The sequence below is a fragment of the Theropithecus gelada genome, chromosome 7a (genome assembly GCF_003255815.1).
Source record: "Theropithecus gelada isolate Dixy chromosome 7a, Tgel_1.0, whole genome shotgun sequence".
Lineage (NCBI taxonomy): Eukaryota > Metazoa > Chordata > Mammalia > Primates > Cercopithecidae > Theropithecus > Theropithecus gelada.
Genome location: NC_037674.1, coordinates 56,771,233 through 56,915,411, shown reverse-complemented (window position 1 = coordinate 56,915,411; position 144,179 = coordinate 56,771,233). Strand labels below are relative to the sequence as shown.

The window sequence follows — 144,179 nt, the reverse complement described above, 5'->3', positions numbered from 1 at the left end:
CAATCTTACCCAAATCAAAAGGGAAACGTAGTTATAGGCTATATTTGTAAGACTTTTTCTGCTTCATAAGACTTTATGAAATCTTAGGAAGCCTGCTCTCCATAATGTCACAATATTGCACATCCATATTATTAGTTAAGAAAAAAAAATCAATTTATCAATTGTGTGGCAGGCAGAATTCTAAGATCCCCCCACCAAGATTCCCAGAACGTGGTATACACACATACCTTGCTCCCAGTTTACACACATACCTTGCTCCCAGTTACCCAATCAAACACTAATGTAGGTACTGCAGTAGAGAGATTTTGAAGATGTAATTAAAGTCCCAAATCAGTTGACTTTAAGATACAGATATTATTCAGGTGAATCTGACTTAACCACATGGGCCCTTTAAAAGAAGAAAGTAGGCCGGGCGCGGTGGCTCAAGCCTGTAATCCCAGCACTTTGGGAGGCCGAGGCGGGCGGATCACAAGGTCAGGAGATCGAGACCATCCTGGCTAACACGGTGAAACCCCGTCTCTACTAAAAACACAAAAAAGTAGCCGGGCGAGGTGGCAGGCGCCTGTAGTCCCAGCTACTCGGGAGGCTGAGGCAGGAGAATGGCGTAAACCCAGGAGGCGGAGCTTGCAGTGAGCTGAGATGGCGCCACTGCACTCCAGCCTGGGGGACAGAGCAAGACTCCGTCTAAAAAAAAAAAAAAAAAAAAAAAAAAAAAAAAAAAAAAAAAAAAAAAGAAGAAAGTATTCTCTGGCTGGTTGCAGAAAGAGAATCTGGATACTCAAAGCACAAACAATATTTGCTGTACAATTGTTGACTTGAAGACAGAGGGGAACACATGGCAAGAAGTACAGGTGGTCTCTGTGTGCTTACAGCAGCCCCCAGCTAACAACAAACACGGAAATGAACTTCAGTCCTACCAGCTTAAGGAAATGAATTCAGCAAACCACAAGAAGGGGCCCAGAAGTGGATTTTTCCCCATGGCCTCTAGACAAGAACTGGACCTGGCCAACACCTTGATTTCAGCCTGGTGACACCATGGGTAGAGAACTCTGTCACTCTGCACCATGCTTCCTATCCACAGGACTGTGAACTAACAACCTGGTGTTGTTTTAAGTCTCTAAATATATGGCAATTTGTTAAGCAGTACCATGAAATTAACCTATCAGTTTCATCCAGAACAATTCCGCAAAAGGAAATTCACACTTGATAGAAATGGAATTGTTATATTTTCTTCTAGTTGATTGAAGAAATATTTAATAGCAGCACTCTGTCTCAGATAGATTCAAATGCTGACTTCACAATATGAACATTTTCCCGTATAAATAAACATTATTTTGCAAGATTTTAAATAGCTACATATGATTACATTATATGGAAACACAATAATTGACTCAACCTTTCCCCTACAGCTGGGCATTTGGAAGGTTTCCAGTTATTCACTATTATAAACATCACTATAATAAAAATTATTGTAGAGGCATTCCTGTGCTCTTCCCTGATAAAGTCTTTAACATCAGGTGTCAGAAGTGAAATTGCTGGCTTTAATATAGTAACCATTTTTAAATCTTTCAATACAATTGATATTTTCACAAGCATTATATGAAACTGTGCAAATCCCCACATCTGACTACAAGTAAGTAATGTAAGAAAAATCAATAACTTACTCTTGTTTCTTCATCCTCGAGCATTCATATTTATCATATTGTCCCCAGTTACTGGCATTTCTTTCTATTTCTCTGCAATTCTGGGACAGCAGCATATGGTGTTGATCAATTAAATCACTGACAATTTTTAGCAGAGTCAGTTCTACTTTCTAATTTTTTCTGTTTCTGCTTTAAACCATCCTAGCCCATTGTTGGCTTCTTTATGGGTATTTTTTTTTAGCTTCCCCATATGTTGTTTCGCTTGAACCTGTTATCTCTTATTTCATAGAATTGATTTTTTTTTACTGCAGATAGTTCAAAGCAGATGCTATCCAAACTACTTCTATTTCCTGTAACAATTTTTTGTGTTTTATTTTTCTCTACCTTTCCATGCTATGGTTATTCCCTTCTTTTCTGTTCCATAACATTTTCGTGGGCCTAAGTTTTGTCTTTTGTTTTTTATATAATTTATTCATCTGTGATGATACCACTGTATCCTGGCTTGTTATTTTTCACAGGTGTGTTATAGGTAGATGCTGTGAATCTCGTGGGTCAGCTCTATGGGTGCTGCTAGAATCCTGCCTGCCGACCTGAAGTTAGGATGGAGGCTGGTTGATGCCAGTTTATATTCCCAGCTCAAGGACGCAGCTGCCTAAGTGGGGGCAATGGGAGGCAGATTCCCAGATCAAGGATGCAGCCGCCTAAGTGGGGGCAATGGGAGGCAGCTGGGCTGTATGTAATACCTTCCATTTACCGCTGTGAGGGTCTCAGCGGTAGAAGTCTGCAGGTGGGCCATCCCCAGCATCAGGTCTGCCGCCTTGTTGGTCAGCGTCTATGCACCACTCACCATTCCTAATATGCTGGATACTAATAGGCCATGGTGATCTTGGATGACTTAGTTCTCCCTTTTGAGCGTTAGCTTCATCTATAAAGAGAAAAATACCTAGCCTAGTCTCCTGACTTCAAAGGGTTACTAAGAGTGACACAAGTGTCAAGGAGTTTTATAAACTGCCCACAAATCCTGGGTTAAGTATTATATTTAGAATGAAGCTTGGCAAGGGGCTGCAATGGGTAGAGAGAGGAGACAGAGAGAGGGAAGATCAAGTGGACACTGCCAGCAGGAGCCTGCGGACAAGTGCTCCCGGACACATGCTCTCTCCAGAGGACACAGGTGCCTACAAACATCAGGACACAATCTCAGCAACCTATCAACTGTTCCTACTACAAACAGGACTTCATAAACGTCAGTGCAATGGCAGAGCACTGACAGAAACATTGAAATGGAAAGAAAATGTTTTAAATGAAGGCCACTGTGCTGGCTGATAACCTTTTGATGACTCAATGTTTTTAAGACAGCCTTTAGCTATGATGTCTTACTGTCCCTCAACAGTTGATCCAGTGGCTCCCACTGACTACAGTACCATGCACACTCTTGTTCTGGCCTCCAAGGCCTCCAAAATTTGGATCCAATCTATCTTTCCAGACTTATCCTCCCTCCAGTTCTTACAAATATCCTCTCCTCAGGCCAGGTGTGGTGGCTCATGTCTATAATCCCAACACTTTGGGAAGCCAAGGCAGGAGGATCATTTGAGGCCAGTGGTTTGAGACCAGCCTGGGCAACATAGTGAAACCCTGTTTCTATACAAATTAATTAGCAGGGTGTAGTGGCATGCACCTGTAGTCCCAACTACTCAGGAGGCTGAAGTAGGAGGATCACTTGAGCCCAGGAGTTTGAGGCTGCAGTGAGCTATGATTGTGCCACTGCACTGTAGCCTAGGTGACAGAGCAAGACCCTGTCTCAAAAAAAAAAAAAAAAAAAATTCTCTCTAGAGACTTTGTCTCCATTCTTCCTTCAACCTGAAATGCCCCCTTCCCTCCTCTCTATAATTTATTTCTCACCTATCCTACATCTAGTCCCACCTTTTCTTTAAACCTCTTTTGAGAAAGCCCATCCCACAATTGTAGTCTCTCACCCAAACTCGTAATACTTTTTGTTTCTGACACTGATTTGACATTGATCACCAGTTGACTTCCACGCACTATTTCTTGTGTTTCTTTGTGTTGTAAACTGAGGCTCTTCTATCCTAAACACAGCGGGAATTAGACATGCAGATGATTATCTCATCTAACACACACTCTGGAGGAACTAGGGACCTTAAAGGCTTCTGCACATCCTCAAGACTATTCTCAAAAGTGACAAACTTTTATCCGTCTTAGGACTTAATTCCCAGAAATAGACGGTCACTTGAAAAGAAAACTAGAAAGTGAGCAGATGATTAAACAGTAAAACACTATGCATAAAGTGTCATGCAACTCCAAATGTTAGAGATTAATTTTCTTCTGGAGCTTATAATCTAGTTCAGAAAGCAACTGCAAAGAGCTTTTCAAACTCTCCCAAGCAGCTGTCCAGGGGAGCAATTATATGAATTTTACCACGACCCTTTCCCCATCCCCTCTGCTAGGTATGTAAAACAGGTGGGATTCCATGCATATTTAGTGAATAAATGATCAAATGGACAAACTCATCCCCATCTCCTCTTTCCTGGTTCCTGGAAGAAAATTGTTCTCTTGGGCTGTCCCACATTGCAAGGAGACCTTTTTCTTCTATGAGCGCTCACCATGAACTTCTCTCTAGAATATTTTTCAGAATTGGACACATTCTCAAGGGCTCTGTCATACAAGCCTTTCTTCTAGATCAACTGGATAAGCCCTTGTAACGAAGTGCTGCACAGAATTTCAGTGCTGTCTGTGTTAGTGAATACCTTGGACCAAGTTAAGGTCACACAATGCCTGGGCACCTCAAAAGTTTCCACAGTAATTAGAATTAAGTGGTAGAAGAACTGAGTCATCACATGACATATGTTGGTATGGGCATGCCAGCCTCCCCAATAAAATGTGTTATAGGATATTCTGGTTGCTCACAGACGCATTTTACATACCTTGCCTTTGCCCTCACCAGTGTTCAATTATTCAGTACCCGTACGTAAATAGACAGTGTAGAATATTCCATTAACCAGCATCCGAAATTTCTTTTAGTGTTAGGTATTGGGAGATTTCCTTTTATAGCAACCAACTTAATAAAATAATAATTTAGTGGCCTAATATGAATTCAGTGTTAAAAACTGGGGGAAAAAAAAAACTGTTAATGACACAGGATGACTCAAACAATGGTCCTTTATACACAAAATTAAATAAGCCGAGACCAAAACAAGTGAAACGCAAAATGGAGAGATAAAACTCTTTCCTATGAAGCCAAATTGGTAGATCTGGCATATCAAGTTCATGTTAACAATTTAAATTTGATTCATGTTAGAGTTTTGTTTGCACATCATTTGTAAATTTGTTTTAGATTTATAGATGTGTAAGAACTATAAGCTGAGGAACTTATACCTAGTTTTTATGTTTGTATATATTTAAATAACATAATAATCAAGGTAATTTAAGTCAACAGTGTACATCCTTGGGAATGTTTTCCCTTAAAAAGAATCTGTATCTTACTCAGGCAAGAGCAACACTACTCCTGAGCTTCCTAACCACACAGTAATCACCAAAGGGAAGGCAGGCAGCTGGCTGGCAAATGCGTTTTTTAAACACCTAACTTAGTGCTGGGCAAGCACCCCAGCACGGGAACCGCCTGGCTCAGTAGGGAATTTAAACCCAAAAAGAAGGTCTGCTTGTTTGCATGTCTGCTTTGTAAATATTGTCCCAGGCGGGCAGGAAGGGGCAGGTTTTCAAAACACCCATAATCATCTTCTTCTGTGTATTCCTTTTGCTTCGGACCTGACTCACAGAATGCAAACAGCCTTTAGCAGCCTTGTCAAATCATGAAGCAGTTTCTCCAGGGCTGATGTGATCTCTAAGCCAGCCACTGATTTTATCAGTGCACAAAGCTTGTTCTTGGGGCTGTTAAGGCATAAATCCGCCTCTTCTGCTTTCATGTGGTTGTGAGACCTGGTGGGAGGATAGGTGTTGATACAGGATTTGGGGCTCTCTAGTGCTAGCTAAATGCACAAAGGGGAAAACATGCAGTTCCAGGGTGGTCATGGTAGCTCTCCATGCAGCCATGTGACTTGCTCCCAGCTTTGGATCTTCTAGAAGTTCAGGCCTGGCTACCTCCTACATCAACAATGAATTAAAACCTTTCCAAAACCTTATTGTTACTTTTATTAAGCAACAACCAAAAACCTTTCCTGTGTGGCCCTTTTGCTTGTCCCCTAGTCCAAGTACTATGACAAGACCTCTGTCTCTGCATATTATCAACCAGAGGAAAGATCTTGGTTTTATCATACAAGGAAGATGAGTTTGTTCTGACATTAGAGACTTTCCCAGAGTTTTTGAGATTTTCACCTGTGAAGGAATCCCAGTCATTCATTAGGAAAGACACATGTGCTTTCAGCAAGTTGAAATCCTGCATGGAAACCTCTCCTGGGACATCTGGAGCAGTAGGTGAGGTGTCTGGCATCCTTGCCCAAATGTCAGAGCTGACAGAAGCCTAGAGCCAGTCCTGTCCAAGCTTCTCGTTTCTCAGGTAGAGAAACTGAAGTTTGGAAGAGTCAGCCTTCCTCCAGTCACATGGCCACATGGTATTAAAGCTAAAAGTAAAACCTAGGCCTCCTGTCTCTTAGTCCAGAACTCTTTCCACCAAACCACAGTTATGTCTTCAAAATAAAGGAGACACTCTCTCCCATATTCTCTAACTATGCAGTCATATTATTTACAAAAAAGGCACTGAAAAGACATCATTTTCTTCTGCAAGATGCAAGACACAGGGATCAGAGTACTTTAGAGCTGAAAAGAGATCTTGGGGTCCGATATGGTTTGCCTGTGTCCCCACCCAAACCTCATCTTTAATTGTAGCTCCCATAATTCCCATGCATTGTGAGAGGGACCTGGTGGGAGGTAATTGAATCATGGGGGCAGGTCTTTCCAGTGCTGTTCTCTTGATAGTGAATAAGTATCACAAGATCTGATGGTTTTATTAAGGGGAGTTCCCCTGCACATGCTCTCTTGCCTGCTGGCATGCAAGATGTGCCTTTGCTTCTCCATTCTTCCACCATGATTGTGAGGTCTCCCCAGCTGTGGAACTGTGAGTCCATTAAATCTCTTTTCTTTAGAAATTATCCAGTCTTGGGTATGTCTTTATTAGCAGCATGAGAACAGACTAATACAGGGTCCAACTGATTTATATTCCAGATGGGATCATCACAGTCCAAAGACAGCCATTTACCCATAACAGAAAATGAGTCAGAGGCAAAGCAGAGACCTGTGGGTCTGGAGCCCAAGACAAACTTCAACTCAGGCAGCAGATCTCTTCCACACCACAGATTAGCTGTGTGTCTGTGGGACAGTTGCTTAACCTCTCTCAGACCTTTTTATTCTCAGCTAGATAATCTGGATAGTCTAGAACCAACTGCATGGAGCTGTTGGGAAGTCTAAAGGAGATAATGAATACAAATACTCATCACAGTGTCTGGCCATCAGCATCGTCATTGTCATCTTCACCACCTTGTCTCCCCATCCAGGGAAATTTCCATTATAGTATTTTGCTGCTTCTAAGATTATTTTTCATTTTGGTTTTTTAAAAACATAAATTCTAAAGTTAAATATTTTGGGTTTGGCATTTCATAATCCAATGCCTGGAGCTTTGGGTCAAAATTGAATTGAATACTTTCCACACATCCATCAGGAGAATAGCATTCCTGCCTAGTGATCTGATGACCATGGGAAGTCGTCTTTAGCTTTCTGAATATACACACTCGTTTCAGGGAGAAATCCTATCCCAATAACCTCCTTGTATATGGGGGGACAGAATCCAGCCATCCTGTGGCCCCAAGGGAGGTTCTGTACAACTCTGCGGGACTGGTCACCCATGATGTAAAGTCTGGTTTCTTTACATGAGGAAGTACAGAGTGGCAAGAGCAGTTCACAATTGAACTAAGGAATCACTCTCTTCCTTAGGGCTCTGAGAAGCATGAATGAAGAATAATGGTGTTTAGGAGCCCTCCAGAGCCCCACCATGCTGGCATCCTGAGCTTGGACTTCTAGCCTCCAGAACTGTGAGAAATATATTTCTGCTGTTAACAAGGCACCTAATCTATGGAACTTTGTTTTAGCAGCCCAAACTGACTAAGACAGTGGCTCTGATAAAAGATCCCAGTTTGTCCTCACCATTCCTTTACAAAACCAAGGGTGTTCCTCCCATCATTGTACAAATGAGAAAACACAGGCCTGGAGAAGTTAAGTTGCTAGTCCAAGTCATACAGCAAGCTAGTAGCAGAATCTTGAACCCAGAACCTCTAAGTCCAAAGCCATTGCTCTCCTGACCACATTCCAAGATAGACATGTGAACATGTCAGAAATCTTCCAGGAAATGTACCCAACCAGTAGATTTATTTCAGTCATTCAAAGATACAGAGAAAAGCAGCAGGAACTGACACAGAATTGCAGGAAAGTGATGTCACTGCTCTCGCCAGCCCACGCCCCATGGTCATTATTTTAAAAGCGATGAGACTATCCATTAGAGCTGGTGCTGGAGCCATGCCCCTGTCAACATCCGGGTGTGTGGGCAGGGCCTGAGCAGATCCTCTGGAGGCTGCATTGCTGACACTGTGGGTAAGGGCTGGAGCCTCAGTGGGTAGGGCCTGCCCACGCCCAGCTGAAGGCAGAGGCAGAGCCATCAGGAAGGGTGAAAGAGGTAACAGGGCTTCCTTTGGGCTTTGGACCCTGCCCAGCAGCCATTGACGGCTTAAGCCAGCCTTCAGGACATGCAGCCATGATTCTGTACATATGTCCCTTTCCCACCTTAGAGTGCCTGCCTCCTGGGTACCTCCACTCTCAGGTGCCTTGTTACTGCACTCAGTGCCCTGTGCCTTGTTACTGCACTCAGAGGATAGAAGGCTGTGATTAATGCAAGTACCAGGCCATGTTGGCAGAATTAGGACTCAAAGAAACAATACAATATGACTCCACATGAGTACTTCCAAGTACAATAGTACAGTTGTCCCTTGGTAACTGCAGATTAGTTCCAGGAACTCCCTCAGATACCACACTTTCCAGATGCTCAAGTCCCTAATATAAAAGAGTGCAGTATTTGCATATAATCTGCATACATCCTCCTGTATACTTTAAATCACCTCTAGATTACTTATAATACCTAATACAACGTAAATACTTTGTCAATAGTTGTTATCCTGTATTATTATCCTGTAAGGACAAGAAAAATAGTCTGTACATGTTCAGTGCAGATGCAAACATTTTTCAAATATTTTCAGTTTGCAATTGGTTGAATCTATAGGTATGGAACCCACAGTATGGAAGGCCAATTGTACTACAGAGTAAGTACCTCTACCGAAGCTGGGTATAGTGGATTGATCACAAAAATCAATCAATCATTCCACTCCTCCTTCCCTCCTCCCCTCAGATCCTTGTCTTTTGCAATGTAACTATGCAACTTCTCCCATTAAAAGGTAGAGTCTAAATCTCCTCCCCTTGAATGTGAACTGACCTGGCTTCAGCCAAAAGAAAGCAGCAGAAGTGCTGGTGTGCCATTGGGTTTTGAGATCCAGGCCTTCAGAAGCCATGCATGCTTTCCTTCTCTCTCACAGAACAGCATCAGTCATCTAGAGAACAAACTCAGGCTAGTCTACTGGGTGATGAGAGACACATGGTCCAGTCACCCTCATCCACTGAATTGAGAGCTAGCCAATGCCAAACACATAAATGAGGCCATCCTAGACCAGCCAGCCTCCTGTTGTCCTGCCGATAGACACAAAAGGGAGTTGAGATTAGCCAAGCCTGTCCAGATCAGCAGAACAGCTGGTTGACCCCCAGGACAATAATACACAGTTGTTTCAAGCCACTGCCTTGGGGGTAGTTTGTTACACAGCAGTAGCTTACTGATACATTGGAGAAAGAGAGAGGGAACTCTTCACAAAGAAGGGGATGCCTCAGCAGGGTCAGGAAGAATGAATGGTAGTTTGCTAGATGATTGAGCAGAGAAAGCAGCATTTACAACAGCAAGATGGCAACAAGCAGCATTGCATCAACAGGACCATACAATTCTGGGATGTTGCTGGAGTCTAAAATGAAAGGGAGAAGCAGCCGGACAAGAAGCTGGAGAGGAAGGTGTAGCCCAGCTATGGTAGGCCCTGGGTTCCAAGGCTGAGCTATATCCCCAGAGATCCACAAACCTCCGAATCAACAGTTTTACTTTATAACAGGTTTTTGGAAAGTTATTAGAAGGTGTAAACTCAATGTTTTTGTCCCCACATCGAGTACTGAAATATTTCAAATATGAACAGAGATGGTGAGAATGTCAATTACTCTGCAAATCTACTAGAATGTGAGTTTCTTCTCTAACTCTGATCTAAAGTAAGGTTTTCAAAAGACTCCCTCAAGAGCATAATGATGGTTTGTAAAGACCCCTTAAGAGCATGATCATAACATGTGTTTGATGAAAACTAAAGCCTGGATTTTGGAAAAAGTCCCAAAGTAAAATGACATGAAAGTCAAGGTCTTCCCAAGACTTTATTGAAGAGAAATACCAACAGTTTAAAAGGAGTTGTCTCAACCGGTATTAAGTACTCCAGCTGTGGGAAGACATGGAAAAACCAGCCACATTCAGCCATTAATGATTTTATTCATTCATTCCGCAAAGGTAGCAGTCATTGACTCTGTCAGATCCTGCAGTAGGCCCTGAGACTCTACAAATAAATGACATGAGCCCTGCTCTCTTGGTAGTCACAGGCAGAGGGAAAGAAAGGACATGGAATCACGCCCCACCGTACAACTCACATGGGCTATAAGAATGGAGGTGCTCTGGAAACGCAGAGGATGGTGAGGTGATTTCAGCTACTCCTTCAACATAGACTATTAACAAATTTCCAGCCAGGTGCAGTGATGCATGCCTGTAACCCAGCACTTTTGGAGGTTGAGTTGGGAGGATCACTTGAGTCCAGGAGTTCAAGACTAGCCTGGGCAAGATGATGAGATCCCGTCTCCACAAAAAAATGAAAATAAAAATAAATAAAAAATTAGCTGGCATGGTGGTGTGTGCCTGTAGTCCCAGCTACTCAGGAGGCTGAGGCAGGAGGATTGCTTGAGCCTAGGAGTTCCAGGTTCCAGTGAGCTATGATCATGCTACTGCACTCCAGCCTGGGTGGCAGAGAGAGATGTTGTCTCTCTAAAAAATAATAAATTATTTTACAAAATTTGTGATCAAGTCAGAGCTTATTTCACTTAAGATGAAGACCTCTGGTTATACTACCATGTTGCTGCAAAAGACGGGATTTCATTATTTTTTGTGGCTGAATAGTATTCCATTGCATATATATACATTTTCTTTATCCATTTATCCCTTGATGGACACTTAGATTCCATATCTTTGCTATTGTCAATAATATTGTGATAAAAATATAAGTGCAAGTATCTCTTTGATACTAATATAGTGTTTTCTTTTCCTTGAGGCAGATGCTCGGTAACAGGATTGTGCAGGGTAGTTCTGTTCCATACACTATTTGTGAATAAACCTTTCATAAGCTCCCATTTTGCAGAAGAAGCTATATATGACACTCAAAATTGTGACTTCTCTCCAGACCAGGCCTTCCCTAGCCTGGGCCACAGGTGGGAGTTCCAAGGTGGCCCCTTTCAGGCCTCAACTCATTGAGAGAAACACAGATGAGGCCTTAGGGAAGAGCCATCTAGTTCCTCTCCCAACCAGTGCTGCGCAGGGACTGCCTGGATCTAGTGCCCTCAAGGTGGCTGGCAGCCCAGTGTGCCACTCCAGGCTAATCCTCACTTGGCTAATCCTTAGTTCAGAACATCCCTAAGCTGGCCACATCTCTGCAAAACCTGGGACACACCCAGGCTTGGTCTGCTAAGATTGAATCTCTGAAGTTTGCCCAGATGGTCAGATCAAATGTCTGGCTGAATTCCCACTGTGCTAGCTTTATCTTATTCTTGTCATCTTCCACACTGATAACTGGATCAAATAAGCTTTTACTGGCAGGACAAATCAACAGATAAAGGAAAGATTGTTCCTTGAAGCTGTCCTGGGATAACAAGTTAGTAAATTGAAGGGAAAATTGTGTTAGAGTTTCTCCTTGCACTAGGAACTGAAATAAATTTGAGACAGGTCAAAGAACGTAAAAATCAATCCACAGGACCTTTAAAAAAGAAATCAATATGTAAACGATCAACACATTGAACTGCATGAAAATATTTTACATATTTTACAAAATAGCTGAAAGGGAAGAACAGGAGAGAAAACTTCAAATATGTAATGAGATCAGACATACTGATAAGAAAAGTATGAATACCACATAAATAGGCATATGATATGAATACATAATTCCAAAAACTAAAAATAACTAGTAAACAAAAATGTAGGATGGCTTTCAACCTCTACAGTTATCAAAGAAATACAAACCTATTAGCTATGATTTTTCACCTATCAAAATTATTTTTTAAGTTATAGTAATATAAAATATTAGTGTAAATAACACTGTTGTACACAATTAATAAGAGTGCTAATTTGAATAAATCTTTGGAGGCCATTTTCTTGTTTACTTACACTTCTAAAAATCATTCTATGGAAATCAGCAAAACTTGGGAAAAAACGTATATAAAATGGTCATTTTAAATGTTTAATAGTAAAAATTTAGAAATAAATCTGATATTATTTTATAGCAATTAAAAAGATGACTTTGAAAGCTGAAAATGCTATGAATCAACTTTAAGATGTGTTGCGTATAAGGTAAAATTCTATCAACATTATGTAAAAAATATACAATAATAACACTAAAAAAATTCATCAAAATTCTTACAGTGTCTATCTTCAGTAGTAGGATTATGAGTTTTTCTTTTTCATTTCTGTATTTCCCAAGTTATAAGGAAATAACATGGTTATGTGGCTTACATAATGGAAAAAATATGTAATATGTATATACACATGCACTATGTACGTTCTTTTTAAAAATGTAATAAAATGCCTCCATTGACCACTCCAACTCCTAGTTATTGCTCCTTCCTCCAAAAGTCTTAGAACCAGGCTGGTTTCACACAGTGCTTAGAGCACAGACCCAAATGTTTGTGGAATGAATTAATTAATGAAGGAACATTTCCTTTCTACACAGTGGCCTAAAACACAGTGGAGACTGCCTGGCATTGCTTACTAGTGAGGATAGGTCATGCTCTGCTACAGTAATAAAGAACCTAAAGCTGCAAGACTTCTTTCTCACCTAGTCCCCAGGTCCACCGTGGGTGTGTGGAGGACCCTGTGCTGTTATGTGCACCTAAGCACCCAAGCTGGCCCCTCCATCCACACCATTGCCAGTCAGTGCAGCAGAGGAAAGAGGAGGTAAAGAATCGTGTGTTAGTTTTTGTACGTTTCTTCTAGAAATGACACACACAGCTTCAGTTCGTATTTCACTAAGACGAGACACTTGACCACAACTAACAATGAAAGTGTGGAATGCATTATCCTCCCTTGTGCCCAGAAAAGAACAGTGAACAGTGTGACTGTTGCTTTTCATGCGTACACATCTCTCTACCCGCTTAGACCATGAGCACCCCAGGAGCAGCTGGACCCTGCATGCCCCTGTCCTCCCTGCACTCTCTCTACCCTCCACACACCAGCACTGCTCATGCCTGGCAAAGCACCGGAACACTCTAGGTGCTCCCTGTGGCATTGAATAGCGATGGAGGTTGTATCTACACCAAAGATATCATTATCCCAGATTATATTCAAATACACATTGTACCCTATATCATTGTAGATGTACATTATAATCATCTATAATGATCTGCAATCACCTCCACTTCTCAATTTCTGACAATCAGAGGTTGCTGTGCACAATTTCCGTAGGCAATTCTGGCCAGGTCCATCAAACTGGTGCCATGAAGTGTTACAGGAACCTTTTCAAGCTTTACCTAATAAGACTTCTCTGGACATCTTTCATGTCAGAGCCCCATCTCTCTCCACATCCGGCTTCATCCTTACACCCTGGCCACACTGAGACACTCATGGCTCCTTTGATGTACTGGGTTATCTGATTGCCCTTTGGCTAAAGTGCCCTCTCTAATCAGCAGACGAATTCTTACTATGCTTTGCAAGGTTCAAGTCAAAGATTAATTCCCCCAAGAATAATGAGGTACCACTTTTCTGCCCACTCTTTGCCTTATATGGACATAAAATGTATTAATCTCATGTGTTCGCATGACTCCACTCACCCACCCCATGCTCCCAGATTGAAAAGTAGGAGCATAAGTTACTGGGTTTTGCATTCTCCATGTCTGGTGTAGAGTGGTTGATTAATAAACGTTTGCTGAATAAATGGTCTAAGCACCTGCAATATCTCATGGTTTTATTGATCTACCTGGCAGTGACTCAGAGCTCTCAAGTCTTGGTATCTTTTTCGGTAAACAGGTCAGACTGATAAATGTATTGGTGGCTTATCAAACACATAAGTGGAACATGGAACATGCACCAAGAGTCTTTGTAATAAGAGCATTTCATCCAGAATACCCTGAGTCTGCTCATTCATTTCCTGGCAGTCTCTTTTTGACTACATCTTGGGTTTCAAGTTCTCCATCAGAGCTCTCCAGGATGAAAAATGGACCCACTGAGAACACACATTAGTGACAGTGGATTTCACTGCAGCCCTATCCATTTACCAAGCACTCTACAGTTCTGAGTGTAATCCACAAAGAGAAGCTAATTCAAAGCCCTCTTTAAAATACTTGCTAAGGCTGGGCGTGGGGGCATGTACATATAGTCCTAACTGCTCAGGAGGCAGACACAGGAGGATCGTTTGCACTCAGGAATTTGAAACCAGCTTAGGCAACACAGTGAGGGCCCCCATCTCAAAAACAATTAAATAAATAAACAAAGAAATTAAAATCCTAGTAAGCTCTGATTAAATGCTATTTTTAAAGTTTAAAGTTGTGAGAAAAGCCATCTCTTTATGAAAATATTTTCTGGTACAAGCTGTGTGTTACTGCAATAATACATTGCAAAATGAATCAGAGGTAATTTTGTATCATTTCTTCAGAGATAATAACAAAAAACTCCATATCATTTAAAATTTTGTTTTCTTCTGTCACCCAGGCTGGAGTGTAGTGGTACAATCATGGCTCACTGCAGCCTCAAACTCCTGGGCTCAAGTGATCCTCCTGCCTTAGCCTCCCAAGTAGCTAGGACTATACATGTGAGCCACGGCACCTGGCAATTTATTTTTCTTATAGATGGGGGTCTTGCTGTGTTGCCCAGGCTGGGTTTGAACTCCTGGGCTCAGGAAATCCTCCCACCTTGGCCTCCCCAAGCACTGGGATTATAGGTGTGAGCCACTGCACCTAACCTGGCTTTTCAAGAGCAATGAATAACTCCTGTTGAAAAGATGCAAGGTTTCTTGCTTGGCCGTGCCCAGGGTGTCCTGGAGTATAATCTCCAGCCCAAACCCACTCTAGTCTTCCTAACATCCACCAAGATGCTCATCCCACATCCTGGGAGTTCTCCTGGACACCTCCCTCTCCCTCATCCCATGTCCACTCCACCATTCCGTCTGTCCATTTCATCTCTTAAACACCAGTTGGATCCACCCACACTTCTCCTTTCCTGCTGCCTCCACTCCAACCCACCATCACCAGGTCCCCAGCCCAGCACCATAGCATCCCCTGCCATCTTCCTGCATTTATTTTTGCCAGCTATTGCCTATCACCCTCACCTACCCAGACAGAGAGCAGCCAGAGGGACCCCTTTAAAAAAACAAACAAACAAACAAACAAACAAACAAACCCAGAAAAATCAGACAATGTAACTCTCTTGCTTGAAACCACTTCATGTTTTCCATTGCTTTCAGGATGACGTTCACAATCTTGAGCGTGGTTTAAAAGATGCTGCATGATCCCCCTGCTGCCCCCTCACCCCTGCCTCCCCTTCAGTCCTGCCTTGCTCCTCACCTCACTTTCCCTGCCCCAGCCAATCTGGACTTCTCTCACTCTCTATCTTGAGGCCTCTCCACATCCTTGTTACCTAGGACATCCTTGCCCCCACTCTTGGTCTTTCTATCTTCTACTCACCATCCTCCTAGGCTCTGCCTACATGTTGCTTGCCAAAAGAGGCTTTCTCTCCCGGCTCCCACTTCTATTTCCACCAGCCACTTGCAGCAGATCCCCTATTTTTTTTCCTCGAAACTATCAACTTTGCTTCATATCACTGACCACAGTTTGGAATCGCACATGCCCGTGATTTTTTCTTACCTATTTTTTATATTTGTCTCTCTTTCTAGACCTACACTGTTCCACTAGCCATCTGTGGCTATTAAGCACTGGAAATATGGTGGGTCCGAATTGAGATGTGCTGTAAGCAGAAAATATATACCAATTTTGAAGATTTGGTATAAAAAACATAAACAATCTCATTACTTTTTATAGTGACTACCTGTTGAAGTGACAATATTTTGGATGTATGGGGTGAAAAAAAAGTATATTATTAAAATTAATTTTACCTGTTTCTTTTTAAACTTTGTTTTAGTGGGGTTACTAGAAAACTCAGAATTCCAAATGTGGCACCCATTGTACGTCTCCGGGACAGCACTGCTCTAGACTGTAATCTCCATGCAGGCAGGTCTCAGCTCATTTTGGTCACTGCTGCATCCCCAGAGCTTAGCAGCCTTTGCAATATTATAAGCTGACTTCAGTAAACTGCTAAATGAGAGAATAAATGAGTGAATGAGTCAGACAAGCAAAGGAAAAACTTCCGGTTAAAAGAAAATAGTCATATGAATATGAATACTACAATTTTGTAAGCTCACTGTTGTTTTGTGTGAGGGAGAAATTTCTGATTGGTGACCATTTGGAACAAGCTACCACCCTCTCTAGAGGCCAAGCAGGACTACTAGGTTATCTATGGTTAAACCAGATAAAAATCAGAGACAACAGAAAGGCAAAGATAAACTGTTGGAGGGTCTTTGACCTCAAGTTGTCCCACTTTTCAAATCCCCAAAATTAGGAACATACTCGGCACACTTTGACTTAAAAATAAAATCATAAATAACAAAAACAACTTGACAAAAGCATTCTACTTAAGTTCAAAGAGGACCCTAGTGTTAATAAAACTGTAATGAGCACCTATTAAGAATTTCTGGCGGGGATGCCCAATTGCATGTGGTGTTTGTTTTTCGTCCTATCCCACTACTGAATATTTAGCTCAGTGTTTCCCCAACATAGGTCCCACAGCACCCAAGTCTCGGAAAGTCCTCTGTGAAAATAGAAAGGGAATTCCCTAGACCAACATATCTGAGAGATACTATACACTATGTACCTCTCCCTGAGAGACATGGTGCATGCTGGTTTACAAAGGCATTGAAAAGATATTGGAAAATGAAAACAGGTCAACTTTGTTTAGCCCAGTTTGTCTCAAATTTGTTTGACCTTAGAATATCTAGTAACAGCTCAAGGAAGTGATGCTACTGAGAAATGCATTTTAGGAAGGGCTCATCTAAGCTTCATTTCCAAAACCATAATTAGGGATAAATTGTTCTGATATTGTGGGTAGTCCCACCTGTGGGAAACGCGGCTGTGATAACCAGAGTTCCACCATTCAATGGTAATCACTTCCCTTTACTTTGGGTAAGAGACAAACACCCACCGCAGAAGACTCAACCTCATGTTGATAATGTGTGTAGTTATACATAACGATAAGTAAATAAGGAACTTTGAGGGCATTGGTCTTACACACCCAAATTAATTATGTGCCTCTCAACATCTTCCTTTTTCAGAGAGCAGAAGTGGGAAAGACATCCTGAATGAAAGCAAATAATTGGACAGGTTACACAGCCAAGCTAGGCAAGGAGTTTGTGCCCTTCAAATTTCACTGTTGCACCAACCTGCTGCCACCTACGCAGATCTCAAAACCTGCAGCTCCAACATTTACCTTCTTAATGTGATATACTGAGCCAGGGCACAGAGATACTAGAGAATCTGCTTTTTACACTTCTTAAACTGTATTTTCACCAGAAGTCAGAAGATTTGGACTATCTTTCTCTATTCTGTATCCTACCAATATATGTAAAGCACTTATAAAGTTAGTGTAAGTAGTAGATCTCAGGAAATGCTAGTAAGTAGCTCTCCTCTATGGATAACGTTCATGCCTGAATGTCTCAGTTCCAGAGATACAATGGTGACTGAGATGGACTAGTTCCTGATCTCATGGAGTATTGAGCTTGACAGATACCACACCAAGGAGACACAATCTCTTCCTCTGCAAGGGACCACTAGAGCATATGCCTCAGCCATTCAGATGCTTGTTCTAGGACCAGCTACTGCCCATAGCTTGTCAAAGGTTTAAAGTTTGTAAATTCCCCCAAAGTCACAGCATGGTTGTCTCTACATACGGTGTTGGCTAATTCAATCAGCTACATTGACAAGTGGAAGAGACATGCTATTTTGTATACCTCATATGTACAAGATCATAACTCTAAGAAGTTTCCATGTATTAGTTCACATAGTACTCAGAATAATATATAATCATCCTATTTTAGGGGATGGATAAGCAATTGAGGCACAGAAAGGTGAAGTAACCTGTCCAAAGTCACCCAGCTAATCAGTGCAGGAGGTAGATTTATAACTGGGACTGTTGGGCTCCAAAGCTTATGCCCCTTCCCAGTTCATTATACTAGCTCTAATAATCTACAACCCAAGGAAGATATAAAGTAGAGAGCATGCAAACTGATGGAGAAAGAATATGGAGAACAGTTTATTTTGCAGTCAGGAAAACCTAAGGGGGCTCTTCCTGGAACACTTCACATTTCTCTCTTTTTGTCTGATTAGAACCATCTTGGAGATATTGGTGATCTGAATTTAACGTGTTTTTGTTGAATGGCAGAACCCAGTCTTTGTGACTTTTCTCTCCTCTGGCTACTTGGTGGGCATACTCAGATTTGCTTTAAGTCCACGTACAGGGATGGCACTAAAAAATATTTGTGGGTGGGTTTAGTTTGCTAAAATCACCCAAATGTCTGATGACAACTACAGTGCAGAGAAGAGATGAGGACTACGGAAGATCACCCAGGGGGCATCTGCAGACCAGACTGCATTCAGAGTATCCATCTCATCCAGTTAAGCTTTGACGAAATTTGAGCTGAATCTGCACCCTTTGTAGTGACTACTCCCTCCTCCCCAAAGGTGAGTCTCACTTGAAATGCTGTCCCTTTATCCCACTTTCCCTCCGCCACCTCTGCTACAGGTCAGTCAACAAGGCAGTTAGAAATTTGCCCAAGAATTCATGAAGAATTATGAAAAAATCACAATATCTACACAACTCACAAAAAGCCAGCACAGAGGCCACAGGATAAACCCTCCTCACCCCAGCCCTGAGACTGGATACAGGAAACAGGGGCGCATCAGTCCAAAGGGATATTGTGAGACAAGGACCTGGGATTAGGAGCCTCGGAACATTTTCTTCAAGGGCTTGGAGCCTCTACTTGCAGCGAGAAGAAACCTCATGTTGGCAGCGACTCAAGCCATAAGACCCCTGAAATGTCCCTGACTTAATCTTCTCTCTATCGCCTTCTGGGCCCTGTTACCCTGGTAGCAACAATTCACTTTGGGCAGTGCAGTTATCCTTCTTGCTGAAGGGTATTTACTGAGCCCTAGCAGTGACATTATCCACTAATCTAGAATGAGAAGTGAGATTCTGGAATGTATTTCTTACCAAGAACACCACCCTTGGGAGGGAAGAAGACAAGCCCAACCTTAGATACCTGCCACCAGGTACAAGGGCCTAATGCCCACCAACTGATCACACACTTCAGTCAGGTGAAAAGTCGAACTCCCTGACTCAGCTTTCAAGGAGCTACAGCCCTGCCCCACCTTTATGATCTCATTTCCAGCCACAGGAAACTTCTAGTTCTTCTCTAAATATCTTTTTTTTTTTTTTTTGATCCTCTGCATTCAGTTCAGGATATTCCTTCCTTCTTAACCCTCCATCCTCTGGCCTAGGAGAAATTGTACTTTTCTTTAAGGCCCAATTAAATATCACTTCCTCCATGCTACCTTGTCTCTTTCCCCAGCAAAGTCGTTTACCATCACTTTGTAGTTCTTCCATATTGCTTTCTTTATGCCTCTGTTACAGCATGGATTGTAGGTAGTTGAATGTCTGTCTGTCTCCCCAACTAAACTGTGAGCTTCTCCATTGCAGGGAGATGCAATGGAGTCATCTCTGAATCCCAAGTATCTAGAAAGAATTGGTGGGTCAACGATGAGTGCATTCGGGTTGCAATTACTCTCAATGAATTCAACTCTATGAATACTGTTTTATGAATCCAATCTACTGTGAATTCTAATATTCCCCTCAACATGCTTTTTCAAAATTCAAGATTCGAGTAACATTAGTTACTATGAAGAGCTTTTGGACTCACGGTGACATAGGTCCGAGTTCCCACTCCACCATCTTGAGCTGAGTGGCCTCCACCTGGAGCTGCGTAAGTGATGCAGCTTCACTGAGTCTCCATCTGCAAAACAGGACAATGTCTTGTTCACAGTTGTCAGGAAGCTTGAATAAGATGATGCATGTAATGCTCTCTGCATAAGTCTGAATGTTTTAGGTGCCCAGTAAACACTGAGTATTAATGATGTTGATGGAAATAACCATAAAGCCACAGGAGTACAGACCTCTGAGAAGTTGACTAGCAGGCTTTAGTTTCATTCAAATACCAGAGAAGAATACACAAGGGTCAATATCAAATGTACTGAGAAATGTACATGCTTGGGGGGCTGGTGCTCAGATGCAGGACTCATTCATTTGAATTTTTAAAAAATATTTGAGTACCTACTATGTGCCAGCCCTTGGGAGTAAAACAGAACATGAAAAGTCTCTGCCTTTGAGCCAAGTAGAGGTCCTGTCTCTGAATGAAGAAAGGACTCTTTATTGTACTGGGACGTGGCTGAGATGAGAAGCCATCTCCACTGAGGGAAACCACAGATTTCTGCACCGCATATCCCACAATGGCCACCAAGGGCCCATCGTGAGCAGGGCTCTATTCAAATAGTGACTTGGCCTCTCTGCCCCTTGTTCCCCCGAGCTCAGAGGGGTGATGTCCTCAAACAACCTCAACAGAGCAGAAGCTCGAGTTCATGCTTATTACGCAAGATTCAACAGAAGTATCATCTTTTTTGTATGTCAAAAATAGCTTTTTATTTAAAGAAATTTTATATGGAGATGTTTAAAGTAAAAATGAACTTCACTACATGGTCATTCTCAGAAAATTCCGGGATATATTAATGTGTTACCATTTGTAACATTACACCATGATTTTAAAATGTAGAACAGATTTCAGCTGTTTCTCAGTCACCTGGAAAGTTCAGGCATACACATAACCCACAATTATGTGGTCAGAGGAATCTCCGAGCCTCTTCAAAGCTACCAACCAAACAGACACCACTGAGATGGCCACGCCTTTTTATTTTTAAAAAATCATTTAAGCAAGAAGAAATCCCTGCATATGGAAGTCCCAAAGTCAAAATCCTCCAACTGCTTTCTCTCTCACTACCAGGAACTGAATTGAGAAATCTGATGAACTCAGTGTCTTCTGAAGCAGTCACAGACGAGTGACACATCAGCCCAGCAGAATTTGCAAAACACTCTACTATGGAGCACCACAATCCCTGCCCTCTCCGAAAAGGAAGGGAAACAAGGGAGAAGGGAAGAGAGCAACTTCAGATGCCAAGTCTGAAAAGGACACACGTTCCTCTCTTCTCCACTTTCTCTGGGAGTCCCACACCCCAAATTCAAATCAACAGGGCTCAGAGGAGCCTTTAGGATCACCAAAGGGCATGTCTGCCTTGTCTCTGGTACTGATCTCTGCCTGGGAGACCACAGAAGAACCCACACTGACTGGGATGTTAACCTTCCAACCAGAATGGGCCCTGGAGGTGGGTGTTTACCAGGGACAGGATGAGAGTGAGATAAGTGAGGCACTTGCCTTGGGCGCAAAATTGAAGAGGCCACCAGAAAACTCAATCATCAATATAAAGAATCGTGCAATGCAACACTTTAAAAAACAAAATTAGCACCAAAAATGTCACGATGAATGAAATATCAAAATTCTAAATAAAGATAGGGTCAATATTATTGATTTTTCTTTTGCCTCTAGTGCTTACATTTCCTTGTGTCTAATATAAGGCTTTAGAGTCGTCTGGCCGTGAGCATGGGGCTCAGCTGCAAGCACCAGTTGGAGTGGAAGAGAGACGAGCAGACTCACTCATGGCTCAGCAATGTTGGTGCAAAACAATCTTTTGCTGAGTAACATGGAAATGGATCTAAAACATATGGATTAAACGCCTCTGAAAATAAACAGGGTTTTAAAAGGAAAGGAAAGGAAAAGTACTTAGCCACTATGTTTGAGGTTTTCCTGAACCCAAACCTTTGGAAAACTATCATAAGAGTGAATTACTCAGCGCCTGTAACACAATCAGCTTTGAAATAGACTTGTCATAAACCACCAGTTTCTTCTAAAAGAATTTTTCTTTTTTTTTTTTTTTTTTTTTAGATGGAGTTTCACTCTTGCTGGCCAGGCTGGAGTGCAGTGGCGCAATCTCGGCTCACTGCAACTTCCACCTCTCGGGGTCAAGCAATTCTCTTGCCTCAGCCTCCGCGGTAGCTGGGATTACGGGCACATGCCACCATGCCTGGCTAATTTTTGTATTTTCAGTAAAGACGGGATTTCACCATGTTGACCAGGCTAGTCTCAAACCCCTGACCTCAAATGATCTGGCTGCCTCAGCCTCCCAAAGTGCTGGGATTACAGATGTGAGCCACTGCACTCGGCCTTAAAAAAAATTTTTTTTAATAGTGCACTCAAACTAGCTCCCTTATGCACTCCTTTTGGGGCTCAATCCTACTGTTCTTTACAAGAAGGAGCATGACTTTACACACCGACAGGGGCTTGGGAGGCACTGGAGACCCAGGATTCACTAGGACTCCTGAGGGGAGCCTTCAGGAGGCTTGAGGAGACCAAGCTGGGAATAAGTCCATCACAGCATGACAAGAGTCCTCCAGAGAAGGTGAACAAGTAATGATTTGGACTAGGAGCCAGACAGACACCCAAGGGCATCAGCCTGTACCACCTCTGTAACTCTGAGCATCAGTGTTTTTGTCTCCCACCTGTAGTTACCACTGCCTCCTCAGGAAGCTGGAGAGAAGAAGGGTCCACACATGGTGAGAGCTCAGGCAGCAGCCACTGTGTACAAGTGGATGGCTCAGGTTCACCACTGGCCAGCCCCCAAGACAGTTCCATGGGATTTTAGAAACCAAGATCTGTGGCTACCAGTGCTAAGAGATCAAGCACAACCAAGGAGCCAACCTAAGTCCAGCTTTGAGGAAAAATCTAGGAAGTAGGAGAGAGAGGGAGGCTGAATCTCAAGGTCTGGGAGTCAGTCTTTGTTTTAGTATGTTCCAGTTGCTATGGTGATGTGGGCTGAGGCAAAGGCCTCCGGACAGGAGGCTGGCTTCCCTTTGAAAGAGATGCTGCTGATCACCCACCAACACTCAGCGTTCTTTGACACTGTCCAGGGCAAGTGTTTTGGTATGGCTGGCAGAAGGAGCGCCAGGCAACTGCAAATGCCCATCCTAGAGGGAAACCCCTCTGCCAGGGTGCCCCTTCCCTCTGCTAGAGTTCCTCACATACCTAGAAGGGTTCTTCCAGTGGTGAAGGTGTTGTCTAAACTCTCTAGACTGAAGAAGCCTTACTCTCACCATCTTCAATAATTCATATGATCATGTTTTTAGAGCTGGCTCCAGGCCCAGAAAGGGTTCTTCAGATCCCTTTCTAAGTTCTGGGACCACCCATCAGCGAGGGGCAGCCTCTCTTCGGGTGCTGTCCCATTCAGGGTATCATTTTCTCCCTTGAGGAGAGCTTTGTAGGAGGCAGACAGAAGCCACAGCTAAAAATTGGAGCCCCCACTCCCCACTGCGCCTCTGCAGCAGAGCTCTTCCATTCCTATCCATCTGACTTGCCTCCTCTTTTCAAACCCCACCTTCAAAACATCTTGCAATCAATCAAATTTGGCTTTTTGACATCAGTGAAAAAGGATGCAAGATCCTGGATAGAACTTGCCAAATTTTAAACCCTGAAAATAAGGTATTTTTTCCTTACCAGCTTTTATATAAAAAATATTGGGAGATTTAAAAAGATTAACAGACCAGCTTGTAAATAAGAAGCCTATTTTTGCAAAAAGCTCACAGCTTTGTTTGTCTCTCCCATGCTCAGCTACAAGCTGGAGTTTCCTGGACCAGCACCTATCCTATACAGCCCTTCCCACCGGTCCTCCACGTACCCCATCTTTGTTGGATTATCACGCATGTGATAATTTCAGATTTCTGTTTTTAATTTTAATTCCAGTTTTCAATTTTCACTGAAAATTGTTTGATGGACAAACACACACACACACAGCAAGACATCCAGAATGTTAAAAAGACATAGCAGGCCAGGTTCAATGGCTCACACCTGTAATCCCAGCCCTTTGGGAGGCAGTGGTGGGCAGATTGCTTGGGCTCAGGAGTTTTAGACCAGCCTAAGCAACACAATGAAACCTCATCTCTACAAAAATGCTAAAATTAGTCCAAAAATATTAGCTAAAATTAGTCCCAACTACTTGGCAGGCTTGAGAATCACCTGAGCCTAGGAGACTGGGCTGCAGTGAACTGTGTTCATGCCACTACTCTCCAGCCCGGGTGACAAAAGTGGGACTTTGTCACAAAAAAAAAAAAAAAAAAAAAGACACAGCAACACAAACCGCAATAAAACTAAGCTAACACTATTGATATGACTGCCAAAAGCAAAATGAAATGACCCAGGACCGAAGTTTTTCAGACTGTGCTCCTTGGAGCCCACAAAGCTCTGTGGAACTTTTTGAGAGATCTCAAGACAAAAATCAGCTCCCACCCCCAACCACAGCCACTTCTTATCTAGTTTTTAAATTGGATTTACTAAGATTTTATTGGAAAAATCATTCTGTGGTTCAAGTAATTTTTAAATTACTAGTGTAAAAGACTAAAGGAAAGAGGCCTAACGGCTGCTCTGAAGTACTGTCTCTTATGCCCGGTGTAGCCCAGAGTCTGGACAGGTAAGGGAGCTTATGCACATGATGCAAGTAAGGGAGCTTATGTACCTGGACAGGTAAGGGAGCTTATGCACCTGAGGCAGGTAAGAAACTTCATGCACCTGAGAGGTTGCAGGAAGAAAGGGGTTTAGGCCTTTCTGAGCTTCTGACTCTCCTCATATGCCCTCAGTGAAGCTTCCTCGGATCTCCTCTGGCTGAATTTATGGTCTTCTTCACTCCTCCAGCAGGTCTTCTGCCCTCCACTCCTCCTGACTAATCTGTCCTAGCCCCCATCACCCTGTATGACAACTTCTGACTGGGATGTCTGTCCTCTCACCAGGCTGTTAGTTCTTTGAGAACAGGAACCATGTATTCAATTGCCTTCTCAGTGACTCATTCAGGGCCTGCCTCATAGAAGATTATAAAAAACTTTTACTCAACTTATTTTCTGCTTCCGATTGTGGTGGTGGGTGACAGAACACAATTGCACACCAGTATCTTGGGCTACCCAGAATGTACTGGTGATGACCAATTCATCCTCCCAGGAGTGCCACAGGGAGGGAGTTGAGGAAGGTAATTGGGTCTTAAATTTCATTTTCAGGTTCAAAAAAGAAGAAACTGTGATCTTTGGAGTCTAAAATAGTTGTTTAAATGTAAACATGCATTCTCAGTGTCTGGAGCCAGAGTTAGATGAAATTCCCCAAGTGATCTCTTAATACCACCAAAATTACATTCAAATGCCTCTGCCAGGCAAAGATAAATTGCCATTTGCACAATGATTTTGCACTTAAAAGTAGCTCGATCCAGAGAGCTTTGGAAAATTTATTATGACAGGGAAAAGTGGAAACTTAAAGGGGGCCAAGATATTTAGTCTGCTGATAAGATGGCTTAGGGGCGACAATAATTATCTCCAAGAATTTTAAGGGTCATTATAAGGTCATTAGGAGGGCACAGACCAGCTGGGCTTCCTCAACTTGGACAACAGGAACTGACTTAAATTACACCAAAAAGAATTGGAATCAGAATCACAATCACAGAAAGTCATCAATGTCATAATGACATAGGCCCCCACGGCTTGAAGGCAGCTCTGTGAACCAGTAGCATCACCTGGGGGCATGTTGGAAATGTGGACTCTCAGGTCCTATCTCAGATCTGCCAAATCATAACTCTCACTTTAACATGTGCTGCTATGATTTGCTGGCATATTTTAAGTCTAAGAAGCACTGGTCTAACCTAACCCCACTAGAGAAGTCGAGGAACCTGCCCAGGTCCTGGTTGATAGTCCAGGCAAGGAGTGCAGTCACAGTGACTGGCACCCATAAAGCAGTCCCCAAGGAACACTCCAATGGTTCCCATCTTTCCTGACTGGCAGAGCCACAGAAAAGGGTGCCTGTCCTCCAGGCCACTGTACTTTCCTTGTCCCAAGGGCTGGGTGCATACCTTACAGCCACAAAGACTCTGGAGAACAGCATGAACTCCTCACCTCAGAGAGGGCCAAAGAGTGCAGCAGGCTCCTGGGGAAGCCTGTGGCCCTCTCCCCTCTGTGCGATGTCTAAAAACAGGTGAGACAGCAATCTGGCATGAACACCTTCCATGCCAGAACAACTATCTAGATGTGCTTTCTCCGTAACAGAAAATGTCTAATGGTACGGCTCTGCTACTGACAGGAGAGAAAGAAATTCACAGGGCTTTCAAAGACCTGGTCTTCAAAGGTTTTCAAAGTCTGGGCAAAGCACTTTAAACTGAAGTTGCATCTAAACCCCTGATACGACTGCCCTTCCAGAAGACTCAAAGACATCCTAGTGCAAGGAGCTAGGCTCTCCAGCTCCTTGCTCTGAGCGGGTGCCTGTGCAAGGAAGGCCTGCCTGCTTGTGCTCCCCAGGGCTCACTCACCTGCAGGGGTGGGGAGGGAAGGGTGGATTCAGATTCCTGGAGTCAAGCTGAGCCTAGGCACAGGCCGTAAAAAATAACAGGGGCAGAGAGGAGTAGCAGCTCCTCTCCCTCCGGGTGGGCATGTGTGTTTCCTGACACCAAGGGAACTAAGCAGACAGCAAATGTATATTTGATGACATTTCTCTGCAAGCAGCCTCCCTTCTGAAGAACCAAGGTTGAACAAAGCCTAGTGCCAGGGCACACAGAAGAAAAAGAAGGACTAGAGGGCCTGCCAGAGATGATAAGATGGCCCCCGAAGAGAGTGGCTAAAGCAAAGAGGTACAGCTTTAATAAATGTCACCATGATAGTCACCATCCTACTCAAATTAGCAACGTTTCCACCTGCCAGACTTTAAGGAAAGGGGGGTCAGGCCCAGTTGAATAGCTTACAAAATGGTATAAAGGAATCCACCACTGAGAAGTCTCCCCTGGTACCCACTGCCACTTCCAGCCTCCTGCCAACCCAACCAGATACAAGAGAGTAACAATGTGATCCTTTCCTATTCACTGTCCAAAGGAAGCTGAAACTGCCTCCAGATAATGGCCAAAAACCAAGCAGTGAGAGATAGCTGATGCTTTACCCTGATAAGATCAAACATCTGGGTATGTGCCATCATGTAGAAAGAGATGTGTAGTCCAGACTTTGAAAAGTCTATGCATACTTCGAAAAGATATGCAGTCTTGTGGATGTAGCTCACAAACTTAACTTTGTCCCCATTTAGGAACCCAACCTACATGTTTGCATTTCTCTTTTGAACTATAACTGCAAATGCAAATTGCATTTAATCCATCAAATTGTGATGTTCTGCCAATACCACAGAAGGTGATAAAAAGAGGTCACTTAAGCAGCAGGCTTCAAAGGAGGCTGATGAGAATAATTGAATTCACCCCTTCCATCCTGCTGGCCTTCCCCACTGAATGCCACTCTTGCCATTTGATCTGTCTGTCCTGAGGATTCAGGTACTGCTGCAACAGGCAGAATGCCACAGGACTGATGAAGAGCTCATTTCTGCCACTTCTCATGACAGTTCCTCCCCTCCTTGGCCCTTTACTCCAAGAGTGTCCTGAAGTTCAATAGTTTTCTTACCAGAAAGCCAAATGTATGCTGGAAACTGGAATCTGCATAGGAGTCCACAGAAGACAGCCAGGAATTCAAGGTCATCCAAGGCCTCATATCCTCCTGCTCCATTCATGTCATCAGTAATCTCACAGAAAGATTCTGAGCATCTGTAGCATGTATTCTTCGACTCCAATTCTTTTAGATGGAAGAAGCTAAGATTCCTTCTGCACTATTAAGAGCAGAAGGAGGAGAAGAATAAAAATTTAAGAGCACCAGAATGTAAAACTGACAGGGATAAAAACACTCACATGCGCACACACACACACTTTTGTGAAAAAAACTCTAACTGGAAGATTGGGTACTATACAATTGCATTCTCCAAACTTCTGTGGTGTGTGTATTAGTGATGTCTACCAGACAGAACCCTGAAATGCAGAGCTGGAGGAGACCCTCCAGTCCAGCCGGGACCAAGTAAGTGCCCACTGCTCTGGGCAGAGCAAGTGTCTTGGTCAGAATCTCACACCTAAGCAAGGCTCAAGCATGAAGTAAGGTGCTTCCTGCTTGGGAATGACCACTCAATGAACCCCTGGACAAAGTTCCACTCCATAAAGCTTTCATCCTGGAGTGATCTAGAAACCAGGCCTTGGAGGCCACTCCCCATCAATACCCAAAAGTACTTCACTCCCAGAAAGACAACAAAGCCTCTTAGAAGACTTTGCATTCTCGTGAGAGAACAATCAGGAAGACCTGATCATCTGAACCAGAGGGCTGTGATAATATTTTGAAAATGACTTACTTTTATCTTTCCTCCAAGTAGTATAGGTAGGGGAAAACAGTTGACTGATTTTTATCACATAAGTATTCTTCCATTTGTCTTTAAATAAGAATTTTTTTGCATTGTGATCAATTCCAGAATTTTCATCAATTCCATCAACAAGTTCTTGGATGCAAAATAAAGTGAAGATGGAGCCCCTATCAAACAGTTACTAGGTTAAGAGAGAGGACAAAGGGTTGGTGAATATAATTCAAAAGAAATGCACAACTGTCTTTAAAATATACCTGTAATTGCTACCATTTTAAAAGATTTCTCTGTGCTCAGCACTGGATTAAATGCTTTACGTTGTACCAATTACTGTAATTCTCATAGCAACCCTACAAGATGAGATTGCATTATTCCCAGTTTACAGATCAGCAAACAGGCACAAAACATTTGAGCAATTTTCCCAAAGTCACAGATGCTGTCTCAAAATTTTTTTATAAGAAGTGTTTAATTGTTTTTACTCTCCATGGGCCTTTGTCAGTCACCAAAAAAGCAGACCTGGGTTTCTTGTAATTTTAAAATAAAGGAAATACACACTTCTGTATGGGTGGAAATGACAAAAAGAGCCCCATCCAGTGTCATTTCTTACCAGAGGAGGGAGACCTTTAATTTGATGCACAGATTAAACCCTACAGGTTTTTCCACCCTGTTTCAAGTAACCAACTTGAAAAGTCATCTACTGGGCTAAAGAGGAGCCTTTGGAAATTGCTTTAAGAATGTCATGGGCTTTGAACAAAACTGTTAGGATCAGAAAAGCATAGTTGCTTTTGCAAATACATCCGGTTGCATTCTCTATAAACTTGTTCCATTTGATTTCTTCTCCATTCTGTCATTAATCATGAAACTAATATATCCTCCCAATACCATATTTACTAAATAAATAATTTAATTTGATGGAACACATGAACCTGTGCCCTACACAGAAAACAGTTTGAGCCGGATCCCTAATTATGTCTGGCATAATTGTATCTGGCATTATCTCACTGCCTGGGTCGGATTCTCAGGGGTCGCACTTCCCTAACAGCTCTGAGGGGTCTCCGTGGTGTCATAGAAAAGCCAGAGAACCACAGAGTGCCCCCGGGAGGTCCTGTAGAAAGCCACCTGCCGACTCAGCTAGGACGTGGTCAGAAACCAGAGACTCCTGAGGACTGGGCTGCCTCCTGAGTGGTAATACCGAGGGCCCCCTCGGACTATCAATCCCTTTCCTCTGTCCCAGCGCCCCAACGCCTTGTGTCTGGGAAGAAAGTGCACGACTTCCCCAGAGACCCAGGGCCACAGACCCCGACTGGAGGAAGTGGCTGGGAGCTGTCCATGGTGGCGTCGCGCCTGGGCACGCAGAGCCGCCGGCTCACCGCCCTCGGGCGCGCCCTGGATCATTTTCCAGACCGCAGGGATGGAGAGACGCGCTCCCCGGCTCACCGTCCCCGGGATGGCGCTGCAGCCAGGCACTGGCTCACACATCAAAAGGTAGTTTTTAAAGGGAGCTCTCACCTGTGGGTAGCGTTGGCTGCTTGGAGAAGGACTCAGGACCTCAAACCCGGCAGCTGGTGGAGATCCTTGGGACTGCCGTAGCGTCCGACACTTGAGGAACAGCGGCTGTCCCGGAGAGTGTCTGCGGCTGAGGACCCAGGGCGCATCGCGCTCCTCTCTCATGAGCACACGCATCCCGCGGGGTCCATTCCAGAATGTCACTGGCCCTCGTTCCCGGCGAGCGGGAGACCTGGCTAGCGCTCAGCCAGGACTCTGCCTTTCCTCCCAACCTAACGCGACCTTTCTTGCAGCCGACGTCCTTTGCCAGGGACCACCAAACCTTCTTCCAGTGATGCCACGTATGGAATCTCAGTCTAAACATCAGCAGAGGACCCCGGGTTCATCTAACATTGCATTTGCTTCAGCTCGGCCCCGCGCCAGCGCGTCGCTGGGTGCCTAGCGCTGTCCCGGAGGCATTGGGAGGCGAGGAAAACCGGGAGGAAGAGCGTGCTGAGGCAGGAGCAGCAGGGCGCAGACCTGTTGCTAGGCGCACGCCCGCTAGCGCTCGGCCTGAGCTGGCTCCGAGTCGGCAGGACACCGAGAACCGACCCTTGTGGTACTCCCTCCTCGGCGAGACACTCTCCCGGGCTCAAGCCCCAGGTGCCATTCAGAGGAGGAAAAATCTACGGAAAGCAGGAGTCTGCCCCTCTGGATGCCTTCTGGGGACTTCAGCGCCCCCCGGCACCTGCAGCTTGTAAAGCATCACAAGATCTCAGAGAAATCCCACAGAGGTCAGTGCCAGAGGCGTGTGCCCATCAACAGACGCATGGACAAACAGACAGACAGAGGTAGACTGCACAGCACAGGGTGGACAGACAAACAGAAACTGAGGCGGGCAACGTTTACCCTATGCCGGGTGGAGGCCCGAGCCCCCGCTTTTTACCTTCCTACCATGGCATGGGCCGTCAGCTCATCCCTGACGCCCCCAGCCAGGCCCTCTTACCTCTGGGTCGGTGGCCGAGACAGTGTCAAGCCTCGCGGGCCAGGAGCGCAGCGGCCCCGGGCGTCTGGTCGCTGATCGCCAGGTGCCGCGAGCACCCGGGGCGTGGGCAAGCGAAGTGGTAGCTCGTCTGGGAAATCGGGGTTCAGATCCTGGCCGCACTCAGCTCCGCTGGCTCTTCGCGCCGCTTGCGCTCGCCAGGCTCGGTCCGTTTGCACCGCGCTGGGCTCTGCTTGCGCGCCAGCTCTCCGGTCGTCAGCCGGAGCTGCCGCTTTTATAGCCACTTTTACTGACTCCTCCCCCGCGGAGCCCCTGACGCCCGCGCCGCACCGAAGCTCCCTCCCTCGCCCCCCAGTGAAGCTTCCCTCCACGCGCCCCCGCCTTGCCCAAGTGGGGCGGGGGCCCTGCGCCCGGGTCGGACCGGGGCGGGCTCTGGCGGCGGCTCTGGGAGACGCAGACCCGAGCCCGCGGAGCCCGGGTGCGCGGAGTCCCGCCCGCAGCAGCCAGGTGAGGGCGCTGGAGGACAGGACTCCGTGGAGCGGCCGCGGCGGACCGCGGAGAGCAAGTCCCCGGGCCTCCAAGGAGCCAGGGTCTCCCGTACCCCGCTCGCGCCCCGGGGCGTCCTCCGAGGCGAAGAGGCAGTGGACGACAGGAGAAAAGGTCTTCGCCTGCCACAGAATCTCCACGAGTCGGGGTTCCAGGCTAAGTCTCAGGATCTCTTTTAACTCAGCAGCAAAAGAGTGGCCTGAGAGATTTTGGTATTGGCCTAGCAGTTCATCTGAGAGGAAAATGCGTGGGTGTTCAATGAAAGCCACCTTGGTTTGAAATTGGATTCAGACCCCTCCCAGCCTCAGTTTCCTCATCGGGAAAACGGGTTCTGTGATGCTTCCTCACTAGAATAGTGAGACTTAAATGGGATCAGTAAAGTCCAAGTTCTAGGCACATAATAGGTGCTCGGTAAGTTAGAAACATTTCCTGTGGGTAGGAGGGCTCTGTGCCTCTTTAATTGGACAGGCCAAAGTTCTGAAGGGTCAAAGCAGGAAGGTGCGACTGGTCTAGACATTCCCCTGCCAGAGGAAACAGTATCAGTAGGAAAAGTCCATCACAACACATCCCGAGGGCATATGGAGACTCCTCTCAACTCTACCGCTAACCTACTGTGTGACCAGGGCCAGCTACTTCGCCTGTCTGAGTCTCAGGGCGGTTTTTTTGCAGGGAGGTGAGGAAATCTGTAAAATGAGGGCGTTGATACCTGCTCTCTGCCCCTTCCACTTTTTAGAGTGTGACTCAGCCCCCTTTCCTGGTTGGCAGAGGCCTCCTAGAATATACATTTCTTTCTTCCTTCCTGGCAGTGTTTTCTGAGAACCACCTCCTCAGGCAAGGTCTCCATTCTGTGCGGTACACACTAGCTTCGGGAATCTAGGTCTGGACTTTAATGCCAGGCTGTGGTCGGCAAAAGCTGTGGAAGTCTGTAATCATGTCCCCTGGGCTAAAGCAGAAGCGTTTGTCACCTGGTTAAACCGGGAAGTCCTGCAATCCACCTCTAGGCCTTTTCCAGAAAGCTGAACTTGATCCTTACTGGGGATGGCAGTCAGGATTCTCAGCCCTTCTTTGATTTATTGGGAAGTAATGAACTGGATCCAAAGGCAAGCCCGCCTCCCCAGCCTTTTCTTTCCAGCCGAATAAACTGGGGCCCCCTCCCTGCCCTCAGGGCCCCTCCCCAGTCCTCACCATGATTCCTGTTTATTTTTTTCTTCCTTAAGGAGCCCCCGGAAACCAGACACACAAACAGTTGTGTGTTAGGGGTTTGGGGGGGCTGGGCATTTGGCCCAAATGGAGAAAGGTCGGCCTTGAATCAGCCTTATTTGGCATGACATGCAGGATTTTCCATCAACAGACAGTAGATTTGAGGCCTGAGTGGAGCCAGACAGCTCTCTGGTGAGGGGCTGGCTCCACAGGCATCTGGGAGATGAAGTGGTAAAGGCAGGGTCCTGTCTAGGGATGGGCCCTGAGAAGTGCTTTGTCATGTTTTCTCAAAGCACTGAAATGCCCAGCACATTCCTCTTGTATCCAGTTTTCTTTATCACAGACCGATACCCAGGAGAAAAGAGCAATGCTGATGAATTACAAACAGGCTCCGCATGTCTAAAACCAGATTCTCCAGCCAGTTCTCTATTCAACACTACCATTCAGCATTCAGTGATGAACAGGGCGTGCCGGGTAATTCTTTATGGATAAATATAGCAACATGACACTGGCGGATTTACTACCCACACTTCCCCAATCCAAGGTCTTGCTCTTATAAATGCAGAGATACGAAAGAGCTGGTCAGGAAAGGTTGTGCTGGTTTTCTGGTTCTTGCCGAAATCTCCCAGCAGAGAGTCTCCAGAGAGAAGGGAAATGCCCATCAATGGTGTGACTTCCCACCCAGAAAGCCTGCCCTTCCTCCATTCTTTGCATTTGCCTCCAGCCCACCTTCCTCAGGTGGGATACAGTCCCCTCAGCTACATCCTTGTGCAGTAGAATGGCCTGCCTGTTCACTGTTGCCTCAAGCTGCCCAAGTCTGGCATCCTCAGTCTGCTGACAGGATGCCACATCTGTTCCCTAAAACAAGGACCTTCACACTCCACCTGCTGATCAGCAAAGCCAGCATCTGCCCCTACAGTAGCCTGCCTTATTACAGTTTAAAAGGTTGGCCACACTTGTGGCTCCATAGGCCAAGTCTCCAGACCCAGTTGTCCAGGAAAATCTAGAGTAAATGCGTGGAGGACAAGGAGAAAAGGGAAGCAGGATGTAGTTAGGGTAGTGTGTGAGTGGGCTGTGGGCCTCAAGGTTTCCAGCAGACCTACAAAAAATTAAAACTGAATTGGGCATCTTGGAGAAGCAACTCACCAATAATGAGCATATTTAAGTTCCACCAACAGGGGTCGCCCTTAGACACTGGGCCTGAAAAGGGAAATTCCCAGGCCTGGGTCCGGAGGCCAGATTTCCAGCCCTCAGAGCTGTTGGATTCCTGTCTTGGACACAGAAGAGGCTGCCGAGCTGAGGAGAGACAGGTCCTCAGTTTTTCTGGTGAGTGAAGGCCTGTGCTGGAATTTATGACAGCAAATTCCAGCTCTGAATGTGGATTTCTACATCTTCCTCTTCAAACTCACCATCACTCTAGAGAAAGATCTCTTCTTTCCTGTGTTTTATTTATGTCTAAAACATAGGTAAACGGTGTATGTATGATGTCTTATTATTATTTATTTCCTTTCTTCTAATTGCAAAGAGTCATACATGTTCCCTGTAAAAAAAATCAACCAACCAACCAACCTTGAAAAACTTAACGAACAAAGAGAAAAGAAATTACCTAACATCAAACATAATGTATGTACATTACAAACGCTTGAAAAACACAGAAAAACACAAAGGAAAGAAAAAAAATTACTTCTACTCAAAAATTATTTCTGTGAATTTCAGTATATAGTCAAGCATTTTTCCAGGTATAAGTTATATATATAGTTGCACAAATAGATAACTTATGTAAGTGTTCCATAAATGTTCAATAGCTAGCTCAAAATTATTCTCTTCCATCAGATTGCATGTTCTGAGAGGGCAAGGGTTATGTCTCTCAAGTTCCTTCTACCCTATAGTAGCTCCTATAGTGTCTAACATAAAGTCCACGTGTAGTCCACTGTCAAGGAATGAATACACGAATGAGCGTTTCTTACAAAAATAACATACATGCAGTGGAAAAGGAGACCCAAGTGGTTTACAAACATTTGAAAAGATGCTCGACTTTGCACATAAATGAAGAAATACAAATTAATACTATGATGAAATACCTGTCAGGCTGGCAAAAATCCAAAAGTTTGATACTACCTCTGCTGCAGGGGAGGCCAGTAGGGGTGGAGAATAAACCTTTGCATACATCACTGATGAAAGCTTACATTGGTACAACCTGTGAGGGCAGTTTGACAAGATTTAAGAAAACATACACAATGTTTGACTCAGCAATTCTAGGAATTTATCTTACAGCTGTAATGTGTGAAAAGAATAGCACCAGGTTATACGTTGTAGCCCTATTTTTAATAGTAAAACAACAACAAACTAGTCTAAGTGCCTAGTAGTAGGGCTAATTAAATAATGTTGCATCTATATGATGGAGTACTATGCAGCTGTTTAAAAAACGATTAAAATAAATTTTTTTTTCTTTTTTTTTTTTTTTTTTTGAGACAGAGTCTCACTCTGTCGCCCAGGCTGGAGTGTGGTAGCACAAACTCAGCTCACTGCAACCTCCACCTCCTGGGTTGAAGTGATTCTCCTGCCTCAGCCTCCAGAGTAGCTGGAACTGTAGTTGTGTGCCACCTCACCCAGCTAATTTTTGTATTTTTAGTAGAAATGGGATTTCACCATGTTGGCCAGGCTGTTCTCGAACTCCTGACCTCAAGTGATCTGTCCAACTCAGCCTCCCAAAGTGCTAGGATTACAGGCATGAGCCACTGTGCCTGGCCAAGAATAGGGTAAATTTTATATAATAAAATAAAAAATTAAAGTGTGGAGCAATGTATATAGGATATGTCTGCACACTGCCACTTGTGCAAAAAGAAAGGGGAGGAAAAATACTCTGTATTTGCAGTTATTTACGGATGCATAGGAAATTATCTAGAATGACACACAAGAAACTAATAATATGGTTTCCTATTTGGCAATTGATTTTTCTTGAGGGGTGGGAAGATGGAAGAGGGGTGGGAGGTCAACTTTTCCTTATGTGCTTTTTTGTGATTTTTTTCTTTTTGAACTAAGTGAATTATTACCTAGTTAAAAATTTAAAACTGTGTGTGGTGGCCTGAGCCTATAGCCCCAGCTACTCAGGAAGCTGAGGCAGAAAAATCATTCAAGGTTGTGGTGTACTGTGATCAGGGCTGTAAATAGCCACTGCACTCCAGCCTGACCAACATAGAGAGACCCTGTCTCTTAAAAAAAAAAAGGAAAAATGTAAATAATTTTTAAATGCCAAATTGTATATAATAATAAGCCTGTTTTTTCACTTAATAATATATCAAACGCATTTCCCTGCATTTTAAATCTCTTTTCAAAAAATTTTTAAAACATTTATTCATTTTTTAGCTTTTTTTTTTTTTTTTTTTTTTTTTTTGAGATGGAGTTTCGCTCTGTCTCCCAGGCTGGAGTGCAGTGGCCGGATCTCAGCTCACTGCAAGCTCCGCCTCCCGGGTCCACGCCATTCTCCTGCCTCAGCCTCCCGAGTAGCTGGGACTACAGGCGCCCGCCACCTCACCCGGCTAGTTTTTTTTGTATTTTTTAGTAGAGACGGGGTTTCACCGTGTTAGCCAGGATGGTCTTGATCTCCTGACCTCATGATCCACCCGTCTCGGCCTCCCAAAGTGCTGGGATTACAGGCTTGAGCCACCGCGCCCGGCCCATTTTTTAGCATTTTTAATAAATTTTTTCCTTTTTTAAATTTTAATCTATTTATTTATTTATTTATATATTTTGAAACCGGACTATGAGACTGGCTAATTTTTGTATTCTTGGAAGAGACAGGATTTCCCATGTTGCCCAGTCTGGTCTCGAAGTCCTGGGCTCAAGCTATCCACCTGCCTCCACCTCCCAATGTGCTGGGATTACAGGCTGAGCCGCCACGCCCAGTCTTAAATTTCTTTCCACATTATTTTACAGTGTCATGCCATTTCCTAAAATGGACATAATTTATATAATCACTCCCCTGTTACTGGTTTCAGCATTCTGAACACTCCCATGTGTGCATTTCAGGAAAATTTGGGCACTTCTCAAGAGTTCTTATTTCTTTTTGCATGGCACATGTGAAGGTATGCTTCAAGACCCAACTTAAATGTCACTATCTCCGGGAAACCTTTTCTGATCTCCCCAACCCTGCATGTCTTCCATTACCTCCCCACCTCCAGCTGTGAGCACTGGAGAATAGGGATGCATCTTACCTATCTTTCTGTTCCCAGCACAATGACAACCTAAGTAGATGCTCAGTAGACCTACAAATAAACATTTCTTCATTACAATTCATACAATAATCCCAAGGAGATTTTTTAAGACAGGAGTCTGTCTTAAAAAATAAAATACAGTTGAGCCGTGAACAATGCGGAGTTAGGGGCACCAACTCCCAGCACAGTAGAAAATCCAAGTATAACTTTTGACTCCTCATACAGTGAACTACCGATAACCTACTGCTGACCAGAATCCTCACCAATAACGTAAATGTATATTGTATGCTATGTGTATTATATACTTCATTCTTACAATAAAAGAAGCTACAGAAAAGAAAATGTTATTAAGAAAACCACAAGGATGACAAAATACATTTATAGTACTGTACTGTGTCAATACCATAAGTTTACATGTCTGTTTTCAAGATGAATCCTCTGTCTGAAATGTCAGGAAACTGCAGCTGCAGACTGCAGTCTATGACACATATCAAGCAATTCAACTTTTTCTTGTAATGTCATGACTTTTCTTTGCTTTTTGGGAGCCTTTCCAGCTTCAGTAGAGGCATGGTGTTATTCAAGGTTTACAGTATTGCACTAAAGAGGATGAAAAATACACAAGAACCACAAGAGATCACTTTCCATTGAGATCCGCAATTTACTGGAGAAACAATTGCTCATGCGGAGATGATTAGCGTCACAGGGCGTTTTAAGCGGATACTCTCAACACTTGAGCTCACCACAATAGCCACAGGAGGTGACTATGAAATCATTACAGTAGCACAGCGTGTACTACAGATAATTTTATGCAGTTATGGTTTAATATTACATCTTTATATTTGCATTTCTTTGGACTTACAATAGTGCCATGTACGGTCTATAAGTGTGTGCATAAGTTTTGATAAATTTTAACTTTCTATACTAGATATGTGTATATTTTATAGTAGTAAATAATAAAATAGATTAGTATCTACACATATTTTATGCATTTGTGACATGCCTAACTTTTTCTTTTTATTATTTCTAGTCTACAAGGTTCATCTGAAAGTATTTTCAAATTGACACAAACCTCCAAAAATGTTCTAATATATTTATTGAAAAAAATCCATGTATAAATGAACCCATGTAGTTCAAACTCAGGTTGTTCAGGGGCCATCTGGATAGGTAAAATGCTGTTTAGGTACTCTAGCTCATCCACAGATAATCAAGGAGTAGACTTGCCAATACCCTTAGCTAGAACGTGCATGCCTCATGGTTTCAATGACAACAACATAAACATAATATTTTTTATAGTGCCATGAAATCCTTTACCTTCTTTTCTTTTTTCTTTTCTTTTTTTTTTTTTTTTTTTTTTGAGACAGAGTCTCGCCCTGTTGCCCAGGCTGGAGTGCAGTGGCGCAATCTTGGCTCACTGCAAGCTCCGCCTCCTGGGTTCACGCCACTCTCCTGCCTCAGCTTCCTGAGTAGCTGGGACTACAGGCACCTGCCACCACGCCTGGCTAATTTTTTTATTTTTAGTAGAGATGGGGTTTCACTGTGTTAGCCAGGATGGTCTTGATCTCCTGACCTCATGATCCACCCATCTCGGCCTCCCAAAGTGCTGGGATTACAGGTGTAAGCCACCACGCCCAGCCTACCTTCTTTTCAAAGCATACAAAGTGCACCAGCATGGGAATGGGCTGTATTTAAGCTGTCACTAGATCAGTTTCTGCTCTCAGGCAATTCCCTTCCCCTGTGTGATGCTTTTTTTTTTTTTTTTTTTTTTTTTTTTTTTTTTTTTTTTTTGAGACAGAGTCTCGCTCTGTCGCCCAGGCTGGAGTGCAGTGGCGCGATCTCGGCTCACTGCAAGCTCCGCCTCCCGGGTTCACGCCATTCTCCTGCCTCAGCCTCCCGAGTAGCTGGGACTACAGGCGCCCACAACCGCGCCCGGCTAATTTTTTGTATTTTTAGTAGAGACGGGGTTTCACCGTGGTCTCGATCTCCTGACCTTGTGATCCGCCCGCCTCGGCCTCCCAAAGTGCTGGGATTACAGGCGTGAGCCACCGCGCCCGGCCATGATGCTTATTTTTACATGTCAACTTGCCTGGATTAAAAAATACCTAGGGAGGGCTGGGTGCGGTGGCTCACGCCTGTAATCCCAGCACTTTGGGAGGCTGAGGCAGGTGAATCACAAGGTCAGGACTTCAAGACCAGCCTGGCCAATATGGTGAATCCCCGTCTCTACTAAAAATACAAAAATTAGCTGGGTGTGGTGGCGGGCACCTGTAATCCTAGCTACTCAGGAGGCTGAGGCAGAAGAATTGCTTGAACCTGGGAGAAGGAGGTTGCAGTGAGTCCAGGTTGCGCCACTGCACTCCAGCCTGGGCAACAGAGCAAGACTCCATGTCTAAAACAAACAAACAAAAAACCTAGGGAGCTGGTAAAGCATCCCTTCTGAATGTCTGTGAGGCTGTTTCCAGAGGAGATTGGCATCTGAGTTGGTGGACTGAGTGGAGAAGATCCACCCTCAGTGTGGGTGGGTACCATCCAAACAGCTGAGGGCATGGATAAATCAGAAAAGGAGACAAAAGCATTTTTCCCCCTCTCTCTTTCTCTCTCTCTCTCTCCAGGACCTAGAACATTCACCTCCTCTTGTCCTTGCAGATGTGAACTTCAGCCTCTCCAGTCTTGGGACTCCAGGACTTGTACCACTGGCCCCTTGGTTCTCAGGCCTTCGGTCCCCAACTGAGAGTTACACCATCGGTTTCCCCAGTTCTGAGGCTTTTGAACTTGGACTAGGGCACCCTACTGGACCCCCAGGGTCACCAGCTTACAAACAGCCTGTGGTGGAACCGCTCAGCCTTCATAATTGTGTGAGCCAATCCCCCTCATAAATCCCCTCTCATATATCTATACCCAGTCATGCATCACTTCATGAGGGGAATACGTTCTGGGAAATGCATTGTTAGGCGATTTCATCATTGCGTGGATATCATAGCATGTACTTTCACAAGCCTGGATGGTCCAGCCTACTACACACCTACGCTATATGGTATAGTCTACTTCTCCTAAGCTACAAACCTGTACAGCACATTACTGTACTGAATACTGTAGGCAATGTATCTAAACATAGAAGAGGTCCAGTAAAATTATAATATTATAATCTGGCTGGGTGTGGTGGCTCATGTCTGTAATCCCAGCACTTTGGGAGGCTGAGGTGGGCGGATCACTTGAGGTCTGGAGTTCAAGACCAGCCTGGCCAAGATGGCAAAACCCCGTCTCTACTAAAAATACAAAAAAATTAGCTGGGCCTAGTGGCGTGTGCCTGTAATTTTAGCTACTCTGGAGGCTGAGGCAGAAGAATCACTTGAACCCAGAAGGCAGAGGTTGCAATGAGCCGAGATTGCACCACCGCACTCCAGCCTGGGTGAGAGAGTGAGACTCCATCTCAAAAAGAAAATAATAATAATAATAACAATCATCATCATCATCATCTTTTGGGACCACTATTGTGGTTCATCATTGATTAAAACATCATTATGAGGCACATGACTATATATATAAGTATTTTATATACATATTTAATTTTCTGTCTCTCCAGAGCATCCTAATACTTCCTGGACTGCCTAAAATGAATTAAGTGTATGAAATGAAGGATTGCACTAATTTGGATGCTGCAGACTGATGGCCTGTAGCCCACAGGGCTGCTGATGTGGTTGGTTTGGCCCGTGTGGTGTATGTATGTGTCACAGCAATGTGACAGCCTCTCCAAGTCAACACATTTACTCAGCGTTACCTCCCACATGGCTCACCTCATGTGTTTACAATGTATACCCCTGTAAGTGTCAGAGGGGTGACCTCTGGACTGAATCCAACTTTTGCCTGGAGTTGTGGAAGGAAGAGGCCGCTGCTCTATAGCAGCTTGGCAATGGGAGAAGTGAACACAGCATGCTGCTGATCTCTGCAGAGTTTTGTGGAGTGCAGGACTTGGAGGCTGGCCGACTCAGCGGTGGGAATTTTTAGGGATTAAAAAACCTTTAGAAGCATGGTCCCTGGAGGGAGGCTGTTGCTGATTGGCTGGCCTTCGGAAGCATGTGTACTGACAGAAGGAACTTGTCACTGAAGGGCTGGGGCAGCTTTAAAAGCAGTTCTCACTTATTACTATGAACAAAGAACAGTAAGTCTTTTCCTTTCTAGGAAATACTTCTAAAAACTCTTTCTAGAGCAATTAATTCTCAGTAGGATGCCTTATTTATTTAAATATAGCATGAATCAGATCAAATCACTTGAAAGGCTTGTTATTACAGCTCATTGCAGCCTTGATCTCCCAAGGCCAAGCAATCCTCCTACCTCAGTCTCCCCAGTAGCTGGGACCACAGGCACGCACCACCATGCCCAACTAATTTTTTTATTTTTTGTAGAGACAGGGTCTGACTGTGTTTCCCAGGCTGGTCTTAAAATCCTAGGCTCAAGAGATCCTCCCACCTCAGGAGTGTCAGAGCATTTGAACCAGAGCCACTCCATCTTGAACAGGGGCTGGGTAAAATAAGTCTGAGACCTGCTGGGCTACATTCCCAGAAGGTTAAGCATTCTTAGTCACAGGATGAGATAGGAGGTCGTCAGGACTGGTATCACAAGATAAAGGTCACAAAGACCCTGCTAATAAAACAGGATGTGGTAAAGAAGTTGGCCGAAACCCTCCAAAACCAAGATGGCGGTGAAAGTGACCTCTGGTTGTCCTCACTGCTCACTCCTCATTATGTGCTAATTATAATGCATTAACATGCTAAAAGCCACTCCCACCAGCATCAGTACAGTTTACAGATGCCATGGCAACATCAGAAAGTCATCCTATGTAGTCTAAAAGGGGGAGAAACCCTCAGTTGCAGGAATTGCCTACCCTTTCCCGGAAAACTCGTGAATAATCCACCCATTGTTTAGTATGTAATGATGAAATAACCGTAAGTATATTCAGCTGAGCAGCCCATGTCGCTGCTCCTCCTATGGAGTAGTCATTCTTTTGTTATCTTACTTCTCTAATAAACTTGCTTTCACTTTACTCTATGGATTCACTCCGAATTCTTAATTGCGCAAGATCCAGTAACTGCCTCTTGGGTTCTGGATCAGGACCCCTTTCCAGTAACAAAAGTGCTGGGATTACAAGCATGAGCCACTGCACCCAGCCTTAGAATCTGCATTTTTAATGAGTTTCCAGGTGATGCTGCTGGTCTAAGGACCACATTCTGAGAACCACTAGAATCCAACATGATAGGATTTGTACTTAATTATCGGTTAAGAAAATATTTACAAAATAGGATACCAGTGAGTCCAAAAATGCTGTAAAATGAATTTGTAGAATGGCTTATTAATCATAAACGTTAGAAAAGAACCATCAATGTGTAGGTGAAATATATTTATTTCATTTACAGATAATGGTTAGAAAGTATAAATTCCAGGATATATTGCAGTAATTCTTCCTCTCTTCTCCTCTCCTTTTCCTTACCACCTGCCTACTCCCCAGAAATTTGTGGCCTACTCCATGTTGGGTAATTTCATGCCAGATATTTGTCAAGGACTCTCCTAGTTTTGTGATTCTGTATTTGTTGCAAATCCTGACTGGGCACATGAACTCTTCTAGTCAAAGTATAAGCCACGTCAACAAGCTGATGTAATTTGCAAATACAGGAGGCAAGCAAGTTTACGAAACAATTGGTGAGTGGTGTTTGTGTTTCTGTATGTCTCTGTGTGTGTGAGAAAGAGAAAGACTGACTTGTGAAATTACCCTAAAACTGTTCCCTTTTATATCAGTTGAAGTGCTGGATACTGTCAGGCCATTCTGGTTCTTTTAAAATCAACCATTTTGCTGGAGAAATATACGCTGTCTTCAGAAGAAAAGCTGTGCATGCTTGTGTTTGCATTGAGACATTCTGAGGGGAGGGCACCGGTTCTAAATATGTGGAAGAGAAATGAAAACACTTCCTGTGTTTCTAAAGATAAAAATTTTTACAAAGAAAATTCTTACTAAAAAAATTAAAAACCAAGGTGTACTGTTATACACAAAAGGCATTCTTATGCATGATTCAGGGCCTGGAATGAATCAAGTTTCAGTACACATTGAATGAATGATGCCATTTCCCATACATTTCCAAGAGGCTTTTTATTAATGTGCTCATGGGGAAAATCCTTTCAGTAGAGAATAAAACATTCTGTTTCTCCAGATGATTAATAGCTAGTATTTATTGAGAGCTCAGTATGTTCTAGGCTCATATAATCCTCACATTAATGTTATGAGGTAAGTAATAAATCATCCTTACTTTACAGGTGAGGAAGCACAGAGAGGTTAAATAATGTCCCTGTGTCACAGCTAGTAGCAGGTGGAGCTAAAATTCAAGCTCAGGTAAACAAACGTCACAGATACATGTCAAACCACTACACTCTCATCCTCCCAAATGCCTAAAGACTTGACACCCTTAATCACTTTCTCAGCATTTTTGTTGTTGAGAAAAACAAAATGTGTGTAATACACTGTGTGCTACAATTTATTTTTTTATTTGCTCACTTGTTTATTGTCTGTTTCCTCTACTAGAATATAAGCTCCAAGAGGACAGGAGCTTTTTCTGTTCACTGCTGCATCCCCCAGAACCAAATTGAATGTTTAGAACCAGAAATATTTGTTGAATTAATGAATGCGTGAGTAAATTCTATCCATCAGTCAGCTTGGCAAATAAGGTCTGTTTAAGAGAATGTGGGCCAGGCGCGGTGACTCACGCCTGTAACCCCAGCATTTTGGGAGGCCGAGCCAGGTGGATCACCTGAGGTCAGGAGTTCGAGACCAGCCTGGCAAACATGGTGAAACCCCCATCTCTACTAAGAATACAAAAATTTCCTGGGCATGGTGGTAGGTGCCTGTAATCCGAGCTACTCAGGGAGCTGAGCCAGGAGAATCGGTTGAACCCGGGAGGTGGAGGTTGCAGTAAGCCAAGATCATGCCACTGCACTCCAGCCTGGGTGACAGAGCGAGACTCTGTCTCAAAAAAAAAAAAAAAAAAGAATGTGTATTATATTTTTTTTATTGTTCATTAATTATGCACCAAATGGTTTTTTTTTTTTTTTTTTTTCCCTGAGAGACAGGGTCTCACTATGTTGTACAGGCTGGTCTTGAACTCCTGGCCTTAGGCGATTGCCCAGTGACCTCAGTCTGCTCTTTTTAAATTGTTTTATTTATTTATTTATTCTCGAGACAGAGTCTCACTCTGTTGCCCAGGCTGGAGTGCAGTGGCGTGATCTCAGCTCACTGCAACTTCCGCCTCCTAGGCTCAAGTGATTCTCCTACCTCAGCCTCTAGAGTAGCTGGGACTACAGGTGCCCACGACCATGCCTGGCTAATTTTTGTAGTTTTTCAGTAGAGATGTGGTTTCGCCATGTTGTCCAGGCTGGTCTTAAACTCCTGACCTCAGGTATCCACCCACCTCGGACTTCCAAAGTGCTGGGATTACAGGCATAAGGCACCATGCCTAGCCTCAGTCTGCACTTTACATATATCTTTTCTTAAATGATTCTGAGAAGTTGATAGTGCTGAAATGGCTCATATAGGAGTGGCAAGAAATTAGAAACTAATTAGAAGCTTCCTAATTAGAAACTAATATGTCAACTGGGATATCACTGAGAGGAAGAATCAGTAAATAAAATTCTCTTCAAAGGACAAATGGAGAGAATATATTGATCATATACAAAGGATTTGTATCTAGAATATATAAATAATTTCTTCTATAAAGAAAAATATAGAACTCTATCAAATAAGTAGTCAAGAGTCATATACAGACATTTCACAATATAGAACTTACAAATGACCACATGTTTCTGAAAAGTTGCTTATTCTCATGTATAATCAGGAGCATAACATTTCACATCCACTAGGCAAAAATTTACAAAGTTAGAGGATGCCACATGTGGATGACTAGACCTCCCATCCTCTCTTGGTGGGAGGGTAAATTGGTGCCCTTCCTTTGGAAAATGACTTGGCATTACCTGGTGAAGCTGAACAGGCAGATCCCCAATGACTCAGCAATACTCAGATGGGGCTGTGGACCAGCAGTCCCTGGGAGATTCTCACAAATGCAGAATCTCAGGTTCTACCATGAACCTACGGAGTCAAAACCTGCATCCCCGGGTGATCTGTGTACACACTGGAGATTGAGAAGCCCTTTCTGGAGCAGTGGCTTTCAATTTCTAAGTGCCCATTGGAACCCCCTCCAGACTGATTAAATTGGCATCTCTAAGGGTTGCACCCCAGGCATCAGCACTTGTAAATGCCTCTCAGGTAATTTCAGTATGTTGCCAAAATTAAGAACCTTCAACCAGAAGTCCCTCACGTTGTAAGATGTACGAAACTAATAGCAAAAGCCTGGAAAACAACCTAAATGTCCACCAACAAAAGATTTCATAGACTGGGTAGGGTGGCTCACACCTGTAATCCCAGCACTTTGGGAGGCCAATGTGGGTGGATCACGAGGTCAGGGGTTCAAGAGCAGCCTGGCCAAGATGGTGAAACCCCATCTCACTAAAAATACAAAAATTAGCTGGGCATGGTGGCGCATGCTTGTAGTCCCAGCTACTTGGGACGCTGAGGCAAGAGGATTGCTTGAACCCGGGAGGCAGAGGTTGCAGTGAGCGGAGACCATGCCACTGCACTCCAGCTTGGTGGACTGAGTGAGACTCTGTTTCAAAAAAAAAAAAGAAGAAAACAAATGAAAAGTACAGCAGTAGGATTATACTTGTACAAAATCTTAAAGAGCAGATTATATAACATACATACACATACATATGTGATATATGCATATGAACATATATAGATATACATATATCACATACATTTTTACTATATAGGAAAGAAAATGAGAGAGAGGAAATTCAAGATAGAGGTTATTCTGGAATACAGAAGGAAAGAGAATGTGATTGCGGGAGAACAAGAGAAAGTGAGTTTCTAAGGTCCTGGTAATATTCTATTTCAGGTTCAATAGTGGGAATATGGGTTTTTTATTCCCCCTTAAACTGTAAAAATATCTTTTATCCACTTCTTTAGATAAAATGTTAAAATTTTAAATTAAAAAAAAAAGTTGTTTAAAGGGCATCTTTCCTGTAAGTTCTTCTGAGCCCCCCTCTTAAATGTAACTCAGGCTTCATCAAACACCTTTCTCTGCTCTCTTCTGAGCTGGCTCCCCTGGCCCTTGCTTTGATACCAACATAGAGAGGGTCCACTTCTTTCCCAAACTGGCTTTTTATTTTAGGGACCCTGACCTCCTCCAGGTCCCATCCTGGAATGTGCTAGAGGGGCTCAGAAGCCACTTGTGTCTCACAGATCTATCTGCAGGGCACGTGGGAGCCTGAAGACTGGAGGTCTGGCAGGGGGGGATTCAGACAGAAGACAATATCTGTGTAGGTCTGGAGGCCCTGGGCCCATCTCCACCCACACCCAGACAGAACGAGACAGGGCCAGGTGTGAACAAGCTGGGGCCAGCCAAATGGTAAATCATTTAGCAGCAGAGTAATGATTTAAAGTAACAACCTAGTGAGGGCACAGACAGGGTAAACTGTCTTACCCAAGAGTTTTCAAAGTGTTTTCTGTTTTGTTTTAAACCCAGACCTTGCCCATCTATTTAATGAGAGGGTCCAAGCCTCCATTACCTCTTGCAAGGCATTTATTTCTACCTACAGAATTTCACCTGATCCTTACTTGACTGTGTAGTCAAGGAATTACTACCATTCCAGAGATAAGGCACAGGCCCAGAGCTATTAAGGGATTTGCCCAAGGTCACACGGTTCCCATGGCACAAAAACTCCCAGCTAGACCTGCTGTCTCTGCATCCAGGACTCCTTCACTGTCTTGTCTTCTTCTGGGCTTGTAAACGCTTCTACACTCCACTCTGGTACAACCAGACACTCCCTCCTTACTCAAAGAGTTCTAACAAGCTCATGCCTTTCCCTGGGATTGACTGTGGGATAAATCCAAGCTCCTTAACCGCTCCATAATCTTCTCTCACAGTTCTCAGAGGCCAAAAACATTGATTTTTAAAGAATCTGTAAAAAACCATCTAGTTCTATGTCCTTAATCTTTCAGAATCATTGATTCCTTCTGCTGGAACTGTGGATTTCCTCCCCAGAAAAATGCCCATACATACAGGCATCCAAAGTATGGCATGCAAAGGGGGTCAATAGATCCCAAGACTCCTGTTAAGGAGTCAAAGGGGGTCATAGATCCCAAGACTCCTGTTAAGAATTGCAGATTAGCCCATCAATGACAGACTGGATAAAGAAAACTTGATACATGTACACCATAGAATACTATGGAGCCATAAAAAGGAACAAGATCATATCCTTTGCAGGGACATGGATGAAGCTAGAAGCCATTATCCTCAGCAAACTAATGCAAGAACAGAAAACCAGACACTGCACATTCTTGCTTATAAGTGGTAGCTGAACAATGAGAACACATGGACACAGAGAGGGGAACAACACACACTGGGGCCTGTCAGGGGAGGGTGGCGGGGAAGGGGGAGCATTAGAAAAAAGAGCTAATGCATGCTGGGTTTAATACCTAGGTGATGGGTTGATAGGTGCAGCAAACCACCATGACACACATTTACCAATGTAACAAATCTGCATATTCTGCACGTGTACCCCAGAACTTAAAAAGTGAAAAAAAAATTTTTTTAAAGAATTACAGATTAAATATGGTGGTTCCTCAAAAATTGAACATAGAATTACCGTATGATCCAGCAATTCTATTTCTGGGTATATACCCCCAAAGAATTGAAAGCAGAGTCTCAGACATATTTGCACACCCATGTTCATAGCAGCACTATTCATAATAGCCAAAAGGTGTAAATAATCCGAATGTTCATCAATGGATGAATGGATAAAGAAAATATGGTTGATATGGTTTGGCTCTGTGTCCCCACCCACATCTCATCTTGTAGCTCCCATAATTCCCACATGTTGTGGGAGAGACCCAGTGGGAGATGATTGAATCACGGGAGCTGGTCTTTCCCTTGCTGTTCTTGTGATAGTGAATGGGTCTCACAGGATCCCATGGTTTTAAAAACAGGAGTTACTCTGCACAAGCTCTCTCTTTGCCTGCTGCCAACCATGTATGATGTGACTTGCTCTTCTTGCCTCTCGCCATGATTGTGAGGCCTCCCCAGCCCTGTGGAACTCTAAGTCCAATTAACCTCTTTCTTTTGTAAATTGCCCAGTCTCTGTTATGTATTTGTCAGCAGCATGAAAAGGGACTAATACAATGGTATATACATACAATGGAAACTTATTCAGCCTTAAAAAGGAACAAAATCTATCACATGAATGAACCTTGAGGACATTATGCTAAGTGAATAGGCCAGAGGCAAAAGGACAAGTACACTTAATGATTCCACATATATGAGATACCTAGAGTGGTCAAATTTATAGAGACAGAAAGTAGAATGGTGGATGCCAGGGGCTTGGGTGATGGGGGAATGGGGAGTTGGTGCTGCTTAGTGGGTACACAGTTTCAGTTTGGGATGATGAAAAAGTTCTAGAGATAGATAGTGGTGATGGTTGCACAACAATGTGAATGCACTTAATGCCCCTGAACTGGCACACCTAAAAAAGGTTTAAAAGGTAGATTGTATGTTATGTATGTCTTACCATACACACATAGAAGAACTGCAGATGAAATGGACCCCTTACTTCACACATCAGGATTCTGAGGCCCAGGTAGTGGTCAAGGCCTCTGGCTGAAAAGGAACAGGGTCAGGAGCAGGTGGGCCTCCTGCACCAGGGCTGGCCCTCTGCCTGGAACCCATCCAGCAGGGCAAGCTCCAGGCAAGTTCCAACGGGAAATGCCTGTGTCTCCTGCTGAAATCCTAGTGGGCAAAGCCTCACGTGGAAGCATTAGAGCTGGACAGAGTGAAATGCGGTATTTATTTGCACTTCATTTATTGGCTGCATAACCCTCACACACAGGGGGAGGCGATTTACCCCAATACTTGTTCTCTTTAGTAAAAGCAGCGTTTTCTGGGGGAGTTAGACAGTGCCATCCAGTGGTGTTCCAGAACAAATTATGATAACAAAAGCTCTTACTGATACCATTGTATATAACAACTACTTCACATGAATCCTGAAGAATGGGTTGGGACATTCCTCTTTGTAAATGTATATTAAGGAGACACTTAGAGGGCCAGGTGTGGTGGCTCATGCCTGTGATCACAGCACTTTGGGAGGCCGAGGTGGGAGGATCACTTGGGGCCAGGAGTTTGAGACCAGCCTGGGCAACATAGTGAGATTATGAAAAATAAAAAAATTAGCTGGGTGTGATGGCACGTACCTGTGGTCCCAGCTACATGTGAGGCTGGGGCAGGAGGATTGCTTGAGCCCAAGAGTTTGAGCTGCAGTGAACTATGATCGTGCCACTGTGCTTCAGCCTGGGTGACAGAGCAAGACCCTATCTCTTAAAAAAAAAAAAAAATTTAAGATTTTCAAGATACATTGTTATGTGATAAAAGTGAATACCAAATAGTTCATGTATATGACTGCCCCCCACTGCTTCCTGCACCTCCTCTACACCCCCAAACTTGGACAAACAGCTGGCCATGGACCAAAACGTTAACAGCGGCACATTTCTGTTGATGAGATTCAATTGCCTCTCTCTCTCTTTTTTTTTTTTTTCTTTTAAGAGGCAGAGTCTCACTCTGTCACCCAGGCTGGAGTGCGGTGGTGTGATCATAGCTCACTGCAGTTTCGAACTTCGGGGCTCAAGTGATCCTCTGGCCTCAGCCTCCTGAGCAGCTGGGATTACAGGTGTGAGCCACCATGCCTAGCTCTATGAAAATATTTTCATGTCACTGAATACTATTCTATGGCATTATCTTTTATGGTTGCAGAGTAATTCGTTGTTTAAACACAATAATTAAAATCCTATGGCTGAAAACAGATTGTTTGCGAGCTTTCACTATTACTAAGAGTAGAACAGTAATTATCCCATATAATTCTAGCTCATCTTGATTATTTCCTAAGGCTAAATTCCTAGAAACAATGAGTTACATTAAGTGACTGAACATTGTTAGGATTTTGAGTCAAGGTGTACTTTAGAAAGTTTGTACCTATGTGATATATAAAGTTAGCAGTGTAATTTTAGAGAACCCATTTATCTACACCCTCGCCACCAATGGGTATTATATTTTAAATATTTGTACCAAGTTCATTGTTTAAAATGGAATTTTACTATTTAAATCTGTAGTTATTTGCTATATTTGATTATTTAATTAAATCTATATGATTATTACAGACAACAATCTCTTATGAACAGTTTCTTCGTGTCCTATGCTCTTTCACACAGGGAGTGTCTCAATCATTGGATAACTAAGTACATTTTCACATTCTATCATATGCTTTGTAATGTTTTGCCCCAAATTTGTCATTAGAGTATACTATTTTTAATATGAAAGTTTTATAATTTAAATAAATCAAATCTAAAAATTTATTTCTTTGAGGTTTCAAGATTCATTTTGTCACCAATTATTTTATTAATCTGTTATTAATTCTAAATCATCTTTCAGTTGTTTCTCTTGGGTGTTACTGCATGAGATATACATATCTCATTTTTTTCCTTTTTTAAAACCATTTTATTTTATTTTACTTTATTTATTTTTTGAGACAGGGTCAGCCTCTGTCACCCAAGCTGGAGTGCAGTGGTGCAATTTTGGCTCACTGCAACCTCCCAGGTTCAAGACATCCTCCCAAGTAGCTGGAATTACAGGCATGTGCCACCATGCCCAGATAAATTTTTCTTGTCTTAATACATGGCTATAACTTCTGGAATTACATGAACCACAAATAAACTATTTATATTAATGATAATATAAAATTATTAAGTATATTAATGATAGCTGCGATGTGCAGGGGAGTACAAAATATGGAGACAGCACTTGGGAGGGGCATTAACCTAGAATCGGGTGTCAGGCAAGGCTTTCTACACTACAGAATTGGAAGGATGGAGGCTTTTGAATCTTGACATTTCTCAGGTGGAATTCTTTATTCTGGCAAGGTATTTATCTCCACCTTTTTCATCTTCAATTATTCTGGCTATTTTTAGCCCTTTGTTCTTCCATACAAATTTCAGAATCACACATTTCTAGAATCAGGGTCCAGAAATAAGCCTATTGGGATGTTGACTGGAATCATATTAACCCCACAGATCTATTTTGGAAGCACTGATGTATTTAAATAGTGAGACCTCTTTTCCATAAACACGGTATATCTCTAATTTAGGTGTTCTTTAATGTCTTTCAAACATCACTTTTTCTCCTGAACGTGTCTTGTACATGGTGTGTTAGTCTTAGGTATTTAATGTTTTTAAATACTATTGTAAGTGGCATTTTTCTTTTCTATGACTTATTAAATATTTTTCCTGATTTATGGAAATAAGGTAGATTTTTGTATATTGATTTTGTGTCTAGCAACCTAAACTCTTATTAAATCTAATAATTTATAGATACTGTCAGATTTTCTACATAGACAATCATAACCCGAAAATAACTTTTTTCATTTCTTTTTATAATTTTTATTAAGGTATACTTTACATATAAAATCTATCGATTTTTATATGTACATTTTAATGATTTTTTGACAAGTGTGAGTTGTGCAACCATCACAATAGTTTGGATTTAGAGCATATTTACTGCCTCTTCTTTTCCACGTCTTACATCTTTTTACCTTTTTTGACCCTACTGAACTTGCTAGAATTTTTTGTGTAACTTCGAAGACAGTGAGGGTAGTGGATATTATCTTTAATTTCCAATCTAAAGTAGCATAATGGTTCTGATGTTTTGCCTCTTGGTATAATGCTTATTATGTTTGGAGATAATCTCTCTACATAAAAGTTTCCTCCTATTCCTTAATAAGAGCTTTTTTTTTTTTTTTAACTTAAATGGGACATTGAATTCCATAAAATGTTTTCTCTGTGCCTGTTGAAATGATCCTAAGAATTTGCCCTAAAAGAGGATCGTTTCCAAGTAGATCTTCTGCCTTGGAGGGTGCTCTAGGTTTTGTTCAATGCTCTGAGATTCACCAGACTGGAAAACCAGTGTTCAGAATAAACCAGTCCAGCAAATTCCTTCAAAGAGAAAACTAGTTTCAGTGCTCCTCCTCCCTGTCAGTTCTTATCTTTACTTTGCATTTAGTCTGCACGCAGGTCTTATTTTCTCGACAGTTTATGCATCTGTTTAGATTTTTACCATTTAATTCAGCAGTGTTAGTTGTTTTCAATGGAAGGGGTGGTTCACATCTCAGGACCATCACAAAGCAGAAAACAGAAGTCACGAGATCTTCTAGGTTCATTATTGCACTGAGTATGTTTTCTGTGTTACTATTGTGAGGTCTGTTGGCCATGAAACTTCCTAACTAGTTACTACTGGTAAACAGAAAGTAACGTAATCTCCTAATGTGTTTGTATCAAACTCTAATTTGATCATGCTATATTGTTCTTTTGATAGAGGACTGATTGTGCAGTATTTTATTTAGCACTTTTGCCTCTGTATGTGAGCTCCATTTTAGTCTTTGAGTATGAACGGATGTGTGCGTGCACGCACCTTTGGAACTGTTAATATACTACGGAATTGTTTCTTAGTAGTTTGAAGGAATTTATTCTTATAACTGCCTGGGCATAGTATACTTTTTTGAAGATAATTTGTGCTTGCTTTCCCCTAGTTCTTCAAATATTACTGTTCTATTTTCTTTTGAGAGCTTCATCTTGATCAAGTAGCTCTGCTGTGAGTAGTGCAACTTAGAGTGTTTTATAAAGTACAAAATGCCGGGTGTGGAGACTCAACCTGTAATCCCAGCACTTTGTGAGGCCAAGGCAGGAGGATCGCTTGAGGCCAGGAGTTTGAGACCAGCCTGGGCAACATGGCAAAACCCTGTCTCTACAAAAAACATAAAAATTAGCCAGGCACAGTGGCTAATTTGGGAGGCTGAGATGGGAGGATTGAGAATGTTACTTCTAGGCCTTTAATAGTTATAAACAGATTTCCACAAGTGTAAGACATGAATTCATATATTAGAAATAATACATATACCTTCTCTATACTTTGCAAGGACGTCAGGTAGCCACTTGATTTTTCCTTCTTGACTAGGGAGAAAGAAATAGTAAGGCACTGAGAGAGGAGATGCTACCCCACTTAGTGGAAACTGAACACCTGGAATCCGGCCCCAGGTCTGGATGGAGACCAGCTCTAGAAAAAGCCTGCAGCTCAGGAGGGGTGTCTCTCAGAAGCCAACAGAGGTTTTCTCCCTGGGATTCTCACTGTTACCACACATGCAATTCTCAGAGGCATGCTGTTCCCAAGCCAAACCCTGGCAAAAAGTGGAGAAACACCCCTCCTCAGTTTTGGGAAAGCACGAGCTGCTTCCAGTGGATACAAACCATCCACATCAAGTGACAAAACCAATGAAGCAAAAGGCTTTGCCACCTTAGTTTCTGTTATTGTCAATTTATCATTTCCCGATATTTGGGTGACGAAAGGAAATTTACTAAATAGTTAGAAGAAAACAGGGGGGTAATGATTACAGAAGATGCAAGCAGCAGACAAATAGCACCAGAAATCAGGTCTTTGGCAACCCTGGCCCGCTGCTCTCTGGCCCCAAAGGCAGGTCATTGCTTGTGCTTTTTTCCCACCTAGGTCTCCCAGACTTCTGGGACAGGCATCACCACTGGAGACATGCTGATGCCCCCTTGGGTGAGCCAGCCCCACCCACCTGATTCAAGATCAGGAAGTAGCCTGCATATGCATGTGTGCACACATTCACATGTGTACACTCCAATGTCCTCACACCTTCCTGACCACCACTTCCTCCTAATGCACCCTCAAAAGAGTGTGTTCCAAGAGTTGGAAACTAGCATCCCTCAGTTGCTCTTTTCCACTCAGGTGGTCAAACGGCTGAAAACTATGGAACACACCCGTTTCAGGCTTCCCAACAAAAGAGGCACTGTCCTTCCTCCGAGCCAGGTCACAATGAGGTGACCTTCATCAGTTTTGTTTCATAGCCAGAATCCACTGCATCCTCTAGTTAGATATCATCTGCACTTTACTGCTATATGCTTTATATCTTGGCTTCTTCCAAAAGTAATCTAAGGCCTTTTATAGAACAAAACCATATACCTCGAGAAAGGTGGTGCAGTTTGAAAGCCCCAAGGGTTTCTTCTTATATTAGGACAAAAAGTTGTTTTCTTATTCACTATTTTCTTTGATGGAGAGATGAAGAAAAAAACTGCACAAGCCCACACATTCTGATCCATGCATCCTTTATTCCATTACCAACCACTGTGCTGCATCCAAGCAACAGTACACAAACTGGCAATCAACCGCAGTCCAGTTGTACAACGATCTGAGGCTTACAGTACATTTAAGGCTTTTAAATTTGGAAAAAAAATTAAAACCAAAGAACCCCCAAATCCAAACCCCTAACCAATACAAGTAGTATAGCAATGTTAAGCATCTTCTATTTCTGATGCTTATTTGGCGCAACTCCAGTGTCAAAACCCAAATAATTCCTAAACTAAAAAGATTAGTTTAGTGAAATTTTAATTACATAAATTCTTCAAAGCATAAACTTGGAATTTTTGTCTTGGAAATGTTATAAAATTTTTAATAGCAAAACATAGGAATAAAAACATATTAACAAAATGTATTCAATCATTTACATTACAAACAAGGAATTTGCAGTTCATTGTTGTAGCCTGACAAAAGAAATCATATCTACCATTAAGAATCTATGCACAATGTGATTGCAAATATGTACAGTACTTTAAAAAAGCCTACAAGGAGGACTTTACAGAAGGAAAGTCGGCTAGGCTCTTTGTTAAACCAACCGGACAATCAAAATATTAAAACTCTGTTGGCTAGTAATAAATTTACACTTAAAAAAACCCCTAGTTTCTTTTTGTTTAAGAATAATCCAGTTATATTTATATGGTTACAGTTGATGAAGCTGTACATGATAGTTCCAGTGAATTACCCTTCAGTTCATTTGTCCAGGGAAAGATCAGCATGTTAACAAAAAATAATAAAGGAATCTTCACCACACTAGCTTTCCAGTTACACTATCACAGCTTCACAAATGGATTGAACCCATGGATCCAGTGGCAGAAAGAGAGCTGCATGTCAAATACTGAGAACATTGGTGGAGACAGGGGCGAGTTCTGCATGAATGTCAGAAACGATGGGGAAGGTCGAGAAACAGATGCGAGGCTACTTTATACAGCACTAGAAAATTGTCCTTACATTCAGCTCTCATTCCCATTCCTGCAAGGTAATGAAGCTGGGAATCACGACTGTTCAGTTTAACGTGTTGTGTGAATTAGCAGAACAACCTCTAGATACAAAAGACTGAGATTTCATCAGCTCTTTGATTAGAACACCCTAAAGGTTGGGCACTTCTTCATGGTTATCAAGCCTTTATAGCTACCCAGTTAAAGCATGTGCAAAACAGAGGACTCTTCTGTTCACAGTAAATGAGGTAAGATCAAGTTGTTGTCTTCAGGAATTAGGAAGTTCGTGAGATATGAACTGTTTTAGTCTTTCTAGGTATTGTGCATAAAGCTCTATGTCATTATGCCCAGCCCCTTCAACCCAGAGGGGCTCCACGGCTCGGGGACAGCGCTCGTACATCGCTAGGCCATGGGAGAAATCGATGACTTCATCCTCTGTACCGTGAATGACCAACACAGGAGAGGTGACTTTAGATATCTTGTCAATGCTGCAAAACGGAAAGGGGGGAGGCAGAAAAAGGACTCTATTAGTTATGCTCACAGATAATACACATCACATTTAATAATAAGTCAATAAATCTCCACAGGCAGGGAAATAACACCGTGGGTTTTTTTTTTTTAAATTAAGAACTTTATCTTTTAAAGCAGTTTTAGGTTCACAGCAAAATTGAGGAAGGTACAGAGATTTCCCAGATACCTCCTTGTCCCCACACATGCACAGCCTCCCCCATTATCAATATCCCCTACCACAGCAGTACATTCGATGAACCTACATTAACATATCATAACAGTTTGGCTTTTTCTTGCTTTATTTTTTTTCTGGTATTTTATTTTTTTTTCTTAAATCAACTTTGCATTTTAGAGTAATTTTGAACTTGCAGGAAAGGTGTAAAGATAATACAGTGTATATAAAAATCAGCCGGGCCATGGTGGTGCATGCCTGCAATCTCAGCAACTCAGAGGACTGAGGTAGGAGGATTGCTTGAACTGGGAGCAGGAGGTTGCAGTGAGCTGAGATGGCGCCACTTCACTCCAGCCTGGGCAACAGAGTGAGACTCTGTCTCAAAAAAGAAAGAAAAGAAAAGAAAAAGATAATACAGTCCCCCTACATACTCATAACCCATTTCCTATAAGGTTAACATTGTACATTACTGTGATACATCTGTCAAAACTAAAACACCCACGTTGGTGCATTACTATGAACTAAACTCCAGACTTTATTTGGATTTCACTAATTTTTCCACTAATGTCCTTTTTCTGTTCCAGGATCCAAACAAGAATACCACACTGCATGTGGCTGTTGCATTTGTTAAAGTATTTTATTAAAGACAGAACTCTTCAGAGCATCAGACTAGCAAACCAGTAACTACTATTTTTTACATATTAATGTTTATATTATTTTTAGATTTTTTTATATTTATATATTATTTTATATATTATTTTTCAAGAGAATTTTAAAAAGGGCCAGAACTTAATATATCAAATGAATGTCTCTTTGGAAAGCTGGACACTTAATCTGCTGCCACTCAAGTCTTCAGAATTCTTTTTTGAGAGCTACCATCAGATTTGACTCAAAGATACACACCCCATTTCATAAAAGCAAGCGCCTCATTTTAAAAAATAAAAACTGTACTATTTAGCTTGAAAACTTAATGTAATGCCTAGATTTTATTCCAAATGACTTCTCTATAAAAATCAAATTTACTCTCAAAGGATGAATATTTGAGGATCTTTAAAATAATATGCTTCAGGCTCTGAAAGCACATCCCAAAGAGGAATCCAAAAAACTTCAAGCATTGGTTGAGCTGGGTGTGTAGGAGACTTCTCTGATGGGGATAACAGTCATTTCATCCACAAAGAAACCAAGAGAAATGGCTGTCTCTCCATTCTGTCCTGCCAAAGGGTCTCTTGTAATTTACTTCTCTTTCCATATTTGATCCTAGTCGAAGTTACAAAAGGATACCAATTTGTACTATTTGTGGGAATCTTTTTGTTAAAAAGTAACAGCTAACATTTTTTAAACATTTACCATAGCCAGGTGCTTTGCACTTAACACACAAAATCTCATTTAATATTCAATGAAACAGAGTGAGAAAGGAATGACCACCTCTGTTTTAATCAAGGAGGAAACTGAAGCTCAGAGAGATTATTAAATAACAGGAATGAGGTCGTGGAGATAATAAAGAGCTCTAACATCAATTACATATTCCAAAGATCTACAAACAACTGTCATCTAGCCTTTATTAAAAACTCAGGGAGCCGCGGACCACTTCAAGACATCCCAGAAAGACTGCAAAACCTCATCAGCCACGTAATTTGCAAAGATCAGAGCCACTGTGGCAGTATTCAATTATGCACATTAGAAATCTTATTTGGAAACCTGTTTTCCCCCTATATTTAATTTTAAAGTGACTTCCTTTAACAGAGTTCAATTATACTCAATTAAAAAGATATTTACTCAACATTTACAATGGGCCTGGGACTATGCTCCACACTGCACAGTTTAAGAGACTCTCCACTGCTTGGAGGGTATATTTAAAGTTGAATGCCATCATCTCATCCCAAGTGTAAAGGAGGTTAAAAAAAATAAACTATAAATGAAATAATAATCTGGATTCCTTTTCCTTTTTTTAAATTTGTTTTAATATGAAAAGGAAATATGAAAGTATCCTCCTTTAAGGAGAGGGACACATGATTCTGCCATTTGGCAGCAATGGACATATTAAGAAAATGCTTACCAAATTCAAATTCAATTCATGATGAAAGTCAATGCAACCATTAATGCTTTGAAATCTATCATATTAATAATTTACGGCACTACCTATGAGGATTTGTCTCCTTTGTTGTCTCCAATCACTAGCCTTTTAAAAAAATTTTTTAAGAGACAGGGTCTTGCTCTGTTGCCCAAGCTGGAGTGCAGTAATGTAATCCTAGCTCAATGCCACCTCAAAGTCCTGGGCTCAAGGAATCTTCCCACCCCAGCCTCCCGAGGAGCTGGGACTATAGATGTGCACCACTATGGCTGGCTAACTTTTTAATTTTTTCTGTAGTGACAGGGTCTTGTGGTGTTTCCCAGGTTGGTCTTGTACTCCTGGCCTCAAGTGACACTCTGGCCTTGGCCTCAAAAAGTGCTGGCAGTACAGGTGTAAGCCACTGTGCCTGTCCTCCAATTACTGACCTTAATTCAATAAATTACTTAACCTCTCATTTCCTCATCTGTAAAATGAGCACAGTAATTGGACAAACATCTTTATTTATTTATTTTTTGGAGACAGAGTCTTGCTCTGTCACCTAGGTTGGAGTGAAGTGGCATGATCTGGGCTCACTGCAACCTCTGCTTCCTGGTTTCAAGCGATTCTCATGCCTCAGCCTCCCCAGTAGCTGGGATTACAGGCATACACCACCAAGCTCATCTAATTTTTATTTTTATTTTTATTTTTTTAGTAGAGATGGGGTTTTGCCATGCTACCCAGGCTGGTTTCGAACTCCTGAATTCAGGCAATCTGCCCTCCTTGGCCTCCCAAAGTGCTGGGATTACAAGCGTGAGCAACCGTGCCCAGCTGACAAACTTCTTAAGACTCTTATAAAGATGAAGGGGGACCATGAACATGAAATGCATAGCCCAATACCTGCCATACCAGATAAACTCAGATAAGATTAGTTGCTAATTTGTTATTAATCATTTGCAATTTGTTGGTATGGCTGTATTTTAAGGTACATGCCAATTTAAGAGCCAGGGGGGAAAAAAAAAACAAAAAACACCTATTAGTTTTGTTGCCAGGGTAACTCCCGGCATTGCTTCCCACAAACATGCTAAGTATCTGTCTTTCAGCAAACTGGCCTCTCATTACCAATTCAGCACAACTAAGGCCACATTTGAGAGGCACATTAGTCCTACTTAGCATTCCCAGCCACGCCACTAGAAATTTGCAGTGCAACTTTCTCATGAAGCTGAATCTCATTGAATCCTGGTACAAACTGCACAAAACTGAAGTTCACCCAAGGTGTTAACAGAAGGTTCCTTTCTGTGAACTGAGCCAGTCTGTATAATACATGTTTATGTAACCAAATGATGATCTTTTATTTTTTTTTCCAGTAATAGCAGGATGAAAGCAATTAATAGGTCAATCAAAAACCCTAAAACTGTGTTTTCTTTCTGCTGGGGTTTTTCTATAAAATGGCAACATGAGCTGGGCCAGTCCTGGGGTAACTATCCTAGGCCGCTTTAGCAAGGACTGTGGGAAAAGCTTAAGGGGTAAAATATTTTGTATTAAAAATACTTTCCACATGCAGGCAACTCTGCAGGGGTGAGATCTTCTGGTCAAAGTGGTAGAGCAGAATAGGGGGTGGCAGGTGAGCTTGTTCATTTATACCATTCCTGTGGCTATTTACCGAAGATCAAAGCCTGGCTTGTCAACTAACTCACTTTGCCTTTATTCTTCTATTTACAAAGATTAACTGAGCATGGTACTTTTTCCCTTACCTGTACTGTCCAACTGAAAAAGTAAGAAAAATTTCAAAACTGTGCTTGCTTGAAGTTTTTGAGCATCTACACCACTAGTTACCCCATCACACATATCGTATACAGCTCATAATTCAACAAGATGTCTCTGAATGAATGAGTGCTGAACTGTAAGATCCTTTAGGATGTATAGATGCTGTTAAAAATCCTGTATATCAGAGCTGAATCAATTAACCCTAGGTGTCAGTATACTCAAGGTCCTTATACATCATCTGGGAGATTTTCAGGCCTGGGAGTATAAAATCTCTGGATAGTGTGTGTCATATTTGCTTCCACATGCCCTGTGGCACCCAGCACAGGGTCTGACGTATGGCTCCATTCAATAAATATTTACACAGCTAATGGGAGCATCAGATGTGAACACGGCCACTGACTGACTTACCACTTGTTGGACAAGCATGAACTTACCTGGGGAAAGCATCAAAGCAGTATGTTTTTCTGGTATCCGGAAAAGCCACACGCAAACCAGACATCAGAGGGGAATGGAGAATTACCGCTGCGCATTCATACCTCGAGGCCAAGTCTACCGTGGGGACAGTCCCAATGCTCTGACCATAGAGGATAATGTTCTCGGGACTCACGCCATACCTGGAGAAATCAGAGGTTGTATGCCATTAACTAAGGTATGAAGAAAGACAGAAAGAGACAGAGAAATCGTATCTTAAACTCATAAAATTCCCACATTCACCAGCTTAAAACCGTATCATCTAACTTGTACACTTTAATTTAAGATGGATGTGAGCTTGACAAAAACAAATGTTAGGGGCCTGTTTTGGTACTAAGTGACTATGATTCTGTTTTCCACAACATTTGCAAAAAACAATAAACATGATATTATATTTCTGGCTAATTAAATATATGCTTTATAAATTTCATTTCAGTAGCTACAGAGATGGTCATCTGATTTCCTATTATTCTCCCTTTATATTTTATTTGCTAATCATAAACATACTTCTGAAGTAAAAACAAAAGCAGTTTTGGCAAATTGCAATATTAAAAACTCGAAGCAAAGTTTTCATGATACAAAATATATTAACGCTTATCAGAAAAAGATTTACTGGGAGACAATTAATTTGAAGATAATTGTATTTTCTTTAGTCTCTCTCAGGGTTAAACCCTTCCAAGTCTTTCAATCCATCAGTGGGTTCCGATCCATTCTCTTCAAATTGTTAACTAAGTAAAGGGTTGTGTGGAATACAGGCTTCACTTCCCAGCCTCCCTTGCAGCCTGGTGTGTACAGAGACCTAAGTTCCAGCCAACTGCATGTCAGCAGAAGTGACATGAGCAACCCCCAGGTCATGCTTTAAAGCAAATGGTGTGCTTTTGCCATCCCTTCTGCCTTCCTGGTGATGGCAAGTAGATCACAGTGAGCCACCTCAGCCCACGCAGAAAGATGCGGCACCCTAGATATGGTGGCGGAATAAAATAGAAGGAACCCAGGAAAATACATGCTCTCTTATTTTCCTACAAAGGATATCCAGAATATCTAAAGAATGCTTAGAAATGAAAAAGAAAAAGACAAATAGGCGAAAGAAATGAAGATGAATGCCTAATACACACATAGAAAGATGTGAAATAATTTCACTAGAACATGAAGATGCAAATTAAATCCATGAGTTATTATTTTATACCCAAACGATAGGCAAAAATGAAGAAGCCAGACAATGTTGAAAGATGGCAAGGACATAGAAAAGTGGAACGCTGTTACTTTGTAAATTAGTACAAGCACTTGGGAAAACAATTCAACATTATCTGGAAAAGTTGAAGCCAGTGAGCCAACAATTCTCCTTTTCGGAATAAATATGTATTGTAGCTCATAGGACAATATGAAATGCTTTCTGATAACAACCTTCAGTGAAAAGAACTATCAATCCACAGCTGATGGAAATGGCCGGATTTCAGCCCAACTTCCTCTCCTCCAAGCTCCATGAAACTCCATGGAAAAATGGAGGCCCTAAAGAAAGAATTCAGGGCATTGGAATGTGCTTTATGCACAGCACCACACCTGGGCCATGCCATGAAGACAGGAATTAAACACATGGAGGTGAGAAGGACTTTCTATGGGAGATGTGCAACACATACCCAATGCAGCAGCAGGAAAGCAATGGGCTGGCCGGCAGGGGATGTGCTAGGATAGCGTGAATCGGAAACTAAAGGGTTATGGGTTGTCCTGGAGATGAGGGCCACTAGAGTGTCCAAGGGCGAGGTGACAATGGCAGGCAGGAGATGACAGCATGAAAAGGAAGCTGGGAGATCCGGCAGGGGACTATTAAGAATCATGCAGAAGACAGGAAATAAAAGATTGTAACAAAAACAGCATCCATCCTCCATTTCTAAAGTGAAATATCTGTGTGGTCCTGCAACTTGACACCATCCAATAAAACGGTGTCTATGGAAGAGGCTTCCAGATGCGGGTTTTGCCTGGCATTCTTGCCTGGGGTTTCCTTCCCGTTGGCGTAACAGGTTATTAAAAAATGGTCAGCACGGGCAGTTTTGGTGGGGAGGTTTGAGGAAACAACTGACAGAGCAGCATCCTGTGCCCAAATCTACATCAGCGACCACGGATTTACAAACACAGAGCACCCTCCCTGAGGACTAAATGGGGGGTCAGAAAGGAACACTGTTCTCACGTCTCAATGCTGAAGGTAAGCCATCCCAGGGATCTCCCCAGCAGCAACTGCCACCAAGATCCTTCTTTCATGGACTGGGAGAGCTGTTTCAGCAGGAGTTTTTCATCTAAAGTCCAGGGAGTCTTTGGGGAGAGCATAAATAACATCAGGGGTTTCCTCCTCCCTCCACAATTTTCACCAGATTTTCAAAGTGGTCTATGACCCCAAAAAGCGTATGGACCATGAGATACTGCATTACAGGGAGTCTGCAGGCACATGGAGAGGAGAGCCTCCAATTTCCACATTTGGGGATGAGTTCTTTCCACAATGACCACTCTTGTGGACAGGCCATTCATTTTGCTATCAATTGTTTTTAAAAATCATAAATCAAAGAAAATATAAGAGGAGAGAAGTGAAAACTGAAGGTAGTTAATGAATGATGCACAGAAGACTAAGAGATTATCAATACTGAATATCAAAAATAAAATAAAAGACTTCCAGGTAAAAATGGCAACCAGACTAGCCCTTACCTTCTTTGATAAAATCTGGTCTGAGAGGATTATATAGGATAACATTATCACAGTTATGAGGAAGTGTTAATTTTACTTCTTATGACGAGTCCAACATATGTTTTCAAAATCCTGTCTTCTATATAACACGCCATGGGACTTTACAAGCTCAGAGGTTGCACTGAATAAAGGAAGGAACAAGCACAGACCCAAGAGACATAGCCCAGGAGACGAGGCAGAGGGAAGCACCCTGGCCATCACGCAGGCAGCTCTTTCTCCTGTCAATGTCCTGGATCAGCCATCCTCAGAGATCACGGCCTTCTGTAAATGCCTTCTGGAGAAGCCAGAGCTATTGTGCTTGAGGACTCTCAGTTCCTAGCCTTCGGGTCTCAGCACCAGGACACACCCAGTACCAGTCTCTACAAAGTCCACCTTTGATTCCAATAGACTCACATCCTTCGTGACAACCACCTCAAAGTTTCACTGAAAAATGTCACCAGGTAAAACACAAAAAGCACTAGTCATAAAGAAAAAAAAAAAAAAAGACAAAGTATTACATTAAAATCAAGAACTTCTAGAAGGTCATCAGAAGACACCATAAGGAAGTAAAAGGGCAAGCCACCAAGTGGGAAAAGATACTTGCCACAGAGTCTAGATCTAGCATATATAAATAACTACTACAAATCAATAAGACAACTGACTAAACAAGAAAAAGAGAATTTTACAAAATGAGAAAAAAAAGAGGGGAGGGAAAGACAGAGAAAGAAAAAAAGAGAAGAGTTATTCAACTTTATTAGTAAAAAGGAAAATGCAAATTAAAATAATCATGTGATACTCTACGCATTTATCAGACTGACTAAAATTCAAAAGCCTAACAATATTAAGTGTTGGCAAGGATGTGTGCAAGAATGCTCATTCACTGTTGGGGTTTATGTTGATAGAATCAGTTTAGAAAAAGTTTGGCAATATGAAGTGACATGATTTTATTAGCACATACCCAGGGACCTAGCAATTCTACTCCAAGATAAATTCAACACACAAATAAATGCTTACATATACCAGAAATATATACTAGACTTGAATGCATGCCTACACAGTTAGAGACAGCCCTAAGGTATATCAACAGCAGAGTGGATGAAGAAACTGTGGTATAGTTGTGCTGCAGAATATGTACATGGACACTAGAAGATTCATATTTTTATTTCAATAGTTTTGGGGGTACAACCGGTTTTTGGTTACGTGGATAAGTTCTTTAGTGGTGATTTCTGAGATTTTGGTGCACCCGTCACCACCAGTGAATCTTAAAGTCATGCTGTTAAGGCTGGGTGCGATGGCTCACGCCTGTAATCTCAGCCCTTTGGAAGGCCAAGGTGGGAAGACCACTTGAGACCAGAAGTTGGAGACTAGCCTGAGCAAAAAAGCAAGACCCCATCTTCACAAAATGAAAAAAAATTAGCTGGGCAAAGTGGCATCACCTGTAGTCCAAACTACTTGGGAGGCTGAGGTGGGAGGATCACTTGAGCCCAGGAGGTTGAGGCTGCAGTGAGCAGTGTTCGTGCCACTGCACTCCAGCCTGGGTGACCCTCTTAAAAAAAAATGCTGTTAGGGAAAAGAGGCAGATACAGCAAAACACACACTATGTGACACCATTTACAAAAACTTAAACCTACCAAAATTAAACATTATTGTTTAGGGATATTAATTGAGTGGTAAGCCTATAAAGAAAAGCAAAGAAGTGAATCACTAAAGTCAGGATAGTGATTACAGGCAAAAAGGGAAATGGTCATCACTAGAGAGAAGCATGTCCTTCCTGGGGGTTGTAAATGCTGGGGATAGTCTATGTCACACCACAAGTGTTCCTTTATAAGTCATTAAGCTGGACATCTGTGTTTTATAAACTTCTATGTCTGGCAGTTATATTTCATGACAAAAAAATTCTTTAAAATTTCACCAGATACTTCAGATATGGAGACAGCTCTCACAAAACTGTGACAACTCATGGTAGATTTTGTGCTAAAAATAAACCTCATAAGGCAACATCAGACCATTAAAAATGATGTCTCATAAAGAATTAACATGGAGAAACACTCATGTTAATTTTAACAGAAAGCAATAAAAAGGAGCTTACAAAAACAGAGTCACAATTACATTTCTAAAAAGAAATCTATACATGGAAAAGGGACTTCAAAGCAATACATGAAAATAGTAATAATTGTCTTCTTCAGGTGGTGAGACTGAGTTTTTCTTCTTTCAAGTTTTCATTCCTAATTTCCTTTAGTTATTAGGCAGTGACTTGTTGGGAAAAAAGGGAAGCAGCATCGCTGGTCCTTTCTGTGTGGAGTCAGTAGGCATGCTGCTAACTGCCAGTGTTTTTCAAAGGGCTCAGAAAACAAGAGCGTGTTAGGTCAACCGCTCAGATTTGTTAGTTCTGTGTTAAGGACTTTTGTCACTGCTTTTTCCTGTCTTTACTATACTGTTTGACAACACATGAGGAACCAAGGAGGTGGATAATTCTGTGAAAGTATCAGGACTTTTAGTAGAATGGTAAGAGACCTCTGTTCTAACACCCAGTTTTGGCAGATGAGGACAACTCTTTTTACTGTAGTAGTAGGATTTTTTTTTTCTATCAAAGCATTAGACTAGTGACCTCTATGCCAATCGTTCCAAAATGAGAAGTATCTGAATTACTTGGGAAATTATTATTATTATTATTTATTTACTTTTCATGTAAGCACCCTGGCTCCACACTTACAAATTCTGATCCAGTGGGTATGCGGATTCTTCAAACTTAAACACTGACTGACATTGGGCAAAAAGAGTTGGACTAGAGCCTAAGGCCCCTTTAGTTCTCAGGTTAAATTACATAATAGACACAGGGGGGAAAAAGAGACAACGAATTAAGTTTGTGTGAAACATAGGTCAGTTTAACATCACAGCGTTAGAAAAAAGATAACAGGATCAAGTGAAAAGTATTTTCTCAAAAACATTAACAGTTCCAAAGTCTAAAGCCTTTATTTTAGAATAAAACAGAAGTTAAACCCTACCAGTCTGGAACAAGGCAGTATTTTTGGAGCAGCCAGTAACAATATAGGCGACACAGAAGATGTATTCATGGCCGGGCATGGTGGCTCACGCCTGTAATCCTAGCACTTTGGGAGGCCGAGAAGCGTGAACTGCTTGAGCCCAGGAGTTTGAGGCCAGCCTGGGCAACAAAGTGAAATGTTATATCTGCTAAAAATACAAAAAATTAGTTGGGCATGGTGCTGTGTGCCTAGTAGCATCCCTGCTACTACGGAGGCTGAGGTGGGAGGATCACCTGAGCTCATGAAGTTGAGGCTGTAGTGGGCTGAGGTCGCACCACTGTACTCCAGCCTGGGCGATGGCAGTGAGACCTTGTCTCCAAAAAAACACAACAAAATAAAACAAAAAGATGTATTCATGCAGGAATTTTAGCATTTTAACTTATGATTTGCTATTTTGGGGAGTATCACAATGGGAAAAGGTTAAAAATGATTCCTGTTAGTAAGCATGACCTTTGTGGGAAAAACGCAGGGATGGCAGGAATAGTAGCAGGGCCTATACGCAGCGCTTTCTACCCCTAAGGCTTTTTTTTAGAAGTAAACATTCCTGCTCCCCAAATACAAATACACAGCTGGTAGCGGGTGAGTATGGATCTCGAGGCCCTGGGGGTACTCCTCCACAGACTACACCAGGCCAGACCATTCCCCTTCCCCTGCCCATTTGCCCCTGCTTCCTGGCATTGTTGAAGACATGTTGGTTCTTCTTAACAAGGGTTAACCTTCCACTTGAGGGCCAGATTCTTACCCCTCCCAAAACTTGAAGAATCTCCTCCCTGACCCCGTAAAATTTCAATCTTTATTCTCTCAATGCCACAGATATATCCAAGTTTCTGAATCTAAGAAAGGACCTGTTTTCACCAGCACTCTGTGCTTGAGGCCACAGCTCCATCTCTTACCTCCATTTCCCCACCACCCCACCCTCCCATCCACTCAACCTTAAGTCCTCTGAAACCTGCCTTCTGCTCCTATGAAGTCTTGCAAATGGCTATCAGAAGTACCAAACCCAAACGCTTTTTCTCACCTCTCATCCAGTTCAACTTCTCCTTGGCAGTTCACATTAACGATGCCTTCCTTCTTAAAACTCATTCCTAAGCTTCTGAGACACTGAGTCACTCTTGGTTCCTCCTCCTGCCCCTGCCACAAATGGGCCTGGCCTACTACTGGCTCATCTTCCCCAAGCTCTAGTCTTACTATCACAATCTTACATTTTCTCTCCTACAATCTCATTTAATCCCAGGACTTCAACTAGCAGTTCTATGCTGGCCTGATGGCTAATTTTACGTATCAACTAGATTGGGATAAGGGATGCCCAGACATCTGGTAAAATATTATTTCTGGGTGTGCCTGTGAGGGTGCTTCTGGAAGAGACTAGTGTTAAATTAGTAGACTGGGTAAAGAAAGCATCATCTGATCCCAGATAGAACAAAAAGGTGGACAATAGGAAAATTATCTCTCTCTTCTTGAGCTGGGATATCGATCTCCTGCCCTTGGACACTGGAGCTTCTGGTTCTAAGATCTTCAGACTTCAGGACATACACTTGTATCCTTCCCCTGCCCACCCTCACTCCCCTGGCAAGATTCTCAGGCCTTTGGCCTCCAAGTGGGAATGCTGCATCATCAGCTCCTCCTGGTCCTCAGGCCTTTGGACTGGGCCTGAATTACATCACTGGCTTTCCTGGGTCTCCAGCTTGCAGATGGGAGATCATGAACTTGGCCTCCATAATCATGTGAGGCAACTCCCATTAAAAATCTCCTCTTATATGTCTATATACAGTAGAGTCCCCCCACCAGATTCATGGTTTTGCTTTTCACAGTTTCTATTACCTACAGTTCAACTGCAGTCTGAAAATATTACATAGAAAATTCCAGAAATAAACAATTCCTAATTCTGAGCAGCATGATGGAATCTCACATTGTCCTACTCCATCCCAGCTGGGATGTGAACCCTCCCTTTGTCCAGCATACAGAGTCTACACTACCTGCCCATTAGTCACTTAGTAGCTGGCTGGGTTATCAGATCAATTGTCACAGTATTGCAGACTTGTGTTCAAGTAACCCTCATTTTACTTAACGAGGGCTCCAAAGCACAAGAGAAGCGATGCTGGCAATTCATATATACCAAAGAGAAGTTGCAACATGCTTCCTTTAAATGAATAGGAAGTTCTCAACTTAATAAGAAAAAAGACAACTGTTGCCAAAGTTGGTAAGAGCTACAGTAAGAACAAATCTTCTATTTGTGAAATTATGAAGAAAAAAAATTGTGCTAGTTTTGCTGCAGGTACAGGGCTAGTTTTGCTCATGTACTTGGACCAGACATGGAACCTTTCGAGGACAGAAAGATGAATGGAATATGTTTGGTGGTCTTCAGGAGCTGAGTCTAACGGGGGAGCCAAGACATACATATAAAAGGGGAGCACGAGCAGAAGCAAGGTTATATGTAAGGTGAGTAATTCGGACATGGATGTCACGGCAGATGAAGGGCTCATGTACTATCCTCAGTTTCAGGTATCCACTGGGGGTCTTCATCTTTTTTTTTTTTTTTTTTATACACTGTCTTGCTCTGTCGCCCAGCCTGGAGTGCAGTGGCACGATCTTGGCTCACTGCAAGCTCCGCTTCCTGGGTTCACGCCATTCTCCTGCCTCAGCCTCCCAGGTAGCTGGGACTACAGGCACCCACCACCATGCCTGGCTATTTTTTTTTTTTTTTTTGTATTTTTATTAGAGGTAGGGTTTCACCATGTTAGCCAGGATGGTCTCGATCTCCTGACCTTGTGATTCACCCGCCTTGGCCTCCCAAAGTGCTGGGATTACAGGCGTGAGTCACCGCGCCCAGCTCATCTTTTTTTAATGCATTAAAACAACAGCTACTGGGCATCTCTCTTGGACCAGACATGGAACCTTTAGAGGACAGAAAGATGAATGGAATATGTTTGGTGGTCTTCAGGAGCTGAATCTAACTGGGGAGCCGAGACATACATATAAAAGGGGAGCACGAGCAGAAGCAAGGTTATATGTAAGGTGAGTAATTCGGACATGGATGTCATGGCAGATGAAGGAAGAGGATCAAGACCAGGAAGGGTACAAGCTATGTGGGCAACGGCAATGTCTGCTCTTGGTCAACTACTGATCTGTTTCCACGTCCACTAAACGCGTGTTTTCGTCAGATTCTCCCTAGACTTCATGAAATCTGTGGTCCTGACTTAAATGTGTAAGTAGATATTTTCTACACACTCTTCTCCAGGGAAAGGTCATTCTCACCAGTGAGACTAAACATACTCACTTTACAACAGAGTCTCAAGGTAGAGTGTCATCATATTTTGACAAGATGAGTCTAGGACTGTACAGCTGGCCCTTGGGTCCCACAGCAGGTTCTGACACTGAAATCTGACTGAAGAGCTCAGACTTATGTAGAAGGACTGGAATTGGGACAAAATGTCTTGATATTAATGATGAGAATGCTGAGGCAGTAGAAGAACCATCATGACCTGTATCCCCTCACATTTCTTCCAGGCCAGAATTCTGATCCGTATGTCTCTGTACCTGAGCACAGTCCATCATCTTCAGCCCTTGGTGTTATAAACCCCAGAATCCTTTGACCTCTTGACCATCCTACTTTGGCCAACTCCAGCCCTGGGAGTTGGCTTAGGTAAGGGGATTTGCCAGAGGGAAAAGGCAGGAAGGCAGACAGTTGATGTGTTCTCCTACTAATGAAACCACAGGCCCATCCAAATGACTAAGGCAGCGAGTACAGCTTCTTTACTCTAAGGAACTCAAGATACAACTCAGAAGGATACCAACATGGCAGCAACAGGCAGTGTCCTGACGAAAAGTGGAAGACCAGCAGGGAGAAGTCACAAAAAAGTAAGTAATGAGGTCAAGTCTACTACAGGTCTGAGCAGGTGGCAAGATTAAAGCCGTTGGACATAGTATCAAGGGCTTAGTTAAGCAATAGAATCAGGAAGTCGGCATGTGTGGAAAGGGTAGGGCAAGAAAACAAAACAAATGAAAACAAACCTAGGCACTGACTGGGCAGCAGGGATTAGGAAGTCAGATGGGGAGCTAGTGCAGCCCCAAGCTCAGAACACACAAAGCATCTGCAGAATAGATGTGTGACACTATTAATAGATGAGTTAGGGAGGAGAACTCAGACAGCAGCCCACCTGTAAATTCAAAGAAATATCCAAATGACACAGAGCAACGGGGGCTGTATTGGCCCACTTTGTGTTGCTATAAAGGAATACCTGAGACTGAGTAATTTATAAAGAACAGAGGTTTATTTGGCTCATGGTTCTGCAGGTTGTACAAGCATGGGATCAGTACTTCCTCCACTTCTGGTGAGGCTTCAGGGAGCTTTTTCATAGACGGTGAAGCGGGAAGTAGGGTGTCACATGGTCGGGGAGAGAGTAAGAGAGATGTCAGGTTCTTTCTAAGCTCTCATATGAACTAATATAATAGAGAGAGAACTCATTACCATGGGGAGGGCACCAAGCCATTCATGAGGGATCCACCCCCATGACCCAAACAGCTCCCAACAGACCCCGCCTCCAACACTGGGGGTCACATTTCAACATGAGATTTGGAGGGGACAAATATCTAAACCATGTCAGGGGCAAAATCAGGAAGGATTCTGATTTAAAATACATACAAAACAGAAAATTCAACATGTAGGGCAGTAGCTAAGGCATGCTTAATGGAGTTGTTGCCTGTGAACCTGGCAGTCAGGATGAAAGAGAGCTCACAGGTAGGCTGTGAGTTCAGGGGCCAAGGGAGGCTTCTCTACCTTTGAAGGGATGAGGTGAAGAACAAAATATTTTCTGCATCAGAGAAAGGTGCTTAATAAACGTCTGCTACTGACTACGCCATGTCATTCTGAAAATGTTCTTCTCTGGTACCCTCAGTACCACATTAGCTAGATGTCCCCTGCTCTTTCTAGGCACACTTCTGTTTCCTTTAGTCACTACTCTTTCTTCTCCCATACAACAAGTGGGCATCCCTCAAAGCTCAATCCTCATCCCTTTCTGGCATCTTTTATCTTCAAATTGATTTCCTTGTATTAATAGAACTTGTTCAATGCCAGCACCTACCACAGTGGCTGACATATGGTAGTTATATGATAAATATTTGTTAAACGAATAAATGGGTGGCCAGAGTCTTTAAAGTTTGTTCATTTGCCCCCAGTATTTCATCTGAACCCTAGCCTCCCCACCCTTCCTTTCTTTTGATGCTTCTTCCTGAGCACCCCATCACTTCACATGTAACATCTCCCAAACTTGACTTTTCATATTCGTTCCCCAATCCTTCTGTTTCTATCAGTCACCACACCCTATACCTGACGGGCTTGGGAACTAGGATGAATTTATCACCTTTCCCTCCCCTTCGTCTCTTACACACTTATAGTCACTAAGTCCCACCATTCCTATCTTTGAGATGTTTTACAGACCCATCGTCTCTGACACCACTTCTGTTGCTTTGTGGTGAGCTACAAATGGCAGCATCTTTTGAACAATTAATCAGGGTCTGCCTTCTGTTTGGTGTGTGAACGTGTACAGTTTGCCCAGTGACGAACATCTCCATCCAGGTACCCAGAGTCTGTTACCCAGTCTTTCTGGAAACCTTACTTTTGCTGCCTGTACATCCCTCTCCATGGTGCTCAGACTGCCCCAGAGGGACCTTGGCTGCTCAAACTACCTACCTGTTTTGTCCCATCCTGTTGGTTTCTGTATGTCAGCTTACGGTTGAGAAGGAAGCAGGTGTCATGGTTCTTGATTACTGACCTGCTGTCAATCCATCGCTCTACCCTGACTCCTGCTAACAGCATACACTCTGACAGCCTACCAGCTTCCATCCCAGCTTCTCCCTTTTTCCCAGGCAGAACCTGGGAATCTCCCAGGCAGAATCAATGCCCACACCTGACTTCTCTTCTCTCCCAGACCAGTTTTCCTTCAAATTCTATCTATATAAACTGCCCCACTCATGTCACTCTCCACTCCAATCCATCCTTCCCAACAGATATATCTTCCTTGAGAAAAAGAAAAAGACAAAAAAACAAAAACAAAAACAAAAACTTTTGTTATGTTACTTTGTTCATCAAACTCTTTAGGCAATCACTATGCTTAGGATGAAAGTCCATGTCCACAATCTAGTCCCGTCCAACTATTCCAACCCTTTCTTTTCTCTCCAGGCGGCCCTTCTGCTCCTGTGGCTCAAGCTCTTCCCTCACTGGCTCATAAACACCCCGTGCCCAGAATGTCCTCCCTCTTTGTCATCACCTGGACAACTTTGGAGTCCTTCGGGTCCATTCCGGTCCTACCTCGTCCCTTCACATTTCCTGACTCCTCCAGTCTACAGACAGAATTTTCTTTCCTGAGCTATCCACTCAGACGCTTAATGACAGGAAAGTGAATGTGATTAACTGTACCATGGCATGCCCTACACTGCCAATGACGATGTAAGCTCCACAAGGGTAGATAAAACTGTATCTCTCTTTGGGCAAGTTAACAATTTCCAGGCTCAGGGATCAGCGAGTTTGGAGGCACCGTCGCTTTGAACAGAATGTGATTCTAGCCAAAAGCCATTTTTGAACAAATTAAAATTAAATTTCAGACACAGTCATCATTCCATTGGATATATAATCCATTCAAAGTTTAACATCATCTTGGGGATCCAGACAGGAACAGAATCTCTTGTAGCAAAAACAAAGACCGTAATAATATTTAGTAAGCAAGTAAGCATTAACGTTTTTAAGCATGATATAAGATTTTCTTAAAACAGAGCACAAGAAATTAAAGTCTCCCAATTTTTACCAGGGGGAAGCCACAACCCTGAATCATTACTCTTTGTCACGGGCAGTGTGATGTGTACAGTAATCCCCTTTGCAAGTTTTTGCTCTCAGCCTCTCCCAATGTCTACTGTCCTTTTGCAGTCACAGGCTATGCTGAGTACAGGCGGATCAGCACAAATTTAGGTTTCCATTCCCGCTCAGCATATGGTAATGGGACATGCCCCCATGAGCACCCTGAAACTGAGGGCTCGGCAGCCATCTCAGGAGCAAGAGGAAGTACTGAGGCAGGAAGTTCCTGCAATGGAGGCTGACAGCGCCAAGGAGATGGTGTCTCATGGGAACGATCACTTACAAGGTTAAAATCTGTTTGTTTTTGTTTTAATGTAAAGCTTGCTTTTCCTTCTACAACCATGAACAAGCCTGGCCTCCCTGAGACGCACTGCATCCTGTTTAAGTTAATGGGCCTTGACTTTGTCCTTTGTCAGGAGCTCTCCCATTTATCTTCAGAGAAGCACACTTGGCACAGTTCCACTGACTTTGAAGTCAACATTTTAAATATTTCAGAGCTAGAATTCCTAGTGGAAATGTCTTAAGACATAGGACGAAGATAAATACACAAGGTAACGTGAATGTTAACTGAAGGATGAGGTCTGAGGATATTGAGAAATCCTAATAACTTTATAAACTTTAGATAAACATTAAAAAATAAAAAGTAAACTTTAGAGAAAAGCCTCAGAATAAAAAGACTGACTACGCAAGGGACGCAGGTGCAAAAACAGGACCTGCCAGAAAACACAGTTGGCCATGGGGAATACTTTTGCCCTCAGGCAAACCTTTTAGCCAAAACTTAACAAACGTGCTTTATATATTAATTATGAGGAAGAGGAAGAAAAAAGCATCAATCACCTAAAATATACTTATTTTTCCTTAAAATACATCTTTTTTTGAGGAACTGCCAAAAAAAAATTTGTAGATTTAGAAAATTGTTTAGCATTATACTAAGTAAAATTTCACAAACAGATTTCTATTGGTTGTTCATTCCAACGGTGAAAACAAAGAAAATACATTTTAAAGTATCCGCTGTTTTGGTGCTATTTGAATAAAATTTAAAGGTTAGTAATGTCTGCTGTATATTTTTTCCTTTTTCCAATTTTTAACTAATTTGATTAAAAGGGACACTTACAAACAGCTCATTATAACCCCTGGAAGTTTCTAAAACCTGGGCACAGTCTAGGTATTCTCAACAGTGGTTATAAAAGAAAACATACCAAATACAGCATTAAAAGCAGGCTCAGTCCCTTCAAATAACACTGGATATAAGGAGGGTAAACCATGTGCTCTTGGGTTACAGGTCTTTGGGGAAATAATGAAGGAAATAAGATTCAAACCAAGAAATAACACCAAAATCAAGTATAAATGTAGGCAAAATTAATACTGTGGTCAAGTTCATTCAAATACAGCAAAGAGAATGATCAAAATGGGGACCTGAAAGTCAGAAAAAGCTTCAGGTAGAAGGTGGAGCTTGCAGCCAATGTCAAAGGAGAGGAGATTTAAAAACATAAAGAAAGGCAATAGCAGCAGGGGAGGGAAGAGTCTCCCGAGGAACCAGAGTGTGGAAGGGCTTGGGAATGTACACAAGAGCCGACAAAGTGGAGGTGGGCGGCGAGTGTGGCAATGGGAAGGAGGGCGATCATTGGGAAAATGTGCTTTGCAGAAGAGAGCTGCTCTCATCCCACATGTATGTAGCAGGTAGAGGGGTGCAGGGAGAGATTCAAAGACAATTCTACAGGTAAATGACGAGAAAACTGGCACAAATTGAGAGGCTGGGAAGGAGATAATAGGTAGAGTTGGATTTTTGTTTGTTTCAGTAGGAAATAAGTTTAGTTTGGGAATATACTGAGTTTCAGGGAACTTTGGAAAATGCTAATAAGCATGGCATAAAAAGTCAACCTCTCAGGGTTAATTACAAAGAAAAATCTTCCTGAAACTGTTTGGATATCTATGTTAAGAAAGACAAGTTCCTGAGCTCTCCTCATTCTTTCTCCTGCCACAGTGCAGAGGAAGACAAGTGGCTGGAAGTAGCAGCCTGGAGGATATCTGTCCAGGCAAGGAGACAGGAGCAGAGCTAACAGCAGAGGCTCTGGAAGGCCCAGGTCCCATGCGAGATGATGATAACACAATGCACAGAATAACAAGGGCATTTTAGGAAAACATAACTTACAAAAGGGCTTGGTGTGGTGAAATACCTGCTAATCAATGTAGCCTTTCCTAAACCTAGTCACTCATTTCAATACCTATCAAGATAAGCTTTATCTAATTTTTGTAAAGCAGCATCCACCATTAATGTACGATGCTTCATTCTATCCTAGATGCTTGAAATTCTTTTCAAATAGTGGTTCAGGGAAGGGCCCTTTGTGTCATGTTGAAATCTACCTTCAAAAGAACATAATACTTTATGACATTCAAGACTATTCTCTCCTACCATATACCCTTTCTCTGTGCCAAAGCAAAAATAAACAAGATCTGACATAATGACTTCGTTTTATTTTTTAAAAATCATCTTTCAGAGGAAAAGTTATAGTCCTAAAAAAATATAAAATTAAATCTCTTTGGATCTGTTACAAGTAAAATAGAACAATTTGCTTGAACTTTTCTGAGTATAATTGTGCATGAAACTGTTCTAATAATAATAGAGATTCTTTTGGCATTCTGTAATTATTTAAAATGTTGGAAAAGCCAGAAAATGTTGCCTTCTCTCTACAACTGCACAAATATCTGTTGAATGGTTAGAATACTACCTCCTCCACAGGGTATTTGAGCTGACTGCAAGGGCTGGCTTATATAAAACATCTAGGCCAGGCGTGGTGGCTCACACCTGTAATCCCAGCACTCTGGGAGGCTGAGGCAGGAGGATTGCTTGAGCCCAGGAATTCAAGACCAGCCTGGGAAACATGGTGAATCCCTATCTCTACCAAAAATACAAAAATTAGTCCGGCATGGTGGTGCACTTCTGTAGCCCCAGCTACTCGAGGGTGAGGTAGGAGGATGGTTTGAGTCCGGGAGGTAGAAGTTGCAATGAGCCAAGATCGCACCACTGCACTCCAGCCTGGGTGACAGAGCCAGACCCTGTCTTAAATAAATAAATAAATAAATACCTATTCCACTTCCAAGAAACTCAGCCAAAAGTTAAGGTACAGATTTCATGAATTCTCTATGTTGGGGGAAAAAACTTTAAATATTGAATTTAATTATCAATTTGATTGCCAAGGCGGAAAAATATTTTTTAGAACTAGAAACTCAAGTATCTCATTTCTAATTGTTTTATTTCTTTGTAGGATGAGTTCATACAAGTGCTCTAGTGGAGGAGACACAGATGGTTGGTTGAGTTTGCCTGCTTGACACTGACTTGCAAATGACTGTGAATCTGAGACAGCAACACTACATTTAGTTCCTGCACTAAAACTGCTGAGATGTTTGCCAGGAAGTTCTTGGAGAGTGACTTACTGGGGACAGAGAACGTGTATGACCTGCTCTGTCTTTTTGGAGCATCCCACTGCCTCCCAGTCCTTGAACTCTAGGTATGAACACATGTCCAGGTCTGGGCAATGAGAGTATTGAATCCTCCCAGCCAGAGTGACTGCTTAGGGGATAAGCCTAGGACCCAAGCCTGGTCAATCCCAGTCTTCCCTAGGATGTCTGCACCCTCTTCTGCTGAGCCTGGGCCTCCTTGAGAATTATACAAGGAAGAAAGCAAAGCTGAGAGCAAGTGGGCCTGCTTGATGCCATCGTCTGAGGCCCTGCACCCAGACATGAGAGCTTGGAGTCCTCTCTCTTAATGCTGGGCTAACACAGGGATTCTGTAAGTAACCTGGAGTATGTGGTCATGACCATGAGGAGGTGGGGGACAGGGGAGGGAAGGTGGAGATTCGTAGAGGATGTAGAAAGAAGAGTACGCTTCACAATCAGACAGCACAAGGTCTGAACCCAGCTCTGCCTTGCACCTGTAGCAGCCCTCTCCACGGCCACAGAATGGTGGAGTAAGGCTTGCCTCTGGGACTGCTGCAAGAATTAAATAAGCAGTGAGTGAAACTGCAAGAATTAAATAAGCAGGCCAGCCTTAATCCTCTCTCCTGTACTTGTAGTCCTTCCCCCATCCAGGCCACTTTCCTGTTTCCATAAACAGTGAGGCCTAGGAAGAGTTAACTGCAGCTCCAGGACACCACAAGGCCACATGTGAACTGAAACCTGAATGCTGGCCCACTTATTCCATCAGCTCCAGCTCAGCACTGCCCACTCTTGCTGTTTATTCCCTTAAATGTGTTTTGCAAACATTCAAAATGGAAGTGTGTTAAACAGACACTCTCCACTGGGCAGCCCCCATGAAGCAGCTGAAGCAGCCCTTTGGCCCCTCCTTGATGGCATCTTCAGTTCTGTTCTCCTGGACCTAATCCTCTCTTTGTGCCTGTCCTACCTTCTTTTTTCCTTGTATTTCCTACTTGCCATTTTACAACCAGAAACCTTCCATCCCCCTACTCCGTCCTTTTTAAAAGCTTAAAAAGTTCACAGCATCAATTGGGGAAATATACCAAACACAGGATAGAAATGAAAAGGCCCTTAGAGAATCACACAGATGGTCCACTTTATTTCACAGAGAAGGAAACTAAAGCTTTCAGAGAGATTACTGACTTAACTCAGAATGGAAATTGCCAAGAGAGCTGCTTGCGATAAGCCTATCAAAGTCTGGGATATGGACTAAACATGGAGAAGCACAGTGAACCCTGTGAATTAAAGAAGCTGGCAGAAGGATCGCTGAATTGAAGTAGTTAGCACAGCTTCTGCATTAGGCACAACTGTCTGAATTCCACCACTGCAGCTAACAAGTCTGGGGCAAGTGGTCCAACCCTGCTCTGGGTGTCCATTCTCTCGTGTGTAAAATGGGTCTCCGAACTAACAAAGCTGGTGCGCAGCTGCCCAGTCACCTTCGTTATCAACACCCTCTCCTTTAGCTCACAGGGAAAAGCAATTTGGAAAGAGTCTGTTCAGAGCACCAGCCTGAGCATCTCAGATGTAAATGGCACTTTAAACATGAACATTCCATACAATGGGTGCAGAATCTCAGTTTGAGAGGATGAAGTTCAAGAGATGAATGGTAGTGATGGCTGCACAAGGCGAATGTCCTCAATGCCACAGCACTGTACATTTAAACATAGTTAAAATGTTCACCTTTATGTTATGTCTATTTTACCACAATTAAAAAAAAAAGAGTCAGCATTCCTCTTAAATCCAGCTCATGCTCATCATTTTCTTATTAAGTACCAAGGAAAATTCCAGCTCTCCTGAATTCTAAATGAGATTTTATTATAAAAGTAAAAACAATAAACAGTAAAATTTGTCTTCTATTGTAAAATCTCTAAAATCTAAGGGCATTAACAATTTGCAAAAAAAAAAAAAAGCTTATAAAAATACGTGTGTCACTAATACTGTGTTTGTTCTTTTACAAATCTGGTAGAACATTCTACTCGTGATCTACCTCGCAGGTGAGGTAGAAGGTTCAGGGAAGCTTGGTGGCAATGACAAACCTGGGATCTTATAAGAACTCTTTTATTTAAACATGATGATGACCTCACTGTCACGAAGACCTTCCATTACCTCTCCTCCTTGCCTGGATTTTTAAAAAGTACAACAAAGGAAAAGACTCCTTGGAAAAGCACAAGTCTGCCATCCTTTTTGGAGATGAAAGGATTCCCTGAGGAACATCACTTCTAACAGGAAGCCAGTGCAGTAAGCGGAAACACAGACAGAAGTATTTCTTTCAGCAGTACCTTTCATTTGAACAAAATGGTAACAGAACTCCAATTTCTATATTTGAACACTCAGGGGCAGTTGTTAAAGAGGTTGGCTGCATTCTAAAATATCACCCCCACCCGTCTGTCAAGGACACGGGATTTGGGGTTCTGCGTGCCAGATCTGGTCCCCATGGTCTCCACACAGACGACGGGGACTGTATGACTCACAAGCCTTACCACATGGACTCTTCCATTTCTTTTTAAAGTCAGTCTAAATAAGGCCTTGAAGTAACTTCAACATTATATTTTAATTAAAATACAATGTAGTGTACAAACATAATGAAACAAATCCCACACCCTGATTTATCATAAACAGGAAGTCTTTATTGGCCACTAAAAACATCGAGTACCATGACATTAATAATTCAAAATACCCAGCTAGCCACATGCCATCCTATTCATTTTACCATAAACAACTGCAATATCCCTATAACCCAGTTTTTGGAGCAAAATGCAATAACCAGAGACAAAGCAGCATAAATAGCAGATCCATTTCTTCTGCAAGCAACACAAGCCTGTAATATCGTGTGCTCAGAAGTAAGCACTTCATACGCTTTTTGTCCTGCAAGTCCACGTTTCAATCCACATTCTCAACCTTGGTGTCTTACATTTATCCTGTCATGCTAATGACCTTTCTTTGGCAGAACATACAATACTGTGTCTCCTAGTTTAAATCATTTCAGAAATGGAGAGGCCTCATATAAGCTGCATGCCAACAATGTCTCAAACAGCTACAGAAGTAGAGCTGCGTTTTAGAGCTGCGTTTTCATCCTGAAATAAAACTGTTTTGTCATTGCAAAAAATTCAGACTATGACAACATCTAGATGTATTTATCATACACACTAAGGAGCCTGGTGGAGAGGATCTCCATCCCCATCCATCCAGCAGGAACTCAGGGAGGGCAGAGGAGGCCTGGCCACCAGAATTGGATTCCATGGGCTATGCAAGATGGGGAACTTCAGGATCCCAACTGGTGGTCCCAGATACTGGGGTTAAGATGTTCAAACAAAGGAAAGGGTTCAAGGTGGAGTTGTTCTGAGCATATGAAATTTATTCCATTTTTCTGGGTTAGGCTTATCTATAACCACCATCTATCTATGCCTAGGTGCTCACTTGGAGCCCTTCTTGTCCCAGCTTTTTTTATGAGATGGAGTCTTGCTCTGTTGCCCAGGCTGGAGGGCAGTGATGCGATCTCAGCTCACTGCAACTGGGTTCACGCGGTTCTCCTGCCTCGGCCTCCTGGGTGGCTGGGATTATAGGCACGCACCACCATGCCTGGCTAATTTTTTTGTATTTTTTTAGAAGCGACAGGGTTTCACCATGTTGGCCCCCAGGCTCATCTTGAATTCCTGACCTCAAATGATCCTTCCTCCTCGGCCTTCCAAAGTGCTGGGATTACAGGCATAAGCCACTGCGCCTGGCCTGAATTGTCTCCTCTTTCAAAAGCCACTGGACCTCAAACAGCCCTGTCTCTAAAATTCCACCCAACATGCCATTAGGTTATTGAACATATCAAACGTGCAAATTCCTTTCCTCGGCCCTAGTATGCTCCTGCATTATTATTTCTAATACATCCGACTCCCTGTTGACAATTTACCAGGCTTTTTTAGTTCCCATCAAAGAAAAGCAATGTGGAAAATGAGAGTTTTAACTATATAATTTTAAAGGTAGTCAAGAACTGCTTTTTTCACCCAAAACTTGAAAGCAATCAGAATAATATATAATCTTCTATACAGTATTAACAAATGCTTTCCATAATTCCATTTGTATGCATTTTTATCGTAAAAAGTATGTTTTTCACCCTTTTCTACAACATATTAGAATTCTTCAGATTGAAAAATATGAAACAGCATGAACAAAATATTTATGAAAATATCAAGATTTTATTAAGATTTCATATTCACTAGTTCTTTGGCACAAAGCAACATTTATGTAAATAAAATGAATATTTGAATTGAGTATTACATAATAAATGCCTCAGTTGAGCTTTTTTTCTGTTCTGCTGGTTACACGCATACATGCTGGCTAGGTTCTCTCTGTGAGGCCTCCCAGGAACCAGAAATAGAGAAAGGAAGAATTTATTCCTCCAATGGTTACCAGGTACCCACAGTGCACCTTTGGTGCCCACAAGCTGAAGATTCGATAATAAACAAGGAAGACCTGAGTTTTGCCCTCATGGGGTTTACAATCTAACAATCTGATGATAAATGCCATTTCTACTCATTTTAAAATAAGAATGACTGCTTTTAAAGTCTTGCCAATTCGTTTCATATGACTGGCACGCACATGTCTCATCAACTTTTGAGAAAGATACAGACTAATCTGTGCTTTAGGCTGGGTGTGGTGGCGCATTCCTGTAATCCCAGCACTTTGGGAGGTTGAGGCAGGAGGATCACTTGAGCAAAGGAGTTCGAGGCCAGCCTGGACAACATAGTAAAACCACATCTCTACAATCAATCAATCAATCAATCAATCTAATCTGTGCTTTTTGATAACTAATTTGACTACATGGGAGGAGATCCCCTTTTATCTTTTAAGAAGTCTCAAACTGATTCAGATGTCGGAAGGCCCTACAGTTTAGTGGTTTACCTGGTTTCATCGACTTAGATGTACTAAAGAAAGTGAGGTCTAGGACTCTGAGCCCACGAATCACTAGTCCTGACTCTAATGCCCAATAAAAATGCCCATAGGCATTGAGGTGATTTGCCTGCCTTTAGATTTCCTATCTATCAAGTGAGGGGAATGGATGAGGCCTGGATCTGCCTCCTCTGGTCCTTCTCAGCTAGTCACTATCACTTCCCCTAAAAGTTCAGCCCCACCAGGTGATAAAGCATGCTTGATCAGGTCAGACCAAAGGTGTTTTTCCCAGGGAGGACTGAGGTCTCATCTGCATGTGAATAGCAGCCCTGCCTCTTAGAAGGCCCCTATATGCCAGGAAGACATCAGGGACCATTTTGGTGAGTTTGTAGGTGGGTGAGTGTGCATGCACGTGTTCATACAGTCATTCTCCTTATCAGCAGGGGCTCGCTCTTGTTCATTATTAGGAGGCACGTGGCACAACAGAATAAACTATAATAAAGTGATGATGGCACTTTACATACCCTATCTCTAATCCTGACAACAATTTGCAAGGTGGTATCATCAGCTCCATTACACAGACCAGGAAACTAAGGTTCCTGCCAGGAAGGTGAATCGCCCAAGACCACAACGCTCTTAGGCAGCAGAGCCTGGCCGTGAACCCAGGTCAGATGCCTACCTCCAGAGCTAAGCCCCTCTGCAAAGAGCCATAAGTCTTCATGGAGCCGCCAATGACGGCTGCACCCAGGGAGGAGTGGCAGCAGCAATGCTGTGTCTTGAGTGGCAAAGTGAAGTCTGGAGCGCAAGTGCAGAGGCCTGACAATCCCTATGGATGTCACCCCAGCCCTTCCCCTAATGCCACATTCACATTTTTAAATGATGAAGAACCAGAACCTTACTAGAAAACCTCAGAATTCATGGTGCAGCAGCAATCAGGCCAAAGAACAGCATACATGTCACCGGACTTGTCATTGGCCCCCTCAACCTTGGGAACGCTCACAGACCCCACTGCATGCAGCTCCCCGAATAACGAGCGTTGGTCCATAGTCCTCACACGTACTGTTACCTTTCTTCCCCGCCTTTTGCTCACCCAATACTTGCCGAGTTACCTCTAGGAAACTGTCTTTATTTCTGGAGACTGATTATATTTTAATTTGAAAAGAATGCTATGCTATGACACTGATTGTTAGCCAGAGGATCAAGAGTGGCTCAAAGGAATCTGGACTATTCAAACCTTCTAGGATAGCAAGGCTAGTGAGGGCACACACAACATTCCTTATCAGAAGCACAATGGGGCTACGCGGTTCCACCTGCCAAACCACCATATAGTTTGAATTGCTCATCTTAAATTTCTCAAGCAACCAGATACTCTAACACACCCTCTCCACTGGCTGCATTGCCCTCAATCTCTGCTCGAATGCACTAAACTACTGAGTGACCCTAGATGATTCAGATCTCTCACCATGTGGGAGAAGGCAAGATTGAAAGTTCGGCTGCTCAAGGGCATGGAAAAGACATCAAGGTCAGGTCTCCTTAAGAATTCATCACACCCCCTACAACTCAGATGAGTTAACTGTATTTTCTTTTTGTACTTTAAGTTAAACCTTTCTTTCTTCCTGTCTTAAACTACAAGATTTGAATACAGCTATATATGACCTCTGACAGAACTTATTTCAACTCTCAGCACTAGGCAGCTACAAACACACAGAAGGAACAGACAATCAGAGGAAAAGTACAGACATGTAAAAAGATTTTATAAAGTTTAAAAAGGGATCAATTTAAGAACCAAAGTAAATGAAAGCTATGGCACATTCCTTAACTACAATGCAAAGGTTAAGAAACGAAAAAGGGTTGGGCACAGTGGCTCATGCCTGTAATCCCAGCACTTTGGGAGGTCAAGGTGGGTGGATCACAAGGTCAAGAGATTGAGACCATCCTCCTGGCCAACATGGTGAAACCCCATCTCTACCAAAAATACAAAAATTAGCTGGGCGTGGTGGTGCATGCCTGTAGTCCCAGCTACTTGGGAGACTGAGGCAGGAGAATCGCTTGAACCCAGGAGGCGGAGGTTGCAGTGAGCCGAGATTGCGCCACTGCACTCCAGCCTGGGGCACAAGAGCGAAACTCCGTCTCAAAAGAAGAAGAAGAAAAAAAAAAAAAAACATAAAAAGAAGCAATTAACCAAGGAAGAAGGGAAAATCCTTGAAACTGATGGTGGGGCGGGGGTGGGCAACAGATGCAGAAAAGTCTTTTCTAAAGTACTCCTGAGTCAAGGAGAAATCAAAACAGCAACAACAGCCTCAATGAGCAAATAAACAAACAAACAAAAAACAGCAGTGGTTCACACCTGTAATCCCAGAGCTTTGGGAGGCCAATGCGGGAGGATCACTTTAGGCTAGGAATTCAAACTCAGCCTGGGCAACACAGCAAGACCACATCTCTATAAAAATAAATAAATAAAAATCAGCTAGTCATGGTGGTGCACACCTGTAGTCCTAGCTACTCACGAAGCAGAAGCAGGATGATCACTTGAACCCAGAAGTTCAAGGCTGCAATGAGTCAGGATCATGCCACTAAACTCCACCATGGGCAACAGAGTGAGACCTTGTCTCTAAATAAATAAATAAATAAAATACATAAAAATTATAAAAACAATGACACCAGGTATTGAGAGGTGATATAATGAGTCATCTTGACCATCAAAATAAGCAAAGCTATAAAATACTAAACTAGAATGTAGAATTCGAGCTTAAAGAACCTGCAGATAATTGCATAGTGGGAATTCTCCACAATCCCATGTCTGCAATAGCCCATCACTCTGAGAATGTCTGAGGAAGAAGAGACTTTAGATCATTTCCATTCCAAGGGTCTGCTAACTCAGAAATGGTGGAGAAAATTTTCTGTATTTATGGGTTAAGTGTTTGGAGTAACTTTTGGTTAGTGAGGTTGTATTCATTTTTGTATTCTCCGTTAGACTAGACCCTGATACCCAATAGGCAGTCACATCCATAGATGAAACTATCCCATAGACGAAATTGTGTTGGTTAGGCACACTTGGTTAGGCACACTGCCCTGGTGTCTTCATGCCTCTTCCCTGCAATTCTTTGTTTGACTCTGGTCACTCTGTAAGACACTAGGGTATAAAAACATAACAACAGTGGTTATTTAATGAAGATAACATGGAAGTACTACTTGGTGCAGGATTTAAAAGACCTTTGATGGGATTTGTAATAAAAACTGTCAAAGTAAAAGCATGTCCCTCTGTTCTCTTCCACTGAAACCCGCCACAAATAAAAAGATTCCAAGAAAGGGCCAGGAGCAGAAAACTCCATCCTTGATAAAACTAGAAACAGAAGGAACAAGAGGAAGAGGGAATTGAAGAAGGAGAAAGAGGAGGAGGGGGAGAAAACAGCACTGCAGGTTACTTTTGTGCAGGAGCATCCATCACCCTCACAGACTCTCAGAGCTTGGGGGGCAACTCTACCCAGTACAGACACCTGAGACCAGGCAGCAGCTGACTACGGCAGGCATTTCTAAACCTTATTTGTAGATCCATTTTATATTTTTTCAGTCTTATTTATGTTTTTTCCTTATGAGAATTTATCCCTTTTAATATTTTGTACATCATTCTAGACAAGACATAAATCAATCAAAAATCACTGCACTGTATAATACCCAAGTTCTATAGTGATGACCCTGAGTCATTAATAAATTATTACATTGCCGATTTTCTGCTTAGGCTGGAAAAAAAGTACACAAGATATTTTAGGCCTATTTCAAATTATAAGGGTTTTTTTTTTGGAGGGGATAGGGCAGGAGGAGACAGGGTCTTTGCTCTGTTGCCCAGGCTGGAGTGCAGTATCATAATCACAGCTCACTGCAGCCTCAACCTCCCAGGCTCAAGTAATCCTCCCCGCTTTGGGGATTAAAGACATGCCCCACCACACCTGACTAATTTTTTAAAAATTTTTTTGTAGAGGTAGAGTTTTGCCACGTTGCCCAGGCTAGTCTTGAATTTTTGGACTCAAGCAACTCTCCTGCCTCAGCCTCCCAAATAGCAGGGATTACAGGTGTCCACCACCACGCCCAGCTAATTTTTGTATTTTCAGTAGAGATTTTCAGTAGAGGGTTTCACCATGTTGGCCAGGCTGGTCTTGAACTCCTGACCTCAAGTGATCCACCCGCCTCAGCCTCCCAAAGTGCTGGAATTACAGGTGCGCTGCGCCTGACATGAAAATGCTTTTAAATTCATTCTGCTCAAAGGCCATCAGGAGGACAGACCATACGGACAAGCAAATGCAAGCACCCTGTTCACCTCAGCTGCAGCAAGATGATGCCACAGGGGGTGGTTGGATTAGAAAGGACTCATGCCATCGGCCACACAAAGCAGTAGCCTCTCTTCCTGCACTGATTCCGTGTGCCCCAGGAAACCTGTGGCAATGTGGTTTTTTTTAAGTTGTGCCCATACAGAGACAATGTGTTTATAACAAAGCAAATATCTACTTGACCTAATATTTCTCATTGTAAATTAATAAACTATCTATTAAGAGTCATTTAGTGTGTACTAGCTGAGTCTGATAAACTGTGGAACACAGATAAGATGGAGTTTTGGAATCCCTAATACTATCCATGGTAAATTCCCCCTTAGACTATGGCAATTCAATAAGAGATAATGAGCAAAGGCCCACAAATGATCTAGTGGTTTCCTTCACTATGGGACACCAAATGAAACTAATCTGGCTGTCAGCATTATTAAAATTACAGGACAGTCTCACCCATGGAGAAGTTCACCTGCAACGGTGCAGGCCTCATTCACAGCAACTTCCATTCACATAGGCTGAGAAGTCAGTGGTGACCCCTGGGTCATGGGATGGGATCCCCTGATCACCATCACATGAAACAGCCTTGGCAGCTCACAATAAAAAGCACAGGTTTATAACATTGTAATTTAAAAGATTCCTTTGTGACATTCAGACAAATGTGATATACATATATAAACAATGGAATACAGCCATCCCTCAGTATCCTCAGGGGACTGGTTCCAGGACGACAGTCCTCAGACGCTCAAGTGCCACAGTCAGTCCCACAGAACCTAAGGATGGGAACAGTTTGTCCTCCGTATCCATGAGTTGTGCATCGGTTAAATACTGTTATTTTCCATCCAAGGTTGGTTGAATCTGTAGATGCAAAAGCTAACTGTACTACTCAGCCCTTAGAAAGATGGAAATCCTGCCATTTACAGCAACATGGATGGTCCTGCAGAACTTAATGCTACATGAGATAAGCCAGGCACAGAAAGACACATGCTATGTGATCTTACTTACATGTGGAATCTAAATAGGCAAACACATTGAAGCGGAGAGCAGAATGGTGGTTGCCAGGAGTTAGGGGAGACGGTAATGGGGAGGTGTTGGTCAAAGGGTACCAAGTTTCAGCTATATGAAGTGAATATCTGGAGGTCTACTGTACAGCATAGAGCCTATGATTAACAATACTGCACTGTGCCGGGCGCGGTGGCTCAAGCCTGTAATCCCAGCACTTTGGGAGGCCGAGACGGGCAGATCACGAGGCCAGGAGATCGAGACCATCCTGGCTAACACGGTGAAACCCCGTCTCTACTAAAAAATATAAAAAACTAGCCAGGCGAGGTGGTGGACGCCTGTAGTCCCAGCTACCCGGGAGGCTGAGGCAGGAGAATGGCGTGAACCCGGGAGGCGGAGCTTGCAGTGAGCTGAGATCCGGCCACTGCACTCCAGCCTGGGCGACAGAGCGAGACTCCGTCTCAAAAAAAAAAAAAAAAAAATTAGAAAGAAGTAAACTTACAACAACAGAGAATAGGAAGCCAGGAAAAATCAGCAGGAATTTCAGTGCACTTCTCGGTAACAGAACGTGTGTGGAAACAAACTGACAGATAAAACCGAGTGGAGAACTCTGTCCAGGACATGCTACAACAGGGCTGCAGGCAAGATGGAAACTACCTGAATCCCAGAGAGGATTCTTACTCAAAATTAGCATGCAACTAAAAATAGGTAAATTATAAGAAATCTGAATGGAAAGTTATAGAAATCCGACTCCCTTCTCCCTTCCCAGCACAAAGTATAAAGCCCTCCAGTGTGAGCTAAGACTTCTAGTTGGTGCTCTCAAGGAAAGTCATCCTTATTCTGGCATTGGGGGGCCTCTTCCCTCCAGAAACAAAGTCTACCACAACAAGGAAGGAGGGCCCCAGTGCCCTACTGGCTGCCTGTGTCTGAAAGCCCCCAGCCAACTTTCCTCTTGCAGGAGAGGCCTGGCAAGGAATACCTGCTTACACCGCACAGAGGAAACCCAACCTGGTTACCCAATCTTTCCTTCCTCAGTGTAAACTGATGAACAGAAGTGATGACAATGACAACAGCATTTATGGCACATCTGGTATTTTGCCTGTGATGACAATGACAATGACGATAGCATTTATGGCACATCTGCTATTTTGCCTGTGATGACGATGACAATGACAATAGCATTTATGGCACATTTGCTATTTCCCTGGCACAATTCTAAAAGTACATGTACTGAATCATTTAATGCTCAATACCTCCAGCAGTTGGATATCATTATTATTAAAGTACTTTACAATTAGGAAATTAAAAAGCCAAGATTCAGCCCAAATCTGAGCCAGTGACCAAGCTCTTTATCACCAAACTAACCTGCCAACATATAAGGAAAGCTAGCAGCATGAAAGACCCAAGTATCTTTCATAGGGGACACAGACAAGTATTGGACCAGCATATAGGGCTTAAAAAAAAGTAAGTATACTCTTGGATTTATGAAAATATATCCTTAAAACAAGAGCAGGATGCTATGAAAAAGGGAAGTCAAAGAGTTAAAAAAAAAAAAAAAAGATAAAAAATGATGGGTAAATACAAAATCTAACTCAGAGTCCCAGAAATAAAGTTGAAGAGGCTTCTCAGAATATCAAACAAAGTAGACAAAAAGATGGAGAATATGGGAGACAAGGAAAATCCAGAGGTCAGTGTAATAGAAGTCGTAATAAAAGAGGCCTATGAAAATGGAAGAAAATAAATTTTGAAAGAAATATTAAAGAAAATCTCTAGTACATCTGCCGAACCACCGGAGAGTGTTATGGAGGCCTACGAGCAGGTCCAAAAGGGACCCCTGAAGCTGAAAGGCGTCGCAGAGCTGGGAGTGACCAAGCGGAAGAAGAAAAAGAAGGACAAAGACAAAGCGAAACTCCTGGAAGCAATGGGAACGAGCAAAAAGAACGAGGAGGAGAAGCGGCGCGGCCTGGACAAGCGGACCCCGGCCCAGGTGGCCTTCGAGAAAATGCAGGAGAAGCGGCAGATGGAAAGGATCCTAAAGAAAGCATCCAAAACCCACAAGCAGAGAGTGGAGGACTTCAACAGACACCTGGACACACTCACGGAGCATTATGACATTCCCAAAGTCAGCTGGACGAAGTAGCCACCTGCCCCGGTATGGAGCAGCATCGAGGATTCGCAAAAGGCCACCCTGGGGTTGGGTGTGTTTCCTTTGGTATATTCTAGAAACATGGCTTTACACACACCCTTGCATCTTCTGCTACAGACTGCTTTTCGAAGCTGTGTGCCCTCATTCTGGAACTTGATTAAAGTAAGATTGTCCTTGTAAAAAAAAAAAAAAAAAAAGAAAATCTCTGAGACCAAAGGATACTAGTCTTCGGTTGGTAAGGGCCCCCACTAAGTGTTCAACATAAATTAATAATCTTTTTTTTTTTTTTTTTTTTTTTTTTTTGAGACAGAGTCTTACTCTGTCACCAGGCTGGAGTGCAGTGGCGTGATCTCGGCTCACTGCAACTTCCGCCTCCCGGGTTCAAGTGATTCTCCTGCCTCAGCCTCCCAAGTAGCTGGGATTACAGGCACCCGTCACCATGCCTGGCTAATTTTTGTATTTTTAGTAAAGACGGAGTTTCACCATGTTGGCCAGGTTGGTCACGAACTCCTGACCTCAAGTGATCCGCCTGCCTCGGCCTCCCAAAGTGCTGGGATTACAGGCATGAGCCACGGCGCCCGGCCATTAATAATCATTTTTAAAAGACCCTCCCTTGGAATATTTTTGTAAAACTTCAGAAAACAAACAAACAAACAAACTATATATATATATATATATATATAAATCCTAAAAGCTTCCTTAGAAGAAAAAACAGGCCAGCTTCAAGAAACCAGAACCGGTCCAGCGCCGGGCTCTGCATTCAAGATGCCTACAGGACAACACTTTCTACATTCTTAGGTCAACTGACCTTCAGACATGGATCCATCAAGTGGTTTCTGGAAAGTTTACCTCCTACATTCCCATCCTTTGAAGATATTATGAACTTCCTCTAGCAAAACTAGAATGAGAAGCAAGAAAGAACAAGTAGAATCTGGAAAACAGGGGGCCCACCAAGAAAGGGGAAAGTCCTCAGGTGATCCCTGAGTCCTGGGCAGGGAAGTAGAAAATTAAAATGGGAGAAAATGAAAGGTTCCAGAAGACAAGGGAGAGCGTGATGCAAAAGATGGTGTAACAAAGAAGATGGAAACCTCTGAGCAAACGATGAAAGCCCATGATCCTTTTCTAAACAAGAAAAAGAAAAGGAGGCTGGTTGCGGTAGCTCATGCCTGTAATCCCAGCACTTTGGGAGGCTAAGGTGGGAGGACTTCTTGAGCACAGGAGTTCAAGACTAGCTGGGCCAACATAGCAAAACCTCACCTCTACAAAAAATACAAAAAAATTGGTTGGGCATGGTGGTGTGTACTTGTAGTCCCAGCTACTTAGAAGGCTGAGGTGGGAGGATTGCTGGAGCCTGGGAGGCAGAGGCTGCAGGGAGCTGAGATCACACTACTGCAGTCCATCTTGAGTGACAGAACAAGACTCTGTTTCCAAAAAGAAAAGAAAAGGAAAAGGTGATCACAAAATTCAGGAAATACAAAACACAATATAAAGAAATCATGATTCAAAGATGAAATTAAACATATAGCAGTTTTTAAGCCATGATTGGAGTACACATTTGCCCTAAATCAGAAAGATCTACAAAACATGATCTTTGACTGAAACCATGTGCAGAGATGAAAATGTTACTCTAGCATAACACATGTCCTAATAGTAATGATATTTGCTGATTTTTTAAACTTATAAATTCAAATGATAGAAATCAATGGAAAGTCACTTGTGACTACCAGGAAGAATGGAGATGTTTGCAACCTTAATTCTGTAGTAGTAAAAGTTAGGCTGATAGCAAGCAGCAACTGAGGGTAAGGAAAGGGAGGAGAATTCAGGTGCTCATGCAAGGGAACAGAAGAAGAAATAGAGCTTATGTACATTACCTAAAAATCACAAACACTCTCAATGAAAAACCAAAAATAACTCTAAAACACTGTAAATAGTAAAAGGAAGTCAGCAAGATTGGTTAACTAAGAAAAATTCTCATTTCTCAGCAGAAAGTCAACAAATAACTGTCTAAAGTTGTTCCTGGGTATTAGGAGTCAAGAGGAAGAGGGGTGGCGCTTGCTTTTCATCATAATCTTTTCAGTTTGACTTGTTACATTGTCTGCATATATTATTTAAGTAGAAACATTGAATGTTATCATTAAAATGCTACTCATGTCATTTATTACTAAGTCTTCTCACCGGAAGGCTGGTATATCTTAGTACCTAATAACACATCTTACTGTACTTATGATGGCATATTCTCCATTAATACCCTAAAGGCATCCCTCCTTTAAAAAAAATAGAAGAGGCAGTTACTACCCTGTATGTTGCTGTCATCACTATACGAGGACATGAAATGCAGGCATTATTCTGACTGACTGACAAAGTTACACAAAGTTATTATATCTCTCCTCTACCTTACTCTGTCCTTCACAAATCAACCTGTCTCTTCAGCTGTAGCAAAATGACGCCACTCTGTTGGAATGATGCTGCAGTCCTCCAAGTCACCAGATGCTAATTTGCAGTAATTACATTTAAGAATCTGATCTAAAAACCAAGACTGAATATTAATAAGGTCAGTGGCAAGGAGATATTGATGGGCAAAGTGTGGGGTTTAAAATTACAAGAAGTGGCTGGGCACAGTGGCTCACGCCTGTAATCTCAGCTCTTTGGGAGGCTGAGGTGGGAGGATCACTTGAGGTCAGGAATTCAAGACTAACCCTGGCCAATATGGTGAAACCTCGTCTCTACTAAAAAATATAAAAATTAGCCAGGCATGGTGGCGCATGCTTGTAATCCCAGCTACTCTGGAGGCTGAGGCAGGAGAATCACTTGAACTCGGGAAGCGAAGGTTGCAGTGAGCCGAGATTGTGCTACTGTGCTCCAGCCTGGGCAACATAGTGAGACTCTATCTCAAAATAAATAAATAAATAAATAAATAAAATTTTAAAATAAAATAAAATTACAAGAAGACATTTAATATAGACAAATATTTTAAAATCTTCAAAGCCAGCTTAAAAAAAAAAAAAAAAAAAAAAAAAACTACAAGTTAGAGGCCTGATTTGGCAATAGTTTACAGGGGGAAAAATTTCTGAGGGAGGAGCTTATAATTGACCAAAAGCATGGGACTGTTAGAGAAGCTTACACAGGCAATGTTCAAATCTCAAACAACCCTATGGTCCTAATCTAAACTACCTTCCCGACAACTCAAGTGGGCTTCTGTTTTGTTTTTATTTAATTATTTATTTATTTATTTTTCAATAATCAGGCAGTCTGCCTGAACTGGAACGGGTCCAGAGAGACTCCCCAGACAGACCTCTGTATTCCACAATGATGGGCCTACCAGCTAGTAGTTCAGTTAGGCGAGCAGCAGCATCCTTACTCAGCAGTACTTGTGAAATCATGTGAATATTTTATTGTAACCATTTTCAAATTTTGTTTCAGAGCATCTCAAGCTCCTCAGGAACCTAGTCTGGGGAGAAGGTTGGGCTTCCTACTCTGGTTCAATCCTAATTCAACTTTTGAAGAAAAATGGTTCCAATTTTTAAAAATAAAGATTGCCAAATAAAGATTTTAAAACTACTGTTAAAATGCATTTTGCAGCTGGGCACAATGGCTCACGCCTATAATCCCAGCACTTTGGGAGGCCGAGGCAGGTGGATCACTTGAGGTCAGGAGTTCAAGACCAGCCTGGCTAACATGATGAAATTACTAAAAATACAAAAATTAGCCAGGGGTGGTGGTGTGCACCTGTAAACCCAGCTACTCAGGTGGCTGAGGCATGAGAATTGCTCGAACCTGGGAAGCAGAGGTTGCAGTGAGCTGAGAATCACGCCACCGCACTCCAGCCTGCACAACAAATTGTTAAGTCTGTCTCAAAAAAAAAAAAAAAAAAAAAAATTTGCTATAATTTTATGAGTGGAAAATAGAAAAAATTAAAGTGCTCAAATTAATAATAAGCACAAGACTCAAACTTAATATGGACGAGGCAAAGATGAAAAGTATCAGCTATGCCAGAACGCTGATTTTTTATTTTTTTGGCCCCCATCAAATGCTCACTAGCCTCTGGCTGATAGAGTGCATGTTCAATTGTAAAGGAAAACAAGAACATGTAAAGCACATGTGTGAAAAACTAGAAATAAATGTCATTTAAAAAACTATTAATAAAAATAAAACTATAACTAGGGAAATATTTTTAAGTAAGCTTTCAATGAATGGAATCTTCCCTATAACAAGTCTATCATCCTGCTCAAAGCAACATTTTCAGAAATGCTTTTCAGAAAACAGCAGGCTGTTTGTTCATTTTTAAGTCTTATTAACTGGCGAGATGAGGTCATGGGGGAACAGATCCACTGCACTGCCCCTCGTCAGACCATACCTGAACTATAAGCCTGTCTCAGAAATTCTGCTCAACAGGGATGTGTTCAGAGAGAAGGACAGGGATGGTGAAGAATTTGGAAACACCTTATACAAAGAATGGTCAAGAGAACTGGGAATATTCAGGCTGCAAAAGAAATGATTAGGTAAGAGAATAATTTAATCTACTTCACCCAGGATGTATTGAGGCTCCACTTCATGTTAAGCTCTGTAGGGAATTCAAATATGAACAAGACGCCACCTCCTCTGCCCTCATGGAGCTTACTAACCAGCAGTTTCCAAATATCTGATGGGATGTAAAGTGGAATGACAACAGGGAATTAGGACTGCAGAGAAAATTAAAAGACAGACCGGGACTTAGGAGAAAACACTGTTCTTCCTAGAAGGATTCAACTGTTGATATTCAAATGTTAATTCAGTTGATTCATTCAGTTAATGCATTTAAACAACATTTATTGAGACGAAATGACGATTAATAATATTAAAAAATTACTGACAAAGATAAATTCAGGGTTCAGGTGGCTAGCCACCTGGGAATTGGAGGGATTTGCAGGAGAAAGGAGGAAGCAACACAGGGACCATATGGTTAGAGGTAAATTATTATTTCCCTAGAAATGAGGTTTATTTATTACATTATTCAAATAAACACAAAAGCTAAACAAACGTAAATTGCTAACAGGCTATGAAACTATAATAAGAACCTACGATTACAACCAAATTTTGCACTTGACATTAGCATTTTTTTAAAAAAGAACTTAAAAAGTCTTGAATCAAGTATGAGTTAGACTAAATGAGTAGATCCTATACTTCTAGATTTCATATACTTGCAAACTGCCCCTCTCGTCTCCCCCTCCAGTAAAAACAGACAAATGGTTTGGGCTGCCAAATAAAATACTTTTAAAGACTATTTGAAGAAGAAAAAGCAGGAGAGGCAAAAATCTCACAATACTGGACCTGCTAAATAGATTTGGCTTCAAGGATCTACCATTGTTTTCATTTTTCCTATTTTGCTGTGGATAAGTAAAAATGTCTTCCTGCACCATGCACTGGCATGAGGGATCCACTGGATTACCTCAACTCTACTGTCCCTTCCGAGGATCATCTGACTGTATACTATAATGGTTTCCCTAGCAATAGAGGGGCTAAAACCTTATAATCCACTCATAAATATAATTGTCTTTACCGGACACAACATAAGTAAGCAGAGACCATGCCCCTTCATCTATCTGGCTATAATTCAAGAAGACTAAACTTCAATGGAGTGAAAAGAGAGGGGAGGGATTTAAGATGATTTCCTTTATTAATGGCATCTTACACTAGAGATCCAATCTACCAAGAAACCTACAGAGGCTCTGGACACAACTGTAGTTCTTCTATTGCCAGGGCCCTCTCATTTTAGGGTTAAAGGGACCTTTTTACTTTGTAGAAATTGTGGGGGACCTACAGACTAGCAAGAACCCATGAAGCAGAGACGTTTCCAACAAGATCACAGGGCTTGTCTTCAGTGGCTGTCCCTGTGGTCTAGAGATAGAAGCATGTCAGAGCTTAGTCTGGGATTAGGTCAAAGAGCCTTTACTGAGAACTGCCAAGGACCAGGCTCCTGAGCAGCTAGTTATAATCAACATCCTTTATCCCTGGAGTATGCACATCTCCAGGAAACCACCTGCAATGATAAGCCAAGCTCTTGGAAGATAAGAACCCCCTTCTCTAGTTCTTAGAGTTAGGCACGTTGCAGAGACTCCATAAACACATCAGACTGACTTTTAAAGATTCTGACTCCCTGTCTAACAAGATGCAACTCAGTAGGAAAAACTGGTCCTTGTTTAAATAATCAGGAATAAAATGTTGCTCCAGATAATTTAATACAGTTTATCACGGCTCAAGAAAACAATTACAGTAATGTCCATAAGCAGACTATAAGAAATAAAATTGAATTGCTCTGAATTTTTTTTAAGGACAAATAGGGAAAGACTATGTTGCTAGACCGTTTGGACACATGGCTTTATTTAGACTGACATAAGCATTACAAAGCAAATGACAAAAATGACTACTAATGGCAACAAGTTAATCCAGGCAACTGCACACTGAAAACATGTAGAAGTCAAAAGAAATACATGGAAACCTTGCACTCACTAGTTAACAGCCATGTGGGCAGCACAGAACCGATCTTAGGAACCAAGAGAGTGTATGTGAAAGTGCTTTGAAGATCACAAACCCATTTAGAAATAGGTGGGATGCTATTCTTCAAATCTTTGAAAGCTGTCTACTACTATAAATTCATTCATATCTTTCCCTCATTCCTTTCAGTTTTAAAAAATGTATTCTATCCAACTTACATGTAAGCCCTTTGCAAACACTCACTCATTTACTGTAAATAACAATCCTACTATATTCACAATTATCATTTCCCCGCTTTACAGAAGAGGAAACTAAGGCACAGAGATTAAACAGTGCAGGCAGGATTCAAACCCAGGTGGTCTGGCTCTACTGTCCTTGTTCTTAACCCAGGCCCACCTACAGTTATCCAGGTTTCTGTTTACTAATCCTCAGCCATCTTCCTCTGAACAGAATCAACAATAAAAAATGGTAAAGCAGTTAGAACCACCCAATCCAAATGGTGAGAGGAATCTGAATGGCCATTGCAATTCTTTCCTTCCTTTCAACTGATTTCCAAAGACACAGGAGAAATTTTATGTCATCAGCAAACAGACGATATAGAATTCCATGAGGGGAAAACCTCTCTAGGGGTATATAAAGTAATCTTTTAAAATGCAAACTGTGTATTTTTACTTTTTACTGCAGAATATTATACCTAGCACTTAGCCCAACACCTGACCTGTATCAAGCACTCGATTTGTTGAAAGACTGCAATTTCTAAGCATTTTAATTTATTGTCATGCTCAGACACTGTATTTTTGAGAAAAGAAATCCAAAAATATATGAACACTATGAATTGAGAACGCTGGTGTCTAAGCTTTTAGTCATGCATCCTTATTCATAAAAATGAGAGCATGTGCTCCCGATTTGTGTGTGTCTGCGTGTGTGTTTTAAAACACTACAAAATCTACAGAAATTGAAAACACATAAAAAAAATGAAAAATAATAAATATTAAGCCAAAATATAAGTTACAGTGTCATCTTTCTGTACCCCTAATGCAGGTCTTGAGCATTTTCTAGATGTCCACCCCTGCCACCTTGGAAGACTACGTATGTAGTGAATATTTTCTAATTTTAGAGCATGGGCTCCAGGGTCAGGCTGCCTGGGTTCAAATCCTGGCTCACCTTTTAACGTGGTGTGACCTGGCACAAATCATCTATCCAGGTCCTAAGTTTCTGCATCTGTGAAATGGAGACAACAGTTCGTACCTCATAGATAAGTGATGATTAAAATTACGTAATACGTGAAATGTGCTTAGCATAAAACAGACATTCAAGGAGTGCTGGTTACACCAGAACTACAATCCAATGCAAACTGCCTACTTTATAAATGGAGACAGGCTGGACATGATAGCTCACGCCTGTAATCCTACCACTTTGGGAGGCCGAGGTGAGCAGACTGCTTGAGCCCAGAAGTTAAAGACCAGCCTGGACAAAATGGCAAAAATCTCTTCTCTACAAAAAATACAAAAATTAGCCAGGTGTGGTGCCCACACCCGTAGTCCCAGCTACTCAGGAGGCTGAGGTGGGAGGATCACCCGAGCCCAGGAGGTCAGCGGTGTGATGAGCCATGACTGCGTCACTGCACTCCAGCCTGGGTGACAGAGCAAGACCATGTCTCAAAAAAGAAAAATAATAAATAAATAAATATATGTGTGTGTGTATGGAGACAATGAGAGACTATAAAACTATCCAGGCCACAGAGCTGTGTACCTCAATGTTTTTTTGTTTTGTTTGGTTTGGTTTTTTGAGAGGGAGTCTTGCTCTGTCACTCAGGCTGGAGTACAATGGCGCGATCTCTGCTCACTGCAACCTCCACTCCCGGGTTCAAGCCAGTCCCCTGCCTCAGCCTTCTGAGTAGTTGGGATTACAGGCACTTGCCACCATGCTCGGCTAATTTTTTGTATTTTCAGCAGAGATGGAGTTTCACTATGTTGGCCAGGCTGGTCTCAAACTCCTGACTTCGTGATCCACCCACCTCAGCCTCCCAAAGTGCTAGGATTACAGGCATGAGCCAGTGCACCCAGCCTGTACCTCAATGTTAATGAAAGCCATTGTTCTCCCAGCTCCAGACCAGTGCTCTGTTTACAGCATACCACTAATTCTGGATAAATGGGACACACTTCTGGAGTTCCCTATCTTTCTTTCTAAGACCGATTTTGGAAAAAAAAAAAAAAAAAAAAAAAAAAGAAAGAAACCAAGACCTCAGTGGCTTTCCTTTGGTAACTATTTAGTATTAAATTTATCCACAACCTCCCTTAACTCTACTCTCATAGTGCAATCCATATCCCAAAAACGGCAGGACACTGTTACCATGGCACACCAAGGAGAACTTGGCTCTGCAGCTGGCTCATCACTGTGCCTGAGAGCTGCTGTAGGTGGCAAGAAGACACTGCTGGGAAGTTAGAGAGCTATGATTTGTGCATTTCAATGCATGCACATTTTTCCTTAAAAAAAAAAAAAAAAAAGGCCGGGCGCGGTGGCTCACGCCTGTAATCCCAGCACTTTGGGAGGCCGAGGCGGGCGGATCACAAGGTCAGGAGATCGAGACCACAGTGAAACCCCGTCTCTACTAAAAATACAAAAAATTAGCCGGGCGCGGTGGTGGGCGCCTGTAGTCCCAGCTACTCAGGAGGCTGAGGCAGGAGAATGGCGTGAACCCGGGAGGCGGAGCTTGCAGTGAGCCGAGATCGCGCCACTGCACTCCAGCCTGGGCGACAGCGCGAGACTCCGTCTCAAAAAAAAAAAAAAAAAAAAAAAAGACTTACAAAGTAGTAATAATAGACTGCGGGTGGTGAGTGGAACTGTAGATGCTGTAAGAATGGTAGAATGTTAATAGTTGCTGCAGGTGATGAGACCGCCATGGAATTTATGTTAATATTTTCCATACATTGTAAACAATTTGAGATTTTTCCATTATGAAGTTTTGTTTTGTTTTCAATAAACAACATGGCAAAGTAACAAAAAGACAGCAAATGCACAGGTCTCATGGATCCGAGGAGATGAAGCCGATAGATAGGCAGTCAGTAAAACTATAGATTTAGAAAAAAATTGTTTGAATTCTGCATTATTTTCATTATCAAGTGACACTTCAAGTATAGGCATATCCTTCAATCATAACAACCACAGTCACTTTTCCCAAGTATTATGAAAACATATTAGAATGAGATGGCTGTCAATGCACATACGGAGGGCTGTACTACACTGACAGATGGACACATTCCTCCCCAACACACGACAAGAAGAGCAAACATTCCCTTTCTCCTCTGAGCACTTCTATTACTCTTCCTGGACCTCACCCACAGACAGGTGAGGCTGCTCTTATGAAAATAAGCTTTGTCTTCTATAGAGAAGTCCAGGCAGGCCGGGCGCGGTGGCTCAAGCCTGTAATCCCAGCACTTTGGGAGGCCGAGGCGGGTGGATCACGAGGTCAGGAGATCGAGACCATCCTGGCGAACACGGTGAAACCCCGTCTCTACTAAAAATACAAAAAACTAGCCGGGCGTGGTGGCGGGCGCCTGTAGTCCCAGCTACTCGGAGGCTGAGGCAGGAGAATGGCGTGAACCTGGGAGGCGGAGCTTGCAGTGAGCCGAGATCGCGCCACTGCACTCCACCCTGGGTGACACAGCGCGAGACTCCGTCTCAAAAAAAAAAAAAAAAAAAAAAAGAGAAGTCCAGGCAATTGAAGGATGGATGGCAGGCTATTTCCTGGGCCCAGATGGCTCCCTCTACCCCTCCTTGGCTGGGCTACACATTCACACCCATGCCTAGAGAGGAACCTCAGCAGGAAGCTGGGGCTGCACCAGCCACCTGACTGATGCCTCCATTCCAAGAATCAAAGGAGATGAAGGCCCCACATCCTGAACCTGAAAAGAAAGAGCTCTCAATACAAATCCTACCTCTTACAGTGATTCTACCCAGTCCTTCGACACCAGAACTATTGTACTGGGCTCCAGGTGAGTCTGAAGAGTTAGACACTACCTCTGTCCTCAAGGAGATCACATTCCAACAGAGGAGTCAGGTACAGTCATCAGTAACCAAAGGACCAGGGGATAAGGGCTAGAACAAAGGCATAATCTTAGAACTATGGGGGCAGAGAACGGGAAGTCTGTCTTGCTGGCAAGGGAGAGATATGAATGGTGCAGGAGAGCTAATGGATACCAGCATCTGATGACTGCAGAAAAGCAGGTAAAGAGCAAAGAAAGGCTATGGCATTTTTCTTCCTTCATAAATATACAGGCAGCAGTCTTTCATTCTACCTAGAACTTTTCAGAAAAGAGTTGCAAATGAAGGGACAAGTCCTGAGAAATACAGACTCCAATTGTTTGGTGTGTTAGTTAGCTTTGCAGTTCTTTAGCAAATGTAAATAAGAGGATAACTCAGAAATAATACAAGAACAGGTTTCAGAAGATCCAATGCCTGCAAAAGTCCCCAAGAAACGGGTCCCATTTTCAGTTCAGAGAGGAAATAAAGGGAAACAGACAGGCAGCAGGCATCATGCAAATTAAAACTGTAATCTTCACCACACTTAATCCTGCCAAAGTAATTATGGTTCTCTCACATTTTACAAATCAAGAAACACTAGTCCACACCGAGTCAGTAGGAGGGTTTTTTTGGGAAATAATCTAGTGGAAGCCAGGAAGCATGCAGTAATGACAGGACCTCTGGCAAAACTGCAGTGCATAGAGCCTCCTATGGGAAATCACCTGCCTGTAGCTGCCTGGGGCTGCCACAGCAAGCATGGAGCTGTCCTGCTGCTCTTCTGGGTGCTGGAAAGAAATCTTGGGGGAAATCAGCAATCACCGTCCAGCCACAGAAAGTGACGAAAGAGCCACAACCCACAACCTGATGTCACAATCTGATGTCAGGATGCTCTCTCCTACAGAGAGAGACCTGTCATTCAGTGATTCATGCGAGCATCTGATCCTCAACACTGGGTTCTTTTAAAGGCCACCACTGATCAAAGATGCTAAGAAGCCAGATGAGCAGAGCGCCTACAGGGTGATTTTGGCACAGAAGCAGAGGTAGGTCGACCCCAGGAAAAACTGCCAATTCTTTCAGGTTTGTTTTTGGCTTAATTGCCTTTCCTTCTCTGAAGGGAGAATTCCCAAATTTATTTCTAGCCCAGACCTCACTCCTGAACTCCAGACTTATATTCTATTGCTTACTATACATCTCCATTTAAAGGTCTGATGAGCACCTCCAGCTCAACAATACTCCTGATCTATGCGCTGCACCACAATCCTGAGCCACTCACAGCCCTCCCCATCTCAATCAACAGCAATTCTGCCAGGCGCAGTGGCTCATGCCTGTAATCCCAGCACTTAGGGAGGTGGAGGCAGAGGCAGGAAGATTGCTTGAGCCCAGGAGTTCCAGCCTTGACAACACAGTGAGACTGCATCTCCACAAAAAGAAAAAAGTTAATAAAACTGAGAGGAAAAAAAGAAAAAAAAATCAGTCTCTGTTTCTAGTTTTCCTGTTTCTCAAGCCAAAATCCTTGGCGTTATCCTTGACACTCCCCTTCCCCACTCTGCATCAGCAAATACTGTTGTTGGTTCTGCCTTTAAAATACATCCAAAATCTCACCACCACTGTTGCTAACACTCTGGTCCAAGCCACCAGCATCTCTCATCTAAAATACTGCATTTGAATCCTAATTGGTCTCTTACCTTCCTCCCTTGACATATCAGCTCCTCCAATTTGTCATTAACACAGAATGATCCTTCTGAAATCTAAGTCAAATCATGTCACATCTCCACCCAAAGCCCTCCAATGGGCATTTCCTGCTGTCAAAGCCAAAGTCCCTGCAATGGTCTGCAAGGCCCTATTTGACCAATGCCTTCACCCCTCCCCAGTTACTCTCAGCCCTCATCTCCTACTACTCCTCTTAGTCGTGCACCCGTTACTTGCCCTGCTCTAGCCCCCCGCTGGCTTTCTCGATGATCTCTACATCTGCCAACCATGCCCCATCTTAGGACCCTGGTCCCTCAGCCCATTTCTGCACATAGCTAATCCCTCACTGCTTTGGGCTACGTGTCATTTTCTAAATGAAGCATATCCTAATCACCCTTTAAAAGTTGCAACCAACCCATCCAGTCTCTTGCCCCAATCCAATCCCCTTGCCCTGTTCTGTGTTTTCCTCTAGCACTTATCATATTTGAATAATAAACTATCATTCACATAATCATTATGACTACTGTTTTTCATGGGCACTTGTGAAACAAAGCTTCACAAGAGCAGGGGTTTTGTTTGTTTTGTTCTGGAAAAAAGCCTGGCCCACAGTGGACACTTAATATGTTTGTTAAACACGCAAATCCAACAGGATATGAGGTACGTCAGAAAGGAGTATTTCAGAATTCAAAATCCTGGAAGCAGAGCATTCCAGATGATCACAAGGTACAAGATGTGGCCACAGGTGTGGGTTGCTGCAGAGTTGTGCAGGGTGGAGGAGGAGAACAATGAGGGAGAGGCCGGGAAGTGTGAGGCGGGGCTGCTAAACAGGCTCTCAACAGCCCAGGATATTCACACTACACCGGATGAAAGCAGGAGATCCAGGGTTAAAGAAAATGGCGATCCAGATGCGCGAGTCTTCGAGGAGTATGCAACTATATCCTGGAGGCCAACAGCTACCATAGCTTTTTTATTTTATCTTTTTTTTTTTTGGAGACAGAGTCTCGCTTTGTCGCCCAGGCTGAAGTGCCGTGGCGTAATCCCAGCTCACTGCAACATTTGCCTCCTGGGTTCAAGCGATTTTTGTGCCTCAGCCTCCCAAGTAGCTGGGACTACAGGCGTGCGCTACCACACCTGGCTAATCTTCGTATTTTGGGTAGAGATGGGGTTTCACCATGTTGGCCAGGCTGGTCTCAAACTGCTGACCTCAAGTGGTCTGTCTGCCTCGGCCTCCCAAAGTGCTGGGATTACAGGCGTGAGCCACCACGCTGGGTTCCAATAGCGTTTTTTAAAAACCTATATATTTATATTTATAATATATACATATATTTATAAAAGTATACACTTACTGCTAAAAAACTTTTGAAACCCCTGGTATAATATAAACTGCAAGTTGCCCAATGACTACTCCTGCTCCGGCAAAGGAGATTCGCAGAAACTTCCAAGGAGCAGGTAGTATTTTACAAGCATGGTCACTATGTGGGGTCTCCAAGTGCCTCCCTCAGGAACTTCATGTTCCCAGGTTCCTAAAATACAGACAACTCACCCTCCCTAGCAGGCTTGCAGTTTTAAAATGATTGTATCTGGGCCTGCTCCACAACTGTTCTCTCAGAGTCTTTGAGGATGGGGTCTGGCATCTATTTTAACAAGGCCTCCCAGTAATTCGTACACTAAAGTTTGTGAACTGTTATTACCAACTTACTTATTTATTTACTCAACAAATATCCAATGAGCACCCATTACCCACCAGGCTGCACTGGTCCAGGTGCCTGAGAGGAAGAAGTGAGTGAAGCTGACCATGCAGAGTTAAGCCTGCCCCCTATACTGGAGAATTCAAGCTTAACTCACAAAACATATGGACAATTCACACCTGTAATCCCAGCACTTTGGGAGGTGGAGGCGGGAGGATTGCTTGAGCTTAGGATTTCGAGACCAGTCTGGCCAACATGGCGAAATGCTGTCTCCACTAAAAATATAAAAATTAGCTGGGCGTGGTGGCACATGCCTGTGATCCCAGCTACTCGGGAGGCTGAGGCATGAGTCACTAGAACTCAGGAGGCAGAGGCTGCAGTGAACTGAGATCATGCCACTGCTCTCCAGCCTGGGCGACAGAGCAAGACTCTGTTTGAAAAAACCAACAAAACAAAACAAAAAAATAGAGAAGAATGTGAGGTGGGGAGAATACGCTACTGTAGTAATTCCGGGACAAGCTGTCAAGAGCCTAGAATAAAGAAAGGAGGAGAAGGAAAACAGAGGAAATAATAACAGAAACGTGTGGCTGACCAGATATTCAGATGAAGAAGAGAAAGGGACCACAGAGGACTTTGTGACTTGGAGCCTGGATAAAAGGAAGAGAGTGAGAGAAGCACAAAGAGCTGTGCTGACAGTGCCCAGGGCCCAGGCGTGGAAGGACTGTCCCATGGGCGCAGCCTCTGGCAGCTGGAACCCTTGCACTGCAAGCTCCCACTGAGCTTCAGGGATAGAAACAGGAATTGGAAACCATGTATATTTTTAGTTTAATACCTTCTTAGGCTTTTTACGGTTTTCTTGGAATTTTTAGTAGGCAAAACTAATTTATTCCAATTAAATATATGATGATGTTGGGGCTCAAAAATGGATATCCCCAAATATAGTACTTTGACAGGCTGAGCTGCAGAAGCCTCAGGAAGCCTCTCTGCCCCTCCCCACTAAAACTCTGACCCTCCCAAACTACAGCATGAAGTTGTTCTCCAAAGTTCCCTTATCTGCCTTAAGTCTAGATTACGCTTGTCTAACCCTTGGCCCAGGATGGCTCTGGATGATGCGGCCCAACACAAATTCGTAAACTTTCTTAAAACATTGTGAGATTTTTTGCCCTTTTTTGTGGGGGGGTGCTCATCAGCTATCGCTAGTATTAGTATATTTCATGTGTGGCCCAAGATAATTCTTCTTCCAATGTGGCCCAGGGAAGCCAAAAGATTGGACACCCCCGATCTAGATCCACCAAAGAAAAAAACAATGACTTCTGGTGCCTTCTGTAAGTTTTTATTAACTGAACTCCTACCACACTACTGCAGGAAGAAAGACTGCAGTTTGTCAACACACCTAGACTTTTGTCACAAACCACTGTCTGCCCTGTGGATCCAACAGACTTTATCTCAGGCCACTATATGTTCTTCAAGTCCATTAAATTCCCCTAAAAATCATCTACCATCCCTCTAAAATCATCCACACTTTCCCACTTCCCTTTCCCCTAAGAAGTAGGGCATATAAGAATATGCATCCCCTCAGGATATTGGGTATTCTGTAATTTTTCTCCTGTGCACACAGATTTATATGCCATTTCTCCTATTAATCTGCTTTTTATCAAGTGGTTTTTCAGCAAACCTTCAGCACACAAAGTTCTCCCTTGGCCTCTACAATGGCATGTTCATTTTTTAACGTACTTATTTTATCCAGTCTAGTTGTACACTATAAAACATGCTTCAAAGTGATTAGCATGCAAATTGTCCTTTCCTAATAGTTATATTAAAATTAAAATAGTATAAAGTTTACACATTATAAGGACAACAGTGATAGTTAAACATCACGACAACAATCAAAACTAGAGAAACTGAAATACCCTTGAGTTATTTCTGACAATAGGGATAAATCAAATTATTTAAGTGAGATCAGCACACAAAAATCATGTTCTGGTATCGTAGACCTTTGCAGGCCATATAATCATCCCTGCACAGGGTTTAGTTATGTCCATGACAATCTCTAAAAACAGTCTGAGATTAGGTAAGAATTCTCATCTGATTATCAATCATAATCACGGAGATTTTAGCTAGTAGATTTATATTTAACATCTGGAAACTCACTTTTTGTGGATATATTCTGAACACAGGCTCCTTTACATTTTTCCCCCAAAGTAACTGCCCAGATTTCACTGTAACCATTAAAAAATGTAAAGTGAAGGGGCAAACTAATCATCAGTACTGGTGGTTCTCTTTGCTCATTTTTCCTTTGGAAATTTAAACAGTGCTCTGTTAACAAGTAAGCTTGAGGTTAGGCTCCTCTCCGCGATTCAGCAAGTAATTGACGTACAATGGTTAACTATTCCTCTGAGCACTGAATCTGAATGACCTAGACTTCCTGGAAAACAGAGGTTTCCAATTTCACCATGGAGCCATGGTCCTTTAACACTCTTAAGTGAATCAATAATGTGGGAGTTATCAATGAGCTCCATTACACAGAGCTGTGAAAACGCCACATGAATCTGAGGTGCAAGGCATTATGGGAGCATTCATATTTTAAAAGGAAGCTTGCTGTTCAGGTCCCCTGGCCAACTAGGAAAAGGGAAGGTTAACTCTATCTATTAAGGATCGTCCCATAAGTAAAGAGCGACCAGAACATCTTGAATGGTGCACACAATACAAGCTTTTGCCTTCTGGTCCTTGCCATCCCTAACTCTGCTTAGAGAAGTCTCTGATTCCTGCCCAGCTCCAAAAATCTAAGCCTGGGAACTGCAAAGTGGAGGGAGCAAACCAGAAATGGTGTGCAAAGTAATTGTAGGTGTTGGATTACAGGTAGGGTTTCCTCGCCTTTAAAGATCTCCCTTGGGGATATAAACACCTAGGTACATGAAATGCTATCAGATTTAAAATACTAATGCATACCACTCTCCAAAGCTCTTGAGGCCACAAGCAACAATTCCAAAGAGACTTTCCCCTTAGCTACAAATAAAACTAAAACACCTTTACTGTTCCTCCACTTCCACACCCACCAAGCTAGGCTTGACCTGGGTATTTGTATCTACACAAAGTGGGACAAGAAGCAATTTCTTTAACACTCCTTCTGATCTAAGCACCTAGTTTTCAGCATGATCTGAGCATTTGGTTATTATAGCTCTAACAATTTTATCGATAATCCTAAACGACACCAAACTCTTACTATGTGGAAAGCACTGTGTTAAGCACCTGACAAGGTGGTTGCAGCTATTGTAACCATCATCATCATTTTAACTGAGGCTCCAAATGGTAGAAAACTTGCCTGAGGTCAAGCCGTTAATCACAAGCAGGACCTAAAATCAGGTCTGTTGAACTCTAAAATCTATGCTCATAACCACACACACACACACACACACACACACACACACAAAAATCATAGGGAGCTCAGAACTGCAGGGAACATTTCTCCCCAGGTTACCCTTGAGACAACATTGCCCATATGACTCTGACATAAGACCCAGAATCAGTTCCGGTTGTAAACCCTCTAAATGAAGAATTAAATCATTAAACCATTTCACGCCAGGAACCTCCAACCCAAGTCACATAGAAGTCCGCTGGCACCATCAAGTTTTGGCCGTCTTCCCTCTCTTGCCTCTTTTCTCCTGCCTTCTTCAGCTGATGTCTAGCCTGACCTCTGCTGCCCCACAGGCTATTCAGAATTATGTCTGCACCACAGATCACTTCTCATTAGCAGTCCCATAGCCCCACGGTGGATGGTGTGTCAGCTGCAGGACAGGAGACAGCAGAGGCAACAAAAGGGAACAGACCTATTTTTCTATAGCCTTTCACTTCCAGGCTTGCGATGGGCATCCACACACACGTGGTCTCAAAAAGGCAATGACGTCACCACTCTACTGACCTGGTTTAAGGAATTAATTGTAGTCTATTCTTCAAGGTCGATGATCTCTTGTCAGACTGAGCTCTGTGTCACACAGAGAGCTCAGTGGAGAGCAGTGACAATTCCATGCAACCCTCCATCCACAACTAGAGGAGGGGCAGGAGCCTGACTCAGGAGGCACAGAAGTGACAGCATCCTGGGGTGTCCACATGCTCACCCGGCCACAGCCCCCTTCTCTCAGGACTGCACCCTCCTGCAGGCTCCAAGGAGGTGGCTGCATTTCTTACATTGCTTTAGCACCAGCCCTCACTAACCTGGGGGTACAATCAGATAAAGCAAGGATGGGAACTGAGCGCATGAAGGAGGCCAGCTGCTCTAGCACCAGCCCTCACTAACCTGGGGGTACAATCAGATAAAGCAAGGATGGGAACTGAGCGCATGAAGGAGGCCAGCTGCAGGCAGCCAGGTCAGAGCAAAGCTAGGTGGGGTGGGCCTCAGTGATGTGCAGCGAGTGTGAATGAGGGAAAAGGTTTGAGTGTAGAAAGAGCAATGGGACAGGCACGTGGACAGGAGATGAGAGGAGCCAACCCCAGAGAGAGGCAGCTGGAGAGAGAGAGAGGAACGGGGCAGGAGCTTCAGGCTCCCTGGAATCTCACAAATATGAATGTGATGATTTCTTTTCAACGACTGCCCCTTCATATGGTTTACTCTAGTGGGCTCCTGGCCACCAAAGATCTGTATCTGAAGCCATCTACAGCACTCTCCCCTCATCCACTGCTTTGCTTTCTGCAGTTTCAGCTATCCACGGTACAGAACCAGATATTCTGTGAGACAGAGATCACATTCACTTAACTTTAATGATAGTGTATTGGTATAATTGTTCTATTTTATTATTACCTATTACTGATAATCTCTTACTGTGCCTACTTTGTAAATTAAACTTTATTGTAGCTATGTACATATAGGAAAAAACATAATGTATACCAGATTTGGTACTCTCCAAGGCTCAGGCATCCACTGGGGGTCTTGGAATGTATCCCCCACAGGTAAGGGAGGATAGCTGTATATAAATGTGTAAAAAATCTTTTCTAACATTCCATTTTTTCAACTCTTAACAAATTATAATCGGGGCTGATCTTAATATACTCGCTGGCTCTTGGACATTTCTAGGCTAGTGTGTCTCAACTCTGGCTGTGTGTGTGTACACACACACACTCATATACATAGCCTGCACACTTAAAAAAAAAGTCTACCTAGGAGATTCTAAAGTACAGCTAAGGTGGAGATCCCCTGCACCAGAGTGAATCCACTGTATTTCCCAATGTAGTCAAGAAAAAGCAAATTCAAAACCATTAGGTGCTTTCCCTAAAAGTCACGAAACACAGACTTACCAGAAGACACCTCAGAAGTCATGCAGCTGGATGACATTTCATTGTTTCAGGTTTCAAACAGTGGAATGTGAAGCCCAAAAGTGTGAAGTGTCTTTTTAAGAGGGCTGCTATGGTTTGAATGCTTGTGCCCTCCCAAACTGGTGTTGAAATTTAGTTGCCATGGTAACTGGATTAAGAGGTGGGACCCTTAATGGGTGATCAGGCCATGTGGACTCCACTCTTATGAACAGATAATGCCTTATCTCAGAGAAGCTTCTTTATCAAAGAGGGAGTCTGCCCCTCTCTCCCCTCCCTTGCTTGCCCTTTGGCTTTTCTGGAGCAAGGCTTTGAGCAAGAACCTTCCTCCCGCCTTTGGTTCAAGAAGCCAGCCAGGAAGCAGAGTAGTCATTATCAGACACCAAACATGTAAGTGCCTCGATCTTGCATTTCCCAGCCTCCAGAAATTGGGAAAGAAACCTCTTTCTTTATAAACTACCCAGTTGCAGGTCTTCTGTTACAGCTGCACAAAACTGGCATAGTGAATTAGTGGGAGTGCTGGAGTCAGAACTAATTTTCCTAGACCAAAAGGTTTTGCTTGTCTTTTTTGAATCACATCTTTTAGATGAAATTAGAAAGCCTATTATTTAAAGCAGCCCTAACAAAAAAATCACTCTGTTATCCAAATAATAATCTCCTAACTGTATGTGTTGAGACTCTGGATTCCTGTACATAGGCTTCTTAAAGTAGAGCAGATTTATAGTTTCAACACAAGCCTAAGCAAAATCCAGTACAGTGGGTAAAGCTGCTATCAAAATGAACAGTGCAATTCCTAAAGCCAGATTTTGGAGTCTTATGTGGGATTATCAACACTGAAGAGAGTTGTTACTAAATTTGGAGACAGAGTGAGGAATAGAAGCAGTAATATAAGGTAGGGAATTAATAAGAAGCAGTAAAATAAGGTAGAGCTTAAAGGGAAGCTCTAAGTAATCTCAGGACCATATGATTTAAGTGACTTTCGCAGGGGAAAAAAATGCTTTTTACATTAATATGCCACGGCATCATTAGAGTTTTAAGACTTGATTTTGGTTTTTGGAGACAGGTTCTTGCTATGTTGCCCAGGCTGGTCTCAAATCCTAGGGTCAGAGATTACAGGCATGAGCCACCATGCCCAGCTAATTTATTTTTTGTAGAGACAAGGTCTCACTATGTTGCCCAGGTTGGTCTGAGACTCCTGGGTTCAATCCCAGACCAGGTTGGTCTGAGACTCCTGGGAAGCAATCCTTCCACCTCAGCCTCCCAGTAGCTGAGACTACAGGGAGGTCTCAGTGAGGCTGTGTCACCGTGCCTGACCTAAGACTGAATTTTAGAGAAGACTGAGCCTCTAAGAGTGCCCTAAATGAAAACAACTGTGCTCGGAAGAGAACACATTAAGGAGTTATTGCCCATTAACACAGAAAATGAAGTCATCTGCCACATCTTTGCAACTGGATTACTGGAGAAAAGCAAGGCCCCTCAAAACAGAACCATGGGTAAGTAAATTGTGGTGAGAAGAGCGTGAGAGCTCAGATTCTGCTACTGATAAAGAGAGAAAACCTGCAGAACCACACAGCCAAGCAAGCCGGAAGAGCCAGGTATGGCAAAAGAGCACTTGGAAACAGGCTGAAGGTGGACCAAAGAGAAGGGCTCTGAGTGGATTCCCAAAATGGACTGTGCCTACTTCAATTTCAACAGGTCTGTTCTTAAGAGTTACATTCTTCCTGTTCACATACTGGCTGCCTTGAATTGCAAGCCAACATTCTATTTCCTTTCTAGAAAGATCACTGTGCTTTCCCCTTATGTCAAACAGTATTCATAACATTTCTGTTTTTCTTTTTTCTCTCTTTTTTTTTTTTTTTTTTTGAGATGGAGTCTTGCTCTGTCACCCAGGCTGGAGTGCAGTGGCGTAATCTCGGCTCACTGCAATCTCTGCCTCCCGGGTTCAAGCCATTCTCATGCCACAGTCTCTTGAGTAGCTGGGATTATAGGCACCTGCCACCACACCCAGCTAATTTTTGTATTTTTTAGTAGAGATGGGGTTTCACCATGTTGGCCAGGCTGGTCTCAAACTCCTGACCTCAAGTGATCCGCCCGCCTCAGCCTCCCAAAGTGCTGGGATTATAGGTGTGAGCCACCACACCTGACACATTTCTGTTTTTCTGTTCCCTAATCAGTCAAACTCAAGCAGAAATTCTAAGCTTTCTTCCCTTAATGGTATCATAGTATTCCCTCTGAAAACACTGAGAAGAAGTTAGGTTATTAACTTCAACATGTCCAGGAAAGTAACATGCTACTCAAGGAGAATTCCACCCTGAGACTGCTGGCCATGAACACCATTCACAATCAACAGAAGGTGTTTTTCAAGGGTTCCACGACCTCAGAGGATGCCACTACAGTTTTGCTGTGACATGGATTTTCCAATTATGGATCCTGTGAATCACTGACACAAAAGTTATAAAACAGCAAATCATAGTTACGTATTCAAAATGCCTCTGAAATCTATTCCATCCTTTTACAACAAAAAGAAACAGCTTGCGATTAACCATACTTCAAGAGTATGTAGTACAGGGTCTGGCACAAGCAGAGCATAAATAAATGTGTGTTTAACAGTTTGGGGTTTTTTGTTTGTTTTGTTTTTTGAGACCAGGTCTCGCTCTGTTGTCCAGGCTAGAGAGCAGTGGCGCAATCACGGCTCACTGCAGCCTCAAACTCTGGGGCTCAGACAATCCTCCCACCTCAGCCTCCTGAGTAGCTGGAACTACAGCCACACACCACCACACCTGGCTACTTTTACAAATTTTTTGTAGAGATGGGGGTCCTAACTATGTTGCCCAGGCTGGTCTTGAACTCCTGGGCTCAAGTGATCCTCCTGCCTGGGCCTCCCAAACTGCTGGGTTTTCAGGCACGAGCCACCACACCCAGCCTATGTTTAGTGGTTTACTGGTCAAATTAAGGAATAAATGAAATATTAAGTCTTTTGTAATTTGCCTTTTGTACTAAAGGCACTGAAAAGTCTTATTTTCTTCTCTCTGCATCTGCTTTCTCTGACTGTATCAACGTTTCTCTGCCTACATTACCAAATGCCTTTCTCCTCCACAGCTTTTGTCACCAGCATCAAAAAGAAGGATCAAAGATGACTTCTGTGGATGGCATCAGCAAACACTGATAACAAACTGAGTTACACAGGTCTCACTCTCCTGTTTCTCCATTAAAATATTTCAGCTAAAATACTCTGCCTCCTTTACACCTCATTCTTTGGGCTATTTGCTTGTTTGGGTGTATAGTTTCAAATCAGTCTGATTCACTGTCTCTTGAGTCATGCTGCCACTTGTGCACACACAGTCTAAAACTGCTCAGCCCTAAGAGAATCCCCTGGAAAGATGTGTGTTGAGGAGGCTGAATCTGCCTACTCCCACCTTAACCAACAGGCAGCCTTTCCTGCAGATTAATCACTTCACTTCCCCAACTCAAGTGACAACAATATGCTCCAATAAGGTGACCCTGATTTTCAGTGTCCTTTCCACAGATATGTCTAAGTAATTTCAATTCATTCCTTCAATTGCTTGTATTCACAACATACTTATATTACTTACCAGTAATGCAAACATAAAACAAGTCTTGATCTTGGGGCTCTCTGTCATGCTCAATGAGCTCTCCTCATTGTTCATGCCACTCTTCCTGGCTCCTTCAAACCCTGCCTCTCCGCTACACTCTTTTCAGTAACTTTTCAAATGTTTAAAATAATCATCTATTGGCCAAACAGCAACAACCACCTTTCTTACCAAATCTACTTCCTCCTTAAACCCTTACTCTGGATTACATGCCCACCTTAATACTCATCATCTGGGGGGATTCACTGTCTTTATCCACGCATAAGGGGTCTGCATACTGGTAGTATTTACATCTGTTTCGAGGGCTGGACAGCTCACTCTAGCATGCGTAGGAGCTGGCACAGATAGGTAGTGGGATAAAAGATGTAGAGACATACAAAGGATGGGTTAGTATTGTTTTTCTCTTCAATACAGACCTTTCAGTGTCACAAGAACACCAATACAACAAACACAAAGTGGATCAGGCCTCAAGCCAATACATCTGGCCCTTTTTTTGGTCTATGGTTGTGCCAGTGGATATTAAACCCTGAAGATAAAATAAGATCCAAGTACCTGTAAGAGTCCAACTTAGGAAAAATTAAATTTACCCCACTTATTTATGGGGCACCCATTATGTGCAATTCACTCAACAAATACCAATGAGTGCCTATTATTTTAAGACACTGTGCCAACTGTCAGGAATAGAGAAGACATAGTGTCCCTGCCCTCAGAGATCTTTCAGTTTAATGGAGATACAGTTAAATAACAGATATAGCAACACTGTGATAACTCAAGCAAAGGGGCCAAGTACCAGGTGCACAGGGAACACAAAGAGTGTCCTAATCCAATTAAGATCCAGTCAGGATCCATTGTTCCTAGCACAGGAGAAGAGCAGATACAAAAGGCTAGGTGTGAGTAGAAGAGTGGAGCAAAGTCCTGAGTGTGGGGCTTTGGGGCCTGCAAGGCACTGCACCTTACAGTCCTCCTGGCGGAATAATCTAACTACAGAGACGGAGATGACTCAGAACAAGGCAAGTCCTCCAATCAGTGTCCTGGGGAGTGTGGTTAACTAGGAGGGCAGGAAAGATAAAGATTCCCAAAGAAGACATGAGGGATGGCCGGTGGAAAACAGAGTCTCACCCAGTAACAAAAGAATGGGTACATGGGATGGAAGGCATTCCTGCCATGCACTGACCTGAATTAACCTGTAAAAGAACAGAGAATAGGGTATGTTCCAGGCAAGTAAGAGCAGAAGAATCATACTGAACAGCAACAGGAAAGTGGTTGAGGGGCTGACTGGCTTCAGAATTAGGTAATTCCTAAGTCAGCAGAATAACCAAGACACACAAATGCACCTCTTGAAGAATCTGATAAATATGACAACCATAGCAATGGTGCCGTGGCAAGAGTACTAAACTGGTAGTCAAGAGACCTACTGCTGATTTGCCGCCAGACTATCCTCCTGTCAGATGAGCTGGGTGAACGTGAGCAGTGTCCATACATGAGTTGGGAAATAAATTTAGCAATTCACAACCATCATTCTTTTTTCTTTTTTTATAAAAGTTAAATAGGCCGGGCATGGTGGCTCACAGCTGTAATCCCAGCACTTTGGGAGGCCGAGGCAGGAGGATCACGAAGTCAGGAGATCGAGACCATCCTGGCTAACACGGTGAAACCCCGTCTCTGCTAAAAACACAAAAAATTAGCCAGGCATGGTGGCGGGCGCCTGTAGTCCCAGCTACTCGGGAGGCTGAGGCAGGAGAATGGCGTGAACCCAGGAGGGGGAGCTTGCAGTGAGCCAAGATGGCGCCACTGCCCTCCAGCCTGGGCAACTGAGCGAGACTCTGTCTCAAAAAAAAAAAAAAAAAAAAAAAACAGTGAAATAAAACAACATATTCTGCTACGTGTGTTGCCCATAGAAAAATTACTGTTTTGTGAAGCATTAGCTTCAGGTATGTAGATACAGACGTGTATGTGTGCTTGATGAAAATGTAAAATGTATTTCTTACTGTGAGGTTACAGTCAAAACAGTTTGAAAAGCACAAGACATGAGGATTTGTAAGGTTCCTTCAAATTCTAAGCTTCGCATGCAGCCTTTAAATTCTAACCTATTTTACAGGTGAATAAATTAACTTAGATATGAGTTGTGGTATAACATTAAATAAATCATGGGTACTCTTTAGACATCCCATTAGATAATTCAAAATTATCCAAAACAATTCCCCTTAATTCAACTGATACGCCATCAGATAATTCAACATTATTCAAAACGACGCCCCTTAATTCAACTAAATATGACTAAAAAAAAAAGTCTCCAGGAAATAACTACGCTCCACGTCTGCTGTAACACAGACACACCTGTATATTTGGGGCAAAGTGCCAGTCATGTGAAAGGCTTTCACTGTAATGCAAACATGCACACACAGGAGCAATGTTCTATGGAAATTCTTTAAAAATCTACTCAAGGTAGCATTTTCATGTTTCAAATTTTAAAGATCTAATGCAAAACTTATTTTTAATACCTTTGCCAACAGCAAATTCTAGCAAGCTATCGACTGTGTGTGACACATACTTCTGAAACCCTTTACTGGAACAGGTGGCTTTTAACTACTTACAGAGTCTGACCCAATGCATCTGCATATGATACATTCTCATCTACCTAAGCCACTTTCGAAAAGCTATAATCCCAATAAGGGCATCCCCTTCAGGACTTCAGGAGGGCATAAACATGCAACATACAGCAAATACTAAGTACTTCCCTGTTGGACAAGCCATTTTCCCAGACAGGCAAGGAGTCACTGAGGAACATATGCTTGAGTACGAATGAAAAAAAAAGATCATTAACGTTGGTGATGTGCATAAGCCAAGCAAACGGGTTTTAGATAAAAACTATAGAAGGGTCCATGGCGACAATAATGCCTGGTGTACTTCTTCTGGGGACTCTTTCATCTGAAGAAATCAAATCTCATCATAGACATGGCCTCAGGCTATTTTCACCATCACTGCTATGAGGCAGGTCGGAAAGGTCACAGATACCCAAACTGGAGCACAAACAAGTAACCTGACCTGCCCACGTATCAGACTTTTGTCTAATTGTGAATAAAAGTCAGGTTTTTGGTTTGCTTCTTATAAAACAACCAGGTCTAACCCCTAAACCATGCCCCCAGTCTGTGCCTGGCTCACAGATGGCCCACCCTAAACACTTTTCAGTCCTTCTGTGAACGCTAATTCAAGGTCAGAGATTTCCCAGCCCCTGTAAGATTCGAACTTATCCTGGGCTGTTATGGAGGCCGTGTGGAAGGTGCCAGGCCCATAGCTACCAGCTAACTTCCTGCCCCACAGTGCCACTACTCTGCCCCACCAGGAGGCAAACTCCCCGCTCCACCCGACCCTCCAGCTGCCTCCAAGGCTGCCCAGACATTGTCCTGTCGGCACTTTACAACCAGAAAGTCTTTCAGAAGCCATCCTGTCTCACCCACTGACTTTACAGGGAAGGAAAGTGAGGTCTAGAAACCCATGTGCCTTGCCCAAGGTCACTTCAGCTCGCGCAAACGAAACACAAACCAAGTTGTTTCTTTCTGCCTGGTACTTAAGCACCCACACGCTGCCACTAGCGGTGACCGAAGCCACAGAAGACCCAGCCGGTAGGCCGGCGGCACCCAGGCGAGCCAAAGCCGGCAAAAATCCTCTGAGTGCGAGCTCTCCAGGAGCCTGAACGCTGGCGCGGCTTTTGGAGAAGGTGGGAGCAGGCCAGGGAGAGACAAGAAAAGCGAATTTACGGCGGCCAGGGGGCTCTCTGCTGGCCCACAGTCCCGGAGGAGGGGACCCTGTCCCGGCAGGCCGCCCCAGGGACCCCAAGAGACCTCCACCCCGCCTCCCCAGAGCTAGAAGCCAGGACTGGAGAACCCGGCGGACTCACCGGGTGCGCAGCGCCTGCCACGCGGCGTCGATGTCGGCGTAGAGGTTCTTCTCCGAGGGCTTGCCCGAGCTGACGCCGTAGCCCGAGTAGTCGTAGGAGAAGATGTTGCAGTTGATGCGTGAGCCGAGGCCGATGTAGAAACTGCACATCTGGCCCAGGTCCACGGCGTTGCCGTGCGAGAAGAGCAGTGTGTAGCGGCTGGAGGGCGCGCAGCGCACGAACATGCAGCCGAGCCGGTTGTCCCGGGCCGTGCGCGAGAAGAAGACCTCGACTGCGTCCAGCTCGCGCTGCGAGTACTGCCAGTCGGCGCGCTCGCTGAGGTGCAGGCTGCACGCGCTGGGCCCCGCGCCCGCGCCCTCCTCGGGCTGCTGCGGTGCCGGCTGGGCCGCGGCGGCGGCGGTAGCCTGGGCCGGGGCCGGGGCGGGCGCGCCGGGGCCGCGCTGCTCCGGCGCCAGCACCGTGTAGGTGGGCTCGGGCGGCAGGAAGGCCAGCTTGGCGGCGATGCGGCTCGGGCAGGGCGGGCAGCAGAAGAGCCAGCACAGCTCGCCCAGCGAGAAGCCGTTCATCCTGGGGCCTGGCTCGGGCATCGGGACGGCCTGGTGCCCGCCGCCGGCCCGGCTGGCTGGCTGGCCTGGGAGGACGGAGGGCAGGCGCGCCGCGAGGAGCGGGCAGGCAAGCGCGGAGGGCGGCTGCAGCCCGCCCGCCCGGCGGCAGGAGGAGGCGGAGGCGAAGGAGGGCAGGAGGCGGGGCCGGCCCGGCGGGCGCGACGCTCGGAGCCCGGGCGGGTCAGCAGCGGCCCCGGAGCCCAGGCGAGGCGCGGGCGGCCTGGGCCCGCGCGCGGCACACAAAGCCGGCGGCGGCGGCCATGGCCGGCTCGTGCGCGCCGCCCCCCCCCCCCCCAGCTCCCGTTCCCGCTCCCGCTCCCGCACGCCTGCCGCCGCCACTTCCGGGTTACCGCGCGGCGGCGCCCCCGCCGGGACGCGGCGCAGGGCTGGGCATCGGGGCGGGGCTCCGCGGGCAAGGGCACGGGCACCTTCCCCGGCCTGGGAAGCATGTTCTCGACCTGCGGCAGACGGGGTCTCCCAGGCGGCTCCGGGGCCCAGAGGAGCTGGGCGCCGGGGCTGGGGGCTCTGTCCCCGGACAGCTGGGCGGATCCGCAGAGGGGACCCTGGAGGGGGTGCATGTGTCCCGGGGTGGACCGCTCCCCTCCCCTCCCCCTGGGATTCCCTCCCCCAAATCCAGGTTTCTTCCTTGGATGAAGGTTCTTGGGAATCTACTGAAAACGAAACTAAGGGGTGGACAAGAGTTGGAATGTACCCGAAATATTTGGCTTTCTCGTGTGTGCTGCTTTCTGAACGGCTCAGTACCAAAAGTTCTCGGCACCGTAAGGGGTACCGGGGTTGTGGGATAGGGCGGTCATCAGTGTGTTTCCTATTAGGAGAGGCTGTTTCTGTGTTGGTAGCAACAGCGTTTCCTTTCTAAGAGCATGGTTTTACCCTTAGTACATTTCTGTACCTATACAAGTCAGCTGTTAGAACAGGAGGGTACTGTATTTAGCAACAAACCATGTTGAGGTTGTCATTTCTAGTCCCACGTGTGGCAGATTTTCCGGTAGTAAGTATATACTAGGTATCCTTTACAGTGTTTGTGTCTCTAGAGTTGTTTTGGGTCCAGGATTTTTAAGTGGTCTTAGTCATGAACGATTCTTATACTGCTTTAAATCCACTGTAATCTTGGCAGCCACCTTTACATGATTTTTCGAATATAACTCTCAGTGCCTTGAAACTGTGCTCTGGTGCCAATTTCCACAGAGCCTTCTATACTTCCTTTTTCCTGCCTGATTTGGCAGCTGAAGAATTCCCTTTCAGGAACTGACAGGAGATACCCTTCCTGGACTGCCAGCAGGGCAGCTGGAGACTGGGAGGTTGGCACAATCCCTATGCTGGATCTGTTGTTTTAACTCACAGATATGCTGAGAATTTTACCTTTTGTTGTGGCTTTCTACAGGACGAGTATTTTGAGCACCCTCATCTAAATGAATTGTCCATACTGATTTCATTAACCTTCAGGACCTCGCTTTTAATTTTTTCTTTTTTAAGAGACAGGGTCTTACTCTACTGTCCAGGCTGGACTCCCAACTCCTGGGCTCAAATGACCCTCCGGCCTGCCTCCCAAGTAGCTAGGACTACCAGCACAGCACCTTGCCCAGCCAGGACCTGGGTTTTAAAAGACCGTTTGTTTCTTCACTAAAACAATTTTAGTTGTTTTTGAACTATTCAAACTTGATTTTTAAAAACCTGGTAACAAAGCCTGTTCAGATTGCGTATTTGAAGTCTGTTTTGAAGGTTTTCACAGTTGGTGAAACTTCACATAAAGCCAAATTTTAGCTTTGCAGGTTTGAAAAAAAAAAAAAAACTTTATGCAGCTGGGCACAGTGGCTTACACCTGTAATCCCACCACTTTGGGATGCTGAGGCGGGTGGATCATTTGAGGTAAGAAGTTCAAGACCAACCTGGCCAACATGGTGAAACCCTATCTCTACTAAAAATACAAAAATTAGCCGGACATGGTGGCGCACACCTATAATCCCAGCTACTCAGGAGGCTGAGGCACGAGAATCGCTTGCAGCCAGGAGGCAGAGGTTGCAGTGAGCTGAGATCGTACCACTGCACTCCAGCCTGGGTGACAGAGTGAGACTGTGTCTCAAAAATAAATAAAAATTAAAAAGGCTTTCTGACTTGCTATGCATTGGTATACTTTGGTCACTTTATTGTATTCAGCATTTATGTATGTAATGTTTTCTGTGCTCACAGCATCCACTGTGTTAGGTGCTACAGCTACCAAGGTGAGCAAAATAGTCCCTGCTCTCAAATACCTTACAATCTAATTAGGACATCAGCAGAAGATTCAAAACAGTTTTTATGTGCCTTTAAAAAAATCAAGTCCTCATAAAAGCTAAGAAGACAGTCTTGCGTCCTGGTTCAGTGGTGATATTTCTATGGGGAGCTAAGGTTATAGTCGAGTGCATTAGTCCCTAATCTAATTCAGAACAAGAATAGAACTTTGGGAACTGAGATGAAAGGGTATCTAACAGCTCCCCTCAATCAGTCTTTCTCAGATACCACTCCTCTCACCTGTCCTTTGATAGGAATCGAGTAGCCCCTTAGTTCATGAAAGGGGGGATTGATGAGAATCTCAAGTACTTGTCTTCTGTGCTGTTGATGGAAAAGACAGTCTTTATATTTCAGATGGCCTGGCAGCAGGTTAGCATTGTTAGAAAAATTTAAAAGCTAGATACTTGTTTATTTATACCTGATCTCATTCCACAAAGGATTTGTGGAGTGTGATTCAGTATAATATAAATACATAAGCAAATAAATAAAAGCCTGGCTTTTGTTTTCATTCCATTACAAGGCTACAAGAGGTGGGCTGAAAGAGCACTTATTCCCCAGGAAAACTTGTTGGTTCAGGTTTGTGTGAACGTTCAGTTGAGACCCTAAAATTATATGCCACTGAGTGGAGCTACCCAGCCTTTCTTATCTCGTGCCACATATAGCCAGTGGTAGAGTTTGTGTAGCCCACTGACATGAGATGTGCTGCCCAGGGGATAAGAGGTTGAATATCTCAGCACGTCTCTAACATCTGACATCTCTAACAACAAATGCGTTAGTGTGCCTTGTCATATTGGTTGGGAAACTTTAACATACAGCACAGAAAGAATGCATTTGCCCTATGAAATGTGAAGATTGGGGATTACCAGCTGTCCACTTTGACCTTAAAGCAGCGGTCCCCAACCATTTTGGCACCAGGGACTGGTTTCATGGAAGACAATTTTTTTTCCGTGAAAATCCTAATTAGATTCTCATAAGGAGTGCGCAATCTAGATCCCTCGTATGCACTGTTCACAATAGGGTTTGCACTCCTATGAGAAGGGAATGCTGCCACTGATTTGACAGGGGGCGGAACTCAGCAGTGATGTTCACCCACCAGCTACCCGCATCCTGCTATGTGGCCCAGTTCCTAACAGGCCACTGACTAGTACAGGTCCATGGCCCGGGGTTTGGGGACCTCTGCCTTAAATTTCTATGTCATTCTGATCATCTTAGTAGAGAAAGGTCTACCTTTGAGTTCAGGTCAGCAAACATATTTACTCTGCTAGGTACTTACCATGAGTCAGTCACGGAGTTGACTTGGGAATGTAAAGGTGGCTAATGCACAGCTCCTCCTGCCCTCAACAAGTGCATTGTATGACCTGCCTCTTAGAGTAACTCTATATCCTGCCAAGCCAGCCAGTATTGATGAACTAAACAATATTCCACACAACTAAACACCTTGATCTCTATTACTTAATATTGGCCCTTTACACACTGAATTTTGGCTTCCACACTAGTCAGCTGGATATGGAGTTGCTCAAGACCACTTTCATTTGTAAAAGTAGAACAAACTTTTGACCATAAGAGAAGGATACTCATGTGTAAAAACAGAATCTGGTTGTCTTGATGGAATCTAAGGTAACGTTGCCCCATTTTACATTTTTTTTTTAAATTTGGGACTGGGTACTCAGTGAAATCAGGGATCATGTCTATTTTGTTCATCATTGTTTCCCCCATGACTGGCATAGAGAAGATGCTCAGTAAATGTTAATTAAATTGCTAAATTAAAGAATGAGAGGCCAGGTGCAGGGGCTCCCACCTGTAATCCCAGCACTTCGGGAGGCCGAGGCAAGCAGATTGCTCGAGTTCAGGAGTTTGAGACCAGCCTGGGCAACATGGCAAAACCCCGTCTCTATAAAAAATACAAAAAGAAATTAGCCAGGCGTGGTGGTGCACTCCTGTAGTCTTAACTACTCCAGAGGCTGAGATGGGAGGATCACTTGAGCCCAGGAGGTCAAGGCTATAGAGAGGTGTCATCATGCCACTGTACTTCAGCCTTGGTGATAGATCAAGACCTTATGTCAAAAATAATAATAAAATAAATGTCAAATAATGAATGAATTATTTAGTGAGTACATCCAAAAGACCAAGCCTGTTCCTTCTGGTTTGGGCAGTGTTATTGGAGTTATGGGCTTTGAAGAAGATACAAAGTGGTCCAGAGCCAATGCCAGCATCACACTGTGTCCTCTGGCTAAGGAATTGCGACATTTTCTCCATATTTTTACCAGTAGAGCTCAAATTTTGTTCTGGTAACACTGTAACCAGTTAAGACACAGTTACTCAACCTCCCCTGCCTTCAGGATGGCCACATGAAAGGATTCTGTTCAATAGGCCCTAACTGGAGAATGTCGGGGGATCTTCTGGAGAGACTTTTAACAGAGCCAGGTTCAGCTGTAATGTTTCCCTTCACATTTTTTGTTGTTGATGTTGTTCCTGCCTGGGTTGCAGACACTGTTTTTTGAGCAACAGCAGCCATCTTGCAAGCATGAGGGTAAATTTCACAGCTGAAGATGGTGGTGCAGAAAGATAATCTATTTCCTTCATGGTTTAATAGCTGCCCAGATCTCACCTAAATTGTCGAGGCTTCTTATGTGAAAAAGCTAGGTCTTTTTATGTCATTGTAGTTGGTTTATTTGTTACCTGTAACCTAATGCAGCATTAACTGATTCAGGAATCAGAAGCAAAGATCTTACATTGTTCTTAACTGCTTTCTCAATAAGGACAATGAGTACTTTCTTGATCAGTAGTGAAACAGTATGCCTAAATCCTGCTTGCTCCTCCGTATTTAAGTATGACTGACTAAAGATGGGAAAATTTTTTGAGGAGATAGCCAGTAAAGTAACAAATCTGAAATGTGAAAACATGAAAAGCTTATAATTTTTAAAACAAGACAAATGATACTTTGAGGCTAGAAGTTCTGTGCTGGCATTAATTAGGGTAAGAGGCCTGCCATTCAACTAAACACTTTTGGAGGCAAAATATCTTTTCCCAGAATCTTTTTCAGTCTGAAGGCCCTTATCCAAAGTGTTGTAAATGAGGTGACTGGAACCCAGCCAGGGAGAGCTCTGAGATCCACAAACCACTGAGAAAGCACTGCAGAGATAAAGATTGAAAGAAAGAAAACACCAACCACCCACAGAAATGTGTTTCCATAGTTCCTATAACCATGGTCATTCCATGGATGATAATGCCCTCAAACCTGCATTTCTGACTAGTCTCATCCAATCTCCTATTCATAGATTCTTAACAGGGGGTCCAGAGTCCCTGAACTTGATGATAGAATTTCGAGTCGGTAAAGTACTTCATAGGATCGGTGTCCACCTGTTTTTCCCTGTGTAATCGGCACCAAACATCATATCCTAGTACATAATGGGAACATAAAACACATTTGTCACTTGATTGGAATTAAATTTCCGGTGATATCCAAACACTTAAAAATATGCAAAGATGTAATAGACTGGATTTAAGTAATAAGTAAATTTGTACTTAAGTAATTTTCTAAATGGAAAGTGGGAAGGAACAGCCTCTTATATGCTGAGTTTGCACATGAGCTACAGGATGCCCATGTAGTTGGTAAAACATTTAAGATGATGATGAACAATATCATGGTATCAATTTTGAGGTTTTTAAGAATTTTGGATAGTTGCACATTAACACAACATACATGAATGATTATAGTGTTATTCCTGGAAATTTTTAGTAACAAATATTAAATGCGTGTTCCAAAAAATAGTAATACCAGCATGACACCAGAGAGAGAAACTACCATGACCTAGCAGTGTATAAGTATTTCACATATGATGAAGTTGATATTTCAAACCAGTGAGGATACATTAACATATTCAATTAGCTACATATTTGGAAAAAATCAGTTCTAATGGATTAAAAAGTCAAATATTTATTTTTAATGAAACCAAGAGACAACCAAAAAAGAAAATTAGATAAAAATCCATAGGCTGAGTGTGGTGGCTCATGCCTATAATCCTAGCACTTTGGGAGGCCAAGGTGGGAGGATGACTTGAGACCAGAAGTTCAAATATAGTGAGACTCCATCTTTACAAAAATAAATTTTAAGAAGTAACTGGCTGTGGTGGTGCACACCTATGGTCTAAGCTACTCAGGAGGCTGAGGCAGAAAAATCGCTTGAGCCCAGGAGGCTGCAGTGAGCCATGTTTGCACCATTGCACTACAGCCTGGGTGAGAGAGTGAGACCTTGTTTTTAAAAAAAAAAAAAAAAAATTTTGATAACATAAACTTTCAGTCTTCTCTATACTAAAGTCTTTACAGATGAGATGACATGGTGTTGGGGATTTGCTTAAAAAAAAAAATCATCTGCCTGGCGCTGTGGCTCATGCCTGTAATCCCAGCACTTCGGGGAGCTGAGGCAGGCAGATCACTTGAACGCGGGAGTTTCAGACCAGCCTGGGCGACATGGGAAAACTTTGACTCTACCAAAATTACTAAAGTTAGCCAGGCATGGTGGCGCTTGCCTGTAGTCCTGGCTACTTGGGAGGCTGAGATGGGAGGATTGCTGGAGTCCAGGAAGCAGTGGTTGCAGGGAGCAGAGGTCACACCACTGCACTCCAGCCTTGGCGACAGAGCAAGACCCTGTCTTTAAAAGAATAATCAATCAAATCAAATAATGTGAGGAGAGGGTGAGGAAGGAAGATAGACAAGAAACAAGACTGATTGTCCATGAGTTAATAATCGTTGAATCATGGGTAGATGGGTAATATAGGGGGTTGATACACTGTTCTCTACTTGTATATATGTTTGAAAATTTTCATAATAAAATTTACATATTTTTTAATCTTCAGGATTTTGACAAACTGGGCAAAAATATTTGCTACAAATTCTTTTTTTTTTTTAAAGTGAAACACCCCACTGGAGAAAAATTGGCAGGATAAATGATCAAGCATTTTATAAAAAGGAGTACAGATGGCCAATGAGCATATGAAAAAATGCTTAAAGTCATTAGTTCTAAAAAAGCAAATGTGAACAAGTATATTTTTTACCCACTTCGATTGACCCAAACTAAAAGATCTTCTTTTGAAAAGGAATAAAGACCACTAGCACTCTGTTGGACATGGTGCTGGAGTGCAGGCACTCTCATATACAACTTTCTGGCAAGAGTGTTAATTGGTGTAACTTTCTGGAAGGAAATTTGACGATATATATCTAAAGGCTTAACAACATACCTTCTGGTAATCCAGTAATTCAGATTGGAAGTTAAGGAAATAACTCATTTCTCACATAGATTTTAAATACTAGGATGTTTATGACAGCATTTTTTATCATAGCCAAAAAAGAAAAATTGAGAACACCAAAAACTAAAGTAAATAATAGTATATTCAGACAACAGAGTAATATGTGTCATTAAAGTGGAAATTGAAGAACCGTATTTACTATGATAGGAAAATATCCACAATATGTTGAGTGAAAACAGATCACAAAGTACATACAACAATATGTAAATATACTTTAAAAGTTCAAGCCCTGAAAAACACTATCACTGGCTTTATTAGGTCATTCTTGCATTGCTATAAAGAAATACCTGACACTGGGTGATTTATAAGGAGAGTGGTATAATTGGCTCATGGTTCTGCAGGCTGTACAGGAAGTGTAGTGCTATCGTCTGCATCTGAGGAGGCCTTGGGAAGCTCCCAATCATGGTGGAAGGTGAAGGGGAAAGCTGTCTCATGTGGCAGGAGCAGGAGCAAGAAAGATGGGGAAAGGTGCCACACTTTTAAAGAACCAGATCTTGCAGGCACTCACTTGCTATGGCAAGGACGGCACCAAGCCGTGAGGGATCCGCCTCAATGACCCAAACACCTCCCACCAGGCCCCACCTCCAACACTGGGGATTACATTACTCTTCCAACAGGAGATTTGGCAGAGACACAAATCCAAACCATATCACTGGCTAGTGAGATTATGGGAGATTTGTTTTGGTTTGATGGTTGTGTCTTGTGAATGCATATATTCTGTAAGTTCTAAGCATGTGCTATTTTTGTAGTTAACATTAAAATAGTAAAGGCCATTTTTATGCAAAACACACAAAAAAGGAGGAAAGTACTCACGAATAATGAAAATGTTCTTCCAGCTATTCTAAGATACTTTATTTTTTCTTTTTAAAAAATATTTCTTTAAAAAATTTAATTTTTTTTTTTTTTTTTTTTGAGACGGAGTCTCGCTCTGTCGCCCAGGCTGGAGTGCAGTGGCCGGATCTCAGCTCACTGCAAGCTCCGCCTCCCGGGTTCACGCCATTCTCCTGCCTCAGCCTCCCGAGTAGCTGGGACTACAGGCGCCCGCCACCTCGCCCGGCTAGTTTTTTGTATTTTTTTAGTAGAGACGGGGTTTCACCGTGTTAGCCAGGATGGTCTCGATCTCCCGACCTCGTGATCCGCCCGTCTCGGCCTCCCAAAGTGCTGGGATTACAGGCTTGAGCCACCGCGCCCGGCCTAAAAAATTTAATTGTTCTTCTTACATTTTGTTAACTGTTTTTTTTGTTTTGTTTTGTTTTTTGTTTGTTTGTTTTTGAGGCAGACTCACTCTGTCACCCAGGCTGGAGTGCAGTGGCGTGAGCTCAGCTCACTGCAACCGCTACCTCCCAGGTTCAAGTGATTCTCATGCCTCAGCCTCCCAAGTAGCTGGAATTACAGACATATGCCACCACATCCAGCTAATTTTTGTATTTTTAGTAGAGACAGGGTTTCACCATGTTAGACAGGCTGGTCTCGAACTCCCGACCTTCAGTGATCCACCCGCCTCAGCCTCCCAAAGTGCTAGGATTACAGGCATGAGCCACCGTGCTGGACCTATTTAAGATACTTTAAAATTAATATCTCAGAGATAAAGTAATTTTGTATTAATAAAAGAACAAAACAATGTTATTACGATTGAGTTCAGCAAAGCTCTACCAAGACTTACTAAAAGCCAGAAATATGGTAATTTCTGAAGAAAATACAAAGATGAAGAAGACAGCCCATGCCCACCCTCAAGAATGTTCTCTCCCTCTCACATCCCTCTCTCTTTTACAATCCAAATGATCTGGTTATATAAACTTTCTCAATGTTGGTACCTGCTGTGACAGTTAATATCATATGTCAACTTGACTGAGCTACAGGATGCCCATGTAGTTGGTAAAACATTATTTTTGGCTGTATCTGGTAGGGTGTTTCTGGAAGAGACTAGCATTGGAATCAGTAGACTGAGTGCAGGAGATTCACCCTCATTAATGTGGGAGGGCATCATCCAATCCCTTGAGGGCACAGATAGAACAAAAAGGTAGAGAAAGAGTGATTCTCTCCCACCAACAATCCCTCCACCCCATCTACTATTGTCCAGTTCCTAGGCCTTTGGCCTGAGACTGAGAGTGACACCATTGGCTCCCCTAGTTCAGGCCCTTGGACTAAATTACACCATGGGCTTTCTTGGTTCTGTCATCTTGCAGACAGCAGATCATGGTACTTCACAGCCTCCATGATTGTGTGAACTTGTTCCCATGATAAACCTCCTCTCTCTCACCCTGTCTCTCCTATTGATTCAGTTTCCCCGAAGAACTCTGACTAATGCACTTGCTTCGCCCAAGGATGTGCTTTTGTCTTCTGTGATGGTTTTTGCAGCAGGCTTACTCTCTTCTTCTCTTCTCTACCTTCTTCTCTATAATGATGACAGCAGTACTTATAGTGAGGATGCCCAGATAAAGAACCTGATCTCACAGTTCTGTATTGCCTCATCTCTCCTGACCCTTTTACTTATTCTCTACTGAACTACCCCTAACATTGCCACTCCCTTGTCCTTGTTGTCACGTGGCACTGTGTCATTCCTAGGATGATGCAGTCCCCTAACCACGGCATCCTACTTCACCACTCTTCTTTCCTTCCACTGACCCCCTTCTAGATTCTTATTAATTAGTCCCTCCTTGACCTGACAGTCCAGAATGTTCTTCCTGACCTTGGCTTTGTAGTAAATCGTATCTGGAATGCTCTGTTGCCACTTTAAACTGCAACCTGCCTGCATCCCCATACTTCTGCTTCTGCTGTGCCCACTTTGCTAATCCCCTTCTCTGGACAGAACAAATATATAACAAAATATTATTGAGCATCTACTCTGTGCCATGCAGATCTGTAAAGAGCTGGAATATCCAGATCACATCATTTTTAAAAACTACTTTTCTATTAGTAAGTTTAATAGAATAAGAGGCAGTTTGGTTCAGTGGAGGAGCTCAGGATTTAGACTAGAGTAGGTCTGGATTTGAATCCTGGTTCTGCCGCCTTGGGCAAACCACTTCTGTGAACTTTAGCTTCCCTATCTGTAAAAAGGATGACAACACCTTTTAAGAGAAAATACCTTGTAAACTGATAAGAAGTCCAGGGTTATGAATACAAGCCCTTCAGCAGCATGTGACTAAATTCTGGCCCCTCATAAAAGTTTTGTGAAGACTACCTTTTACCTTTATGACAGGCCAAGTTATGACTAAGAACCTGGGTTCAAATTCCAGCTCTTTCAGTTACCAGCTGGGTAAACTTGGGCCCATGACCTAATCTGTTTGTGCCTTTGTTTCTTAGGGCTTTGTGAAGATTGAAGGAAATATGTATGTGTAGTATTCAGCACTTGGCACATAGAAATTGCTTACCAAATGTATTGCTTTCTCCATTGGCAGTTCTGAGTATGCAGCAGAGAGAAACAGCCCACAGCATTTTTGCCTGTTTCCAGAAAATTCCTTCTGACTGAATTTGCTTTGTGCTCTAGAAAACATGGTACCTGTCATGCAATGGTGATAATGGTGCTGATGGTAATTATAGAAGCTAACACTTGTTGAGAACTTACTGTGCTTGTAGATTAATACATGTACTTTACAGTTGTTAGCTCAGTTTATCTTCAGAACAATCTTTCTGATGTATACACTACTGTTTCTTTCCATTTGTAGATGAGGAAACTGTGTTAGTCCGTTTTTACACTGCCAATAAAGACATACCTGAGACTGCGCAATTTACAAAACAAAGAGTTTTAATGGACTCACAGTTCCATGTAGCTGGGGAGGCCTCATAATCACGGTGGAAGACAAAAGGCACGTCTCACATGGCAGCAGACAAGAGAATGAGAGGCAAGCAAAGGGGTTTCCCCTTATAAAACCATCAGATGCCGTGAGACTTATTCACTACCATGAGAACAGTGTGGGGCAAACTGCCCCCATGATTCAGTTATCTCCCACTGGGTCCCTCCCACAACACCAGGAAATTATGGGAGCTACAATTCAAGATGAAATTTGGGTGGGGACACAGTCAAATTATATCACTGACACAGTGAAATAAAGTAACTTCTAAGGTCACACCACTAATAAGTGGAAAAGTCTAGATTCACCCTTGCTTTTAACCACTACTGTGTACTACCTGTCACTGAAAATACTTCATAACTATTTGTTGAATGAAAGCATAGATTTATGAATAAATCCGTGTCACAGACTATGCTGAAAAGATGGTATAAGAAATAGTCTATGAAGAATTACATATATTTTGAACATGTTTAGAATTATGGTAGCTTGTCTCCAAGATGGCCTCTGCTAATTCCTTCCCTCCCTTTACAAGCAATTTCCCCATTGAGAGATGTATTCTATTCCTCTACTTGCTTGAGATTGGGTTTGCCTATGACTGCTTTCATTAACAGAATATAGTTGAAGTGGTTCTGTGAGACTTTCAAGCCTATATCCTACAAAGCTTCCCAGCTTCTGTCTGACTTTCTTGATAAGCTTCTTCTGGGGAAAACCAGCTGGCATGCTGTGAAGAAGTTCAAGTTATCCAAATGAAGGGTCTGCATTGAGAGTGTCTGATCAACCTCCCAGATTCTCCAGTTGTTCCAGCCCAGGTGTCAGACATTCAAGTGATGATCAGCTTCAGCTGCCATCTGACCACAACCTTATGAAAGATCCCAAGTGAGAACCACCTAGTTGAGCCTATCAACCCTCAGAATCATGAATAATCATAATAAATTGTCATCTTTGCCACCAAGCTTTGGAGCAGTTTCTTATGTAGCAATAGAAAACTGAAACAAAAATTTTTTTTTATCATGCCACATGAAGCCCTCTTCATTAGGATTCCTCAGGAGAAATTTCTATTTTATCTTGATGCCAAAAAGCATTGAGTAATTAATTGTCCTGCTCTTACCTACCCACATCCGACCATGGACATTGTGACCTGTATGGCCCGAAAGTTGACCCTTTCACTTTAGCTGCTAGAAAGCCCAGAGCCAAGTGCTGCCCCTCTTGAGACTGGTGTGATTATAATCATTTGCAATCACAGCTTTTTTTTTTTTTTTTACTTTGTTGTCTTTTCTGTTTTTTACTTTAAAAAAAAACCCACATATAATTTATGTGAGCTTACATTTCAGGTATCCTTGTAAGCTTTCTTAACTTACTCCTATAACAAGGTAGAATGTAATAAATATAAATAAATAGACTATTTTCCAGGAACTGTGCAGGGTTTATAAAAGAGTCATGAAGTTGAATCAGCCATGGTGTTGTTCTCAGGGAGAGACACCCATACAGTAATAACTCTCGTGCTTATTCTGTGGCTTGTATGGTAGCAGTAATATAAGAAATACTGAAAGTGCTCTGAGAACACAGAATGATTTATTCCATTGTGAGGCCTCTGATGGATGCCTTCTCAGAGCTGGACTTTGAAGGAAGAAGGGGCAATTCAAAGCAAAGGGAAGTGTGCAGAGGACACAGATGAGTATAAATGTTTGAATCTCTGGGAACCGACAGTTATATGGCTTGCACGGGTTTAGAGCCAGATATGGCAGGATGGCAGGAGATGAAAAGAAAATCAGAAGTTGAAACTAAATTAACAGAGACCTCATATTGCTTGTTCCCTTCCTCCATGTGATCCACTTCATTGGTCCTCCTCTTAAAAGGATACTCAGACTCAAACTTCACACTCCACAGAGCAGCACCTGACAAGAGCAGAGCAAAGGGGTACCATTCTGTTCTTTATTCCATACAGTTTCTATTAATGCTGCCTGAAATTGCACTGGTTTCTTGAATTTGCTTATAGTGTGATCCCAGCTATGTCCCATAACCAACAAAAGATGTGCAGTGAGGAGAAATATTGGAAGTATCTCCAAATATTGGGAGCAATCATTAACTGTAAGACTATGGGTAATGTCCATCTACTTATTTTTATTCCTTTGTGGTTTCCAGTTTTCCTATGATGAACATAATTACATTTGGCATGTTGGAGAATAAAAATACGTTTTATTTGTTAATGCCTTCTGTGTGACGCTAAAGAGTTTTTATTTCATTTTGTAGGCAGCAGAGAGACATTGGGGTATTTAGAAAAGTAATAATCCTATCCGGTTTGGGAGGGATGCCCCCAGTGCCTTGGAGAGGTGTCTTTTTAAAGCATCTGCTTGTTGCTGGGGGTAGTGGCTCACACCCGTAATCCCAGAACTTTGGGAAGTGAAGGTGGGAGGATTGCTTGAGCCCAGGAGTCCAAGGCTGCATTGAGTCATGAGCGTGCCACTGAACTCCAGCCTGGGTGACTGAGAGAGACCCTGACTCAAAAATAAAAAATAAAATAAATCTCTTCATTAGTGCCACTGACCCGTCGCCTCCAGGAATTATTCTAGAAGCTTCAGTCTCCACTGCTTTTTGGATTTTTCCCTTCAGCTGATAAGGATTCTCAAGTTATCCCATATAGTAAACAAATAAACCCTCGCCTTCCTGGTATCCTCTTACCTCCTACTTTCTGTGCACCTTTATCTCTTCACTGCCAAGCTCTTTTGAGAAGAGTGGTCTATACTCACTATCTCCATTTTGTCAATATCCAGTAATCCCACAACCCAGTGGTTCCCAAACTTGTTTGCAAATCAAAACTATCTTGAGTATTTTTTAAAACTTCCAAAACCCTGGTGATATGGTTTGGCTCTGTGCCTCCACCCAAATCTCATGTCAAATTGTATAATGATTCCCATTGTTGGGGGAGGGACCTGGTGGGAGGTGATTGGATCATGAGGGCGATTTCCCCCTTAGTTTTCTCATGATAGTGAGTGAATTTTCACAATATCTAGTTGTTTAAAAGAGTGTAGCACTTCCCACTTCTCTCTCTCTCCTGCCACCATGTGAAGATGTACTTGCTTCCCCTTTGCCCTTCTGCCATGATTGTAAGTTTCCTGGGGCCACTCTAGCCATGGCTTCTATATAGCCTGCGGAACTGTGAGTCAATTAAGCCTCTTTTCTTTATAAATTTCCAAGTCTCTGGTAGTTCTTTACAGCAGTGTGAGAACAGACTAATACAGTTGGTCATTCTCTGGTGGAGGAACTGAGTAATTCCACTGTGTGGACCAGTTTGAAAATGACTGCCATAACCCTTGCAGGTTGCTCCCTTGAAGGTCACTAAAAGCAAAGTTTAATGTTATCTTCTTCTTCTTTTTTTTTTTTTTTTTTTTTTGAGACAAGGTCTTGCTCTGTTGCCCAGGCAGTAGAGTGGCACAATCATGGCTCATTGCAGCCTCAGCCTCTCCTGGGTGCAAGTCATCCTCCCATCTCAGTCTCCCCACTAGCTGGAACTATAGTATGCACCACTAAACACAGCTAATTTTTAAAAATTGTTTTGTAGAGATGGAGGTCTCACCATGTTGCCCAGACTGGTCTCAAAATCTCAGGCTCAAGAGATCCTTCTGCCTTGGCCTCGCAAAATTTGGAGATTATAGGCATAAGCCACTGCACCCCAGTATGTTCTTATTTTTTTATCATGTTCCGTTTTCCAATAGCATTGGAAATAATTGGCCACCAACCAAGTATGCACTGCTAGCATTCAAAGCCTTCCGTGGAATGGCTTCTAATAAAATTGGAACCTTGAACTGCTTACATAAGTAGGTGTTTTGGGACATTGTAAATAAAGTGGGGCAGGGCCAGGAATCCAGAAATGACACGTATTGTTTGTCCTGGGATAAGCACCAGGCAGGTGGACCCAGCTTCTGACAACAGAAAATTGTCCTGCTAGACAGGCAGAACTTCCTGTTCACTCAACAATCATGTCTGCACTGAGCCAGTACAGTGACATGTTAACTGAGGGAAATAGGGAATGCTACAGGGCATCAAGGAAGTAGTTACTCTCTACCCCTGGGAAAGTAGTCAGTCAGAAAAGGCTTCAAGAAGGTGACTTTTGAGCAGAGGAAAGTGTCCAGAATGTGTACCAACAAGCAGTGTAAGTGGCAACCCAGGAAGCTTGGTCACAATCAGGAAGGAGAGAATTCACATTTATGGAGCCCTACCTCTGTGCCAGGCAGTAGTAAACATGTCAGAGGTGTTTGAACGGGAGCAGCTCCATCTTGAACAGGGACTGCGTAAAATGAGGCTGAGACTTGCTGGGCTGCATTCCCAGGAGGTTAAGTATCCTTTGTCACAGGATGGGATAGGAGTTCGGTAGGACCGGTATCACAAGCTTCAGGTCACAAAGACCTGGCTGATAAAACAGGATGTAGTGAAGAAGCAGGCCAAAACCCTCCAAAACCAGGATAGCAGTGAAAGTGACCTCTGGTGTCCTCACTGCTCATTAAATGCTAATTATAGCGCATTAGCATACTAAAAGACACTCCCACCAGTTCATGACAGTTTACAAATACCATGGCAATGTCTGGAAGTTACCCTATGTAGTCAAAAAGGGGAAGAAACCCTCAGTTCTGGGAACTCCCCACCTCTTTCCCGAATGAATAACCCACCCCTCACACAGCATATAATCAATAAATAACCATAAGTATGCTCCGTCAAGCAGCCCATGCTGCCATTCTGCCTTGGGATAGCCACTCTTTTATTCCTTTGCTTTCTTTCTTTCTTTTCTTTCTTTTTTTCTTTCTTTTCTTTTTTTTTTTTTTGAGATGGAGTTTTGCTCTTGTTGCTCAGGCTGGAGTGCAGCGGCGCAATCTGGCTCACCTGTGACCTCTGCCTCCTGGCTTCAAGTGATTCTCCTGCCTCAGCCTTCCGAGTAGCTGGGATTACAGGCATGTGCCACCATGCCCAGCTAATTTTTATTTTTATTTTTTTTAGTAGAGAAGGAGTTTCTCCATGTTGGTCAGGCTGGTCTTGAACTCCCGACCTCAGGCGATCTGCCCATCTTGACCTCCCAAAGTGCTGGGGTTACAGGCGCGAGCCACTGTGCCCAGGCTCCTTTGCTTTCTTAATAAACTTGCTTTCACTTTACTCTATCAGCTCACTCTTGATTTCTTTCCTATGCAAAGCCAAGAACCCACATGGGCTCCCAGGCTGAACCGCAGTTTTGGGGTTCGCCCTGTGATGAACAGGGCACTGTGAAAGGCTGTGCCCCAGAAAGCTGACTCTCTGAGCTGGAGATCAATATGCAGGAAGTTTATCAGGGAGTGACCTTGGCATCAACATCTGTTGATGGGAAAGGAAAAGAAGGAAAGCAGGATTGGGCAGAAGGAAAGTTGGGTGGTAATGCGGTCTCACTGAATATCTCAGATGCCAGCACAGGGAACATTGAAGATCAGAGAGAACACTGAACAACTTTTTCGTATCACATATCACACAGCTTACACATCTCAGAGCAGAAATTTGAGTCTGGTTCTGATTCCAAAGTTCATATTCTGTCTAGGATGTGCATTCTCAATGGCAGGTGTGGGGGCAGGGAATAATATTGTCTTCAAGGGTATAAAACTGGTTCTTCTTTTTATCTGAGACGGGATCTCACTTTGTCACCCAGGCTGGAGTGCAGTGGTGCAATCTCAGCTCACTGCACCCTGGACTTTCCTGCATTCAGGCAATCTTCCCACCTCAGCCTCCCAAGTAGCTGGGACTATGGCATGTGCCACTACACCCTACTAAGTTTAAAAAATTTCTTGTAGAGGTAGAGGTCTCGCTATGTTGCTTGGGCTGGTCTGGAACTCCTGGCCTCAAGTGATCCTCTCCCCTTGGGCTCCCAAAATGTTGGGATTACAGGCGTGAGCCGCCATGCCTGGCAGAAAACTGTTTTTTGGTGGGACAAAATTATTTTAGCTATTACAGGGTTTGTGACCTTCAAAGGGTCACAGAGCATAAACACATAGACAGTATATCTGTGTTGTTACATTACAATTTCATGAAGAGCAACAATTAGGGAAAAAACATCAAAAAAGTGATAAAAGAAAACTTCAGCCTAATTAAATTTAAAGGAGTTTAATTGAGCAATGAATGATTTGTGAATCAGGCAGCCTCCCAAGCCAGAGTAGGCTCTGAGACTCCCGTGCAGCCACATGCTGGAAGATTTATGGAGAGAAAAAGGAAGTGATGTTCAGAAAAAGAAAGTGAGGTACAAAAACAGCTGGGCTGGGTACATGGTGACATTGCCTTATTTGAACACTGTTTGAACAGTCGGCTACATTTGACTGGCCAAAACCAGGTGACTGGCACAAGTGTAGACTGTGGTCTGTTTACACCTCCACTTGTTATAGTTCACAATGTACAGAAAAACATTTAGGCCAAACTTAAAGTATGTAAGGAGGCAGCTTTAGGCTAAACTTGTCTTAACAGGAGGTGGATGTGGTAGAATGTCAATAGCGACAAATAGGTTGACAAATTGCTCTAGGGAATACTGAAGGTGGGGCTAAGAGGTATAAGGTAAAACTAGGTGTCCATGAAAAGAGTCAAACTCTAAAATATTTTAAGAGATTTATTCTAGCCAAATATGAGTGCCCAATGGCCCATGACACAGCCCTCAGGATCCTGAGAACATGTGCCCAAGGTAGCTGGGGTACAGCTTAGTTTCATTTACATTTTAGGGAGACATGGGACATTAATCAAATACATGTCAGATGTATATCAGTTCAGTCCAGAAAGGTGGGACAACTCAAAGCGGGGCAGTGGGATGAAGGCGGAGCTTCTAGGTTAAAGGTAGATTTAAAGTTTTTCTGATGGGCAATTGGTTGAAATAGTTGCTATTGGCCGGGCGCGGTGGCTCAAGCCTGTAATCCCAGCACTTTGGGAGGCCGAGACGGGCGGATCACGAGTTCAGGAGATCGAGACCATCCTGGCTAACACGGTGAAACCCCGTCTCTACTAAAATACAAAAAAAAATTAGCCGGGCGAGGTGGCGGGCGCCTGTACTCCCAGCTACTCGGGAGGCTGAGGCAGGAGAATGGCGTGAACCCGGGAGGCAGGGCTTGCAGTGAGCTGAGATCCGGCCACTGCACTCCAGCCTGGGCAACAGAGCCAGACTCCGTCTCAAAAAAAAAAAAAAAAAAGAAATAGTTGCTATTGTGTAAAACTTAGGAATGTCTGGGTTAAGATAAGGGGATGTGGAATCCATAGTTTTATCATGCAGGTGAAACCTCCAGGCAGCAGGCTTCAGAGAGAATACATTGTAAAAGTTACTTGTCAGACGTAAAGAGTCTGTTTTATCAGTAATTCCAAAAGGGAGGAGGGTATAATGAGGCATGTCAGACGGCCCCTGCCCATCATGACCTGAACTAGTTTTTCAAGTTAGCTTTGAAATGCCCTTGCTAAGAGGAGGGGTCCATTCACGTGGTTGCGGGGCTTAGAATTTTATCTTTGGTTTACATAGGTATTCCACATTGAGACAAAATTATGGACGGGTAAGGAAATGCAGGGGCAGCACCTGGACCTGCTCTCTAGACAATGAGGACCCATTTGGGATTTTCAACAAGGGAATAGCATGTGTTTTGGATATATGGCAGGAGCTGTAGTGTGAAGCATGGACTGGAGATGGGGACAATGAAGATAGGAGGCCATTGCAACAAATCAAATGAGAGAGGCTGATTCAACCATTGACAACAGGATGGAGAGAAGAGGAGAGTTTTGCAAGAGATTAAGAAAGATGAATCAACAATAAGATTCATACACTAACTTCATGGGGGTGGAGTGTGGAAATAACAAACCCAGTGTATTTTTTCTATTTTCTCATCCCACAACATTCCATACAGAAGACTTCTGTGACCAAATGTCAAGGGCAGGGGAGGGGGGTCACAAATGTTGCAGGGCCTCTCCCACCCACACCAAGCAAGCAAGCAGTGCTGCAGCAGACACCACCTGGGCGTCTTCTCTACTTCAATTCTGACGTGGTCTACCTGAAGATAGCATCAGATCCCACAGGGTGAGGGCTCAGTCCCACAAGACTGGCCCCATATCAAATGCTAGTCGCAAGCCCCAGATTATTTTACCCATGCTTCTGACTGACTGGCTATAAATTGGGATTTCCATGACCCCCTCCTTGGTTTTGAATAATTTGCTAGAGTGGCTTATGAACTCTATAACCAGTTTATTATTGTAAACCAAAAAGTATCTGAGATAAGTCTCAATCAGTTTAGGAAGTACTTTGTGTTGCCAAGGTTAGGAACATACCCATGACACAGCCTCAGGAGGTCCTGATGACATGTGCCCAAGCTTGGTTGGGGCAAGCATGGTTTTACACATTTTAGGGAGACACGAGATATCAAGGAATATATGTAAGATGTACATTGGTTCAATCCAGAAAGGCAGGACAACTCGAAGCGGGGTGGGGGCTTCCAGGTCATAGGTAGATAAGAGAAAAATGGTTGTATTCTTTTGAGTTTCTGATTAGCCTCTCCAAAGGAAGCAACCAGATATGCATTTATCTCAGTGAGCAGAGAGGTGACTTTGAGCTCTGTCTGTCCTTTGCCCACAAATTGTGATGGAGGTATGTAACTTTTTTTTTATTATCTTAGTGTTACAGGAAAGGAGTCGGGATCCAGACCCCAAGGGAGGGTTCTTGGATCCTGCCTAAGAAAGAATTCAGGGAGAGTCCATATAGTAAAGTGAAAGCAAGTTTATTAAGAAAGTAAAGGAATAAAAGAATGGCTACTCCATAGGCAGAGCAGCTCTAAGGGCTGCTGGTTGCCCATTTTTATGGGCATTTCTTGATTATATGCTAAACAAGGGGTGGATTATTCATGCCTCCCCTTTTTATACCATATAGGGTAACTTCCTGACGTTGCCACGACATTTGTAAACTGTCATGGCACTGGTGGGAATGTAGCAGTGAGGACAACCGAAGGTCACTCTTGTGGCCATCTTGGTTTTGGTGGGTTTTAGCTGGCTTCTTTACTGCAAACTGTTTTATCAGCAAGGTCTTTATGACCTGTATCTTGTGCTGACCTCCTATCTCATCCTGTGACTTTAGAATGCCTTAACCACCTGGGAATGCAGCCCAGTAGGTCTCAGTCTCATTTTACCTAGTTCCTATTTAAGATGGAGTTGCTCTGGTTCACATGCCTCTGACATTAGTAGCTATCTCTTTTTGGAATAGAATGGGAGGCAGGTTTACCCTAAACCATTCCAAGCTCGACTTTCCCCTTTAGCTTAGTGAGCTTTGGGTTTCAAGATTTATTTTCCTTTCACATTTTAAAGGATATTACAAAGAATGTGGATGAAGTGACATATAGGGTCAGGTGTGTGGAAGGGCACAGAGCTTCTAGGCCTTCCCTGGAGGCCCACCCTCCAGGAACCTCCACATGTTCAACCATCTGAAAATTCTCCAAACCCTGTCCTTTTGGGTTTTTCTGGAAGTTTCATTATGTAGGCATGATTGATGAAGCCGCTGGCCCTGTCCCTTCCCTGGAGGTTGGTGGGTGAGGCTGAAAGTCCCAACCCTTTGGGCACAAGGCTGCTTCCTCTGGCAACCAACTCCCATCCAGTGGTTTCAGGAACTTTCCAAACATTGCCTCATTCACATAAGCTCAGATGTATTTGAAAGGACTTGTAAATAATAAAAGATTGTCTTTCACTTTTATCCTTCAGTAGCTACTTTAGGAACCAAAACCAAAAGGCCAAATACTTTAGCAAAAAGTATTCTTACTGTACTACTCACTTAGAAAATAACAAGGGCTACTGGGACTGAGAGCTGGGAATTGTTGATGAAAACCAAATATATATCTGTCATAATAGCATGGATGGGGGGTGCAGGTATCAAGTGTGGCCATGAGCCTTACAGGGCAGAGATGGTTCTATAATCAGAGCTAATCTAGAGTGAGAGGTACCTTTGCAAGGGCGATCACATGAGTAAGGTTGCTGCGGGACCTCAGGGAGGAGGGCTGGAGGAAGAAGACGGCAATGCTGGTTTGAAGCTGGTTCCCCAAAGGAGGGCAGCATTTTTGAGGTAGAAGGGATGACTGAAGCTGTGGAGGTAGGCCACGTCTCTGGGGAAGAGAGTGCAGAGGTAGAAGAAAGCTAAGCAGATGCCATGGTGAAAAAGACATCCGTGAAGAATCAGGGTAAGAAAATGAATACTTTTCCATGTGGATGGAGGAGTTACAAGAAGGGATTAAGGGAAGAATAATTTTTATCTGAGGAATGTGAGTCCTTTTAAATCATCAGGCCCAGAGAGGCATTAACATGAGACAGCAACTCTACCCTCTTGAGCTATGTATTCGTCTTTTACAGCTGCTTGCCATTGCCACAGGTAGCTGTAAATTAATGTAACAATGCCTCACTGGACACTGTAGCCCACACTCTGTAGTCACTGTACCCCATTTTTGTCTTTAAAAATCTGCTTGTGTTTGGGAGGCCAAGGTGGGCCATTCGCTTGAGGCCAGGAGTTTGAGACTAGCCTGGCCAACACAGTGAAACTCCGTCTCTACTAAAAATACAAAAATTAGTCGGGCATGGTGGTGCACACCTGTAATCCCAGCTACTCGGGAGGCTGAGACAGGAGGATTGCTTGAACCTGGAAGGCAGTAGTTGCAGTGAGCCGAGATCATGCCACTGGACTCCCGCCTGGGTGACGGAGAGAGACTCCATCTAAAAAAAAAATCTGCTTGTGGCCCAGTGCAGTGACTCACGCCATGCTTGCAACCCCAGTGCTTTGGGAGGCAGAGGCAGGAGGATCCCTTAAGGCCAGGAGTTCGAGACCAGCGTGGGAAACATAGCAAGACTCCCATCTCCACAAAATATTAAAAAATTATCCAGAAGTGGTGACACACACCTGTAGTCCCAGCTACTTACAAGGCTGAGGTGGGAGGGTCACTTGAGCCAAGGAGTTTGAGGGTGAAGTGAGCCATGATCGCGCCACTGCACTCCACCCTGGGCAACAGTGTAAGACCCCATCCAAAAACAAAACAAAAACAAAACCTGCTTGTAACAAAGGCCAAGCAGAGCTCACACCCAAGATTAACTGAGTCTTGGTCTTCCCAGAAGCTACCCTTACTTTGGCGCAAGTAAATTCTTTAAATTATATTTTGTGCTGGAAGCACTGGCCCACACTTGTCTCAACTACTTGGGAGGCTAAGGTGGAAGGATCCCTTGAGCCCAGGCGTTCAAAGCTGCAGCGAGCCATTATCGCACCGCTGCACTCCAGCCTGGGTAACAGAGCAAGACCTTGTCTCTAAGTGTAAATAAACAAATTATATTTTGTGCCTCAGTCTCTTCTTTTTAGGTCAACAGAGCTATATGTGAAATGTTATACAGTGGGCCAGAAAAACATTACAGTTAGTTATTAAGGAACAATTGTCATATTTTGAGTGGAATCCAAATTGCAAGAATTTGAGGATCATGTAGTGGCCAGTTGTGATTATGATTGACAGTTTGGACTACGGAGTCTGCTAGACTTGGGCCTGAACCCTAACTCTTCCCTTTAGCTGTGTGATCTTGTAAGCACTCTAAGCTTCAGTTACTTCATCTATATAAATTTGGATAATGGGCCGGGCAGGGTGGCTCAAGCCTGTAATCCCAGCACTTTGGGAGGCCGAGACGGGCGGATCATGAGGTCAGGAGATGGAGACCATCCTGGCTAACACGGTGAAACCCCGTCTCTACTAAAAAATACAAAAAAACTAGCCGAGTGAGGTGGCGGGTGCCTGTAGTCCCAGCTACTCGGGAGGCTGAGGCAGGAGAATGGCGTAAACCCGGGAGGCAGAGCTTGCAGTGAGCCGAGATCCGGCCACTGCACTCCAGCTTGGGCAACAGAGCCAGACTCCGTCTCAAAAAAAAAAAAAAAATTTGGATAATGATGGCCCCTACCTCTAAGAGACTAAAGATCAAATGAGATATATGTATAAAGAAGTTGGAATAGGCTGGGCATGGTGGCTCATGCCTGCAGTCCCAGGACTTTGGGAGGCTGAGGCAGGAGGATCGCTTGAGCTCAGGAGTCCAAGACCAGCCTGGGCAACAAAGTGAGATCATGTCACTAGAAAAATTAAAAAAGTTAGCCAAGCATGATGATGTGTGCCTGCAGTCGCAGCTACTGGAGAGGCTGAGGTGGGCAGATCACTTGAGTCCAGAAATTTGATTATAGTGAGCTATGATTGCACCATTGTACTCCAGCCTGGGTGACAGAGTAAGACTCTGTCTCTATTTAAAATAAAATAAAAATAAAAGAAAACAGAAAATAAACTTGGAAATAGGAATACATTAGGTGCTCAATAAAATTTCAGTGATGATTCTTGCCCAAACATCTGGTAAGCAGGAGGAAGGATGATTTTATTAATTTCCTAGGGCTGCCATAACAAATTGCTACAACCTGGGTGGTTTAAAGCATCAGAGACTCATTCTCTTGCACTTGTGGCAGCCTGAAATAACGGTATCAGGCCATACTTTCTCAGATGACTCTAAGGAAGGATCTTTCCTTGATTGTTCCAGCTTCTGGGAGCTCCAGACATTCCTTGGCTTGTGACTGCATTGCTCTAATCTCTGCCTCTGTCTTAACGTGGCCTTCTCTGTGTCTCTCAGTAGCAAAATATCCCTCTCCTTTCTTTATAAAGACACCAGTCATTGGATTTAGAGCCCACCATAGATCTGTGATTATTTAAATCTAATGATTCTTAAGTAATTAATTCTGCAAAGACTCTATTTCCAAATAAGCTCACATTCTGAGGCCCTGGTGAAATGGGAGAGTTCCCTGACTTGGGTGTGGGGTGACCAAACAGGGGTGTGGCTTGCCTGTTTGGTCACCCTGCAGCTCAAACCCCTAGGGGGAGCATGCAGACAGGTAGATACAGAGGCTGGGAGACTGCTTTGGGCTCTTGGCCCCGTAGTAGCATCTAGGGGTGGGTGTGTCTGTGACTTCCAAAGCCCAGGTGGGCATGTGTTACAGTGTGCTCCTTTAGCTTTGCCATCTGCAAAAGGCTTGTGTATTAATTAGCTCAGTGGACCCTATGCCTTATCACAAGGGCAGGGAGGGGGCCAGTGTGACAGCCTTCTATATCCCAAGCTCTTACCCAGAGAATATCCTGAAAGAATCAGATCACACACAGGCTTGAAGGATGTGTGCAAGGTTTTATTGAGTGGTGAAGGTGGCTTTCAGAGAGATGGATGGGGAGCCAGAAGGGGAATGGAGTGAGGTGATCTTCCTCTGGAGTCAGTCAACCCAGTGGCCGGACTCTTCTCCAAGCGCCCCCGGCCGAAATCCCCTTGGTGTCCAGACATCCCTCCTCTTCTCTCTTTCTCTGCCATGTCATTCCGCTGTCGCTGGTCTGCTGGTCTACTTGCCTGCTCGTCTCCTCACTTGCCGGTCTCATCTGGAGCTTGGGATTTGGAGTTTATTTGGGGGATAGGGAGCATGGTGAGCCAAAAGGCAACTTTTTGGACACGAAAACAGAAATGCCTGTCCTCATTTAGGGCCACGAGTCTTCAGGCTTGAGGGTGGGGCCTTTGCTGGGGAACTGCCCTCTTCTACCCGGTATTTCCCTATCTCCTTCTGTATCGCTGGGTGGACATGAATTTTGTTGGGACACTATTAGACCCACCACATGGGTGTAGAATGTTTTAGAGGAGCTTGGTGGCAAAGGGTGGAAGAGAAACATGACTATATTTTGTTTTTAGGGAAGGGTATTTCTTTGGTAAGATAGAAGAGACTTTGTGGTTTTGCAGGCTGGGGGAAGGAGACAATGAGAAGAAACGGAAAATTCAGGAGGGAATGCCTGATGTGCCCAGAAGAGATGGAGGGCAGTAGAGAAACAAAAGTACAAATAGAGGACCAGGCTTGACCAAAGACAACGTTTCACCTGTGAGGTCAGTTGTGAAGACATAAAGAGTGTGAGCCTGTAAGTAGGGAAGTTGAAGAAGTTTTTGCCTGGTCACTGAACTGTGTGGGCAGCTATTTACTAAGAATAAGTGAAGATAGAAAAGTTTGGATGGGTTAACAAGGAACACTGAGGTTTGAAGTACTGCCTTGGAATATGTGACAATGTGTGACCATGTGTGGAGCAGCACTGAGGACCCAGTTGAGTTACCAGAAAGCCACTCATTGAAAAATAACTTTGCTTAGTAATGACATTTACAAAACCAGCCAGCTATGCTTGGTCAAATATGGAACTTTAGAAGAGAATCTCAGGACAGATCTTTCTTCTTTAAAATGACTCATCTAATGAAAGAAAGCAAGACCTAAGCGTAATAGTCACCATTAAATTAGAAGAAGAAAAAAAACACGGCACAATTTAACATTCATCTCATTTCATATTTACTGCGAAAAAAACATTTCTAACAAATTCAGCCTGCAAATTCAAATGATTTCCAGCTCTACAAACTTGGGGACAGGATTTATGGTTTATAATGAAAGAAAAAAATCTTGGAGGGCTAGAAGGGGCAGATGTGTTCTTAGTGAATCAGATATAGAATGACAGAGGGTTATCATTTCCATAGGGATTCTGCTGTAGATTTCCAGGATAGCAAGACAACAAAAGTCATGTAACTACATATATAGCTATGCATCTATGGGATAGCATAGATGCATAGCTATCTTTTCAATCATGTGGATGTAATTGAAAGTGCTGGCTATTGTGATTTGCACTAGTATTTCTTTGGGGTTGCTATCAATCAGAATGGTAAAATTAACCACTCATAAATAGATATAAAACTTTGTCAGAATCTTTGTGATCAGGGTCCATGCCCAACCCTTATGGGTGATGAGCAGGAATAAGGTGATGGCATCCCATATTCACTATTTCAGATTCAGACAACTTTCCATTCTGGGTCCTGATCGCCACTGTCCAGTCACAAGAGATAGAACTTCCAGCAGAGCCCAGAAAACTGTTAGACTTGGGGGATAAAGAACAGGGAAGCCAAAGTTTGTTCACTTTAAAAGGTAGTAGCAGAAGCCCACTCACATCTCTTGCTGTTACTGAACCAAACTGGGGTCTGTTCACCTGGGGCAGCAAAACCAAACACTAGCATTGGGATTGCAGCCAGAGAAAATGGCGCATTTATTGCAGGGCACCCAGCAAGGAGAATGAGGCAGCTCATGCTTAAGACCTGAAGTCCCTGATGGATTACAGGTAAGAGTTTTTAAAGGTAGGGAGGCAGAGGTTACAGGCAAAGTCATAAATCAATATATGGCAACTATATATTGGTTTGACCTAGAAATGCAGGACGTCTGGGTTAGGGAGGGCACGGGTCATAGGTAGATTCAAATATTTTCTGATTTGCAGTTGGTTCAGGAGGCAGAAGTTTATCTAAAAATTTTGGATCCACAGAAAAGAATGTAAACTCTGGCTTGTGGGCATGACCTCCTCCAGGCCCTTCAGGAAGAAATTTAGAACAAAGAACTCTTATCAGAGTTCATTCCTCAGTTCCCCTTTATCTGAGGTGTATGTGCCAGTGGTTCCATTTGTTGGAGGTTTAAGTTTCTGAAACAACTCAGAGAGATATGGTAAGATGTTATCTTTAGCTTACATGGGGAGCCAAACATCTCGTGACTCTAACTTCTTTGGCTATAGTTTTAAGCTACTATTACTTTCTTGCTTATTAAGTTGCTCACTTACTTCTCAGTGCGAGCTAGATGCCTGGAATTTCTCTAGAAATAACGCAAGACTTTTCTTGACTTCCGTGCTTGTGAGAGGCTGTCTGGCAGGCCCCTAAGAGGCATCCTTGCTTCGTCTCATTGCCTTGTTAGCCTGGTGGTTGCAAGGACTTTAGGCTCCTGAGTCCATTGAACTAGCTGGGCTCGTCCAGTCCTTGGACCTTTGCACTCAAGACAGTGTCTTTTTACGTTTAGCACAGTTTCTTGGTGTCCCATTGACCTAACCAACCTTGCCAAGCAGGACTTTGCTTTAGTATGCATGCTCAACCACCCCTGACCTGCCCAAGTGACTTGGGACTGTAACTCCCAGGTGCCATCATCGGACAACTGATTCATGCCTTGTTTCTCCATCTGGAAGGTCCAGAAAACAGGAACATCTGGTATCCCAAGTATGTGAGAGATTTAGATTAAGTCAGCCTACATACAGTCTGATTAAAGAGCACTGTGAAAATGTCAAATGCTATAAATATGGGTAATATAGTAGTAACTGAGAAGCAGCTTGGTTAATTGAAGCCAGTCCCAAGAGCTATCCTATAATTATGGAGTGATTGTGTCTGGTATGCCCTGAAGCATGGCAAAGATCTTTTATGCAAAGACGCAAGTCAAATAATTTTGCATCCCATTAATGTCTAAGATACAGCTTTAACCTAGGAAATGATGCTAAGCATTCTTAAGAGTTTGTTAAGTAAAAAGAATGTCTTGACTTAGACGCCAACTGTTTGTCTTTATGGCATATGACCCCAGTCACCAGCTGGCAGTTCTAAAAGATAATGGGTTCACCATTGTACCTCAGGCTCTTGGCAAATCCATCTGAGTGTGAAATAACTAGAAAAGTTTTTCTCTGACCTGAATAGATGAGAAAAAATTACAAAAAATCAGGGATGAGGATTACACTCTAAAGGTCAACAATTCCTAGGTCAATAACCAGGACTCCAGCGTTTACAATACTGACATTACCTTTTTTCCTTTTCTTTTTTTTCAAGATGGAGTTTCTCTCTTGTTGCCCAGGCTGGAGTGCAATGGCATGATCTCCACTCACGGCAACCTCTGCCTCCCAGGTTCAAGTGATTCTCCTGCCTCAGCCTCCAGTGTAGCTGGGATTACAGGCACCCGCCACCACACCCAACTAATTTTTTTTTTTTTTTTT

At 43.2% G+C, this 144,179-nt stretch overlaps 2 protein-coding genes and 1 pseudogene across 8 annotated transcripts in view; 1 reads left to right on the top strand and 2 right to left on the bottom strand.

Moving 5' to 3' along the window:
- The window catches only part of CEMIP (cell migration inducing hyaluronidase 1), a 173,364-nt gene extending 142,071 nt beyond the window's left edge, over nucleotides 1–31,293 (bottom strand). For all 3 annotated transcript variants that reach the window (XM_025390719.1, XM_025390720.1, XM_025390718.1), the window contains exon 1: nucleotides 31,026–31,293. The gene's annotated coding sequence lies outside the window, so the exon portion shown is untranslated. The remainder of the gene's footprint in view (nucleotides 1–31,025) is intronic.
- Nucleotides 31,294–54,279: 22,986 nt separating this feature from the next.
- Nucleotides 54,280–116,229, bottom strand: ABHD17C (abhydrolase domain containing 17C). Of its 4 annotated transcripts, none has more exons than XM_025390639.1 (4): nucleotides 115,731–116,117; nucleotides 115,339–115,694; nucleotides 60,193–60,372; nucleotides 54,280–55,750 (listed from the first exon to the last, which is right to left on the bottom strand). In XM_025390639.1, exons 1-4 carry the CDS (start codon nucleotides 115,923–115,925, stop codon nucleotides 55,531–55,533), a joined length of 951 nt encoding a protein of 316 aa, XP_025246424.1. In that variant the 5' UTR covers nucleotides 115,926–116,117; the 3' UTR covers nucleotides 54,280–55,530. The 4 variants fall into 4 exon arrangements, with proteins under 4 accessions (XP_025246424.1, XP_025246426.1, XP_025246423.1 ...); XM_025390641.1 differs by having other exon boundaries at nucleotides 115,339–115,665; nucleotides 115,765–116,117; XM_025390638.1 differs by having other exon boundaries at nucleotides 115,339–116,229.
- On the top strand, nucleotides 88,288–88,845 carry LOC112627902 (annotated as a pseudogene). Its single transcript, XR_003120242.1, has one exon. The product of XR_003120242.1 is annotated as a protein FAM32A pseudogene (transcript).
- Nucleotides 116,230–144,179: the final 27,950 nt, after the last annotated feature.

What these genes read in the sequence shown, in the direction of transcription:
- ABHD17C (XM_025390638.1), bottom strand. Translation starts at nt 115,925, where the DNA reads ATGCCCGAGCCAGGCCCCAGGATGAACGGCTTCTCGCTGGGCGAGCTG. An exon ending in TGGCAGGCGCTGCGCACCCG is followed by an intron (nt 60,373 to 115,338) that starts GTGAGTCCGCCG and finishes TGATTTCTCCAG; the next exon opens with GTATGGCGTGAGTCCCGAGA. An exon ending in TGCTTTGATGCTTTCCCCAG is followed by an intron (nt 55,751 to 60,192) that starts GTAAGTTCATGC and finishes TCCGTTTTGCAG; the next exon opens with CATTGACAAGATATCTAAAG.